This window comes from Centroberyx affinis, unplaced genomic scaffold, assembly GCF_046629955.1.
Source record: "Centroberyx affinis isolate AG114_WGS23_722 - 3 ecotype Tasmania unplaced genomic scaffold, CSIRO-AGI_Caff_v1 ptg002348l_1, whole genome shotgun sequence".
NCBI lineage: Eukaryota > Metazoa > Chordata > Actinopteri > Beryciformes > Berycidae > Centroberyx > Centroberyx affinis.
This window is the reverse complement of record NW_027280611.1, coordinates 24,002-168,180: the sequence shown is the minus strand read 5'-3', so window position 1 is coordinate 168,180 and position 144,179 is coordinate 24,002. Positions and strand designations below refer to the sequence as shown.

At 42.4% G+C, this 144,179-nt stretch overlaps 1 protein-coding gene across 1 annotated transcript; it reads left to right on the top strand.

The window, feature by feature from the left end:
- Positions 1 to 68,317: 68,317 nt before the first annotated feature.
- lrrc7 (leucine rich repeat containing 7) lies at positions 68,318 to 114,037 on the top strand. Its single transcript, XM_071533264.1, is given in 33 exon segments — positions 68,318 to 68,515; positions 71,660 to 71,777; positions 71,947 to 72,025; positions 73,319 to 73,408; positions 74,286 to 74,342; positions 75,800 to 75,863; positions 76,579 to 76,653; positions 76,960 to 77,104; positions 77,521 to 77,593; positions 77,885 to 77,902; positions 81,945 to 82,074; positions 82,810 to 82,925; positions 83,201 to 83,270; positions 84,202 to 84,301; positions 84,643 to 84,767; positions 85,058 to 85,276; positions 85,725 to 85,847; positions 86,611 to 86,722; positions 88,568 to 88,781; positions 90,595 to 91,101; positions 92,392 to 92,616; positions 93,008 to 93,242; positions 93,733 to 94,083; positions 94,505 to 94,753; positions 97,760 to 97,972; positions 100,537 to 100,704; positions 102,227 to 102,266; positions 102,269 to 102,345; positions 102,716 to 102,932; positions 105,396 to 105,691; positions 107,348 to 107,440; positions 112,081 to 112,155; positions 113,927 to 114,037. Coding segments are annotated over 33 exon segments (4,974 nt in total). The 5' UTR covers positions 68,318 to 68,326.
- Positions 114,038 to 144,179: the final 30,142 nt, after the last annotated feature.

Genomic DNA, 144,179 nt, shown 5'->3' with positions numbered 1-144,179 from the left:
CTTAATATCACCAAGGGAGTGTCACATTGAAGAAGTTCAGTCAGTGTATAACTGTCCACTGTGTAACAACAGACCATAACTGTGATTTAACATATTTTTGAATCTCCAAAACCAATTTGTCAGTTATACATTTTAAAGTGGACGTTTAAGAGATGTCCTTCTAGCACAGTGTGTCAGTACATTTGAGAGCATAATAAGAGAGAGAGATAATAGTCTAGTATAGAGGGTGAGTGGATGAGGTGCTGTTTAGAGCCCCAGTCTATTAATGTAATATGACACACCCTGTTGAAACTGTATTGCCCCATTACAGGCTTTGTTCATGTTTTCATTGTTTGGAGTGAAAACATTATTTTATCTCCCATATTGTCAGTAGTTTTGATACAAGGACTGGCAGCGTATGACAGCTTAGCATGTATGTATTTTGAGGATGAAAAGTTTGAAATAATGAATCACAACAGACTTATATTTTTAGTCATAATGACATATGAAGGCAGTAAAAAGCGTGTTTTCCATGTTCAAGTCAAACTCACACAAATAAGCCCCTGATTGTATGTTTAACAAAAGGGTTGTTGCTTTCCCCTCAATCTCCCCTTTAATTCTATAGTCTATTGATGTAGTTTGTAATTTGTGTCATTCCCTCTCATTCCCCATTAACTAACGCCTGGTGGTGCATTTAACAGCCTAGCAGGCCTCTCTGAAGCAACAACACCCTCCATAATACTGAGACAGACTGCTGCTGAGAGCTGAAATATTCAACATCCATCCACACCTCTGACAGAGAGAGAGGGAGGGCGAGAGAGAGAAAGAGAGAGAGTTGAGGACTTGAACTCCTTTCCTTCTCCCACATCTCTTCTCCCTCTCTGCAACACACACACACACACACACTCTCTCTCACACATACACACCAGTCTGTTGCTAAGCAACTGTAAAATAAAGCGGCAGGCTCTGAAGTCAGAGAGAGGGAGAGAGTGAGAGAGAGACAGCAGAGAGATAGAGAGAGAGAGAGAGGGGGAGAGAGATGGAGAGAGAGAGTTCACAAGTACTGCAATCCACTACTGTTTATTTGGCTCTGTACATGATCCCACCAGAGCTCTTGGTATCCATCTGTGGATCTGTGACGACTTGTGACTTCTGCTTCTCCGTCCGCCGACCAATCAGCATTGGCTAGGGGCGGGCTCAGCGGTTTCCTAGGTTACCTGTGTGATTGACGTTCAGACTCCTGCGGCGGAGCGCGCGGCAGTGTATCACTGGTGCTCCTGCTTTCCCCGGAGATTGTAGAGAAATCTGGAAGGAAGGGAAAAAAAAACATGCAAGAGGAATGATTATTATTTAAACGTTTGGCTCCTTTGCTCTCTTCCTGCTGTCTGCGCTGGAAGGATGAAAGCTGGTGTGCGGGAAGAAGCCGGCTGAAGGGAGAGGAAAGGAAGGATTCCCGAAGAAGGGAATTTGACAGCAAGAGCCCCACACCACTTTCTCTGTCTCTCTCGGTTTTACCAGTCACTTGTCCTTGCCAACACTGTGAATCTTGGGATACTGATAGCAGGTAAACGGAGGTTACTTTGGGCTTTGACACATTGTACTATGTATGTGTATGTGTGTGGGTGAGAGGTAGAAAGAAAGAGAGAGATTGTCTGCATGCTGCGTGGCATTACAGGGGGGGTTTGGTATTACTGTATAAAACCTATATTAATGACATCGGTAACATTACATTGCATGTATTCTACAGCATCAGTCATGAAAAGGCTTTAGCTGGGGCTGAGTCTAGGGCTGCTAGGCTATATGGGAAAATAGGAGCCAATTCAGAATGACTGACATATACTAAATACTGGGCAATAGATGAGATGTGTTAGTCATCTCAGAGCTATGGTTACAGCTGAGGCAAGGACTGCTAGGCTTGCCTACTGTATCTGCATAGGAGGAGGAGTATTAATTACATAACGTCCCATCTATTTCCCTGTATCAGGGCTCTTGCCATAGCTGTGCAGCATCATGCTGTCCCACTAGTCCAGAACTGCTATTGCTACTGTTTGTGCATATGGAGGAGCGTGTCTTTCTGTTTTCTACTGTAACCTAGAAAGACATATGGACTGTTGCTTGTGGCCTCTTCTCAATTTCAAGGCAAGCTGTGTGTGGAGGAATCTGTCTGTGTCTTCATATGTCTGTGTAGCTTGTAGCACACTGATCCCAATTTTAATATCAGCTCAATTTAAAGAGCTTTAAAAGGGCATGGCAGTTTGTTCTTATGTGAGTTAACAAGTGGGCTGTAGAACAACCTGAGCACCCACACCAGCACCCAACTAACTGCCCACCCCTAACATCTGATTGTTACCGGTACGATTTTAAATATATTTCTGCTTTGGAAATATGATAGAGACAATCTGTAACAGAGCTGGATTCAAACCCATGATGCTGTGAATGCACAGCATGTGTCCCAGCCTGCTGAGCCACCAGGATCCCCCCCAAACCTCCATTAGTAACCTCAGGTCAGGAAACAGCCTGCTCCTCCATGCCTCTAGGACTCAGCTCTGCACCATGGGGGAATGGGGGGGTTTGGGCTTTCTGCTCGGGTGCCCCCCCCCCCCTCGCCTGGGGAGTCCTCTGCCCAACCACCTGAGGGCAGCTCATACACTTTTCGGCTCTTTTAGAACGGGCATGAAAACTTTCCTCTACAGGAAGTCCTTTCTCCTGAACCGCTAAGTGGTAAACCACAGCTTTTACCCCTTCAGGAGTGCTTTTTCTTCCTGATGGGGTTTGTGAGGTGGGGGTTGGACTGCATGGAGCACAGCTGTGGATGTGAACTCTAGTGGATTTTCAGAGCATCGATACTGAAAAATCTGGCCTGTGAAAGACAATTTTCCCATGGTCAGTTTCAAGGGTCTTTCTAAGGTACCCATAGGATCAAACAGTGTTATTTGGAGCTGAGTACTCTTCTGTCACGCAAATGGAAAGTTATAGAATTGTAAAGCTAGTTGCTTATGCTTAATTGTATAAGCAAAAATGGAAAAAATAGTTTCCTTTTTTGCATCATATTTCACATTTATCCAACATTGAAAACTAAAGGTTTTCATCATCATCATCACCTGATTATGAATATATAGTTTACACTCACAAGACATATACAGAAATTCATCATTTGTCCAGTAGATTGTTGTTTTCGGTCCATAGCATTAGCTATAGGCCTACAGGTAGCAGGTATAGGCTAAAATAGTCTAAAAACATGTACAACTCTGAAACTTAAACAACTCAAACAAGACCTTAAGTAGCATAATAATGACTGAGTTAAGTACCTGGTTTGTATCTTGCTCACATTTTCCAACACTTAGCCAGTGGTTAAGATGTTAGATGGGGAAAAGGAAAAAACTTGCTAACTTTACGTTAGCTCATCACCATTTTGAGGTATAGAGGAACTTATCACTGTAAATCACAGTAAAAATATAATAGCTAAAACAAAAATTAAACCAAGCACAAAAAACACATTTTCTGATTACTGAAAACTGAAATTATTTTCATAATAACTAGCCTACTCAAAATAAAACAAGAAGCTAGCTTCATGAAAAAAATAAAAACTGAAATGTAAGCTTTCAAAATTGAAATAAAATAAAGATTAATTATAATTATTTTTCAGTTTAAGTCCTCTGACAATTGCCATACTCTAAGCGTCATGTAGAGAGAATCCTCTGGCCATGATGGTCCCAGATATGACTTATGTCATTACATTGATATCTACTACGTCTATCCAAAGAGGATTTCTGTCAGTTTGCAGGTGCTAACCACACTCTACAGGCATGATCACTGATATTTGAAAAAAAGAAACATTTAAATTTAATACCAAACTAAAATCAGCAAACACTGACTGAAATCTAACTAAACTGAAATGAAAATCAAATTTGACAACAAATAAGAAAAACTAATAGAGACTGTAAAAGTACAGTAACCCTGTTCTTTAGCATATTATATTATATCAAATAGGCTAGTTATATTATCTTGGATTCCACTGTAGGTTCATAGTGGAAGCAAGAGAAAATTGAACCCTCTCTCATATTTTCTCAGATACCTTTTGCTGAACTTGTAATACATTTAAAATAAATATTTGAGTAGGATTTTTTTTTGCTTTCTTTGCCTACCTGTGGCACACTCCCGGTGAATGGAGACATTTTTATTCCAACCACCACTTTTGTTATTTTTAGTCATTTTTATTCCAACCAGCCTGATGTTACTGACTCACTCATACAACTCTGCTCCATCTGGTCCCAGTCAACCCGAACAAGGCTCACTAACATGGCAGCCCTTACAGGTTTTACCTGCTGCCTGGCTGCACACAGAGCAAAACATCAACTCTGAAGTGATCTCCCTGCTGCAGATATAAATCTATTGAATCTTATAATAACATCAGCTAGCTAACAGCTCAGATGGTGGCTGCAGGCTTACAGTTTGCTATCAGTGAGAGTTAATCAGATATTCCATGGCGTTACAGTACAGTCAGTGGTGTTTGAGTCTCTAGAGCTGCTGCCTGCCTGCGTAGGAGGAAACATCTCATCTTCACAGCTCCGTCTACTGCAGATACAAAGCTCTGGGATTCATTTCTGCTTCATTAGACAGTATGCAGAGCAGTGGCAGGAAAGATGGGAGAGAGAGAGAGGGGATGAGACAGGCCATGAGCCAGATTTGAGCCCGCAACATTGCAAGTACATGATATTCACCTTAGCCCACGGATTCACTGGGAAGCCCCAACGCTATGGGATTCTTCTAGCCACACAGAACATACAGTATGATTAGAGTAATCCTGTTTCCTGAGCCCTGGTAAGCGTCAGTATCTCTCCTGGTCAGAGGGGAGGGAGGGGGAGTCTTGGTTTGGCTGACTGGTAGAGGTTTGGTTAGAATCTACTTTAGTACCAGGGATGGATATTTGGGGTTTTAGGCACTAGCCCATTGACCCTGTTTGGTTGCCATCTCTAAAGCTTCTCCATTAAATGTTCAGTCTTTATTTAATCATATAAATGTTGCTTGTAGTCATATATTGTCTTGAAGAGTTCGGCTTGGATGGAAAATAATATTTTCAGAACTAAGTAAAACTCATAACATCACAAACTTGGATGGTAAGATACCATCTGATTCAAACACACACACACACACACACACACACACAGGCATATACACTCGGCCATGTCTTTTTTTTTTTTCTTTGGATCTGTTCCAACTGGCTGCAGTCAAATCTAATGAAGTTCAGTAACGACCCTGCCTCTGTGAGGTGAGGCACTCTCTTACACAGTCGCAGTTCAGGGTCAGGGTCAGAACACAATGCACACTGATTCAGCCATTGAACAAGTCCCCCATCTGGCAGCTATCCTGCATTAGCACCACATTATTCTCCAAATACATCCACTTTCCTGCTGGGATGTGGCACAGATGCAGAAAGCAAGTAAAGAGACGGACTTCTGTAAAGGCTACAAATGTATTAGACACAGCAGTTACATAAAATGCAGATAGTTGCATAATTTGATCTCCGTTCAGTATGGCACTGATCTGGGGGGAGCTGGGCTTTCCACATTTTGTCCCACAAAAGGAACACCCACTCAGGTGAGGGTAAACCAAAACGACACTATTCGGTTTTTGGGTTTTTCAGCCACTATAGTTGAGGACAGTGAGCTGGGATTTGCAGAGAAAACCCAGGAAAAAAGCATCGTGATCAGGATGGATGTGTTTCATAATAAAATTGCTATGAACATTGACAGCTGGGACAAATGAGTTTAAGGTTTCATACTCCTTTAAGTTGTTGTTTGGCTTCAGGACGGTGCCTGATCCATGCTGTGGTGTAGATACCACAACTGTTTCCTGTAGGATGTGAATAGCTTTTGATTCTATATCCAGTAAGACTGTCAGTGTTCTACAGTGTATTTCTGAAGGCGATCAATAATCCGGCGGAAAGTCCTGCCCATAGCCCTGTGCCCCAAAATGTAACACACTCATGCATCACTGAGGGGTCAGTTTTTACTTCCTGCAACCAAATTTAGTTGCTAAGCAATATCATCCAAAACTCTACATAGAGGATAGATCTGTTTTTGTTGCCTGGCAACATTAGCTTATTGAATGTCCTTCTGGAGCTTTAGCAATTTAATTGGCAATGGCATGCAGTGGTGGCTAGCTGACCTGAGTTAATAGACTCTAAAGCAGTTGCAGATATTTGGGCTGCTTAGCTGAGGTGTGTTTGATTTCATATGCCCGTCACTTGAACAGGGTCCAGCAGTGGAAACATCACCTAAGATAAGATCAAGCTTTATTGAACCTTGTGGGAAAATGAGGTCAGAGGTAATGGGATTCAGCAGGGTAAGAATAGACAAATGGAATATATGCACGCAAATTTTATAAAAAATAATATATACAAAAAGCAATAGAAACACTAAAAACCATAAAAAATAAAGCAATGAAATAGAATATAAACATTTGTGACAATTTAAACGTTTTAACTGTATTGGTGATAAATATGGGGAAGAGTATGGATTATTGACATAAAAGATAAGATAAAGCAAGCAATCCTTTTGTTTGTTTATGTGTTTCCAAATCGTCAGTGATGACTCCAGCAGCAGGTTTTTCCTTCTGTACACTGTGTACAAAGTTTCCACTATTTATATATTATATACAATATATATTCCACTATTTGTATTTTACTGTAATCGACAGCTGATATTATCCTGCATGTGCACAAATCATCACCCTGTTTGTGTCATCACCCTGGGGACCAAGGTAAACCATTAACCATGCATTGGAAAATGACTTTTTGAAGATCCATAGTTTCTTCGGGACATGTGAAGAACATCTTGGAAGGTTTTTCTCTGATTGAAAGGTGAGGTCAGGGACTAGGTCTTTCAGGGAGGGATAGGACTCTGGTGCTGAGGACTGCTTGATTAAACCAATCAGATTAAAGTAGGTCCTGTGGCAACTGGGGCACCCTGGCCTACATACACAGACAGGCAGACAGACAGGTTAAAAAACAGACATACAAGTAGACAGACAAACTGGCAGACAGACAGATAAGGTTTTTTTAATGTATGAATGAACTGAGTCTAAGTGTAGATGAAATATTTCATGAGTAGTCTGGTTTCAGAGAAGCTGTGTGTGTGTGTGTGTGTGTGTGTGTGTGTGTGTGTGTGTGTGTGTGTGTGTGTGTGTGTGTGTGTGTGTGTGTGTGTGTGTAGTCGGTGTTTGACCGTGCCAGTATGCATGTGTCTGTTTGCTTGTCTCTCTGTGTATTGTTACTGTATGGTTGCATCATTCTCAGTAGGATTATGAAACTGTGAGAAATGAGCAGAGAGAGAAAGAAAGGCAGACAGAGGAGGAGAAAGAGTGTGAGAGTGAGAAAGACAGGTGGAGAGAAAGAAAGGTAAAGCCAGAGAGAAAAAAAGAAAGGTAGCGCGAGCAAGGCATCCACTGACATACAAACGGCAACATTAAAAGATTCTGTAAAGATATTGTTAGTTCAACTTTATTGTCAGACTCAGAGTCCATTAAAAACAGAAACTGTTCACCTTCATCTGTGACAAATGAAGAATTTTGCGCTGAATGGCACACTCAAATGACAGATAACCAATATGTGTTGAAGTCCATGTTGTAGTTCAAGGAATCTGTACATTTCTAGAATCAAGAATCTATGCTTTCTAATCTATTCCACAACACATCCTGATGTGAATGGTCCATCCACCCCATGATAGATACTTTTGGCCTGTAGTTCTAAGAGATTCTGTTTTTTTATCTCTTTTGACTTTCTCCGAGTCTGTTTTGAACCAACTTTAGCCCAATTTTCACCATTATCGGTGCACCTGTTCCCACCAGAAAGTGCATTGCCCTTACACTTTATACGCTGACTACGTCTGCCAAAAGTGCCAACATATGTATGCGTGAATCATGTGGAGTGAGTATGACAAATGTTCACATGTGCAGGTAGGCTTATGTTCCTTCTCTGCCATACAATGGTAAGAGCCTGATGCCAGAAGTAGAGGGAGGAATATAAGGATATATATGATTAGTACATTCATTTTGCACATGGTGTACCCAAAGTGTGTGGCACACTGGATTCCAGTTTTGCCTCCAGTAGATGGTCAGCAAAGTGCTCATCTTATTTCATGAGGTTGAATCATATTCTAATGAATTTGCTGCATTGCGCTCTACGACAAACGTAATTCATGTGGGCTATGGAACAAAGGACTGTTATGGATATAGCCTTGTAGATCCTTTGTTTATATCATCAACTGTCACAACAAGAATCGATTAGCCAAAAATAAATCCACCCCCGAACAGTTTTTTTTTGTCTTTCATTTGATATACAGGAAAAAATCTTGCAACAGCTACAGTTTCCACAAGTCATGTTGAAATATTTTTGTGTGTGTTACATTGCTTTTGTGATCAAATCTGAGTGAATGGAAACCTAATAGGTACCGTTTTCCACTCTACCACTGATAGGGGGATAGAATTAAACTCACTTTATATTGGTACAAATGTAAATTCCTTTTCTGGTCAGTAGAGATGTAAAATGTACCTTAGAAATAGATCCACGTGGCTCGTCCAGGTGCTCATGGGGTGCAGCTAATAAGCTAGCAAGGCTACCAGTCTCTTTTCTGCCTGTTATCGTGGTCAAGTCATTGCTTCTTGTCTTCAGTAGACAGTGGAGACAGCCAGATACTGTATGTTAAGAATCAACACGCTTTACATGATGACAGGCCATCAAAACACTTCACTGAGGATCTAAAAATATGGCTGCAGGGGCGGCAATCCACCTGAAGGTATGCACGCCTCTGCAGCTACTATCATTTGCCAACAAAACTTCCAAACCCACTTCTATTGACTACATTTTTGGAGACGAAGTCGAGCAATTACAAATGAATGAAATTATGCGATCATTATTACACTTTAGGTGACTAAACTATGGCACATGTATGCACAGATGCACACAGCTTGGAGGGAACATTGGAACATTGAACATCTGCATTTTTTAGATGTAGATTCAAAATAGATTTCTGCTGATTTTTGCTTGCTCTTTCCTCTCCATTATAATAATAAGTACAATATCAAATTTGGTCTTACTTTGGCGGTAGTATGGCAATTGCAATATCTTGCCATATCCAGCCATACCCACTTAAAATTATATTTTTTTTCACCATGCTTTGTCCATGTTTTGTCCACTCTTAAATACAGAACAGGGCTAGCAGTACAATATGCAAAGCACTTTTTTTTTCATTGTTTCTGCTTCATTAAACACAATTTCACTTCATGTCCTTTAGTAATTAATTTCCTGTTGTCCTTTTTCTTACACTGCCCATTTATATGTCAGAACATTCATTAGCTATGTTAAATCAGAAATAGGCTCTGCTTCTTTATTTTGCTTTTTGGAATTGGTCTTAATTTCAGCTCTAGGTAACATGAAAAAGGTCTTAAAAAGACTTGATTTTGGTTTTCCTGACCTCTCCTCTCCTCTCCTCTCCTCTCCTCTCCTCTCCTCTCCTCTCCTCTCCTCTCCTCTCCTGTCCTCTCCCTCTCTCTCCCAGCATGATTAGCTGCAGCTCTGTAGGTTACCATAGCACCAGAGAGAGAAAAAGTCAACCCACACAGACTCTCTCTCCTCCCTCTCTCTCTCTCTCTCCTGTCTACCGTTGTCTCTTTCCTCCTGCTCTCTCTCTCTACCTCTCTCTCTCTCCTTCCTGCCTACTGCTTAGCACAATGCCATTATCATTTATCATATTCTTATCTCTCATTGTGAGTTTTGTATGTCTATGTACATGTGTGTACGTGTGTTTGCGCGTGTGTGTATAGGAATGTGTTTGTATTTGAGTGTATGTATGTGTAGATCCCAGGTCATGAATATGCAGATATGTTCTCCTAAACATGACAACTCAGCTTCACTGTCCGCCCACACACACACAAATATGCATGCACACACACACACAAACATATACACACACACACACACACGCACACACACACACACATACACACAGGCGAGTGGGCTGTGATAGGGGCCCTCCAGACCCTCACAAGTGTTGACAGCGGCCAGCTAGAATAGGCCACCAGTGTGTGTGTGTGTGTGTGTGTGTGTGTGTGTGTGTGTTTCCCACTCTTCTCTCTCTCACTGACTCTCCCTCTCTCTTTTTCTCTGTCTGTCTCTCTGACTAGCCTGACACTAGTCAAGTGTTAGTAACTGCGTCTGTATAAATGCTAACAGAGCATTCAGTTGGAAAAGTGTGTGCGTCAGTGTGTGTGTGTGTGTACTTGGAGAGAGAGACAGAGAGACAGAGAGAGAGAGAGAGTCTTCCCAACCATTAGCCAATCAAATGGGGCGGTTTGGGGATGCTGGTGGAGGACAGGCTAATGTTATTTACATGTCCAATTCACATGGATGTATGTGTGTGTGTGTGTGTGTACATATAGGAGTCAAAGAAGATACTTCTCACCAAGGAACCCTATAAGAAAGGACATGGAGTAAGGAGAAAAGAGAGGATCACCTGCTGTGATCATCTGAAAACAAATAATTACAGGGCAAGATCACTGAGAAGTCTGATCCTTTGATCAAACTCAGATATGTCAAACTGACAGTAGTGAACTGACATATTTGATTCATCCATATAAAAATGAGACTTGCACAGCCCAACAGCACTATAAATGACCCCTCCCTCGCCTCAATATGACAAAGATCCTTATAGTCTGTGCCACAACCACAACACAAGCCCACCAGCCTGCAGTCTGATAACAGGGACCACAGTGAACATTCTTGTCAAGTAGGGCCCGGTAAAAAAAATAAGATTTTCCCATGAATTGCTATTTTCATTTGGACAATCCGATATCAATTCCTAAAATCCAGAGATGGATCTTTTAATCTATGCCTTTTTTCAGTGGATGTATTTAGACTTTCACAAAACATAATTTGTAACGGGCCTCCCCTCCTCCAATTGTCCATGTTAAATATTAACTTTTTTAGTAATGCATCATATTATAGAGGGCTCCCTGTGCAGTTCACAGCATTAATTCTCAGAGAATTTCTTTCATATCTAACCAGTATTGTAACTGAAGTACCCATAATTGAATCAGTATTGAATCGAATTGGGACCTTGTGAATTGAAATTGAATCGAATAGGGAAATCAGTGATACCCAGTCCTATTGTCAAGTCACTTCTTATATGATGATAGTGGATTTGGTAAAAATGTATCCATTCCATTATTTGAGTATCAACACACTTTCATGAATTCTTTCATTTTCTTCTACCCTCTTTTACCTTTTCAGGGTCAGGGGGTCTGGAGCCTATCCCAGCATACACTGGGTGAAAGACAGGGAAACACCCTGGCCAAAAAGCTCAATAAAAAGATAGCTTTTCATTTTGTTAGCAGATGACCCAAACACCACAAAACAGCTGCCGATGGCCTTTGGCTTTGGCTTATTTTATTCTCAAACTAGTCGGCCTGACAGCGACCATGCAAACTGTTGTGAGGCGACTTGCAGGATATTGGACATTTGTGTAATTCTTCAATGCAACCGACACAGCAGGTATGGGTAGTTTGAATGAAATTATGTCTGATCAGCTGCTGAAATGCTAATTTCTTGACTCCCTGCCTGATTTGTTTAAAGTTATGTGCATGTGTATTAGTAACCTGGCGGGTGAGGAGTACTTTCAGTGTTTCAGTGCAGTTTGTACCAGTCTATTATCGGTATTCAAATGAACAAACTTAAGAATTTGTAAGTTAATGAGTCGTTAGGACCTGTTCCTGGAGAAAAATAAAAGTATTCTGGTTGAAATTTTGATTTGGTCACGTTTCACTCATCACTCACTTTAAAGATTGACAGTTTGTGTGTGCATTCACCACAGGAGTTTACACATCATCCGTCTTCGCTGGCCTTCCGTCAGAAAACCGCCTTCCTGCTTAGTGGGTTCAGAGGAAAAGAGGCTTGACAGCTGTGTGTGTGTGTGTGTGTGTTTCTGTACATGCACCAGGTGGAGCCCTGGTTCCAGTGTTGGATGTCAGATTGACGAGCGATGTGCGTGTGTGTGAGGGGGAGTGTAAAAAACAGAGGCAGAGCGAGAGAGACAGAAAAAGAGCTTTATTTCTGACAGTAATTCATTTTTAGACGTATGCTGACACAGTTAGGGCAATGTCTCAGCAGTATAGAACTCAATCCACAGTATCATGTAATAGTATATTAACTATTATATGAACTGTAAGAGTTGAAAGCCACACACTGTCACTGTTGGATTTTACATATTTTTAAAACACTAACACTGATATGACAGATTCAGGTGCTGCTTTTATTGAATCAGTGTAGAAAAAATATGTAGCTAACTGCTTGGACATTAGAGTGGCTGAGCAAAATGAACACTGAAATTTCTCAAACTTAAAAAAATAAATAAAAAAATATTTATGGCTTCAGTCAACCACTTGTATTCCAGTAAAATAAAAATGTAATAATTCAAAACAATCCAATAGAGGCAAAAAATGTGTTAGAGCATGCAGATGGATAGATAGATAGATAGATAGATAGATGTCATTTGTTCTGACGGAAACAAATGACAAAACTTCCTCTCCTCCCTCCCGCTGTCTCACACTCCTCTCCTCCATGCGCCTCTCATTTGTTTCCATGGTAACAGAGTGTTGCTGGGCTGGTCGTCAGGCAGCCCACTCAGCCAGCACCGCTCTGAAACACACACACATACCCACAAACACACACATGCACACACACACACACACACACACACACATACATTTAGTGATGAACACACTCATTCACCCATAGATACTCACACACAGGCACTTACACATTAACATTGCACTGACTCAGATACTCATGCACAAACACACATTAATGACACACTCAATCTTATACACACACACATACACTTTAATATCACATTAACTCACTCGCATGCACACACACACACACACACACTACACTCATACAAGTGTTATGATGATGAATTTAAACCATGATGCTGAGTATCGTCATCACGACCCATTATCACATCCTGATGTTTGACTTATTCCCATCTCTAATCATGTAAATGTGTGAAGTAGCTTCTCCTCTGAAATATTTGTGTGTGCGTGTGTGTGTGTGCGTGTGTGTGTGGTGCTATCCATGCATTCCCACACCAGACATGGAAGGCTTCTATAGTGGGGTGGGGCGGGGGGGGTAGTTGCCGACATGGGTGCTTCAACTCAGGTTGTCCAGTTGTGACACACACACGCACGCACACACACACACACACACACACACAAACTTGTATTCCTATACATTTTCTCCTCAGCAGGATAGAAATACAAAAAGACAAACACACACACACACACAAAGTCAGTCAGATGTGTGTATGGGTAGCTAGCCCACTCAGAGCGCTGCAGAGACAAAGACAGAAACAGAAATACCAAAGTAGGTTAGAGCAAAGCATTCTGGGATAGCAGGATACCCCCTGGGCTTCTGCAAGAGGCTCTCTCTGTTTCTTGCTCCCTCTCGCTGCTTCTTGCACTTACTCTTTCTTTCTTTCTTTCTTCCTTTCTTTCTTTCTTTCTTTCTTTGGTCGTAGTCTTTCCTATACTCTTTCTTGTTCTCTTTCTCTCTTTTGTTTTCTATTTCTTCACTGATTCTCTGTCTTTTTTCTGATCTCTGTGTGTCTGTCTGACCCTTTTGCCTGCCTTTCTATTTTCTCTCTCTCTGTATTAAGTTAAATATTGTTTGTGTGTGTGTGTGTGTGTGTGTGTGTGAGAGAGAGAGGGAGAGAGATGGAAAGTGAGAGAGAGAATCCCTTGCAGATACCAGATGAAGCCGCTGTATCTGGTTGTTTAAAACCTTAAGTAACTTTTATCCCTGAACCTTTTCTAAATCATTACCTTATCTTGAGCAGAGCTGCAGAAAACCGCCTCCCTGCCATCGTTATCTTGTAGCTAAGTGAGCCGTCATCCCTGCTGTGACATTATCACATTTGTGTTTCTGTATTATAATGATTTCATATCTCCCGTCCCGTCCTCCGACACTATCTGGTGTACAGGTGATCATTAGATCGATGGAGGTCAGTGCTTAAAGGGATCCTTGACATTTTATTAACATTTAATCCAGTATTTTTCTTCACCCATCTGTGTTTCAGATAACAAAAAATCAACTTGTTAGTGTTGTTAGCATTCCACATTGAAGCCAATGGGAATTTAACAGCTTGGAATTATAGGGTTTTATATGACTTTTTATGAATCAAAATTGAGTTATCCACATATTCACGATCTTTTAATGTTACTTTATGCTTGTGTTGTGTTATTTTTATTATTTTTTAAAAGAACCTTTTGGGGTTACATGTTTAAAAAGATGGAAAGTACATAACAGTTTTACCAGATGGGATGTCAAATGTTTGATGCTCAGTATCTCAGAACTGCACTCCACCCAGATAAATCCTTATAACTCCATCCTCACGATTAGTGTTAGCTGCAAGCTATTCCTCTTGTCTGTTACACAAGCTTGATCATTACTTCAGTGAAGAACGCTTGCAAAGCAAACAACAACAAAGCAAACAATATCTGTTGGTAGCTGAGGAAATGAAGGAATTTTATTCTAACGATGGGACTGTGTTCAGATTTATCTACATCTCTCCAGACTGAGCCGAAACTTCACCTCAACCACAGGCAAGCAAATGAGCAAACTAGTCACCTGTCATTGGTTGCAGTGACAGCTGAAGGTGTAAAAGGGGTAAGGGTCAAGCCTATTCCATTTCAATGCTTTTTTTTTTTTTTTTCCAAATATATCAATTTCAAATGAATTGTAATAATTACTGGGGCTATGTTCGATAACTCTTGTCAAATAGTTTATATCATTAGATGTCATTATTCATCTGTCGCTTATTGGGATGAAGATATTTTTTCAAGCTAAATTTCCTCATCTGTAATTTTGAGACATGACCTAAACCTAAACATGAGTTTTACGCATATTTTGAGGATATAAAATGTTAATGTATATTTGTATTCTTCATAAACAATGGAAAAACAAACTCTTATTGTGAGTTATGATGACTTAAGAAAGTTTCAGAAAGCTTATTTTACATCACAAGTCTCTTCAAAAGGCTCTCTTCAAGAATGTGTGAATATACCAAAAAAGTAGGTGGTGAGTTGAACTGGACACTGTATCTTTAATGTGGAAATAACCAGTCTGCTACAACGGATTCCTCAGATTTCTTGGGGAATCAAATCCAAGGATTCCCAAACTGGACCAAGTGAGAGGGATGGATGTGGCTACTGGTTGCAATTGGAACTTTTTTCCCTTCCTTTCCTTTTTCCTTCCAGTATTAGCATGTATCAACACGATTCGTTTCACAGTACGATATTAAAGAAAAAACCCTATAGTGCCTGTCAGTTCCAGGTGACATGCAGTTCAGAAACAGGAGAGAAGTTAATGAACTTTGTACCAGTAGTTTGTACCATTGTAGTTTGTGTTTGTAACCCTGTTGCACACCCAACATCATTCATTTGTTCAATTCATTCATTCGTTCACTTCTTTCTTTCTTTTTCTGTTCTCTGTTTAACTTCCTTCATTTGGATCGTCACATGGCAGGAGACAGGATTTCAGTGGGAGGGAAGGAGGGAAGAGATGATGGACAGAATGAAAAGATGGGTTAGAGGGAGGAAAGGTAGGCTGGTTGGCAGATATGCTAGAGAATCTAGTGAGTAGTTGAAGGGTTGCTGGCTCGATCCCCAGTGCCTGACGGTGCCCACCACACTTTTGTTGTTGTTATTTTTTTTATTTTTTTTGTTTTTTGAGTGGGGCTTAGCTCTGCCAAGCTGCTAATAAACTACACTTCCGAATGTAAAACAGCCTATCTGTTACGGTTCACATTTATTATGTAATTATGTTACAGTTAAGGTAGTGATAATCATGGGTCACAGAGATTTGGTGCAACCCTAACCGACACACCACTACAACTGCATTTAGAACTGTAAAGCCCGGTTCAGACTGTTCGAATTTTGCCATCTTTTTAAGTTGTCCCAGGCAAAATCTTCAAGTGATGAACCGTGAATGTGATAGGCTGCTGTAAGTCTCTCTATTGTTAGAAAAATAAGCCATTCCAGGGTCTATGTCAATGTTGGGGATGAGGAGAGGAGAGGAGAAGAAGAGAGGAGAGGAGAGGAGAGGAGACAGAGGGAGTATGGGACCACTGAGCTTCACTGCCTTGGGCTACACTCTCCATGTATCCCTCCTCACGTGGCTCTTGCCCTCCCTGCCTCCTTCCCTCCTCCTCCTCCTCCTTCTCATTCCCCTCCTCATTCTGCTCCTCATTGCCCCCCACCCCCCCCACCCTCTCTCTCTTCTCGCTCTTCTTCTCTCTATCTCTTCCACTCCCCATCTCTCTCATTACCCAACATGGAAATGCATGAGCGGCTACATGGCTGTGGCTTTTTTTATATGTATGTGCATGTACGTGTGTGTGTCTTTGTCTGGATGTAGAGTGTGTTTCTTTTCGTGTATGTGCCTATAGTGTGTGTGTGTGTGTGTCTCTCTCTCTCTCTCTCTCTCTCTCTCTCTCTCTCTCTCTCTCTCTCTCTCTCTCTCTCTCTCTCTCTCTCTCTCTCTCTCTCTCTCTCTCTCTCTCTCTCTGTGTGAGCGTCCCAGAAAAGGCGGACCTCAGGGAGTTGTGCTCCACTTTCACTCCTTTATTAATTCATCCTTCGCTCCCACTCTGTTTGCCAGGGTGGACGCGTTGGAGGGAGGGAGAGAGAGAAAGAGAGAGAAGAGCGTAAGAGAAAAGGGAAGAGAGAGAGAGAGACCAAGACAGAGAGTAGAGGCAGACAGTAAATACTCTGCTCCGCTCCGCTGTCTTATTCTGTTCGGCTCTGCTCTGCTGTGTCTCTGCCTCTTGTCGTGAAAAATTATATGAGTTAAACTGTCTTCATCGTCCTCGGTGCCCCGTAACACGAGGTAGAGGTAACGATGAAGATTACCGCATACTGCAAGAAGCAAGTACAGTGAACTTCCTTTGTGTCGACTTTCATGAACACGGAACATTCTTTCAGTGATTTGAAAAGCAATCTCGCAGACTTCTACACGGTTCCCTCCTCAGGTCCTTGAAAAAATCGCAGATATCCACCAAACAGGAGGCACTGGCATTGTTTTCCACAGATGAGAACAGGGTGACACGGCCAACAGACTGTGGGCGGGCAGGGGAGTCAGCACTCCGAGTGTTTAGAGAAGAAAGACTTGTGGGTGCTGTTTGACATCAGCAGAGGGAGGACCATGGATCGGTCTCCTTCTGTTGCCGTGGTTGTTAATTCGTTCATTCATCCATCGTGCACAACACCTCAGACGCCGCTGATCCCATTTTGATGAAACTTGGGGGAATGACGTGTCTCACCGCCACGCTCCGGTGTTTTTAAAATTACACTGATGGGCCCAAGGGGGGGCGGTACATCTTCTGTTTGTTCGTCAGTGTGTCCTGTGCTATTTCTAAGACCCCACTGATTAGATTTTGATGAAACTTCAGGGAATGATGCAGCACACCACTGCGTTTCAGCATTTTCAAAATGACACTGATTGGCTCAAGGGGGCGCTACATTTACAGGTCAAAATGAGGTTGAGATGAGTTTAGGGTCGGGGGCCAGATGGGGCCCGCAGGCTGCAAGTGTAGAGACAGTAGGCTAGGGAGGATATGGTTGGTAATTTTAGGTTCCAAAGCTGCTTTGATTTGGAAATAGGGTGGATGACTGACAAGTGTGGAATTGCATTGTGGGTCTTAGAGGCAGAAAGAGGTTGGTTTGTATAGTTTGGGATGAAAGCAGAGAATGTATGTGTGAATCTCTCTCTCTCTTTCTCTCTCTGTATATCTGTGAGTGTGTGTGTGTGTGTGTGTGTGTGTGTGTGTGTGTGTGTGTGTGCACTCATCTTGTGTGCTCACCTTTGTGTGCAGTGTGCTTGTGCATGCATGTACAATCAAATGACAATCATCGAGTTTCCTATTTACACCTATTGCTCACTGAGACCGATGTCTCTTTCATGATGATTGGCTACTTTTCCAGGTGCTCTGCAGATAGCAGCGAGTTAAAGCTGCAATAAGTGACATTTTCTGACCACTAGAGGGTGACAGAAACTGCTACACATTTGTAAATGAGTTCACAGCAAAGCCACTCGCCCACGGCATTACTTAGGCCGACAAACATTGCAAAGTAGGCTACTGTGCATAAAGGCTAATAGCTAAGCCAAACGTACCTACTGAGAAGTGTCACCGGTTACCACTCTCACTTTGCTGGAACTTTCTCTCACTGAAGGTTATGAGTGGCACAAACAATGACAAGTGAAGAGGTAGGTAGCAAGTTTACTAGTTTACTACGTTTACTCCGCCATTACGAGATAATTTTCAGGAATGGGGGGGGTGAGGGCTGCTTTTAAACAGCGAGGGAGGAGAAAAGCTAGGTTAAAAATGAAAAGCTACTGAATGGTCCAGGAGGAGCTTCGTTCAGGAGTAGAACTTGACAACAAGCTTCAGGAAAGAGGTGAAAACAGCAGCACCGCTGGCTGCTGTGTAGATATTGGTTTATATCATTATGCCTCAGTTAAAACTCCACATAGCACACATTAGTTTCAGTATTGGTTATAAGGTCTGATATCGCTTATTGCAAGTTTAAAGCTGCAATATGTCACTTTTTGTACATTAAAATACCAATAAATAAATGGGATATATCAGACATTATCAGTCTGTGTGTGCACTAGAAACTAGGTGTAAGCCTTAATTTAGTAAGCCACACTGAAAATAGAGTTGCCCCTCCAGTAGTGCAAAACCTTTGGCAGTTTCAGGATGGCCGTGTGCAGCAGCAGTCCCACATATCACATAAAAAGTCAACAGGCTTTTGCCCCTTGCGATGTTCTTTGCTGCCTGCTTATTTGTATTTTTAGAGATGGTCTTGTCACAGTTGTCAGAGATGAACATTTTGAAGAGTTCCACCGGACTTTGCTGCTCTGCGGTGGAAAGCGATGCCTGGTGGTCTTTGTGGGCAGGCGTGTACATTCCCTGGCACCGTGTCTGGTTCCTCCTCAGTCCTCCACCTGGGGCCTGAGCATGACGCAACTTGCTGTGGTGTGGTTCCCTCCCACGTCCCATGCCCTCTGCTGCGCCAGAAAAATAATTACTACAAATATTTATGAATTATTTTCACTTGGAAAAACTTCACCCATGTGTCTTATAGACTCCTCTACTGTTACGTTGTCAAATGTTTGGTTTATTATCATGCAAAAGCATTCCTTAGGGAATTATAAAACTGATTTTTTAGTAGTCAGTTCTGGTCTGAAGATGATTCCCATCCAAATTATAGACAATAAAGTCATCACTGTAGGCCTGGTGTTTGCACTACATTAAATTATATGAAAGATATTTATATATTAGTATTCCAAAAGGAACATAATGTGTGGAAGTGTCGGTGTGTTTTGTGTGTGTGTGTGTGTGTGTGTGTGTGTGTGCGTGTGTGTGTGTGTGTGTGTGTGTGTGTGTGTGTGTGCGTGCGCGCGTGCTGGTATCTAGGCTAACCTCTGTCTCTAATCATAAATTCGACACAGGCCTTTGTCTCCGTAACAAACCTCACAATGACTCATGCTGCATCGCCATGGTGATGAGTATAAATACTCAACCACACATTATGGGATGTCATCTGGATTACTTGGACAGACAAACGGACAGACATGTAGGCAGGCAGACAAGCAGACAGGCTGCTTTTAGTATGTCAATGTTGGTTAAACTTACTGTTCAATTCCTCCACCTGTTGTCTAATTAAGCAGCAGCACACTCAGCCTGGAGCATGACATAGCACAACCTCCAATATGTTATTGCTTTTGTATTTGCAGCATTTTTACAGTAGTATCAGACAATAAATATACAAGATTTGGGTTTTAATTTGTTTTGTTTTGGCACTCCTCCAACAAAAAAATAGTTTCCTATTGCTATGCAATAAACATCCTCGCTTGCTTCCATTCATTTAGAACCTCTAGACTTTCCATAATTGTGCAGTGGTGTCCCTTTACATCCAGGTAGCACCTTCTTATAGTTTGTCCTAATTGTGTGCGTGTGCGTGCGTGTGTGTGTGGAGGATTCAGAGGCAAAATCAAGTGAAACCCTACATATTTTAATTGTAATCAAGACAGATAAAATCCAAGTGTAAATGCTGATTTCAGTGTGTATATTGGAGAACATTATGTAATCCAGCTAAATCATATCTAGACACCATCCAGATATGAGACACATGTTAATGCCTGGTGTAAAGGGCGTGGATGAGATTTATTAACCAAGGGAATCATTTATCAAATCTTTCCTAAAGACAACTAATTGTGTGCGAAAAACACGAAACACAAAAACCTCATGAACCTCCCAAATATTATTAGCAGCATATGTTTCTATGTATAAATCACAATCAGCCTGAAAATATCCACACATGATAATTTGCAAGATATACCCCCCTGTTTACTCCCACAAATAACATGAATGGATATTGAAAAGCATCAAAATCACCAGTTTTGCATTTAATTTCTCGGCTAAGTCATTTGTTCCCGATAAGAAAATGGAAAAAACAAACAAACAACAACAAACAAACAAAACACCGAAGCTAAACACACAACTTGGCCAACCATGAAATTGATTGTGAGTGTTGTGAGTGACTAAGTCCAGAAATCAACTAGATTAGACTGTTATTTGTAGGCATTAGTATCCAAATTACACATGAAAGAGAATTGTATCACATTGTAAGACGTGAGCAGGCAGGAGGCTGATAAAGGAAATCACATCATGTACACACCAAGGGGCAGAAAATCATCAGCATTATAATCATTCATTTCACTCTTTGCTGAAGATGGCTATTGTCTTCCAACAGTGCCGAAGCAGTCACTGTGTGTCTGTGTCATTACATACAGACGTGACAAAACATCATCACAGCATAATGACAGTGAGGTTTCTGTATAGTGCTGGAGCTTAATAATTCATTGTGGTAATGAAGCGGAGGCATAAGTGTTGTTTTTCTACCTTTAGTGACAAAGGGATCAAGGAATAGACATGAAGGCTAAACTGAAAAGTGGGAATGGAATGATTCACTCAGCACAAAGCTTATATCATGGCTCTGGGTTTATAAGGCCACAATACATCATATTTTTACTGATAAATTCATAAGCTGCAGGATGTGAAGATTAGGCTGCGCAATACACCCAACCTGTTCCTCGGTGTAAGGAAAAAATATCAAATGGAAAGAGATATTAGGCAAGGTGTAATGATGATGATGGTGAAGTGATGGCATACGTTCCAATACCAATTCCTAAGCCTACAGTGAAAAAAGACCAAATACACCACAGTGTAATTGGCAACATTTTTGCTCAGTATCACTCTGCTTTTCATTCTGCAATGCTATTCAGTTGAAACCTTTTCATCCTTTCAATATCAATCAATATGTTCAAGTTCATGTATGTATATAGCCCTTTATCACATGCATGTCTCAAAGGACTTTACAGAGAATTAACCTATTAATTAACTAGATCTAACTGATCAACAATCATACATAGAACAGACTGATGTAACACAAACACAGGGAAGCAGAGCACAAGACACACAATAGCAAGTTTTAGCAAGACAGAGCAAGCCTACCTATCCTACAGCCCAGCCTACCCAGCACCACCAACCATAGACCCTTAATGCATGCAAGGGAAAAAGAATGCATTATATTATTATATTATATCACATTATAACAATGATAATAATCTTTCTTTATATGCTACACATTTACAAAGTGCTTTGCAAATAAAATCAACAGCAAAAGCAATAAAAGGAAGGCAAGAATCATAAAAGGGAGGCCAAAAACAGTAAAAGGTCATTAAATAAAAGCAAGTCTATAAAAATGATTTCAAACAAGTGATTTAAAAGATGATACAGATTTAGCTCCTCAGGCAGGTCGTCCCAAAATTTGAAATCAGCTGGTTGGTGTATTCAAGTTTTATAAATGAGGCCTGTTGATATTAAAAACACTCCTGTTGAAGTGATTAATAGTGTAGACCAAAACAATCAATAGTTTAGGGACCTGCATACTGAATTAGTGGACCGCAGTCCAGGATCTGTACCGACCAAACAGTGTTCTATTTACAAATGCCCAAGTTATTTATTCTAGAGAAAGTTATTTATTCCAAATGTATTTATTCTCCTAACTTTAGCAGAGCCACCGAGGTCGTATGGTAGCTTCACCTTGTCTAGTCGCTGCTTTTATGCAAATCTTACTGTAACACAGCAGAGCTGGAGAGCTGCAAATGACAGACTAGTCTCACCAATGATCACCAACTCCCCCCTCAATTTTTGCCAAGGCTCAAAATACTGGAAGGACAGAGAGGCTCCTTTTCTCCCATTGAATGAGAGAGGAAAAGACCAGAGTGACTAGAACATTCTTGGGAAAGTGCCACTCTTATTTTACTCTTAATTACTACACTCAGTTGTTGAAAATGTGTACTTTTCTCTTTTTATTGAGGGTTTTACATTATTTGGACAGAAACAGGCGAGCAGAAAAACAACACAATTCATATAGACACTAAATGCACTCACACGTCTGCCTGCCAATTCCCACACCCCCAAGCCTGTTCCCAGTCTCATACACCCACATCCTCGCCCTCAGCCCCCCTACACATGGACTGACAAACAAGCATAAAGGATTGAAGAATAATACAGATAATGGAAATTAATGACATACTAAAAAGTAATACAGAAGAAATTAACAAGACATACATCAGTGTGGACCTGTATACGCCCATGTTAGCACTATATATATATGTCCTAGAGTTGCAAGCACCTCCATGCATACTAGAACTCATGCCTATTTACATAGAACGTTTAAAATGATACATCACATGAAACATTCTCAATGAGCAGGTCAAGGCTATAGCCAGTCAAGTCATAGAGGATAGGAAAGGAGCCCAGATGTTGTCATATCTACTCATAAAGTCTATATTGCTGTTAATGACTCTTTCCAAAAAAGTAAAAAGAGAAATATTTTATTATTACTTTTTGTTGTGCACATTTCTTAAAAACATGAATTCATTCAATACTTTATTGCCATGTCAACACAGTTGATAGGAATTTGCCTCAGTGCAGCTCTTAAGAACAGACAAAAAAACACACACATCAGTGTGTTTTTTTTCATAAGCGTGTTAAAGTGTCTCAGGATGAATTGTTTCCTGGAGGGTTGAGTGTTGTAGAGAAGAGGAAGGACTGAATGTGACTGAAACAGGCTTTTCTCTGTTCTTCTGTTTACGCAGGAAATCTGTATGAAGACCACGTAAGAAGACTCAACCAGAGGACTGGCACTGACAGACAGACAGGCAGGAGAACAGACAGACGCAGACAGGTTAACAGACAGACAGACAGGAACATGTTCAGGAGATCTTAGTACCCAGAAGGCCTTGCAGGGCCCAGTGGGCGGGGTTACAGGGAGGCAGAGATGAACCTGACCAACCACAGGCCGTCACCCGGGGATACAGGCTCCGCCCACCACTGATCTCCAGGGTGACTGACAGCTGGCCTAGCGCCTCACACACCGGCATCTGAACCCTGATTGGCCGACAGTACAGGTTAGGAATGGGACACACACACACACACACACACACACACACACACACACACACACACATACACACATAATACGAAACACGCACATCCACAAACACACATTAAATCTGGCACGATGAAGCTTCAGTTGTTGGAATGAAATGTGATTGTGTATCTCACTGTGTGTGTGTGTGTGTGTGTGTGTGTGTGTGTGTGTGTGTGTGTGTGTGTGTGTGTGTGTGTGTGTGTGAAAGCTGTGCACTCAGGCTTTCTCTTGGAGGACAAAAAAACACTTACAGACTTGAAAATTTAATGGTCTAATCTAGTTTTGGTCTTGTCTTAGTCATGTAAAAATTAAAAGTGCATGAATGTTTTTTTCATCATGTCACCGATGAAGTTAACACTGTCACACACACATACACAGACACTGAGCTTAGTGATTCACAGTGTTATCAGGCAGTGCAGGTAAATCAGGCCTGGCTAATAGCCTGTCTGAAAGACCATGACTGGTGGCTCAACGCCAAATACTCTGATCTGCTGTGTAGGTTGCTTGGTGTGTGTGTGTGTGTGTGTGTGTGTGTGTGTATGTGTTATAGGTTTTATAGCCTCCATGTTAATGTCCATCTGAGTTTGTGTGTGTGTGTGTGTGTAACTTTTACCACCTCCAAGCTAGTGTCTGAGTGTATGATCCTGAAATGTGACTACAGGGCTTTTTGTGTGTGTGTGTGTGTGTGTGTGTCTGTCTGTGTGTATGTGGGGTGGGACTTTTACAGCCTCAAATCTAGTGATGAGTGTGTAATCCTACAATGTAACTTTGTGTGTGTGTGTGTGTTTCTGTGGCTAACAGTTAAGACACACGCACACAGTCTTGCACAGTACAATACCTCCTCATGGTCAAATATAATATTTAATTTGCTTTTACATGACTGGCTTGCCTATTGGGTAGGAGGAGAAGAGAGCAGGAGAGGAAGAAAGAGAGAGGAGAGACAATAGACGAGGGAGAGGAGAAAAGGGAGGTGAGGGGGGAGGAGAGAAGGGAGAGGAGGTAGGAGACGGAAAAGAGGAGCCTGATGCTGTATCTCAGGATCTCAGAAGGGTTTTTGTCTGTCAGTATCAGCAGGTTTTCTAATTAGCACCTTGACTATGGAGCTGGAGGAGGGGAAGTGAAAGGTGGGGGAGGAGGGAGGGGTGAGGGGGGGGTGAGGAGGTTGAAGAGAAAGTTTAAGGTGGTAAAAACAAAAAAGGGAACAGAGACATGGATGAGGCAAGAGTTGAAAGGAAAAAGTCAAGTGAGAGTAAAGTTGGAGGTTGTGAGGAGGTGAGGAGTGGGGAGAAGGTGAGGAGGGGGAGGGGGAGGGGTGGGGGGGGAAGGAGAGAGGCGAAAGTGGAGTGTCATTAGTTTCATTCTTACAACCTGGAAGTCATCCAACTTCCTCTCTCCCTCTGAAACCTGTCCAAGACAGACACTCACACACACATACACAGAGACACACACACACACTTTATTATTATAACTTTATTTCTCAAAAGTGACTGGCGACAAATCAAGCGACTATAGTGAACAATGTTAATGTGTTGACTCCCGTAGCATTTGGCAACAAATCTGTACGGCTGATGCTGATTTTCGCTACTTGCTTGTCTGATGACCACAGCACTTCCCATACACAGCGTAGCCCGCCTCCCTCCACTGAGCAGGGACTGACGCAAATATATTGATATGTAAATTAGCGCATGACGTCATCTGGTGACTTTTTGAGCAGCCAGTAGCTACTTTGCTTGGAAAAGAGTTGGCAATACTGAGCACAACTCAGGGTCTCAGTGTTGTCACATTCTACAACTGGCCACTAATATGTGAAAAATGACTGAATGCACACTGTGTAACCACTGGAAAATATCTGCAGGTAGCCTAGATTCAAACTGTTTATATTACTGACGGTTACACAAGTGTTTATAGTGGAGTGCAGCACATACAGGCAGGTCAACTCCCAGACTAAAACAGCGGTGAGTAGGCTACAGTTGAGCACAGCACATACAATTACTATTTCATTCCACTGAAAACTTTATTGACCTAAGGGACAGGGTTTACAAGAAAAACACAATAAATATGAACTAAAACAACTATTATTGACATCTTGACTGTGGTCCTCCTATTTCTAACATCTGTCATCAGGATTACCAAGAAGGGAGTCTATTTCTGACCTCTGTCTGACAGGCAAAGTCCATACTGCAGAATTTGAAATCAAGTTATGTGTGTTTGACATGCTTTAGTCTTGGTTGATGTCATTTATGTTGGGCCAATATCATTCATCAGTGACAACTGTAGCTACATGAAATTCACCTGAGAAGTTGTTACAATGTTACATAGATTGATAGTGGGAGAGGGAGACTGTGTGCATGTATGACATAGTATAAAAAAATTATAGTTTGTCTCTTTTGTCTCTTCATCTTTGTGTATGTGTGTAGCTGTGTGTCAATAATAGTGCTGCAGGCAGTGCTGGAAATGCACCTCTAGCTATAGTGGGCCACTTACCTTAAAATGTGAACCTATATCCCCCCAGATCCTTGAGATCCAATCTACTAAATTTTTCGGTGGGGAATCTGTGAAATGATAGATGATTGCCGATGTTTGTATGATGTGTATGTTGACACAGAGCGGGTACAGTTTCCCACCCGGTTCAAAATGGCTGCTGTAGGAATAAGTATTGCCTTGCACAACAATTTGTCCCCTCAATGTGTCCTAGATAGCCAACTGGAAGGCAGCAGCATATGTCTTGTCACTTGCACAAGCGTCACAACCAGAGATAAGTCTGTCAAAAGATAGATCTCTCTAACAAAAGAGTATTTCCCATTGCAGTGTTGATAAATCTTTTCCAAGGAAAGTAGCTATTGGCTGCTCAAAAAGTCACTAGAAGTCGGCAAATGACGTTATCCACTAATTTGCATATCCAGGGACTAGGTTGTATATTGTGTCCCATTGTGCTCCTCCCATGTCCTTCAGAGCATTTCTTATTGATTGCTAAATAAAGGCCATGTCTTTCTGTCAGTTGTTTGTACTGGTGAATTATGGATTATTTCTATTTGGCATTAAATTAAATGTTGCTGGATAAGTAGTGGTCTACCGTCATGATTTTTTGGCTCTGAACAAGCCATAAAAAACAGCGTAATCAGAATGTGATCTTTGTCTCACTATACAACTCTGTGTGTGTGTGTGTGTGTGTGGGTGTACATAGGCCTAGTTAACTGTAGCAGCCTCTTTATGTAGCTCTACCTCTGTCCTTTTCCCTCTCTCTCTCTCTTTCTCTCTTCCTCTCTCTCTCCATCTGCTGCTGTTGCTATGGAAACCAGTCCTACTCGTCCCCATTAGCTGAGTCAGGGAAAGAGGGCGGGGTTTGACAGGGGTGGTCCAATCAGAATCACTAAGTGGCATCCCAGACCCGCCTACCAAACTGTGCGATTGGTGCAGGCGTTGGTGATATTTAGTCGCATTCAGACAAGAGAGCAATCCACTGAAACACTCTTAAAGACTCCAGCTTGGCCTTCTCCATGGTTAAGGACTCCACTTTGAGTGCCATTTCAACGATGACTCACCTCAATACTATTTCATTCTTACCATGGGTGTAAATAGCCTCTGGTTCATGATTGCACTCATTGCAGGTATAATCTATCCAAGGTTTTGATGGGGTTTGCTTTCATCTTCTGTGGTATTTACATCCCAGGCCTCCAGTTCCTTTCTACATCTGAGACTTTTTGAGCTAAGAAAGTCTGGGGAGTGTTTTAGGGGAAGGGTTGGATTTAATAATGACAATCATCTGATTAGTTATAAATGAAAAACATATGTGTTGCTGTCTTTGTCTTGTATGTCTTAGTGTGTGTGCGACAAAGGACACGGTATGCAATGACAACCTCTTTGTTTATCCCACAGGAGTCATGTCTTGTGATTGTAAGTTGACAGTGGATGCAAATGAATGTTTACCATGCACTCACACTGTGGTGTGAGAGGCTCTGATTGCATATGTGAACAGGCAAATAATGTGTTTCTATGGCTCTGGTATTGCCTTTCATGACATTTTTTGATGCGTTAAAGTCCCCATGAAATAAACTCCCATTACTTTTACTTCCAGAGTATCTTTCATGTCGACCTCATGCTGCACTAGTAAGCATAAAACTATATTTCTAACCAATAAAACCATCAGCTTTGAACAATCCCAACTCTCCTCACCCCTTCCATCAAATAAAATTGCATTTCTCTCCCTGACTCATATTCCATTGGTTTAGACTTTTGAATGCTCCCTCACTGCATTATGTCCAACATCCTGTTTCAACAGCAAATGCATCAAATCAAGGGAGTAAAGATGCCATTTCATGGGGTCTTTAACATAGCTTGCTGGCAAGTGCTAATTAGGTAGCATTAATCGAAAATAAACAGAAAAAAAACTCAATAAAATCACTTCAAAGCTTACCATTGACCCCACCGATGGATGCAACAGTTCTCCAAGCATCATTTTTGATAAGTTCATTCCTGTGGTCTTTCAGATCTAAGTTGTAAAGACTGGGAAGCTTTGAATGGCTGTAATCAACTTTTCATCCATCAAAATCACATCGGTTGGGAAACAAGAAAGCACTTTTCTCAGCTGACAAGCTTGTTGACGATTCGTACGTCGGCTGGGTTTTCCTGGTTGCTCGGCTCTACGGGAAATGAATGGACTTCCAATGACTTGTTCATCGTGTTGCTCACAGTGTGAACACACAGAGGCTCAAAATGCTGTACCCCACACACCCCTTAGCCTCTTGAAAGCCCTTGACTCAGAATACATTTGCCATCAACAAGTGACTTTTGAGTCTCCCTGAAGATTTTACAAACTGGTTTAGTTCATTAGCTATGAAAGGGCTAATACCTTGCAATTTGTATGTTTAACAATTTGAATGGTTGATGTGGGGTACTGTGTACTCTGGATGGCATCATACAGAGGACCATGTCACATGCATACACCCTCAAAATCTCTTAAATGAAACCATGACTGTTTCCAGTTTTGACATATATGTGAGACTATATTTACAGTATTTCAGCTCAGTTTTTAGGGTGAAGTGTCCCTTTAAATGTCTCCTTTGTGAATGACATTTGCCTAAATGACTCCTTTATGAATGTGATTTCTTCTCCAAATGACACCAGTTGGGCAAGTCTGTGGTAATTGACTCTGTTGCAAATGAATCCCATGGGACTGAATCTTCTGTCTGAACTGAACTGAACAGAGTTAATGGCTTTTGTGAACAACTCCTGTGTGAATGACTCCTGGGGCCACATTACAGGAACATCCTAACGAGAAAATCCTATCTTAATCCCACTTAAGAAAGCAATTTGGGAGTTTTGCCAGACATAGGGACTGTTGCTAAATGCAGTCTGTCTGTTGCCAGTGAAGCTGCAATATGACAAGCTGCAAATCACCCTCAATCTGCTCCACATAGGTGAAATAATTTGATCTGATAGTGTGGAAAATGATTGAGTCAGGGTTTCAAATGGAATTGATGCAATGACAGATGAGAGAAAGAACCTCAGATCAACAGCTCTACATAGCTATGCTGTTTGTTACGCGTGGATGGTCGGAGGGGTGAATGACTGAATGAATGAACAACAAAACAGACAGATAGAAAGACCTGGGCTAGAGATTCTCATATAATTCTCCACTTCCTCCCATACCCTTACCTGCCCCTCCTCATCTCATCCTCTGATTTATTTTAGAGGACAGCATATTTGTTGCTCAACACAGTTTGTTGCTCATCTCCAGTGGCTAGCAACAATTTTCTCTACACCCTGAGAAACCTGAGCTCCATTCACTGCTTTGGCAGAAATTTTAAAGCTATTTCTTGAAAGCTATTTCTTGCTCCATAATTGCCAATATCTCCAAGATGCATCTAAAACATGCTCCAGAAACATTATTTCTGTGATGGGTGATAGATTATTCAACTGTGAACACAGACTATGATGGCAGATATGTCACAGTCGTGTGCAAAAAAAAAACTCAGTTTGTAAAATAATGTCTTAGTTTCAGGAAATTGAACTCAAATTGTTGCAATTATGCAGATATGATGTCCGTTTTGACATTTTGCATGCTACTAGAAGCCAATCCTAAATCAGCATTAACTGCTGATAACACAACACATAGGTGAGCTTGTGACAACACATATCTTGTGTTAGTCTGAGCATGTGATAATAGCATCATTATAGCATTGTCTATTGATATTGACATACTTTTATCACATGCTGTGATAAAAAGCAACACCAGACATGTGTTGACACATTCGCCATGTTTAAATGCTCATCCACAATGTAAGTGTAATGTGATTAAGGCAATAATGCAAATAAGGCAGAGCCTATGTTAACACCATTCTCTGATTATGTGATTATGCTTACAGTTGAAGTAAGCATAATCACATCAACATATGTGGAGCACTTTCCAACATGAATAGACAGTTAGGACACATACAGTATATACCTGTAGTCACATTTCTTGAACTGTGGTGAAGTTGCACATGTGCCCTTCTTGTTATGTGGAGGTAGAAGGGAAGTTTAGTCTGTACTGGGTTAGACCAAGATGGCGGGCTGCTGGAGTCAATACTGTTTAGATGGGTGTTAAGTACAGACATTTTTAGTGTTGATTGTGGAGTGGATTTGAAGTGTGGATTTGTCAGTCATGTTGTCAACAACTGAACAAGTTTGCGTCAATTGGAAAGCACTGCAGACAGCATAGTAGCCTGCAGAGCTAAAAAGCAAAACCCATATACATTCCCTCACTTCAGCCCCCTTAAAGAGTAACTAAACACCAAACCCAAATCTGTGTACAGCCTGACATCTAATGGTAAAAGTATGCTACTGAAAATGCCATCTGCTATGGGCTGATCTTTGGTGCCAGGTGATGTCACCTTGTACATAGACGGTGACATCCCAAGGCAGCAAAGATCAGCCAATAGCAGATGGCAATTTCAGTAGCATACTTTTTACCATTAGATGTCAGGCTTTACACAGATTTGGGTTATTCTTTAAAGAAGTGTACTTTGTTTTTTAGCAATAATAACTCTTATTCACACAGATCTCTCTTGATAATTGAAATAAGTACTTTATTTTATATTTTATATATTATTAGTAAGGAATTGTTATGAGGAGTTTGGGGAAATGATCAAATAACGTAAACAGCTTAATCGGACTGTTGTCTAGCTCGTAGTGAAGGCAATAGTCACATTATTGCCCACATGTAAACGTAAGCAGGGAGTCCATGAGTGTATCCATGCATCTCTCTCTCTATTCATCTTCATCCATCCATCTGCTCCCCTCTCCTCTCTTCCCCTCCTCAGGTATCCTTCCTTCCTCTGCGATGGCAGGAGCAGGTTGCCATAGCAACAGAGAGCCTACGTTGAAGCGAGAGAGAAAGAGAGCGAGAGATAGAAAGAGATAAAGAGAAAGAAAGGAGAGAGAGAAAAGGAGGGAGAGAGAAGTTTAGGGTTGAAAGCTGCCCATCGTTCATCTGTACCTCACAGCATCTGTCTTTCTCTCTACAGCTGTATTTTTTATTTTTATTTTTTTTAAACGCAGATTGATTTCCTCGAGCTTTTTCTAGAGCTTTCACTTTTTCTTTCTGTCCATCCCCCTAGCCTTTTCTTTAATCTTCTATCTATCCCTCTATATCCTGGAGTTAAGGGCCAATTATACCTTCTGGGTCTGGGAAACATGGTTTATCTCACACACACACACACACTTTCCTGTGTGTGTGTGCTGTATAAGGCAAGGCTCCTCCTTCACTGTAAATAGGGAAGACAGATCCTTGCTTGGGGTAACAGCTGCTTGTTAGCTGCGTTGTTTAGTTGTTGTTGTTGTTGTAGATGTTCTGAGTTGACTTAAGACCTTCTCACACAGGGTGTTTCCTGACTGGAAGGACTGTCTCATTCCAAGTTTCTCGCATGCAAAACAAATGCCCTCCAGTTTATTCTATTCTATTCTATTCTATTCTATTCTATTCTATTCTATTCTATTCTAGGCTTTAAGACATTTGAGAAAGTCACTACACATTCAGATAGTTCTTGCACTCTAAAATGGAAGTGGTAAAATGTTTGTGTCCTTGTGTGTGTGCAAGAGAAAGAGAGGGTGTGTGTGTGTGTGTGTGTGTGTGTGGGTCTCTCTGTTTTAATCTCATTCATATATTCATCAGGAGGCAGAAGTGCTGACGCAAGTGAGAGAGAGAGAGATGAGAAGGGAGAGGGGAGTGAGAGGCAGAATGTGTGAGATAAAGTGAGAGGAGAGAGAAATACAGAAATGTATCCATCCATCCATCCATCCAATGGGTTAACGTGATGTTCTATACATTAAACATACTGTACAGTACACAGATGAATAGTGAATGGAATAGAAATAGAAGTAGTGTATGTAAGAGGGATGGAGAGACCTAGAAAGGAGGAGACAGAAAAAGAAATGCGGGGAGGTGGAAAAAAAACAGTTGTAACAATCTAAGCTCTTGGACTAAAAGTGTTTTTTTTTCTGCTGCTTCTCTCCTCACTGGGCTCAATTAGCCTCTTCTCTTCTCTTCTCTTCTCTTCTCTTCTCTTCTCTTCTCTTCTCTTCTCTTCTCTTCTCTTCTCTTCTCTTCTCTTCTCTTCTCTTCTCTTCTCTTCGGAGCGGCCATGTTGGTTTTGGTTTGAAACAGCAAAGCAATGCTAACTGGATTTCATTTCTGTAAGAGTTACTTAAGATCAAACGGCAACTCATCCCACAAATACGAGACCAAAATAACATCGTCCACACACACGCAAACACACACACACACACACACACACACACACACACACACACACACTCACACACACACACCGAATATCCGCTAAATGTATTTCGGCTGACAAGCCTACATCACAGTATATCCAGCGTTCTGTTGTGTCTATCTCTATTTATTCCCGTTCTGACAACATAAAGAGAGTAGAGGGCAGAATGAGAGAAATGAAAGGGAGGAAAGTGGACAGAAATCAGATAGACCAGAAAGACTGGAGAGAGAAAGTAGAGTAGGCAAAGAGAGGAGGGATAGAAGAGAGATGAATAGATGTGAGAGAGAGAAAGAAGGATGACAAGACAAATTCCCGACCTTTGACCGTGTCGGTCATTACCCATAATCCATTAGTTGCGTGGCCGTGGTGTGGCGAGTCGATCAGATCACAGAGCTAACAGGAGGTGACACGCATCAGCCTCCTAGGGCTGTGAAGGGCCATTACACCAATAATTACAAGACGATTACATGCTGGTTAGTTAGTTAGTTAACTAATTGACATGAGCTTCGGCTAGAGATATACACTGGAAAGCTCGATGCCTGTGTGTGTGTGTGTCTGCACAAGTGTATACATCCTGTACTTGTTGAATGTTTATGTTCTACATGTACAGGCCTGTGCATGTTGGTAAGATTTCATGTGTGTGTATGTGTGCCTGTAGGCCGATAAGTGTTCATGCATGTGCATAAATGTTGATTCCCATGTGTTTATGTGTCTCAAGGTCAATCAATCAATCTTTTACAGTAGAGTAGCATCGTTGTCAGGTAAAATCCTCAGAACCCCAATTTTGGTGATTTTTATGTTTGAATCGAAGGATTTGCATGCTCCTCTATGGGTTGAGAAAATTATAGGACCCTTGGGCTTATGAAACCTTTTCAAAACCCATTGGATAAACTGAAAAATGCATGGAGGACAAGCTAAAAACAGTTGTTCTGAGATACAAGGTTTTCAACTGACAACAGTGGTATATTTTGTACAAAGAATATAAGTCACAGTGCTTCACAAAACAGCCTGAATAGAATAGACCACAATAGCAAGGGTATAAAAACAAGTATACAGCACTGAGATAGAAGACAGGACATAAACGCACAATGCCATTTAAAAAGCTATAAGGAATAACAAATATAATTTACAGAGGAGAGTGCTTTATATGCTTTAAATGCATGGGTTCTGCCTTTTCTTGAAAATACCAACAGTGTGCAGACCTGATTTCCTGATTTGGACACCAAGGTCAGGACAGCTTGCCTCCATGCTGATTAGCAAGGAGCAACATGATGATGTTTAGAGGAATTAATATCTGCTCTGACCATCTGGGTACCTGTGTCGTCACACTGGGTTTGTGTGAGGGTGTATAACTGTTTAAGTTCTTCACTTCACAGTGATCAGATTAGAAGCAATATAAAAATAGGAGATTCCTTTTTCAATTCCTTTTTCAAATTGATCTGGGACATCCAGAAACGCTGGATGCCAGAGTTTGACCAGTAATTCAATCTGATTGCTTTCATTTTATTACTCGTGTAAACACTTCAAGATCCATAGAATATATAAATAAATAGTTTAATGAAAGATATATTCCAGTTTACAGAGTGTAATATGGATAGCGTTAGTTTAACCCAAACCTGTAGATGCCAGTTAGAGACCAAAGTTCACCCTTTTCAGCAATAAAGTAACTCAACTTCTGTCATCCCAGTGTATGTTGCAGCACTACAACTGTTCTTATTTTGAAACTTTGATAAAAGTAAGAATTCTGAATACTTTTCTATGGTGGTAGTGTTGTCACTGTGATGTCCCAACGCTACTGAGTGAATCCACAGAAAACTTGCTTTGTCTAGCTCTATAAATGGTGCATAGTTCGTCTCTATGCAAAGTTTCCTTTACATTCAACTAGAGAAATTCATCATCTGGCCTTATTGCTTAAGCCAATAAATAACAGTTACAATTACAGCACAATTGTTGATATATTATGATATTTATATCCAAGTGAGAGCCATATTTAAACTGCAACACCTCCTGGAATTGATCCTGGAAAAAGGCCAGGAGTGAACCTGCCTCTCAGAATAGAAATTATAGCCGACCCCTTTTGTGCTTTATGCTTCCTCCATACCATCGCTGTCTTGTGAAATCCTTATATTTCCAAAATGTCCACTTATCAGGAATTGAGAAAAGGTGGTTGACTTTCCCACAGACGTTCCAGCATTTTTAACATTTTCCACCGGGTTTTCCATGCTTTTACTTGCTCCCAGTGCCATGAAATGCTTTCCTCATGTGGGAGACATTATCAGTGGTCAGTTGCAGTAAAAAAAAAGAAAAGAAACAAAAATGAGATATGAAGCATCCTGCACAGTGCAGCTAATCGGCCACTATATTGCTGTACCTTTAGGGAATAGCTGTAGCCTTAGATCAGTCAGTGCTGTCTTCATATACATAAACATGGACATCTAACATATGTGTCTCTAACATATGTGCATACTCTGCTTCTCTCTTTTTAATTACTGTAATGGTATTTCCACTCTTAGACAGCACACACTTAAAAGTAATGTGGCATTTTCCACACATCCTCCAGTATGAGACACCATGTATTACTTTTCCACACAGCAAATAGCAACACGTTTTGACACTAGATGTTTCGCTATCAAGAAATATTACGTTGAAAAGTATCCAGGTCTGTATTGTGCCAGACTAGAAACAGTGATGCGTTGAAAATGACACAGCTCTTCTATGCACATAGCTAATTTCTCTGGTAAGCTCAGCAGCACTGGTGCTTAAAACTGTTGTCTTAATCATCTTAAATACAAGAACCAAGTGGCCACGCTTTACTGCACTCCAGTTACCTAGCAACACCCATTCACAAAATGCCATATAAGGCATAATGCAGTATGGAGGCTGAATGTACTCTCAGACTCAGAGAGAGAGAGAGGGGGAGAGAGAGAGAGAGAGAGGGAGAGGGAGAGGGAGAGAGAGAGAGAGAGAGAGAGAGAGAGAGAGAGAGAGAGAGAGAGAGAGAGAGAGAGAGAGAGAGGGAGGAAGGAGATCTGGCAGAGACTAAATAACAAACCAGTAAATACATAGTGTTCTCTTCTGTTCTGTTCTGCTCTACTCTGTTCTGTTCTGCTCTCTTCTGCTCTCTTCTGTTCTATTCTGTTCTGCTCTGTTCTGTTCTGCTCTGCTCTGCTCTCTTTTGCTCTGTTCTGTTCTGTTCTGCTCTACTCTGTTCTGTTCTCTTCCGCTCTGCTCTCTTCCGCTCTGTTCTGTTCTGCTCTGCTCTGCTCTGCTCTGTTCTGTTCTGTTCTGCTCTGCTCTGCTCTGCTCTCTTTTGCTCTGTTCTGTTCTATTCTGTTCTGCTCTGTTCTGTTCTGCTCTGTTCTGTTCTGCTCTGCTCTGCTCCCTTTTGCTCTGTTCTGTTCTGTTCTGCTCTACTCTGTTCTGTTCTCTTCCGCTCTGCTCTCTTCTGCTCTGTTCTGTTCTGCTCTGCTCTGTTCTGTTCTGCTCTGTTCTGCTCTGTTCTGTTCTGCTCTGCTCTGTTCTGTTCTGCTCTGCTCTCTTTTGCTCTGTTCTGTTCTGTTCTGCTCTACTCTGTTCTGTTCTGTTCTCTTCCGCTCTGCTCTCTTCTGCTCTGTTCTGTTCTGCTCTGCTCTGCTCTCTTTTGCTCTGTTCTGCTCTGTTCTGTTCTGCTCTGCTCTGCTCTCTTTTGCTCTGTTCTGTTCTATTCTGTTCTGCTCTGTTCTGTTCTGCTCTGCTCTGTTCTGTTCTGCTCTGCTCTCTTTTGCTCTGTTCTATTCTGTTCTGTTCTGTTCTGTTCTGTTCTGTTCTGTTCTGTTCTGTTCTGTTCTGTTCTGTTCTGTTCTGCTCTGCTCTGTTCTGTTCTGTTCTGTTCTGTTCTGTTCTGTTCTGTTCTGTTCTATTCTGTTCTGCTCTGCTCTGTTCTGTTCTGTTCTATTCTGTTCTGTTCTGTTCTGTTCTGTTCTGCTCTGTTCTATTCTGCTCTGCTCTGTTCTAGTTAGATTTATGCTATACTTAGTTTATGCTCGATCACAAAAGAGTCAAGTTGGCTCATCACCTCCTGCACTGTTTGGAGTCGGGAATCGACTTTTGGTGAATAATTCAGAACGCAATAGAATCGACTCTGACCACAGAAGTTTTTACATTTCACTGCAACTCCATGGCCGACCTAACGAAAATGCATCATTCTACATGCTAGATAGCTCAATAACAAGCCTTCTCCAAACACATCAACAGCTGAGTCAGCAGCCGCTCTGTCACTGAAATGGCCAACTTGCATCGTTACAGATGTCGGCAGTCAATAACTCAAATCCATTCAGGTCGAACAGCAGGAGTTGAATTCGCAGCCTACTCCATAAATCTCAGTCATGCACTGTTGTAGCATACCAGATACTACCAGTAACAATAGTTTGAGTCCATCTCCCTTCCCATGTAATCCCATGTTTTTACCATCCTTCCTGTCTCTCTCTCCTGTCAGTCAGTCGGTCAGTCAGTAAGCCAACCGACCAACTTGCCAGCCAATTAGTCATCCCAGTGGGAGCAGTAAGACCGGTCTCTTTCCATAACTAATATCTAACAGATCTTAAGGCTTACAATACAGACACATAGTGGGCACAATACACAAGACAGCTTTAAACTGCAGCTTTTGGCCCCAGAAAAAAAACACACACACAAAAAACCCCACAGTGATTCATGAAACAGCGTTTCCATAGCAACCATGGATATTTCATATTGGCAGGCAGAAGACCCTGGGACAAGGCTGCTTACTGTTCTGCTCTATTCTGATCTGCTCTCTTCTACTCTAATCAATTATTGGTATATTTTCAGATTGTTATGGGGTTGGACCTGGGACAGTAATCTCTTTCAGGTCCCACCTTAGCTCAAAACACAGATCCATTATGCAACCAGTTCAAACGTGAAGAAATGTCCTCAAACCAATGAAATAGACATTTACCAAGCCTGTGGTGGGGTGGTCTCCGTTACGCTACTCTATTGTTTTAAGCAACTTTTCAGACCCCCCTGGTGACTTTATCTCTCAAAAGCGACAAATCTACACAAGTTTAAGTGGTAGCACCATCAGTGGAGTTGGATTTGTGCAGGAGTGTGAGTTACAGAGCCGAATGCACAGAATCCATTCAGAAAACCAAATATAAGGAAAAGTATGGAAAGAGAATTGTGCCAAACAGAGAATGCATTTGAATTGAGAAAATGTGAACTGAAATTATTGCTAAAAGATAGATTCAATAATCATCACATTCAATTTCAAGCCATTGTATTTAGTTTCAAATTGTGCTTTACAATTTGAATTTTTGAATTAATTTATTCAACAAATTTGATGTCTTAAAATTCAGAGGTTCAATAGGAACTTTACAAATTCAAAATTATGCAATTCAAATAGTATTTCTGCTGGCACTAATCTCTTTCTATAGGAAAAGATATTGGCACCCACTGGCACTGTACATTGGTACGTATTCAATTGACCTATGCACAGAAAAGATGACATTTCCCCTTTTTCTGTAGATGGTCAGAAAAAGCAGTCAGAGTTTAGCAGGCAGGGGAAAGCCTGTGTTTACTCAGTGCTGCGGGTGTGAGAGCAGTGGCACTGTGGGTGAATTACAGCCAATCCCTCACTGCTGTGATTGGAGCTGAGTTATAGTGTCTCTGTGAATCACATTATAATCTCATATCGCTTCATAAACCCATGAATTATGCAAGCATCGATGAATCATGCACCTATATGGCACTATCTTGCATGTGTATGTGTGTTTCCATGTGTGTGTGTTTGTATATGAGTATCTGTTTCATATTAAACATTGCCATGTGATTTTACCCATATGCTGCACACTAGCAGATGTTGTGTTCTGCTTTATTTTGTTCCATTCTGGTATGGTATGGTATGGTAATGTATAGTATGGTATAGTATGGTAATGTGTAGTTTGGTATGGTATACTATGAGATGCTACACTATGCTATGCAATGGTATGCTGTGGGATTCTATGGGATTCTATCATATGGTAATGTATGGTATAGTATGATATTTTGTGGTAGAGGAATGTATGGAATGCTATGGTATATTATAGTATGGTATTGTGTAATATGGTATGATATGTTATAGTATTAAATGTCTGTCTTTTCTTGATGTTTGCTTTATTTTCTTCACAGCATGACAAACATGTATGGCCTCAAAGCTCTATGCATTAATTAGTCAGTTCCCATGCATTAATAGTTGCATAGTTGATGTAGTACAGAGCAGATTTGCAGATAGATCTACTGTACATCCCTGTTCATTCTTAAGACACTTCTTGAGCATTATTTTTACATTTGGACACTGTTTATTGCCTATTTTCTGGTCTTGAATAAGACTCAGTTTGCTCTGGTCTCAGTCATGACTTGGTCTGCAGCACCTTTGCACCTTGAGGTGCTCTTGACTACAGCTCTGCTGCTACTTCTCTGAAATCCACTGAGAGGTTCTGAACCATTTTAAACTTCCAGTAGTTCAACTTTTTTACTTCCTGGTGCAAAATCTTGCTGCCAAGTAACCAAAGCTGGAATTGTATTTGTTGCTTGGCAACATTTACTTATTGAACATCTTAACAGGAAGCACTGGAGGCCTATTATCGGGGCTTCAGTGATTTCAATGACACAACTCTTTTAGTTTGCTCTGCACTAAGCTGGCAGTTCACTGCATGACATCCTGCTACCTGCAGGGTACCGACTCATACTCATATTGTCTCTCTGGGACACTGTGGTGTGTGTGGGGGTGTGGGGGTGTGTGGGTGTGTGTGTGTGTGTGTGTATTGAAGGTAGCCCTCTCTCAATCTGTGTGTGACGGCAGCTGAATATAGCTGTGATCACACCTTTCTCTCAACAACCACCCTCCCTTGACACACACACACACACACACACACACACACACACACACATATCCATTACCTGCACAGTCAAAGTAGGCATCTAATCATTACACGTGTGGTTGACTTCTATTGCCTCCAAGACTGTGTGTGTGTGTGTTTATATGTATGTGTGTGTATCTGTGAGTGTGTGTGTATAACACTTGTATGCATGACTACATGGGTGTGGGTCTAGTAAGTATAGCCTCCCAGCTGATGTCCATCGTAGTGTGTGATCCAGTTATCTGTCTTAGCTCAGCATCTCTGACAGTGTTCAGCGCACATACACACACACACACACACACACACACACACACACACACACATATACAAAGTGCCTAAAGCATAACATGTCTAGTCCTGCCTAAACTGACTTGTGTGAACCAGAGCCCTAAATAGACGGAGTTTGGCCACTGCAGTTTCCACTGGCAGCTCTGTGGCTGTTGCTGGTGTTTCTACGCCAGCTGATTTGAGTGTTGTGAATCTGGCCATGGTGACGGTATGAACGTCATTGTTGTATATTTGCAGCCAGCACTTGAAGAATAGGTATTAGGTGTAGAGAAGGAGCGCAACTTGGTGCCCATAATACGCCCCAGCTCTCTAAATTTACAGCGCTGGTGTAGCAGATCCATGTTTGTCCTTCTAAATCAGAGCATCCCAAAATAGGACCTGTGGGCAAAACTTGGCTTCCACAAAACAGTTTTGGCCCACCAAAGTGTTACGAAGAGTGTAAAATATGGTAATTTTGATTTATTTTGGTTCAATTTAATAACTTATTTTGAGAAATGGCTCCTTATGAGGCTTGGTAATCTTACAGCATCTAAATTTTAAGAATAAACTTAAGAAGCTATTTTTTTTAAATTGTTGCAGTTCTAAATAATTGATGTCCAATGGTATTTATTTGGGCTTGAGGCCCACTTCTCATTTTAAAGTTCAGCCCTTGGCCTTCCATGTCAAAAATTGTGGGTACATCTGATCTGAATGCGGTGTTTAATACCCGGCCCCTTATGCCTGGAGTTTGCATGTTCTCGCTGTTTGTGTGGGTTTCCACTTTGGGAGAATCACAGAGGAATGAGATGTTGGCACACAGTGCTTTCTTTCTCCAGTATTTAGAAAGTAGGGCTGTGCAACTAAATTGTAATTTTAGTTTCCACATTTAATAATCATAGAATATTGGTCTATTGGCAATACTGAAACATTTTATTTCATATAGAATATCTGCTGTACTTGAAAATGATGTTGATAAACGATTCAAAAAGTGCAGCAAAGTAATTTTGTTCCTTAAATCATCAACACTAATAATTGCGATTAGTATTGTGATCACAATATCGTGAAAAATAAGCACAAGAAGCAGTGGTTTAGTTTTAGTGAGTAAAACCCTTGTGATTTTCTTAAAAATCCTCTTGTGGCTTATTGCTTTTATAAAACCATGGTAACGTAACACACCATTCTATTAAAAAAAGAGGCCAAGTGTTCAAGGAGTACTTTATTTTTTAATCAATAATATATATTAATAAAATGGTAGTTCCAGCCCTCAGTTATGCTTCTCTCTCTTTCCAGAGAGGAGCCATATGATACACCTGACACATGTTTTCCTCTTGGCTCAGCAACACTGCTGGAAGAATATTTGGGATGTACAAATGATTTTGTTCTAAAACCAAACAAAACTTTTCCAGTACAGGACTGTGGCCCACAGCATTTTGCTTCCATTGTTGCCAGGCAACAAATGCGATCCCAGCTGTTAAGCCGGGCTTTGGCTCGTGTCGCCTCACATTCCAGCGGAAGAAACTCCATTCCCAGAAGTGAGAACTGAATGACGTGAGCTTTTAAAAAGTTGCAGTCCCCCAAGTAGTGAACGCTTTTTTAAGATTGAACATGGCTTTGGGCCTGCCAGGCCAGAAGATGACCCAGAACTGCAGTGGACAGACAGAGGAAGGAGAGCGAGAGAGAGGGAGAGAGAGAGAGAGAGAGAGAGAGAGAGATTACTTCCTGACTGACAGAGTGACTGGCTGCTGGCTGGCTGCTTTCGTAACTCTTTTCTGACAGACTGTTGTTAATCTCAGTCGATCTTGGAGAATCCCAGTGCTGCCGTCTGGGTTTAACTGGAGCTTCAGCCTGGCACTGCCAACTGGCACAGATGGCATAAGGATACTCTGTCAGTTGCTAGAGTCGAGGAGAGTCAAGTCATGTAGAGTGGAGCTCTCCTGTCTGCCCATCACTCCAGATCTGTGGTCTTTACTAATGTTTGGTTATAGGCCTGTGTTGCCAGGGTAAGCCATGGTAGGAACCTCACTTTGCCTAATTGTCCAGACCGGTCCAATAGGAGTTACATTACTATATTTCATATTTCAGCAGCCTACTTGTTTCTGTACCAAATGCAATTGCTCCAGTTTTTAGCCTTATTGTGCTTCTGTTTTTATCATGACCTCCTGTAAGCCCGGTCCACAATTCAATCACTGCAGGCCCACTCCTGCCATATAATTCATAGCCTGGGCTGTTTGGATTTTGGGTAATGTCACTGGCCTTTTGGAATATAAACCACTTTTTGTACTTCGCATCCCGTTGAGGCGGACAAGAGTGAGGTTTTCCCTGAGCGGTCTTAACTTCAGTCAACTGAAAACAAAACTGCACAGAATCAATGTCAACGTTTTAAAAAGCCTAGCCTTGCTGAAAGAATGCAGGCAACAGATTACACATCAGATACAAGCCTCAGAGTTATGGAGAGAAACACGGCAAGAGTCAGTAGAAATTTGAATTGAGTTCAACTACCATGAAAGTACAGCAAAAAGTAGATTAACTGGAAGTTGAGCTGATAACACATTAGCACCCTGATGATGTGCAGTGGCTGATACAAACAGCTCTGCATCTTCTCAGAAGCACGAAACACTGGGGAAACTGCTGCCTGTCTGATGCAAGGGCTTATTTGCTAAAAAGTGGCTTTACCATTTGATATGAGGGGAAGCATTTTACCTGCACTCCTTCCCCTAGTTAAATGAGAACAGGTTGTTCAGTGGGAATAAGCAGAAAGAGCATGGCAACCCTCTGAGAAATAAGTTGCAGTGTAAATGTTGTGAGTACAGACTGATCCAGCATCAAAGAAATAGCAAGGTACAGTAATTAATTACAGCTCATGGCAGGCTTGGTGTGTGTGTGCGTGTGTGTGTGCGTGCGTGCGTGCGTGCGTGTGTGTGTGTGTGTGTGTGTGAGAGACACAGTCATATGTATGGGATAAAATGGTATATCGTCTTTCATTCTATTGGACTACACTCATCTTCATTTGCACAAGAATCCCCTCTCTCCCTTGCTCTCCCTTGTCACACATACATATCTGTGCACACAGAGGCTTACACACACACACTCACACATAGATATGCATGCACCCACACAGTGGCATGCAGAGGCATAGAGACACTATAACACACATGCACACACATGCATGCACTCACACTATACACACGCTCGTCTCTCATACATACACGCGCGCAGGCACGCGCGCACGCACGCGCACACTCTACTCTGGCGTCCTCGTTCCATCTTCATCCATCCATCTCTCTCTCTCTCTCTCTCTCTCTCGCTCTCTCTCTCTCTCTCTCCCCCTCCACCGGGCTAGATGGGAGGAGACGCTCCTGCCTGAATGTGTTTTTCCCTGCAGCGGGGGTAGGCTACGGTAACGGGGAAGGGCATCGCTTCTCTCCGCGCTGAGAGATTCGGTCACGGATCCGCTCGCCCGGTGTGATTTCTTTTTTTAACCGAGCAGTGTGTGTGTGTGTGTGTGTGTGTGTGTGCAGACTCTTCCCGGTGCCACACTGGCGTTACGCGGAGGAGGATCCAGGCATCTCGTAACGTGATCGAGAAGAATCAGCTGGAGATTTGCAAACATTTGAACCGACTTGGATTTAAACCACTGAGTGATCCACTGTAATGCAGCTGGACAGTTGAATATTTTATTTTTTGTCGCTGGTTATGAATGATATTATCCGGGTTGGTCGGCTCATCTCCTCCGTTTTCTGGCCCCGGGGATAAAGATGCGGCTGGCAGCGGGTGATGGTACCGGTCCTGGTTACACACCGGCTCGGTTCTTCCCGGTAGACTGAAGGATCAGCCCGGTGCTGCGGTGTCTATAGGGGCCACCAGAGAATTTTTTATTTTTTTTGACGGGATCCACCAACCTCAGCCTGCCAGATGGATAATTACTCTACACTACAACGTAAGGCACCACGGATAGATAGATGGAGAAACAGATGTATTTAATTGCTACAATTGTCATTCATGTCAACGATGCACAGACAAAGGAGCGTCCTTTAACGAAACATCACTGTAGTATTCCTATAGTACTCCTATAATATTCCTATAGGGAAAAACTCGGTAGTGACCTTATCGTACTTTATGGCATTTTTATCTCCTATGGTATCACTGTAATATTCTCATAGGCTACTCATAGTTTTGCTGTGATGTTAATATAGTGAAAATGACTTATAGGATTACTATAGGGTCTTCATTGAATTCCGACAATATTGCCCATGACCATCATTTTTTCAGTAGCTTCATGCGACAAATTGAACGGCAACAGTTAATCTTTGCGTCAATGTTTTGCCTTCAGAGCAGCGACACTGGCATATGCTTTTCTTGATTTATTTCATTTTTCTGCCAACTGGGTCCCAGCTACAGCCGCTTGATGAGAGAGCTTCGCGCGCAGGCCTATCAAGCTGTGTGATGAGCTAATGAAACAGCCATGACTGCAGAGAGAGAGAGAGAGAGAGAGGGAGAGAGAGAGAGAGAGAGAGAGAGAGGGGGGAATGATATATGATGCGGTGTCATATACCCTCCTATCCTGGCATGTAGCCCCCAGCCTTTCTGCTATGATAGCTTCATACTTCCATGTAATGCATTATCTCACACACACACACACACACACACACACACACACACACACACACACACCTGTTAAATCCACTAGCCTAAGGTATTGTAGCTTATTAGCCTATCATGCCCATTATTTAGTTATATTAGCCGGTCACGCTCATTACAGCCTTTGACACGGGCCAGTAATGACAAAAGCTTGTAAGCTGTCTTATGCTACAGCTGGATGGTTTATTACCATTATTATATAGCCTACCTGTGGAGGGTTAAAGATTTTTATTTTCCAACGATGTGCTGTAATCTGTAGTTAAGTCCCTATGCAGGCCCACTGTCTTTCCCAGAGGCTTTTCCCTTTATAACCAGATGAGGGTTTCTTCTGACCATCTAGTTACCATGCAACATATTTGGTAGCTTTTTTTATTCATATTTCTTCTTGGATGAGTCATTTTCCTTTCAGTAGGGCTTCTCAGTTGTTGCTAGTAGACCTATTTTGTACTAAGGCCATCTAATTTTGCACACAGGCCATTGTGTGTTTTGAGTATCACATCTTTCTCTGGACATGTAGAGTACATCTATCTCATTCTCAGGATATTCTGTATAGTGCCACCTCTTTTCTCTGAGCATCTCGCGTATTCCCATCTCTTTCTACCGACATGTAGAGTACACCCACCGCTTTCTCCAGGCGTACCAGATCTTAAGCCAGTTACTTTCGGGAGACTCTGGAGCGGCGCCTGAGCCTGTGTTTTCCACCAACGTTAAAAAAGTAGGAAATTTACCATGGCAAATTGTGTTGCAGCCTTCCAGTGGTTCTAGATATTGGCAGAATGCATAGTACCAAGGTGAAGATAAGCTGCTCCTACAACTTGTGATGGCTATTAGTTTTATTAGTGGTGTCCCCTAGTTTATTTTTTGTAGTAGGCCTATGTTGGTGTTTCTTTTTTTGTGTATGGTAGCTCCCTGTGTATGGGTGAGAGATAAAGCCAAAGAGATGCATTCATTGCCAATTGTGACAATGAATGCAGTTATTGTCTTGGAAGCTTTTTGGAAGTGTTATATGTTGTTGAGTTCACAGAGTTGCATCAGTGTTATACCAGATACCACCGAGATGCTTACATCATCAACTTTACCCTTATAAATTTGTGGTCTAACTAGAGATGTCCAGACCAGTGTAAGACCAGTATGTCTGTTGAAACTAAACAGGATTCAGACCAAAGGCACCACAAGTGTATCAACAGGGGAATTAGTCAATTTAAATTAAGTATAAAGTAACCTGATAATAACCAGATGCAAAGGACAAACAATACAATGTCAAAAGCTGAGCAAGAATAGATTCTGTACAGTCACACTACACATTTGTGGTTTTGCAAGCTACAGCTACCTAGCTAAAGAGTCATAATCCATGTCAGACAGGGTTGGGAATAGTGACCAAAAAACCCTGCCTTTTGCCAGATAATTTTATAGTATACATCCAATAAAAGTTTCTCAGTTGACATGAGTTGTCAAAGATAGAGCTGATAGTTTTTTCCGAATATAAGAAGAGGATTGCTGAGTGGTGTGGAAATTCACAGCTAGGGTGTCAAGATTCATATTTAAGGTTACATTTTCACAAGAATAGAACTTCAATTAATTTTAGTCATGAGACACTTTGAGTTATAGGTGAGTGAAGTGTCTGACTGACTTGAATTTGTCTCTTAATGGCCATGGCGACGGCAGCGTGGGAAAAAAGCCAGAGGTTTGCGTGCAGGTAGAGGAGGCGGGATGGGGAGACGTGGCTCAGGCAGGGTCTGCTCTTTCTGCTGCTCCGCTACGCTCTGTCAGGACACTGCTGCTGATGCTGCCGGTTGCCTAGTGACTGTATCCATGGAGCCGGCTCCCATCGTCATGGTGGTGGGCCAGGTGAAGGAGACCCAGAGAGGAAGCGGGACAGAGACAGCAGTATTTCTGCTTTGGGTACTCAATACACACACCATGATGATGGTGATGGTGATAATGATGCTGTAATGATGATGATAGTGGTGGTGATGATGAAGATGATGACAATGATTGTAATGATGATGATGTGATATTGGTGATGGTGGTGATGATAATGATGCTGGTGATAATAATGATGATGATGGTGGTGATGATGAGAATGATGACGGTGGTGATGGTGATGATCATGGTGGGGGTGATGAAGAAGATAATGATGATTATGATATTGCCATGATGTAATGATGGTGATATTGGTGAAACTGACAAGCATGATGATGATGATGATGATGATGATGATGGTAATAATGGTGATAACAAGGCTGATGATGATGATGATGATGATGACTATGATAGTGAAAATGATGAAGATGTAACACACAGGTTACTTGATCTTAATGAACCTTTATTTAGCTGGACTACACAGAGAAAATGCTGCTTGTCAGACAGAACCATAACATCATGGTCATCATTTGCATATCATTAGCATACCGTTAGCGCCTGTTTGTTCCCTGTTTGGGATTTAAACCTAAAGCAGTGTTGGAGAGATGGCCCTCCATGCTCTGTCACACACTGCAGCCTACACTACACACTGTCAAACATTTTAGATCCGTTGCATTTCCTTAAAACCTCCAAATCCATATGTTTTAGAACCGCTGAAGGATTTGAGAGGGGAGTGGGGGTGGAACAGATTTAGAAACATTATCCTCTTTGTCACAGCATGTACTGTAGGTTCACACAGACTGCATGACAACAATTCAAACGGGTCTTTGACAGAATAAATTCATCTCTGCAGTTTTGTTCATTTATCTTTAGTATCAAATCAATCTGCTCCATTTCAGATTATGTGTGTGAATTTTTTGACTGTGGGTAAAGAGTCATAGGGAAGCATCTCTTAGTTCCTTCTTGTCTCAATGACAATGTTGATATAGTTGCATCACCATGGCAACAGTGAACACTCTGGCCATGAATATTCTATGGTTTTAGTGTTTTTTTCTTGTTTGAATGTGTACAGTCACTGGAAAGCTGTGAAAACCACTAAACTCTAAAACATTTTCCAATGTAGAACAACCCAAATGTGCAAGTATGTACAAAGCCAAAGTGACTCTATTTTGCGTAGCCACACCTCCAGCTCAAACAACAATTTATACACAGTAGATGGTTAGAAAAGAGCGGCGACGCTGTGATCTGTCGTCATTCACACCAGTCAAACTTTGCTAAGGTGTAGCATGGCACTGTTTATCACTTGTTTATCCTACTGTTGTAGGAACAGCAAGCAGGTTGCTACAGTTTGTGTGCAGCAAAACAACTTTTGGCATGGCGCAAACAACAATGGACGATATTAGAGACAAAACAGAATGAAGTCTTTTTATCATTTTTTTTTGCTTGTTTAATTTACCCAAAGAGTTTGTATATTAACTCAAATTTCCTCAGCAAAGTAGCTAGGATTGTATCTAAGCTAACAATGCAAACTTGTTTCTATCCAGGCAGAAAAACTGACCAGAGGTGCCACTTCCGAGGCCTTGTAAGAGAATCCTATTTCAATCTCGGAGCCAATCAGTGCTGCCTTTGGCTCAGCAAGGTCTCATTATCCCACGTTTTCTGACAATAATTTCTCCAGACCTCTGGTGTTTCAGCTGGAGGTGTGGCTATGTGACTTTATATATGACCAGACTCTTGCACATCAAGAACAAATTCTTGAGACGACTGACTGTCTGCAAACAGCATGGTTAACTAGCATAGTTGTTAAACCACCTGGCCAGACTGTAGCAAGGTATTTCACACTGCTCAATCAGCTCACTGTGTGTGTGTGTGTGTGTGTGTGTGTGTGTGTGTGGATAGCTGAGTCTTTCACACATATTCAGTGTGTCATATTGTGTAACCCAGCACTTCTCCTGAATCTACTCGTCTGTGTGTGTGTGTTTGTGTGTGTGTGTGTGCGTAGATTTATTTGCCTCCATATTGTCTCCATGTATCCAGCTAGCTGATAACCTGGTGGAAATTGGCCTAGCAGCTCACCACCTGACAGAGTTACACTTTGCCACACAAGTTTTTTGGAAAGATTATATTAATGATCTTAATTGGACTGTATGGAGTGTAGACATTCAGCTATGCTTCAGCTAATTCGGGACCAACTTCTGAATTGGCTTCATTGGTAACATACTGTAGCTGTAACATTGCTGGTAGACACTGGACTTGTGGATTTGAGACCAAACCTAACTCTGAGAGGAGGCTAGAGGCTACACCCTGGCATGAATGACTCCTGGCTGGGACATTATCACTGTCTTGTTTGCACTCATACTTCATTACCAGGCTACCTTTGTTGCAGTTGATATACAGCTGTTGACTTTCCAGCTTGCTGTCAGGATGAAAGCCACGAGTCCTGACAGCATAATAGATGGCTGAGTCACTGAAAGAGCTCATTTCAAAGCTCGCTCCTACTGTAAATTTGCCGGAAGATAGTATTTCTAACAAGAGTGAGATCAACCAACTTCTTTAATCCTGTTACACAAAGAGCAGGGAAATTGATGATTTTATGATACTGTATAGTGTAGTTTATACTGTAATGCTTGAAAACACTGTCCACGCTAGTATATGAGATTTGTTTCTGATTGTTGTGACCGGAAATGCTTCATTTGACGATCTTTCTGAACAATTGGAAAGCAATTTGCATTTTGTGTATTCTGTGGCAGTAAATTGTTAGGATTGGTAAAAATCACCAGTCATGAGCGGCTGGTAGACAGGTTATTGTAGTACAATAAATGATTAAATCAATATTTTGGGGGATTTTTTCGGAGAGTTTACAGTGGAAAAAGACAGGAAAGATGGGAGAGACAGAAAGACAGAGGGGGATCCCATGTGACCAGTGGGCTTGTCTTGGGTTCAGACCCAGGACCAGCCCACATACATGGTATGCATCTTAGCCAGCTGAGCTATCAGCCGATGCTTTAAACGGTGTGAAGGTTGCAGTCTCTGCCATGTGCCTGAAACTGCAAGAATAAGTCAAAACTGCCTTAAATATTTCTGTGAAATTGTTGATTTTCCCAAAACACGTGCCAAGTCCAGATTGATCTAGTAATTTCTGGAGGGGGTAATATGTAATGTGTGGCAGCCTCCCAGGAGACTGGAGGTGGAGGAGGAGGTGGGGCCGGGGCTGTCTGCAGGACTGCGTTGGTTGGTCCACGTGTTGCCGCGGGCGACCCGGGCTCCTCTTAACAGGACAAAGGCCTGGGCAGCCTCCGCTCTCCGCTCTTCATTAGACTACTCTGGTTATGTCTGGATGTTTGATTGTGAGCACTGTGAGTATGTGCGTGTGTGTGTGTGGAGGGTGGGGAGTGCAGAGAGGAAGAGAGACAGAGAGAGAGACCCTTAGGCCTCTTTAGAAGCTTTAAAATCCTCTCATCTCTGAGTTCGTTTCAGACTCAGAGGATTTGGCATGGAGGTAACTTGAACCTATTGACTCTGTTAATAATGGCCATAACACTAGCAAAGCCAGAATAAGAGACAAAGGAAAAATAGAGAGGGAGGGAGAGGGCTCTCTCTAAGTTGACAGCATCTGCCTCCTGTCCTACACTGTGCCCGTCTCAGCTCAACTGTCATTGGCTAGACAGACAGGAAGTGAGTGGGAGCTGGTCTGTCTCAGTGTAGCCTTGGGTTTGCTGCTCTTTGGCATTTGGCCATCTCAATGTGACAGCAGTTCCCCTGTAATGTCCAGTGGCAGGCATGGTTAGGCAGGTAGTTTTCTTTCCACGTCTCTCCCTGTTTTTGTTCTAGTGCAGGTAGGACAGTGTCACTTAAACTGTTTTGATGCTTTAGAATTAAAACAGCAGGTCTAATCCGAAACATTCAAATTTTTCGACCCAATTTTTTGTTTTTGGGGAGGTTATGGGGCTAAATTATGTTTGTTATTATTTAAACTTTTCTCCAGTTATGGTCATAGTAGCTTGAGGTTATCCAGTCCTTCAACAGTGTGGCCCACCGCTGCTGAGTATATACTGTACAGTAAACGGGAGCGGGGAAAGCCTGGTCATCTCCTCTGCCAGTATCAGCCAGTGCCAGAGCTGAGCTGCTACTCCCACCAGGATCAGAAGAGGAAATGTAGACTTGGCATGATGCCACTTCCTATTAGACTCAGAGGAAGGAAATAGTTTTCTACCCCAGCCTCAAAATAGCAATCAGTTATGAGTGGGGCTTGACATTATCACCAGCCTCCAGCCAATGTTATAGTGCATTTTGGCTGCGGTTGATAAATCCATTAATTCTGCTGGCCATTTTGGCATGGAAACAATTGTGAGAATGTAGTCTTTGACAGCAAAGAAATTAAAATGCCTGGTAAAATTTAGAATGCACCATCTCTCTCACATAACTAAAAAAGAGGTTGATGCCCTGGTTGTCACTTAACCTGCTTCTTTGTATCCCAGAAAAAACACCTAGAAGAGAATTAGTGCTCTTATACTAGGCCTACTACACACCTTCAGCCAGAGAGCCAAATACATGACACACAATCACAAAGGCAAACAGCAGCAACTATTGTTTGTGTGTTTCAAAGATCATGACAAGGGCTTAAATTTCATATAAAAAAATATACCCATAATGCTTTTAAATGATATACAACCCACCTCTGTACCAGCAATACTTTTAGTGAAGTGAATTTTCTTTGTTGGGCATTATAGAGTGTCCCATATAGTCTAGTCAAGTCTAGTACAGTCATGCAAGCAGGGCTAGCATCTATTAAGGACAGTGTATAATAGGAGAGAATATAGTGGGGATAGCACATACAGTAAAGAGCTGTGGGACTTGCCTATAAGTCTGATTTTCTCCCCCTGTAAGATTAAATTTCATGTGAATGATGCTCCATTGAAAGTTTTTGTCCATTCATGAATTCGTTTTCGTTTTGAGCTGTCTCCTCCTGGCTGAGATGTGGTATGGTAATTTTGTTTGACAGTGTTTTTTCTTTACATTAGAGCAAAGTCCCCAGGCTTGCTGTACGCACTGATGTGTGGAGAATGTTAATAGACCACTCCGCTGCACGTGACTGAGGATAGGCCTGCGACCTGTGTGTGTGTGTGTGTGTGTGTGCCTGTGGAACATGTTACAGTGCTCTCATGTGTGTGCACGTGTGTGTATGTGTGGTGTAGCAGAACCAGGTTTGCACAGCTCAAAATGGACCCTTGAGTAATATTCTTTCCCAGGAACAAAAATGACCCTTCACCTTTAAAGCTACAAAAGTGTCACCCTGACACTGACCAAGACTAAGGGGGGATCCCCTCCACCAATCAGACAACTCTTCTGAAATTTACAAGTTTTATCTACAAGCCACATCAGACTGCAGACCACGATCTCCCTCACACACACAGACTCACACAAATTAAAATAAGAAGATTTCTTTTTATCTGGACCAGAAGACTTTTTCTATTGAATTGATGTTGGACAATTAGTCACATTAGATAATTAAATACATTTTGTATCATGTTACCAAAAGGATCAGGAATTGCTTTCTCCCTTCTCTTTTTAGTTCTGTTCCATAAATTCTTTTCATTCTTGGTTTAGTCCTCTTCTCTACTTTGTATTTTCTAATGTCTCCAATGAGTTTTTAGAATAGTGTGAATTATATACTAAATTGGTTAATCATATATGCTTAAGTGTTTTAATTATCCTCCCAATAGTTGGACCCAGTTATTCCCCTGGGACCACACTGCTACCTAAGGTCTGTTTATATTTACCCATTCTTGGCCCCCACATCAATAATTATGTTCTATTTCATTGTTTTCCTATATCAACCACCAAAGTTACTATGTATTCGTGATTTAAATATTAAGATTATAAACTAGGCTATTCTGCTAAAACAATTCAGTTCACAGCAAAGTTTGAACAGTGAAAGTTGTATTGTCTAATCATGTTTCATGTAATGGTTTTATGCAATCCATAAGTGGTTGGTTACAGGTTTCATAATGTTCACTGATTGACAACAGTAATTGTTTGAGTATGTAAAATCCAAACAAGTTATTCTAAAATTTTATCATTACATAGGCTAGTTACTAAAGTAGTTGAGACAGGTATCCTTATGTGTCTCAGTGTCTTATCACAGGCGTTGCCTGTCTCCAGAACAAAGAAATGTAGGCGGAATCTCCAAAACCGTGCAAAGTGTCTTGCAAAACCCTTCCTTGGAATTCAGAAAAACTCTAAAACTCTGAGTTCTTTGTCACCTTGTGCGCTTCATGCCCCGAGCTTCATACTGGAAGCTACGATGCCGATCCAAACTTAGAGAAGTAAGTGCTTGACGCCCGAGCGTCAAGCACGGGCGGAGATTCACATCTCAGCGGAGCGGAGATTCACATCTCGAGCGGAGATTCACATCTCACTGCCTTGTAGCTACTCTTTGTCACTAATGGCATCCTGCCTTTTTACAAGCCGTTTATACTACAAAGTTGAGCCTCACTTTTTAATAGGTATCATCACCAGAACTGCGAAGACTGTTACAAAGTTATTCTAAGAACGAGTTGTTAATCCGTTAATTAGTAAAAGTTAGAGAAGCCAGAAGCTCCAGTCAACTCTCTCAGCTGACCACCGACCAGCCTGCCGAAGCCTCCTGCTCCATCCTGCCTGGAGTCCGGTCGACAGCGGAAAGCCAGTCACAAGGACATCCACCTGAAAGAGCCACCGCTCCAATTCCATCGTTTATCGTTGCCAGGCGACCCAACTATTGCCGAACTTAAGCTGGGGATACACTAGACAACTATTGCCCCGATTTTAGCCAGGATTCACAATGGGGCTGAGTCTGTCCTGGTCTGCACTAGTCTGCAGATTCTGGGGCAGTCGGCGTGGCCAGTTGGCACAGAAAATCTATAAGTGTATGAGGGGAACAGACTCTAATCTCTTGCCTCCCGACGTGAGTCGGAGCCACTACGATTATATCAAACATGTTTGATTTTTACAAGTGGAATCTGGACGCAGGCGGGTAGTGTGTACTTGTCAACAACTCAAATACGAATGGATCCTGTCAATAGCCAATGAAAAACTATGAAGCTATGCCATAACAAGCCAATACAGTGTTTAGCCCACACCAAGGTGCTATCAACTAGTTAATTCTTCTTACAATAAATTTATAGATAGCCTACCAATCTTTCTGGTACCAAGGCACACAGGAAAAAAATACAGGGAAGACTCAATTATTGATTCCACAAACCTTGGCTGCCAGATGCCGATTTAGACCGGAAAGTCAGGTTTTATAATTATTATTTATTAGCCTACATGTCCGGTTTGTAGTCCCGACCGGTCAATGTAAATGCGCAGTCCGGTTTTGCAGCATAACCATCTGGCACCGTAGCAACATTGTCTACAAACATTCTCAGCTCCCATTTCATAGCTTTGGCTCCATTATGTAGCAACAGGTATTTGATTCACATTTGCTGCTCACCTGCAGCTCCCTCTGCAGTCTGTGCAGTCCATACTGACTTCCACCACTTCATGTAAATGCGTTTTGGGTCTGTGTATTTTTTTGGTAATTCTATTTTCCTCCCTCTCTGCTTCTCTATCTCCTTTCCGCTTTCAGGCCTTGATGGTGCTGAAAGACGCACAGCTCTGTATTCAGGTTGCAATCCCTAAATGGGCTTTTTTAATTTTTGTTATTTTATTTTCTGTTTTACAAAGGAGAAAAGGAAAATCAAGTCCTTTGTAAATGTTGTATCTGCCGTTTCTCACCAGGAAAATGGACAATGCCTATTTCGGTTTTCGATTTTTGGATTTTGAAATGAAAATTAAATCATCATTCGTTTTACATTTTTTATTTTCTGTTTCTGAAAAGAAAATAGAATGACCATGCGGATGGTCTTTATTCCATGCAGATGGTGGCGCAACAACAACAGCAAGCTCTAGTACGCTACCCATAAAAATGTATAACGTGAATTTATATCTATGCTGTATCCCCGTGTTTGCTTTGCTACCAGCATCTCGTAGCGTACCGCGAGAGCTCGTGTTTTCATGTGAGTTTGGTGCGTTCAGTGTTTTCATGTGAGTTTGGTGCGTTCAGTGTTTTCATGTGAGTTTGGTGCGTTCAGTGTTTTCATGTGAGTTTGGTGCGTTCAGTGTTTTCATGTGAGTTTGGTGCGTTCAGTTTGGTTCAGTTGCAGTGACAAGTCGAGTAGTGTGTGGTCCCTCATCTGGCGTAGTCGTTAAGTGTGTGATCCCCAGTTTTTCAGTCGTCATAAAAAAATCTGCAGAAACCTGTCGGTTAGTGTATACGCCCAGTCTTTTCATAATCTGTTAGGATTTTAAAAGTTGTGTGGTGTATCCCCAGCCTTACCAGACTCGCTGATCTTCGGGAAACCATCTTCAACACGGTCGAAACCTCCTAATGGACCCGGCAAGTAGGCTGAAACATTTTCCATGTCCTTCTGCTGAGAGTTGATGCAAAAGCTTTACTAAAATTATCATTTAATCCCATCAGAAAAGTTAGTATAGTCTGGTTTATCCCTGAGAGCGGCCCGCCTCGTTCCTCCGGTTTATTGATCTAAATTGACATAACACTATTTACTGTTGCCAATAATTATCCCTAATTCTCATTTAATTTTCATTCCAATTTTCCTTTCCTTCTCATTTTATTTTCATTTCATTCTCATTTTATTTTATTTCATTCTCATTTAATTATTCAACTTATAGTTTAGTGTTTTATTCTGGTTTATCATCTGTCCATTTGTCACCCATTTCACCCATTTCATGTATTACATGGTTTGTTTGTTTGTTTGTTTGTTTGTTTGTTTGTCTAGTAGGTAGTTAATAAATATATTCATTCACTATAAAGTTGGTTGTTCTGTATTTCCTTCTCTGCAGGGAAAAGTAATCCCTGAACTGAAAAGATCTCATGATCTTCAGATTGATGACTGATTAGTATAGCCAAGTAAAGGTCTGTTTTGCCCCTATGAGTGTAATTTGATATCTTGATCAAAGTTTCATATTTCCATTCCTTTACTAAATTCTAAATTCTGTATTTTCGACTCTACACGCTACAGTGGTTTATGTGTCTATAAAGAACTGCGGTGTGTGTCTCTGTAGTGTGTGTGTGCCCATCCATGCGTGTGTCTGAGCGCTCTTGTGTGTGGAGTTGCATGTGACATTGTGAAAGGTGTGTATGTGTGAGTGTGAGAGAGAGAGAGAGAGAGCGAGAGAGAGAGAGGGGGGTCTTACTAAGGAAAGCTGACTGTGCATTTTCCAGTCGTAACACTGTTGGATTTCCAGCAGTGAAAATATTTTCCTTCCGTCACTTAACTCATTTGGTCCCTCCTTCCATCCTTTCCCCACCATCCCTTCCTCCCTCTCTACCTCCATGCCTTCCGACTTGCCCCCATTGTGTGCGTAGGTGTGTGTGTGTGTGTGTGTGTGTGAGAGTCTATAGTCTGTGTTAATGCATCACTAAGTCTCCGTCTCTGGATGAATATGATGAATATGTACATTTCACTTCTCTCGCCTTTTCCATTTCCCTCTCTCTCTCTCTTGTTAACTCTCGCTCTGTCTCTCTGTAGCGTACAGTATCTAGGCCAGCTCCCAGGAGTCCTATGGGCTCTATAGGTGTCCATAGGACTGCCTGTCGTGCTGAGCTAGCATGGCAGCTAGCATGGCAGCCTGTTCTGCTGCTATAGCATGCAGTCAGCAGGGCTCATTAGCAATTCATTGAGTTGGTTTATATGCACACCTATATGCTGTTTTTTTCCAGAGAGTTCAGTTTTCGAGTTGGTTCATTTAAATGTTATAACTCCTTTACCATAATGCAGATGTGTTTTTATCCTGATTTTGAGAAGCAATCATTGTGGGATACGCTGGTATTAGCTGAGACATGGATAACCTTTATCCAATTTTCTGTTGGTTTTCACAGCCTTTGTAAGCTCAGATACCATGGTAAGATTCTTTTGTACAGTAATATTTGTCATCGGGATGTGAAGATGGATACACAGCTCGTCTTGAATTGGACTTTCACTGGAATAGGAGCTATTATCTGGAACACAGTGTGCACGCTAACATAATCCTTGCATGGATGCAGAGGCTGTGGAGTATCATATGGGACAGATTTCAGATTTTTAACAAGCCTTTAGTATGAAAAGTAGCCTATGTTTTACAGCTTGTGTATGGCTCCTGGCGTTAGTACATAAAGGGAACAACTGTAATGGGAGGTTACAGCAGTCACGGGACAGATAAAACCAAATGAAACAAATGGACAAAATTTAATTGTTAAATTAAGTTGAATGATGGAAGAGAAGAAGAAGAGCTATTCTGCTGAGGCAGAGCGCTCGCTCCAAAATTAGACCGAAAACTGGGTGACAAAAATGAAAAAGATACTTGGACTAAAGCCTCCATGAAGCAAGTCAAGAGGACGGCATTCCAGTTTGTGGGTGTCTTTTATACTCATGTAACATATTATCCTACTCATATCCTAATAACACATACACTACCTGTGGTTAGAATTACACTACAGTGTAAACATCTACAGGCTGCTAGCTGTATACATTGAAACACATATTTGGCCTATTAAACCTGTTCAGTTAATTGTTCAGTTTGGAAATCTGAAGCACAGATAAAGAAGGTGGTGTTTTTTGCATATGAGAATATCTGCAACTAGTGTGAAGATTCATTGCAACGGCTAAATATTTTCATTATAACTCAACTTCCTTTTATTAATTGGATAGCGTTCAGTAAAGAGCATGCCTGACTTGTAAACAGTGTTTGCAAATCGTGAGGAAGTTTGAGAGCGTCCAGGTGTGGAGGAGTGAGGCGTCTCACCGCCTGACTGACTGGCCTGGTATTTGCCTTTGCGATTGCCCACACTGCCGTGGCGATAGCGTCGTGTTAAAGCCTTTCTAGAGAGGCTTTGCGTCGTGACTGCTGCGCTTCACGCCGCTGTACTCCCATGGAGCTACCTCCTCTCTCTGGCTGCTCTCCTCCTATCTCGCTCTGTCCAGACGCGGAAAGCGCCGGGGTCTGTGGCGGGGAGACTTTGTTACGGTGCTCGGCAACAGGCCGCCTCTGCTGTCTCACCACGCGTTTAGTCATAACCCGCTGTCCTGCGTTAACGGCAGTGTTTACTGGGGGTGGAGCAGCAGTGCAGCCACACTTATGATGATGATGATTATGGTGATGGAGATCAAGAGGATGATGATTACAGGGATGATGATGATGATGATGGCTGCCAATGTATCTTACACATGTACTGTTGTAATGTACATACACATTACAGGTGACTTCTACCATTTCCACCGCTGTAGTAATAATGCAGGATAGATGCAGGGTGAAGTGACTTCTGCTATGGCTACCACTGTATGCGTAGAGAGCTATATATACATGTATTCTGGAGGGTGTATGAAAACATAAACAAGTTAACATGTCGTCCCTCACAAATGATGCAGGCACCCCTTGGGCCAATCAGTGCATCCTCCCTACAAGTTTTGCGTTGTAGGAGTTATGGCCTTTCAGAGTTTGAAATTTTGACTTTTTATTGTAGCGCCTCCATCAGGCCAATCAGTGTAATTTTTTACACTTTTTTAAACCAGAACACAATGCCAAGATGCGTCAGTCCTCCAAGTTTCATCAAAATCGGACCAGCAGTGTCTGAGATATCATGTTTGACAGACACAGCCCGAATCTCATAGTGTTTGAAATCAGTCCATGACGCTTTTAGAGGGAAAAATGTGGCATCTCAGAACCACCCGACTCCACACCTGCTGCACAAAGATCACACCCACACTCAGCTACACTGCTCTTACACTGCACTTAAGGGTTACATTTAATCCACAGAATTATACAACATCATACAATGAGTGTTGAAAAGATTTCCATTCCCAGTTAGGTATTTCATTTTCCTCACCTCGGGGATTGGTTCAGGAGTGTTGCATAAAGCTTGTCAAAATGGTGCTCTTAGCCAAGTCTTTTTAATTAGTGTTTTATGGTAATTTTGGGCATATCGTTGCAATTGAGTCCCTGGTTACCATGGCGACTGCTCACTTGCGCGATTTCCATGGACTGTTAAGGAAAGCTTTAGGGATAAAACTTACTTAAGGGTTTTTATGCAAATGGGAAATAGTAATGCAATGCATGTAAAAAAAAAAAAAATCAGCAGGGTGGCTCATCCTGCTGCCCACAAGTTTACAGGCTTTTTATTTTTTTTATTTTTTTTTTGTGGTTAGAGAGACTGTCCTGTAACTGGGAGGTCACAGGTTTGATCCCTGCAACAGACAATGTGCCCCACTGTTGTGTCCTCGAGGCACTGAACCCCACCTGGTCGCTCCATGGAAGCCAAAAATTATGAATGTGAATAGGATTAAGGAGGGAGTTTTCATGCAAAAGCATATTTTAACGATTTCACTGACATTTAGTGAGAGGGAGGGAGGAAGAAAAAGGGGGCAGCAGCGGGTAGGGGAGCGAGGGAGGCAGTGGCAGGTGATAGATGGAGTGAACGGATGAATAGAGATCCAGACAGTCATGCACAGCTATCAGCTGGCACTAAAAAAGAGACATTGACTCCGGGCCAGAGAGAGAAAGAAAGAGAGAGAGAGAGAAAGAGAGAGGGATGACAGAAAGATAGAGAGGTTGTTCCAGATAGCAGCAGGTCTCACAGTGTGTACAGACAGAGATTTCCAGGTGAAGGTGAACTGTTCTGTACAATCAGGACTCTGTGTGTGTGTGTGTGTGTGTGTTTGTGTTTGTTTCTCTACTCTTTAATGAGATAGAGAATAGAGTCTAAACTTCTTACTTATGACAAAAAAAAAACAGAGATCTTGCCCACAGTGGTTCTCTGTGGCTCAATGGGTAGAGCAAGGCACTAACACTGCCGATTCCCACATGCTCCACTCATACTAACATTTTTGCCCGGGTGGTATTGTAAGCTGATTCAGATGAAACTATAGTACCTTGTATACAAAGGGTTAATATTTACAAATTTTAAGAAAAAAACAAATTGAAATTATTGTAATGAGTGTCATCCTCTCATTAGTCTATGAATAGTTAATAACTTCTAGGTCAACAGTGTGAGGCTGTAAGATAGTCACTGTAATCATAGACATCCGCCATTGCCTGGGTGTGTGTTACCTAGTGTGTGTGTGTGTGTGTGTGTGTGTGTGTGTGCGTATCTCCTTTCCTCTCCTCTCCTCTGTTCTCCTCTCCTTCTGCCTCTGAGCGTTTGGACTAGCTGCTGCGACACCAGCATGGCAAGGTGACCTAAAATACAGCACACGCACACACACACACACACACACACACACACACACGCATGCACACACACACGCACACCTACAGGCATACACACACCTAAAAACACACGCACATACACACACACACACACAGTCACTGCCATCCTCAGCCTGAATTTGAAAGCGTCCCATCTCCCTCCTCTGTGTTTCAGATTAGTCTCCACAGTTCGCTGGAACCTCAATTACCTCTCATACGGTCATGTTAGGTTAGAAAACTAGGAGTGAACGAACACGAGCTGAGGAAAAACATTCAAATGCACTATACTTAGGGTTGAGCAGTTATCTTGGATGCTGAAATTGTTATTGTGCAACACTTCTGTAGCTGAGGTGCGTTCAACAATTTTGCTCTCTAACCTAGGCCAACGATTCATAGCATTTCATGGATCAGCAAACAAACTGAGGAGGTAGAGTGTGGTGTCTAATGTGGTGCCAGTATTAGGCTTCAAACTAAACCTGAAACCTCTGCTACACCACACTTACTGAAAATATTCCGGTTCAGTTATAAGTACAGAATTGGATGCAGATACTGGCACGGAAACTTCATTCATTCACAATCGTTTTCCTGTGGTTTACTGTTGCGTCTAAACACAGTCAGCGCCAGTTGATCTGGACGGACCTCAAGAGTGAAAATCTGTAGCGTCTCGGTACCCGCCGACACCTTGACTGATGCTGTCGGGTCTTTTAGTTCGGCCCACAGCGCAGCACTTTTATCTAGAACAGTCTTCCAGGTCACAGCCAGCTGAAGAGGAGGGGTTTTGGCTCGAATGGGCAGGCGGCGCATTTGGCTTAGAGGTCGACCCAGAACTAGGAGGGTGTCGGTTCGATTCCCAGCACCAATCTGGACCCTGTGGTCTCACCTCTCTGACAAAATGAATACGTGTCGGCTATGTGTGCGCAAGGGGTTACGTGAAAAAGAAAAATCCCAGCTCTGCAACTCGGCAAATAAAGTCCTCTTCTGCTTCTTCTCCTCGAGTGGCGATGATTTAGAGCAGAAAACCTGAGTCCGTGGGGATTTCCTGGCTCTCAAAATGCAAGACGCAAAGTTTATCTTTCCAATGAATCACTTCCTGGAGTTTAAAAATGGATTTAGAATGAGCCGCCCCGTGTAGAGAGGAAACAAAAATATTGTGTTAGGTTTAAGATGGCTTCCCGTTCTGTCTCTTGGTAGGAGGTGGGATAGAGAGAGAAAAAGTTAGACAAAAAACAGAGAGACAGACAGACAGACAGAAGAGCGTAGAGGGAGAGAGAGATGCAAAGAGTGAGAGGGAAAGAGGAAAAAAAAAAACAAGGGGGAAGACAGAAAGAGGAGATGTACCGGAGCGTCTGAGGCAGAACTGGGCCACTGAGCACAAACCTGGAAGAACAGAGACGAAAAAAATAAAAGACTGGCCTGGAAACAGGAGGGAGAGAGAGAGAGAGAGAGAGAGAGGGAGGGAGGGAGAGAAAGTGAGAGATGACAGAAGGAGAGGAGAGACTCAAATATAGTCCATTCCCTGAGAGCAGAGCAGAGTCTATTGATGCTGCGGCTTCACAGACACTGAGGAACAGTTGGACGAGTGAAGCCTTCAGATGAAAAACCGCACAAGTCTGTTTGGAAAAATGTCAGTGAACAGCCAACTTACTTTGCTGTTGCACTGTCATCAGTCCAAATTGCCTCTTGATATTACACAACTTCCACGGTCTTTCACTATGAATATATTCACAATCCAACTTCTAATCCTTAGATAATGAAATTGAATGTTCCGAGTACTCGCATATTCTGTTTATTAGCTGGCACATGCAGATATATTTATAATGTTTGTCTGCCTGTTTATTGAATACAATGCGTTCTTAAACTTTTTCAAACTGGGCAAATGGCTTATTTTAACATACTTGTACTCTTGTCAGCAGAAAAAGGCTTGTGACCCATTTTCGGGCCCCGAGCCACAGTCTGATCACCACTACTTTAACCCATAGGTGCGTGTGTTTGTGTGTTTGTGCGTGCGCGCATCTGAGCCTGGCTGATTCCCACGCATTCGTGTGCAGGTGAGTCATCAGCCGTCCCGCGTGTTGCTGTCGTCGTCGAAGTCGACCGTTATTTTTAGTGTCAGCGGTGTGAGGGTCAGTGGTTTGTACAGACGTCCCACCTGGAGCCCCTGCGGAAGGCAGATTGGACTAGCTGTGAGTGTGACAACCCGATGCGTTAGGGGCATAAATTCACTAACACTGATTCACTGATTGCGTAAGATTCTTTACTGCTCAGTCGCTTGAGTAAACACTAAGGGGAGTTTTGGATGTATTTACTGAGAAAGTCCCCCCCCCCCCCTCCCTGCGAAATACATAAATATAAAAAAAATAGAGGCACCACTGCACACATTGTGCCATTGTGCGCCGTGGTGACTAATTCATTCACGGCTGGCAGGGTTGAATGTCCTCCATTAGACTGAACTACTCAGACGAAATCTACAGTATGAATGATTTCAGCTTTTTGCAACTTGGAAGACAGATTTTCTTGGATGGAATACCTCCTCCTTTACTTGCGTGACTTGCTGTCGGTGATGACGTCTGCATCTGGCAGCCATGACCGCAATCATGCTGAATAGTTTGGTTAGTTTCACTAGTGCTGCCTTCAAGTAATCCTCATAAGCTCCTAGTTCTGAGACAGCAAGTTATAAAGATGCCTTATCAGCATTCAAGTGTTTTTTTGTTGGGAAGAATAACAAAATGGACCCTATAGCAATGTTGTGTTATGTTAGAAATCAAGCAGCATACAGCTACTTTGTACTACATTGGTAGAATGAAGAGAAGAAAAAAGCGGCACACTGAATTGATATTTTGATTTATTTATTAACCAAAAGTTCTTGCATATTTGTTAAACTCTAGGCTAAATACTATTTGCAGCTGTTGTCTCTCGCATTTAACATTTATTCATGCGTTCATTCATTCATTGTTTTTACCCTCTTCCTATTCATGATCACAGGGGGGCTGGAGCCTGTCCCAGCATGCATTGGGTGGAAGGCAGGGAAACACCCCAGACAGGTCACCAGCCCATCACAGGACTAACACAGACAGACAGACACTCACTTTCATACCTGAAGGCAATTTAGAGTCTCCAGTCCACCTGACTTGCATGTCTTGGGACTGTGGGAGGAAACCAGAGCACCCATGGGGAAAAATTGCAACATACAACAATACTATTATTTACATAGAATGTCAAACAATAACATAATATCCATCACTTTTAGCAGCAGTTGTTTTCTTCCACGCTCTCTGCCATTTTCCCCTCAAGACACACCGCCTATACCTATTACTATGTAATTAAGATATCTCTGACAGCACTTGAAGGCAGCACAACTCTGCTGTTCTCTGGTCAGTATAACCTACCTGTGCGTGTTTGTACATTCATTCTTTCTGTATGTATGTGTGTGTGTGTGTGAGCTGCTGTAAGTGGATACATAATGAATGTAAAAAAGACAGAACAAGCTGTTCCTGGCTGCTAGTTAGCTAACTGCCTCCCACACACACAGACACAGACGCACGAACACACACACACACACACACACACACACACACTACTCAGAGGTTTGCTTGACAATGTTGAGCACTGGGATGTGAAACAGCATCCTCCATTTTCTCTTGTTCACACTGTATTGGATGTATGTGCACATGTTTCACATATTTAAGGTGTGTGAAGCTGTTTGCATACATGTGTGTCAGTGTCTTTATATGTGTATGCGTTTGTGTGTGTTGTATGTGTTTGTGTGTGAGTGTTCAAGTGTGTGTATGTGTGTATATATATTTGCATGTATGAGCAAGTGCAGAGGCCTGGGGTGAGCTCAGTAAAGTGAAGCATTCACACCTTTGCTAAAAACAGAGAGAGAGAGAGAGAGAGAGAGAGAGAGAGAGAGAGAGAGAAGAAAGAGACATAGAGAAGCCGTTAAGAAGCTCTTGCTCAGGTGTGATGAAGGTGTGATATAAAGAGTTACCAAATGTGGAGCGATCGCCCACTGAGTGCAGCATGTTCTGTTTTATGGCAGAAAGAGAGAGAGGGAGAGAGAATGCTGGAGTAAAAATACACCCAGCTCCTGGGAGACGGTCTCTATGGCAGCGGTTACTATGGTGACGGCGAGGCTGCACGTGAAGTGATGGCTGTCATGGGTCCCTGGGGAATTCACCCTCTGGAGCTGCTGGAGAAGACACACACACACATTCACACGCACACACACACACAACTTGAATGAAGAGGAGAGAAAAGAGGATAGAAGGGAGAGCCATTTCAGGTGAATTTCAGGAAGAGAAATGATATACAATCTAAAAGCTTGCATGTGTGTGTATGGTATGTGTGTGTGTGTGTGTGTGTGGGTGGGTGATTGTGTGGATGAGTGTGTGTGTGGGTGTGCGTTTGCATGTGTTGCCATGATGTAATTGCCAGTTCTTGCAAAATTTCTCACTGCATCTTTATCTTCTGTGTCATAATTATTGTATTGATATGAACATAGGTGACTTATTCAAATGTGCGTGTGTGTGCCTGTGTGTGTGTGTGTGATTGCACCCACTGCAGAGTCAGTCTGCTCTGTCATGCAGTTTCCATAGCAGCAGCTAGAGCCAACACAGCCAACCACGCTCACTTCCTAGTTCCACCCTATTGGTGCCGGCTCTCTCTGACTCTGGTCTCTTCCTGCTTCCCTGCTATTGGCCGTGACTCTCTGGCATTCTGGGCAGGACAGGCTGGAGTTCAGTGTTTCCTCCAGATTTATTCACCAAAATCACCAAGAACCACCACAGTTGTAGAAAATAAAATTGGAAAAATATTCAAATTTAACCCCATTTTCTTCCCCCAGATTTAGAATTAGTGCTTATAGTATATCCTAATATGGCATCCATTCAAGTGAGCTAAAGTTGTTGGCATTATTTCAACAAGGTTTAACATGGAGGTCAGTGACCCAGACTAAAAAGCATTTGCCTCATGTTTATAGTACCTGGTGTGAAATCCATATTGCACTATAGACGTCCCTCTACCTAATATTCCTACCATTGACTGTATCTTCTTGTGCTGTAGGTATAAAGGTCTATCTCTACAGTTGCAGTCATATACATCACTTGAGGTGTTTTGTGTTTTGCTGCATCATATCCCAGCCTGATTTAAGAAAATGTGGCAGTCTAACCAGTTCTGCAGCATGTATTCCTGTGAAATTAAAGACTATCTCAGCGGTCGGCGTCCGTCGCTGCCAACTCAAACATTGTCATCTCTCCCGTTGGCCCCTAATATTTGTCATTGTCCCTGCTGTCGTAGTAATAGCCTAATTCTAATGGGGAACATCGCCTCTCTTCCTCATCTTCCTCTCTGCCTGCTCTCTTGACAAAGAAAGCTGTTATTTTTCGTCTACTCCCTCTTTCCATAATTAAGTCGTAATATCAATACGCTGTGTGCGCATAATCAAGCAGCTGCGATATCACTAGATAATAAATACAGATTGATTAGCAGACTGTGTGCTGATATTTAGGCTATTGATTTAGCCTAGTCATTTATTAGCCGGAGTTCCCTTTCATTGCTTTACCACTTGAGTCCTTCGGGATACCTTAAAAGGTGCTCTTCACTTGATGGAATTGATTCGTGCACATTGCAGTTGGGAAAAAATGTTTTGCCTGGTGCATGATTGATTAGACTTTATGGCTGGTTTACCCACCGAAAAACCAAAAACAATCAAGCAAGGCCAAGTCACCATAAAATGAGATAAAACAGAAGATATAAGACAAATGTGTTCTACTCTCGTCCTGCAGCTGATTGATAGTAGATTGTCACACAAGCACTAAACTGGCAAAAAGTCATATTAGCTGCTGGTCAGTGTCTGGTTTGGGACTTCACACTGGGCCATCTGGCTCCTGGGTGGAAAGTCAACCGGTTGATTAAAGAAGGCAATAAGCATTAAATCGACTTTGGTGGTCATGTAGTTTTTAGACAAGAGAGCAATCAGAAGTCCTACCTGCTCAGCCAATGAGAAGGTGTCCGCTGCTTCTTCTTCTACTTAACAAATGACTGAGTTGTGCCAGTGACGTGTGTCCTCTGCTGGTCGGACGGCCACATTGAAGCCAGATGTTTCTACCTGTTGTTATTTGACTTTGGCGCTAGAGGAGAAGCCTTTTCCTCTCTGCAGGAAATATATATATAGTTGGCCTAAACCACAAAAGGTATCGACATTGCACCAGAGACTTAAAGCATGCTCCGCACAGCAGCATACGCTACTTACAGTACAAGGAATGCAGTTACATAAAGTCACATCTTCCCACACAGCACTCAGTCTCTATTATGTTAGTGAACCATCTTTGGCGTAGCGCACGCAATACAGACCATCCAGGGCAGCAGGGTGTCTTGACCTGGAAAAGTGTTGTATTCTGCTGCAGGCCTGGGAACGGTTAAGGCCACATTAGTCGTTTGTTGATGGCAATGCGGCTGCGATTCAATGGTTTTAAAGTGGCTGGTGTACAGAGCGTGTAATATGTAAATAGTCCGCCCTACCGACATTAAAACGTAGATCAAGGGGAAAGGCAAACACAGGCTTGCAGTGTTTTTCTGTGCATATCTGAACGGGGTGATCCTCTGTCTTAAATCCCTCCCGCTCCCTAAAATAAAGCAAACCCTAAGCCTCCATTCGCTTTAAAACATCTAGGAGGTAGAAAGGTGTGAGCAGCATGAAAGTCTAAACTGAAGTCTGGGTTTACACACAAACAAGAAACGGTAAATCCCGGGTTCGCCTCATTACGCCCGCCTTGAGCGTGACTGTGGATAAGCATGCACAGGTTTGAATGGCCCAACTCTGTTAGATAAACGGCTCTGGAGAATCCACGGCTTCTCTATCTGATCTCAGCTGCGCTCGCAACAAACCAGAGCCGATAACATACATCGCTCAAGATCACTCTATCTCTATCTGTCAGTCATGTTCATCTGTATGGGTCGCACACTGTGTGTGTGTGTGTGTGTGTGTGTCTGCATGTGCTTACAGCCAGATAACGCAGCAGGTCTTATCTCCGGAGCCTCCCGCTCTCCCTCTCTCTGCTCTCCACACCTCCTCATTTTCATGTCGTCCTCTCCCCACCTCCTCCTCCTGTCCTGGTCTTCCTCCTCTCCTCTTCTACTCCGACTTCTCCTCTCCTCCTCCTCCCTCTGCCCTCGTTCCGTCCTCTCCTCTCTTTCCCTCCGCCTTCTCGTCACCCTGGTTGTTTTCTCCTCATCACCTCCTGTCCTTCCCTCACCTCATTTGTCTTCCCTCTCTTCATCTCTCCTCTCCTCTCCTCTCCTCTCCTCTCCTCTCCTCTCCTCTCCTCTCCTCTCAGATCAAACAGGAAATTGAAGCAGCCGTCAGATAACTGAAAACTCATTCTTTGTTTTATTTGAAAGGGCTGGCATTAAAACGCCTTTTATTTGACACTAGATTGACTGTAGTAAGCGTTTTGGTTTGAAATTATAAAGCTGAATGATAAATCCTCACTCAAGGATTTTAATACCCATGGTTAGCCTACTTATGCCATTCAGCCGCTAGCTTTTTAAATGTGAGTCGTGTAATGGAGTGATGGAGTGATGTTGTTGCAGAATTACAAAGGATTCGTTCTAATTATATGGGCCTGGCTTGTTGTTTGAAGAGACTGTGTGTGTGTGTGTGTGTGTGTGTGTGTGTGTGTGTGTGTGTGCATGTGTGTACTATAGAGAGAGAGCTATAGAGTGAGCGATAGAGAGAGAGTTGAGCCCCAGCCTGTTCTGAGCCGGGTAACTGCTGGTTGGCGAGGGATGACTGTATTACCCATCTGCCCCGGGTTTTACACCTGCCTGGCAAGAAGCTAGCAGAGTCAGCTGGAGCCCTAAAGCCTGTGTTGGTCCTACAGTACATCAGTCCTGCCTTGAGTTCAGACCCCAGACTGCTGTCAGCATCTTTACACATTATTGTGTTCAGCAGAATTTTGGACTGGTTCATCACTGCCAACGGTAGAATAGAATAGAATAGAATAGAATAGAATAGAATAGAATATGTGGAATAGTGGGATTGAATGGAATTGAACACAGAAAGACAAGAATAGAATAGAATAGAACACAATACAATACAATACAGTACAATAATACAATACAATGCATTGGAACAGCTCTGCTACATGGACAATACACCAAGTAGACACCAAGCAACACGCAATGCGTTCAACACTGAACAGGCAAACTGTAGTGCAAAACAGCAAATGGTTCAAGATGTGAATACTGTAACATGGAGCACATTAAGCGGAGGTTTTACTGTTCCACTTACTAAGAGGCACACATTGAACGGAATGCATTGCAGTGCAACTTTGACCAGTGGTGGTGTTGGTGATGTTAGGGGCTAAGTGACCTGATAATAGTGGAGAAGGAGCGTTAGATGTATCTGAAAACCTGCATTAACCATTCTAAATACCCACAGAAATCACCACACAACACATTCTCTGGAGTTGATTGTTCAGTGACAATTATTGTTGACAATGAGTTGTGTGTCCACTCATAGCTACTGACATGGCTCTGTTGGCGGCTGTTCAGAACCATCTAGAAGTGTCAAATGAACTCTAATGGGTGTGGACTCGGATAAACACTGGCATCATGTTGATTTTTACACTCATTAAATTAACACTGATGATTTTGCCGTGCTCATGTGATGCAAACTCGAAACTACAGTAGGTGGTTTGTGAAAACTTGCTCCTTCGTGCATTAATGCATTGAGTTACTCATCAGAAGCAGCGAGGGTGGAGAATGAAATCTGTCAACAGGATTATAGAATGCGGCTCTCATGGTTGTTATCTCAATTTATTTCACAATGAAATGTTTAGAGAAAATCTCACACCTACGACTGCTACGGCTGTTCATGCCAATTTCACACTGTATGGATGAAGCAGGAACATTTTGAGGCTGGCTTGATCTCAAGAGCCTGGTGATGTTCAAGAGTTGTAGAACTACTAAAATTGAACTCTTTATTGAATATAATCTAAAATCATCTCTCTCCTCTCCCCCTCCCTGCCTCCAGTGCAGTGTCTGGAAATGACCACTAAGCGGAAGCTGATTGGCCGGCTGGTGCCGTGTCGTTGTTTCCGCGGTGAAGAGGAAGTGATCTCGGTGCTGGACTACTCCCACTGCAGCCTCCAGCAGGTCCCCAAGGAGATCTTCAGCTTCGAGAGGACTCTGGAGGAACTCTACCTAGACGCCAACCAGATAGAGGAACTACCCAAGGTAACTGTCAACCCCATGCGCCAACCTCTCTCACACCAAAGTTTGAAAAAAGACTGATACTGTACATGGACCAAACATGCAAAACCCACTACAGCAGCAATAGGCTTGTGTGCTGCAGCATTGTGACTTGATGAATTTGATGAATAAAATTGGAGTAAAGACTATTTCGCTATCATCTCCTCCACAGCAATGGCTCATGATTACACCACTGTCACAGGAAAGGTTTAGCACTTGCCTAAAGAACAAACTCTCCTTTCTGTTATTAGTTTCACATATAATCACATGAGAACACAGGATGGACATATGATAGGTACATACTGATTTGCCTAAAGCAAAGACATACAATGCAACAGAATTGCATATTTAGTCTACATATCACATCTCTTTTGAAATTTGGTCTGCGTATGCAAAAGCATGCTAGTTTGTATTGCGTTCACACTCAAGATGCAAGCGAATACAAATGAATGACAGTGACTGTTTATGATAAGCCTCAATGCATTTCTCTAAGCAATACTGTGACCCTTTAATGTTAATGCAAACCTCTGTCTCTAACCCATACCCATTAACTACATCCCCTCACTTCTAACTGTTACCACTAACACCTAGTCTCCTCATATTGCATATAACCCCTACCACCCACTGTTTACTAGACTGTTACTTACCTTGTTGCTTACACACACAGTAGTCAAGGTGATCTGATAAGTGAATGTTGTCTGAGCCCATTCATTCACTTCAGCTGGTAGTGGAGGAAGCTGAGGGGCGTGCATTTAAAAGGGAATTTCACAAACAAAACAGATGGTTCCAGTTGAAACGATCCAATCAGAAGCAGAGTTTGAAGAGGCCTGAAAAGTCCCTAAAACATTTTGAGGAGAGACACAGGTGGCGTTTTTAAGAAGGCTACCTCATTTCTCATTTTATTGGATATCCTGCCCTGGTTTAAGTGAATTTCTAAATATAAACTGCATGAATGAAGACAGTCTAATAGGGTCTGTAAGTGGCAGGCCACCATTTATGTGTGCATGCCTGCATCTGACTGAACAAGACACGAGACAAAAAATCTAGTCAGCCCTAGTCGGTGTGTGCGTGTGTGTGTGTGTTTGTGTGTGTGTGTGTGTGTGTGTGTGTATGTGTGTGTGTGTGTGTGCGTGTGTGTGTTTGCCCTGCCAAGATTATATAAGAGCTATTGACAGTGCCAGAGTGATTGGCCTTTATGTAAGTGTGTTGGAGAGCTCCTTAAGTGTCTGTGAGTAAGTAAGCGATTGTGTATTTTTGAGTGTGTGCGTGTGTGTGTGTGTTTGTGTGTAAGGATAGTAACTGAGTGTGTGTAAGGGCAGCGTGGGATGGCTTGTGCCCAAAGGCCAGGCCATGCTCCAACCTCTAACACACACGCACGCACGCACGCACACACACACACACAAACACACACACTGCAGCCCTGTCCATGTCTAGCCCTGAGGCCCTCTCTGCTTTTCCTGTAATGGCTTGTAATATAGAGGGTTAGAGGGACAGAATTAGACCCTATAGTAGTGCTAGAATAGAATAGAATAGAATAGAATAGAATAGAATAGGAGAGCTGGTAGGGGTTCAGTTTCTTGCTCAGCGACACTTCAACAGGGCGGATGCTTGCCAACACGGAGGCTTAAACATGCGTCCTCCCATTGAAGGTTGGTCTCCCTAATTACTACGCCAACCTGCCGCTCCATAAAGTTCCAGCCAGTCAGAAGGTCGGCTAATATTATCCATTAACAGAGTTTAGTTGCAGGAAATTAAAAACAAATCAGTGGATGCCAAAAATAGCTGCCAACCCCTCAATGTCACGACTGATATGGAGTCAAGGTCGATTTACTTGTGGGATGAGCAGACAGGTGGACAACGTAGCTCATGTATCTATTAAAACCATTGGAAATCCATATTTCATTCATTTGTTAGGAGCTTTATCTTATTCACTGAGCAGAGGAGCTTGAAGCTGCATTCTTTCATAACACTGTAAAAATGACAATTTGGATGGGAATCTATGAGCAGGACAATAAATTCGGAATGTACTCTACTCAGCCTAACTGTGTATTTATAAGGAGCAAGTGACCTAAACAAACCTCAGGAGAGAGAGGATCCCAAACCAAACCTATACATACTGTAGAATATAACAGTTTTCTATCAGGGTGTGGTGAGGCAGGCTGGTGTGCTGTAAAGTGACATCTTAAAGGTGCTGTGTGTAGCATTTTTAAACATCAATATATCATTGTCAAATTAATTGTGAGACCTTGGTATAATTACTGTTAACAAATGAGACCATGGTGGAGATGATTGGTAGCCTCTATCTCACACCAGTGGTATTGTTGGTGTTTCTCAAAATTAAGACTACATTTCCCATAAACCATGCTGCTTCCTGTCTGAAAGAGTGCTTCTTTGGTTTTCTCTTTGTCTTTACCAAAGAAGATAAACATGTTGGAAATTATTTTTTCTATTAGAAAGAAACTCTGAAAGTGTTCGCTCCGCCCTGTTCCTGTTTTGTGCCATAAAGCGATCTCACTTTGTGCTGTAAAGACCGAGCAAATTTCCTGTGAACTGGTGTCTCACAATGTGAAATGCGGTGTAGAGGCTGGTAGAGGCTGCTGATCTGCTCAGTGACGGTCTGGTTTGTTTACGCTAAATATACTAATCTCTCATAATTAACATTGGAGTGATTTTTTGACATTTAAATGCTACACATAATACCTTTAACCATGAATTACTTAGTATGCTGTGGAGTATTGTCTCTGGCTGAAATCTAGTGTAGTTGTTAAAAGATTGAGAATAGAACTACCACAATGCGTTACCTTCAGCAAACAGGTACTGATCTCCCACTCAATGCAGAGCAAAATCCTCTGATATTAGCTGCTTTGTTTGTTTGTTTTGTTTTTGTTTGTTTAGGCATCATGGAGGAGATTAATTCTGCATTATTCATAGAACAAGGCAGCTAAAATGGCAATGCTTTTCCACAACATTAAATGGTGCATGCCTCCCAGCTCTCTCTGCCTCGCTTTCCTGCTCCCTCTCTCCCTCTCCCTCTCCCTCTCTCTCTGTCCTTTTGTACTTTTCTACTAAACGTCTGTGTAATTTTGCCAACAGACCACAATATCTCATGTTTCCTCTGTGTTTCCGTAGCAACTGTTCAACTGCCAGGCCTTGAAGAAGCTGAGCATGCCTGATAACGACCTGTCCAACCTGCCCACCACCATCGCCAGCCTGGTCAACCTCAAAGAGCTGGACATCAGTAAAAATGGTATTTATCTATTTATCATAATACTGCATCTATTGTTTTCTGGTTTTATTCAGATTTTCAAAGTGAATGCAATCATACATAAACATGAAAATATAGCAAATAGGCAATAGGATGATCATGATACTTCTCTCTCTCTCTCTCTCTCTCTCTTTCTCTCTCTCTCTAACAGGTATCCAGGAGTTTCCAGACAATATAAAATGCTGTAAAGGTCTGTCTGTGGTGGAGGCCAGTGTCAACCCCATCGCCAAGTAAGACACCATACTAACCCACACAATATAGTAACACAGCATCGTAATGTAATCACTGTGACGGGATGTACAGTCGAACCTTCAAAGATATACGTATGTTGAATTACTGACCCAGAACTTATGAAATGTTGAGGTAAGGCAAAATTTGAGTGAATCAGGGATGCAAAGAAGATTGAAGGTAGTTGCTTTCACAAGTGAATGCATATTACCAGCATATCCAGAGCCATCCAGATCCTGATCCAGAGCCAGACAAGACCTTGTTAGTTCATCACAGCACAAGACACATGTTGCTACCTTCTCCACAATTATTTCACCTAGGGGTGTTAGTGTTGTCACCATACCAGAACTTTGACTTTGATACCAATACTAACTTTAAGATCTAAAAATTGGATACTAACATGATACCACAGCAAAAAGAAAAGCCATCAAGCAATGTGTTACCGCAGACTGTTTTGTAGCAACTTTTGAAATGTTGGTTGGCTATTTATCTATGTCGGCTCTTTAAGCAAAACTGTTTCATGTTTGGTGCTGGGTGCCGGTTTGGTCAACCAATGCAATTTTGTCTTCAGCTGTTTCACTCTGTTTGACTGTTCTGTCTATTCCCCTCCTCCTCCTCTTCCTCCTCCTCCTCCTCCTCCTCCTCCTCCTCCTCCACCTCCACCTTCTTCTCCTCCACCTTCTTCTTCTTTTTCTTCTAAGTATTTCAATCCCTGTGTTTAGCCCTCTGAAGCTGACAATGATTTGGAATTTCAACTTGCAGCACACATTAGTGAAAGTAGTGAACTTTGTTGCCAATGTTCAGTTCCATTTTGCAATGAGACTACTGGGCCTGTTGCTACTATCACCAGTAGAAACACCCAGAATATCAGCCTCCAAAGCTGATTGGAGCATCAGGATTTCTGCCTAATTGCTAGTCTCCTATTGGGCGTGCTGTGTCAACTTGCAGCCTCGTTTCTTGAGTCTAACAGCACGGTGCTGTCCATGGTGCTGAATGTGCCATTAGAGGGTAACGCCTGCTAGACTGGGAGACACATAAACTAGACTGAACCCTATACTGCAGACAGAAGTGTCTGTGTGTGTGGGTGTGTGTGTGTGTGTGTGTGTGTGTGTGTGATGAGTCATCCCTAGGCTAGCTAACTGCTTCTACAGTGGTTGTCATGGGAACGTTGTCCTGACTTTGTCGTGTTTTATTCCGAAGAGGTTCTTCAAGGACACAAACTAACTTAACTTTCTATCTCTCTCTCTCTCTCTCTCTCTCTCTCTCTCACTCTCTCTCTCTCTCTCTCTCTGTAGACTCCCAGATGGTTTTACCCAGCTCCTGAATCTGACCCAGCTCTTCTTAAACGATGCCTTCCTGGAGTATTTGCCGGCTAACTTTGGCAGGTAAAGCCATGTGTGTAATTTTGAGTGTGTGTATGTTTGTGTGTGTGTGTGGGATTGGGTGTTTTACATTTTAGGTATTTAGCTGAGGCTCTTATCCAGAGTGACTTGCAATGAGTGGAAAGATTTTGAATAAACAGCGCTGGCACATTCTGGTTTATCAGCCTGGGTCTTTGACTTTTCAATGGATATTTCCCTGATATTTTCTATTTTGAGTACACATGCCTCTGTATGAGTGCATGAATGATTAACCACCAAAACTGGCCACTCTGGGGACCTGTAGTTAGAACCATTTCCTTACTTTCATTTTCAAAGCCTCTTCCTAAAATTGCAGAGTTGACATATTTACAAATGAGGAAAATTAGACTTTTGTATCCATTTTGTAGCTGCATATCCAGGCCAGGGTTGCACTGCCAAAATTAGACCGTAGTAATTTTATTTTATTCTGTGTTTATATATAGATTTTCAACAAGTAATCTTGCCTGTTTACAAATATTGATTTTGAGAGAGAGGGGATAAATCCTTAATGCCAGAGGTGACAGCTGATAGCCAGGACAGTTTATGCTGCCAACTCCTCCTGAACTCCTATGGAGGTGTGCAAGCTGAAAAGTGACAGTGTTCAAATAAAGAGAAGCATAGCCATGATGTTGATCATCTGGTTTGCTGTGATGTAATTTCTGGTGATCGACCACTTATAATAGTCCTGCTAATAGTTTCAACGCTGGTTCTGAGACTGCAGGGGACATTATGGACAATTTTTTCCTCAGTGTATGTTATCTAGTCTTCAGGATTTTTGACCTTCCCAGAAATATTTGATGCAATTGATAGAGAGATAGATAAATACAAGTTTTGGCTAATGTGTCCTCTGTTTGTCTGTCAGACTCTCCAAACTACGGATCCTGGAACTGAGAGAGAACCACCTGAAAACCATGCCAAAGTAAGACAAGCCACCATGTGTGCATGCATGTGTGTGTGTGTGTGTTTGTGTGCATGCATGAGTGTGTGTGTGTATGTGAGTGCTGCAATTAGTGGGCCGCAATAAATCAAATTCAAACACACACACACACACATACATATGCTCACACATATGCGTGATGTTATGAGAGTGTATGCTTGCTTTCCCAGGTGTCCAGATTAAAACTATATTTATCCCTGGCAGGTGCTGATGAATACTGATGAACCCTATTATAACTGGAACATGTTGGCCTTAACAGAATTCACATGGTTCCTTTTTGTCGCTGTTCACCATATTGTGGCTGAATTTATCCCTGGATTCACACCCCCACTATGTCCAGAGAGAAGGCCACTGTACTGAACAGGAATGACAATTTATAGACTAACAACAATTATAATTGTAATGTGAAGAAATGTGAAGAATGCTTATGCTAATAATGCTACTACTAGTACTACTGCTACTGCTGCTACTACGATTGTGCTTGCTGAAGTGTTTCTTCATGAAGCTGTGTAGTTGGGAGGAGACACCAGCTGCTGCAACCAAACCCAATTTAACTGAAAAAATGCAAAAACTGAAAAAAACATCCCATGTGATCACAACCTTAGGAATCAATTTCTACCCAGTTGCTAGAGTAGGCATTGCATTTCTTACTGTTGTGTCTTCAGAAGCTGTTAGCATTAACTCCAGTCTTACTTCTGCCTATTTGAATTACAGTGCTATACGAGATAGAAGTAACCTGAGGACCCCGTCCTTGTCCCACTACACTGTGGGACTTCAAGCCATTTCCCCACATACAACCCTTACAAAACATGTCACAAAAACATGTGAAGACAAATTTCCCATCTGAAAATGACATTTTCACCTGTAAATTGTTTCTTTGCACATGAAATTAAGTTTTCACATGTGAAACAAATATTGTCATATGTAATGACAGGTGAAAAATAAAAAATGGCACATGTGATGTCAGAATACAATGTGGGAAAAATTTTTCACATATGACAACCAGCATGTGTCCAAAAAGAACATGTGCTTTGAATTCACATGTTGATTTTCACATATGACATTTTTGTAAGGGAATGCACACACTATTATTCTCTCTAACTTCTCTACCTTCATTATGGATCCTAGAACTGTAATGTGCACCTAGTGCAACCTAGTGTGCATTACAAATTACATAATATGTATACCAGCAATTTTCAAAGAGAAAATTATTGTAAAATAAAAGAAAAAAATAATAAAAGTCACATCAGTAGGTCATTAGCCACAATAAAGGGAAAACTTCAGGTCTCATTAAGGTCCACTTAGAGCAGAAATACACTACAGTATGTAACATTATGTAATATTATCACATGTAATTTGAATTGATTTGTAGTAATGAATGTATTGCATTCACACTCCTCTCCTCTCCTCTCCTCTCCTCTCCTCTCCTCTACTCTCAGGTCCATCCACAGACTGTCCCAGTTGGAGAGGCTGGATCTGGGTAGCAATGAATTCTCTGAACTGGTGAGACCAACTAAGTCACAAATGTACTCCAGCATGACACAGTGGGCAATCATGTATCAAGATTATAGAGAATACCTGAATTTATCAAATTTTCAGTTTTTATTATTCGGCTCATCCTTTATGATGGTGAAGCAGGGAGCTCAAATATTGATGTCTCCATGATCATTAATCCATTTACCAGTCGAAATGTCTTTACAGGTTAAGAGATGGAGATAAGATGGGAGGGAGAGACAGAGGAAGGGTATGACAGGATATGACATCAGAGCCAGACAGGAAATCGGTTTAGATGGCAGTGGGTTGGCTGTATGGTCTACTTCCTGCCAGAGTAGGCATGGAGGGAGCAGATGCCAGCAGTCTCACCCACTCTGAATCTTCATATTCTTTCTTTCTCTCTCTCTCTCCCACCCTTCCTGTTACTCTCCATCTCTCTCCTTAAATATGGAAATAGCTTCAGAGCAGATGTGCGCTACTGAAGATGTTTTGAAACCTTTACAAAGTGACAGTCTTAGTCTGTGGATTCACCAAGGGAGTTCTTTTTTTTTTTTTTAATCCATACATTTTGGCAAGCTGAGTGTTGCTATTATACGTTTTCATGTTCATAAGTTATATATAATATCTGTTGCTCAATTGGATAGCTACATAGTTGGGCCTTTTTGGATTTAGTAATGTAGTGTTGATATGCTTTGCTCTTTCTGTGTGCCTGTCTGACTGTTAGCCGGAGGTGTTGGAGCAGATCCACAACCTAAAGGAGCTGTGGCTGGATAACAACTCTCTACAGTCTATACCAGGGGTAGGAACACACACACACACACACGCACAATGTCAGAAAAAGTCAACTTTATCGACTGACTCCCATACATTTGCTGATGTTTACAATATACAGTATTTACAATCCAATGGTTTCACTTTGCCCCAGGCACATGAAACATAGTGTAAATGTTGGAGACAATTTCAGCTTTCAGACACAGTAAAAAAGCAACACTGGAGATATGAGACATATGAGACACTTTCCTCCACATTTGTTTTGCTGTCTTATCTCTCTGTCTCCGTGTCTCTCATTCCACTCGTCCGTCTCTCCGCCCCCTCCCCTCTGCAGTCGATAGGGAAGCTTCGTCAGTTGCGGTACTTGGACTTGGCTAAGAATCGCATCGAGACGTTGGACACGGACGTTTCCGGCTGCGAGGCCTTAGAAGACCTGCTGCTATCCTCCAACATGCTGCAGCACCTCCCCGACTCTATAGGTACACACACACACACACACACACACACACACACGCTTACTTACGTACATCTCCCTGACTCCATAGGTACACATACTCACATACATAGACATACAGACTATGAAGAGCTGCTAATGTAGCTTTCTCCTAATGAATACTACTGTTGCACCCTTTAGCAGGCATTTAACTCCCCCAATTGCTTAACCGCTATTAGAGCTGCAGCAGAAGAAGACTGTCATTGTCCTGGGAAGCTCCCAGGTGTGAAAGTGCATAACTGTATGAATGTGAAGTAGAAGCAGTGAAAAGGGTGTTTAGTTTACCTTTCCTGGATGAATAAGAGTAAAAACAAGGTCTGAGACTGAGTTTCAATGCTCAATGTGAATGTTTTCTAAGAGCTGTGTGTGTGTGTGTGTGTGTGTGTGTGTGTGTGTGTGTAGGAATGTTGAAGAAGCTGACGACACTGAAGGTAGACGACAACCAGCTGACCTCACTGCCTAACACCATCGGGAGGTAAAACACAAACACACACACGACACACACATACACACAAAATAAATAGAAATAAGGGGAAATTGAGGAAAACAACTTTATTTTTATTTCAGTCCCACCCACAACATTATCTTTTCTCAGCTCAGACTTTCTTTTGGGTGGCGATTGGTAGGTTTTTCTTTTCTTTTACTCTCCTGGTTTATCATTGGTGGGTGGTTGTTTTCCTTGTTTATCATTAGTTGCTGTGTTGTTTTGCTGGCTGGTGATTGGTGGGTTCTGTGTGTTGTGTTTGCTGCGTTGCCGTGGCGTTAGTGCGAAGGCCAAGCAAGGGTGAGTAATGTTAGCCTGCTGGATCCAGGGGCGCGTTCAGAGACTGAGAGATGTTCAACAGCGTTACAGATATAAGCCTTGGCTGGGGGAAAGTCATCTTCAATTCATGTAAATTAAATGTAAACAGAAAATTCATTTGCCATGGATAAAGTGATAATTTTCAGTTTTCCTTCATGAGTTTGCATGCCATACAGTTTTCAATATTTGAATTTAATATTGGAATAAAAATGACACCCTGAATTGAAAGTGTGCCCAGCCCTGCTAAAACCTGCCGACAGGGTTGGGAAGGAAGTGATTGCATGTAATTATGATTACAAACATTGTAATTATAATCCATCACAGTTCAGATTCAATTAGATGAGTTACTTTTGGAAAAAAGTAATTATTATTATTTGCCGAGTTGATTTGAAGACACGCATTTTTGAAGGGAAAAAGACATTCTGAATATGAAATCAATGTCTTTTCAAGTCTTTTGTATATGTTAGACAGAAAACACTTCACATTGTAGACTGCAAATAGGAATAACTTTAAGGTTATACTATAAGGATTTGAAAGAAAGGTAATCCAAACATAATGGAAATATATTTTATAGAGATTAGATTATATTAGTTTGAGTGTGACTGATTGAACAGATTCTGTTCCTTTTTGCAATTTGAAGCAGGTAACCAGTAAGTGGAGGTTATGTTGCTATGTTACAGAGTTTGAGTAATAAATTGGGTGATATATGCGAATCAGGTAATCTGTGATGGATTACATTTAAAAAGTAACCTTCCCAACCCTGCTATTCAACCTACACACATTTATCAACAGACACTGGGCAAAAGTCATTCTGTACAACTTGTTTCTGTCTGAACGCTCTGCAACATTTTGTCGTCCTGAACAAGCCCCTGGTTTTATCCTCAATAAGTAGTACTGTAGATCCAATACTTCCCTCCTAGCCTTGATACTACATACCTTAAAAGATCTTATTCTTTCCCCTCTAGCTGTATAAATGTTACTTAAAATATCGATAAATGTGATCCCGTAGTTTCCCCTATTCCTAGACAGTAGACAAGCGGATAACTCACCCTTCTATTCTCTGAGTGCTAATGGATAAGTGCATCTACAGTATATAACTTACCTATTTGTATAAGTTTTAATGGATAAGTGTATAAGTTACCTGTCTGTTCCTATAAGTTTTAATGGATAAGTGTATAAGTTACCTGTCTGTTCCTATAAGTTGTAATGGATAAGTGCATCTATATAGGTTACTTGTCTATCTCTATAAGTTTTAATGGATACGTGTATTTATATAAGTTACCTGTCTATCTCTTTTAAGTTTTAATGGATACGTGTATTTATATAAGTTACCTGTCTATCTCTTTAAGTTTTAATGGATACGTGACGTGTGTCTATATAAGTTACCTGTCTGTCTCTATAAGTATTAATGGTTGTTTGTATCTGTATAAGTATGTTGTGTAAATCCTCTGAGACCTGTAAGTGTTTACTCTTTAACTTAACCATTAGTAGATCTCCTACCCTTCTGGGCTGCATTAGTACTCCTGGATAGGTATACTGTATAGAGTTGAATCTATAGGGAAGTTACCCCTCTATATATACTCTGTGTACAAAACATTAGGACCACCATCCTAATATCGTTGCCCAACCGATGTCTTGGATTGGATTTTGATTTGGAGTGGATTTAATAGAAATCAGTAAAGGATGCTACCTTTCACTTGGAGTCACCCTCTAGTTCACGGAAAGAGCAGGTGGTCCTGTGTTTTACAATTGGTCTTAATTGTTATAATGCCATTATTGTATTAGAATTGTGAAAAGGGCATTTCCTTCAAGCTAGTGTAGAAGGTTTTGCACTTGACATTTTTACTCATTTAGCTGATGCTCTTCTCCAGAGTGATTTAAGTTGGGCTTCAGTGTCTGGTTCAGGAACACTTTGATGGGACATATGGCTGTTGCAGGTATTGAACCTGTGACCAGCTGGTTACAGGATGGTCTCTCTAACTGGCCGACTAAACTGGCCAGTGAATGTGGAATTATGCAGTTGGTATGCAGATGGAAGTAGTGAAATTTAGTTGGATATTTTTCTTCACCTTGATTTGTCAAACTGTGAGAAAAGTTAATTTCGATAAGGAATACTAACGATGCTAACAAGCAGTTTAGGTAAACTCAAGTGTAGGAACACATTCCTTCAATGTGACAGGTGTCAAGTGAGGAAAAATAATCATGTCAAATTCAGAATGTCCTTTCCACAGTCTCCCTCCTGTAAAAGCATCCCAGTAACGTCCATCACTGATGAGCACACAGTGTATTCTCTGCGTTGTCTGGGTGTGTATTTCAGGTGGCTGGAACATTGTTACTGAACCCACAGCTGTCACCTCTAATCTCTCTGAAGCTCTAACCCCACATTCAGACAGGACAGACAGCAAAAATCAAATAGTCAGTGTGAATGCCTGCAAAGTCAGTGGAAGGAGGCGAACGGAGCAAGATGGAACGCAGCTTTGCTCTAGGCGGCGCAAATTGAGGCAAAGAGGTGTCCGCTCGAGTTGAAATTTTACTATTAAAGTGAGAAATTCGCTTGACACTTCAAGCAGGAGGCTGAAAATCCCCCCCCACCCCACGCTCCCCCACGTAGTATTTACAGTGGGAAAAATGTCCATTGGGTATTTGTGACCAATGACATCTGCACAAAAAGTTTATAGAAGCTAGATTCTCCAAGGAAGACAGTAATGGTTGTGGCTGCTAAGCCTGGTGCAAAATTGTTAAAATGCAGCATCATAGAATAAAAAACATAACGCTGAAGCATTTCAAGTAGTTTCAAGTACTAAATTGTCTCATCATCCCTAACTTTTAACAATGACAAGAAAGATGTCAAACAAAACCACTAATAATCATACTGGCTGTGAGTTTAGCCCTGGCTGCTTTCTGTTGTGGTGGCATCAAACCTGCTTGCATGCTGTCCCGCCAATTTCCCTTGCATATTTTACAAGTCGAGGCAAAATTTAACCTTGTTACCTTTCTTAACGATGGGTAAGAAATGCTGCTCCTCACCCCTCTCCTCTCCTCTCTTCTCCTCTCCTCTCCTCTCCTCTTTCCTCTCTCCTCTCCTCTCCTGTCCGACCGTATGGTGGCCCAGATGGTCCAGTCTTTTGGGAGTAATAACAGCAGACTAATGTAATGTTAATGGTGACAGTACATTAATGTAGAACTGTTGTCTCATTAGCATTAGCCTGCTGTTAGCGTGCTGCTAGGCTAATGATGGGAGTCAAGGGGGGGTCAGGGTGTCCTGTAGAGGGCCTGCCTGGGATGTAACTGTGAATCTTGAAAAGGGAGAGTTGAGAAGTTGAGATCAGAGTTGAGAAATGTCAGGTCGTCACAGAGGGTGTGATGCATGGTAAAATATTGTCTTACAGCTTTATAAGGGCTAATCCTCAGTCTGGGCCTTCAGATCCAAGGTGGTATTGCAACAGTAAAAGGGGAGAAAAGGGAGAAAAAACTGACATAAAAACTAATGACAGACGTGGATCATGGTTGATTTGAATGAGAATGTACTGTATGGGTGGGTGATGAGTGTGTACCCTGCTAGAAAGTTTTTCCCCTTGAGCTCCGTTTCCCCCTCAGGTTGAAATAATATACAGTACGCCACGGGGCAGAGGGGGAGGGGTGTTATTTGTTACCGTGACAGAGACTTTGCCCTTGTCCCCTCAAAATACTTAATCTCCAGAGTCCAGAGGTTACCAAGGTTCACCTCCAGTCCAGACGACAAGCTTACTTTCTTTCTGTTTCTGCTTCCTTGGTGTTTCTGTAGAACAGTTCAAGTCCCGTCTCTGAATTTCCTCAGTGTAACGACATAAGTGGCTTTTCCTTCTCTTAACACTCACCCTCCACCCCTAAGTTGTCATCGTGTATACAGACACCTTTCCCCCTCTCATCATAATATGCTATAACTCATAAATTAAGAAGCATAAGGTTGCAGTAGACATTTTGTGGCTTGAAGAATCATCTTTTCTTCTCTCTCTCTCTCTGTCTCTCTCTCTCTCTCCCCCAGTCTGTCTCTATTGGAGGAGTTGGACTGTAGTTGTAATGAGTTGGAGTCGTTGCCTCCCACCATTGGCTACCTGCACAGCCTGAGGACCTTCGCTGCCGACGAGAACTTCCTCACAGAGCTGCCCCGGGAGGTAGGGAGATGAACACACACACACACACGCACACACACACAGACGATTGCATATACACTTGCATGTTCCCACTGGGACAAAGGTATTAAAAGATTCCTCCGGTGTTGGTGAAAGTTAGCCTCATTTTCCAGATTGGCTTCTCTTCCTTACGAACTTGCTGTGGAGGTTTACACCCCGTTATCACACTGTTAGCTAAATTGAAACTGGTGTTCCCTACCATGTACATGGTTTGTTTAGATGGGAAGTCCCGGCTTACACGGCATTTCTCACCAGTCGCTAACGTCCTGCAGGGTTAAGAGTGTTTCTCCGCCTGAAAATAGTCAGTGTGGCATAAGCTAGCTTTAGCATTCCCCATTTTTTGTCCCACAAATTAGTTGGAGTTGCTGATAACAACAAGCTAGTTTGGTCTCCGCTACGATGCTGTTAGGAAGTTAGGATAATTACATAAGAGTACTGAAATATGTATTCTGTCTAAAGGTAAGAAATGTCAAAAAACAACAGCATTTTTCATAAGGGAGGGATCTGGAAAATGAAGCTAACTTTCACCAGCACTGCAAAAAAAGTATCCTGCTGTGATACTGTATGTGACTTGGGTAAAAGCATCCATCATGCAGCAGATCTTGTTCAGTACTGTAGTAGAATTAAATGGAATATGTGTGTGTGTGTGTGTGTGCGTGTGCGTGTGTGTGTGTGTGTGTGTGTGTGTGTGTGTGTGTGTGTGTGTGTGTGTTTCAGATCGGTAACTGTAGGAATGTGACAGTGATGTCACTGCGGTCCAACAAACTGGAGTTCCTTCCTGATGAGATCGGACAGATGACCAAACTACGAGTCCTTAACCTGAGTGACAACAGGTACACACACACACACACACACACACACACACACACAGACAGCACTCGTGTCAATGACCGTTTTGGTTCTGTAACGCTGTTCTCACGGCCTGCTGTTACCATGGGAATGGGTGAGTGTGTTGCCATGGTTACGTGCTCTGCAGGCTGTTCAGTGCGTGGGCGGAAGAAACATCTCTCTCTTTTCTTCCTTACTCTCTATTCTCTCTCTTTCTCTCTCTCTCTCTCTCCCCCCCCCCCTCGCTCTCTCTCTCTCTGTCTCTTTCTCTCTCTCTCAGGTTAAAGAATCTACCGTTTACCTTTACCAAGCTGAAGGACCTGGCAGCTCTGTGGCTTTCTGACAATCAGGTATCTCTCCCCTCCTACACGCTCTGTCCGAGCCTGTACCTGCTAACTATTATGCAGCAGGAGTGCACAAAGCTATCAACACATTCATCTCAATTCATCGTGCAGCAGCAACATTTATGGTGTGTATGCAGACAGGCTTCCTGGCTAAAATACAGTCTGTGGGCTACAGTGGAGTGAAGCACATACAGTACAGTCATTGCTCAATGCTGAACGTACAGCCCTGTATTAAAGGTCCAATTCATTTTTCAGGATTTTATTTTCAAATATACTATGGTTCAGCATAAGAAAAATGTTTGACGAATAAATCCTCATATTCCTGGACTCTTGATTGGCTGACAACAGCAGCTAAACCTGCTGACTGGAGGCTTTCCAGTTCAAAGGCTGCGAACTGGCCTGCTTGGATGGATTTCAGTAATTCTTTAGTGAAGGGAGCCAATCAGGACCAAGTCCAGTTGTGATGTGTGTCCTGGAGTTAGTTCAAAACGGCTTGTAAAAAAGGATGGATGAAAATTTGAAATTTGAAAATGCAATAACTTTAACCACTCAAAGTCAAATTTCAGCAATGTCTTCATTAAACATCTTTGATCATATATGTATATAAATAGAGGAACATTTTAATTCCTATGATATGGGACCTTTAAACAATTTCATATCTTTACATTTGCTTCCCTATGTATTTCTATACTTATGAGGACCAGGTGTCCTCACAAGGACTGAAAGATGAGGAAATTCCTCCAGATTGAGGTCATTATGCTGCTCCTCACTCCTTACAAAGGCTAGTCAAGGGTTAGGACTTGGGTTTAGGGTTGAGATTAGAATTTGGATTAGGTTTAGGTTAGGGTAAGGGTTAGACCTTGAATGTTAGGGGATGAATGTAGTCAGTGAATGTCTGCACAAGCATACTAATACAAGTCTGTGTGTGTGTTTGCAGTCCAAGGCTCTGATCCCTCTGCAGACAGAAGCCCACCCAGAAACCAAACAGAGGGTTTTGACCAACTACATGTTCCCCCAGCAACCCCGACATGACGAGGGTACAACCTGTGTGTGTGTGTGTGTGTGTGTCACAGTATGTGGACATGATTTAAAGATATTTTGAGAGATTTCATAGTATTATGTTATTTTATTACCTTCATGGCATTACGTTTTATTACATTATTATCATATGTTAAATTATAGGCAGTTATTATGTGCTTAAGTGGATGTTTGTAAGCATGTATATAAGTGTGTATGTGTGTTTGTAACTGCACATGTTCATTGTGTGTGCCGGTATATTTATGTGTGTATATGCATGTGTGTGATAATCTCTAGTCCCATATTGATAGTTTGTTTTTTTTCTCTCTGTGTGTATGTATGTGTGTGTGTGTGTCTATAGATTACCAGTCAGACAGTGACAGTTTTAATCCCACTCTGTGGGAGGAGCAAAGACAACAGAGGATGACTGTGGCCTTCGATTTTGAGGACAAGAAAGAAGAGGAAGACAACTCTGGGAAGGTCAAGGTCAGCTCTATCTACCTCTGTCTCGCTCTCTCTCTCTCTCTCTCTCTCTCTCTGTCTCTTTCTCTTTCTCTCTATTTCTCTCTTTCTAGCTTTCAGTGTCTTATTGAAGTGTCTGAAACAACATTCAATAGTCAATACATCACGAGCATATTCCTCATTTTGTGGACAAAATGTGTGATTGCCTATGTGTCTTCTCTCATTTCCTCACATGCATGTGTACACTCAACTTTGTGTGTGTTTGCATTTGTATATTTGTGTACCCACATGCATCTTTACCTCTTTACCTGTAGGTGGAGATTAACCTGAAGCGCTACCCAACACCCTACCCCGAGGACCTTAAGAACATGGTCAAGTCAGTGCAAAGCCTTGTGGGTAAGAGCGTGCACGCCGGCCACGGCCACCAGCACCAGCTGAGCACAGGCACTGCCACCTCGGCGGGAACCAATATGGAACACACACACCTCAGCAAGGAACCATACGAACCGCCGTGGCCCCTGCCTCCTAAAGAGGTAGGAAGCACATATACACACAAGCACAGAAACATAGAAACACACCAACACACACAAATACATTCAGAAGTACACATATACCCACACACTCAACAAACAAACATAAAAGCACACAAAAACATGCTCGCATACCCAAACATATGTTGTGTGGTAGAATTTGAATATATGTTTGGTTCCAATCTGGAGAAAATGTTGGACAAAGCTGGTAAAACACCAATCTCTCACTGAAATACATAATATATGGTTATACTGTAGATGGCACCTATTAGTGTCATTAGCCCAGGTAATTTTCACAGACTCGCAGTTAGACTAGAATAAGCAGGAAAATCAAAACAGAGCTATTTTCTCCGTTGTATCCATGTGGACATCAATAAATGATTCAAATGTGTGTGTGTGTGTGTGTGTGCGTGTGTGTGTGTGTGTGTGTGTGTGTGTGTGTACGTGCCAGGTGACAGACAGAGAGATGCAGGACTTCTCTCAGGCCCAGCTAATGGATCAGGTACCGATCCATAACTCTGGCATCGACATTCCCAAGAGGAAGGACAAGGAGGACTTGACAGAGAGCTCTGAGGTACACACACACACACACACGCACACACGCACACTCAAACAATATAGTTGCCAGATAGATTTGATGTTGTGTTTTTAGCTTGTGGCGAGGCAGCTACACACGCTCAGTCACCTTGTACTATCAGATTCACCTTCATTCAGTGAATAGGGGCCTACGCTACTTGTCTTAGGGATTTTGACAGGTACCAGTGCAATGATTAAGGACCAAATGTAACATGCATTACATTTAAATGCATAAAATGTATTCTTTTACAGTACATTCAAGTGACCCTTAACAGGTCCAGTCCATATTTTCAGTATGTCACTCCTTGCTGAAACACGGTCACCCTACTACTAGCTTCATTTACTAAGTTATTATTGGATATTTTCATTCTGAATCTTCTTTCTTATATCTTAAACTTTAGTATGTCTGCTGTGCTGTGTTAGCATGGCCTCTATGGGCTGTTTTAGGCATCTAGCTGGCAGTTTTATGTTATGAGTGCAACAGTAGAATAGGCTTTATTCTTAGATTGACAGCATTAGAAGCAACCAATAGTAAGGAATACCAGGGTCAGAGTCATAGCTCCCTGTCAAAATATGAAACAAATATTCCTGCACTCCCAGAATGATCAAGTGTGAACACATAAAAGCTTAGGAGTGAAGGGAGTTAAGAGGGTTTTTCCTTCCTTTTTTCTAATTTTCTTGACAAGCTGTATCTCTTGATGTGAATGTACAGTAGGATGAGTGTCAGGTCGATGTGAAAGTGTGTGTTTGTCTCTCCTCAGGACTCGATGGGCGGCTCCCCCAACGACATCCGTATCTCCGACATGAGGCCCACGCTGGTGGAGCCACCCATGTACAAACCTAAAGTGGTGCTGCTGGGCAAGGACAAGAAAGGTAGGCTGCGCACACACACACACACACACATACAGATATACATATACATATACATATATGTATACATGTAAACATACAGAATCATAGAGACACACTTAGGCACACAGAGGCGTGTACACTTACATGTAGGCACATAGGCAAGCCTGCGTGTACACACACACACACACACACACACACACAGTAATTTAATGCGGTCTGATGTAAAGTGCTTGGGGCATGTTGTAATAGTGTCCATTAATTAGTCATGGTGGCGAGCAGATTAATTTCAGCACACCACAGAAGGAGAGAGGGAATACCATAAACCTCAATATCTGGTAGACTCCACTCTGATGTGTTCTGCGAGGCACAAAGACCGCTGATTCCCCAAAGACCCTTTCCTGCTTATTTTGTCCCAAGTTCTCAGTTTCTTTTAATAAGAGATGAACCTAAGATCAGTAGATTCAACAACTGGACCCAAAGCAAATTTTACTGTACAAACAAAACCCTTTTTTTTTTTTTTGTTAGCGTCTTAGTTCCATCTACTCAACAAGAGATGTCATCATCTCTATTCTGCGACCAACTGTACTTTTGCTTGATGCAGAACTCCCTTTGCGACTGAATTAGGCAAAGTGCCTTCATGTAATCTGCTGCTTCTTCAGGGAACTAGTTGTAAAATGATTAAAAGCTCAAAGAGCTGGTGTGTCTTGGTGAGCATAAATTCTTAATGAAGGATCTTGTGGCAGACTTAATAAGGAGCCGCCTTTGCTCCCCTCTTTGTTTAGTCAAGATTTAAATAGGTTTGACTCCTGAGCCTGCTGGTTTTGGTATTACACTAGTGCCCTTTGGAGCAATTATACAGGGAGGTTTGATTTGCAGAGGTGTTTATGTTTGTCTGCAACTTTGGCTTTCTTTCCAGGCCTCCCTTGAAAAAGAGATTCCTGATTTCAATGAGACCGGCCTGGTTAAATAAAGGTTAAATTAAAAATAAAACTGTTTAAACCCAAGTCTCATATCCAGGCTATGTCATGGGTCAATGCAGTGGACTGACTAGTTGCCTGGGTTGCTCTGACTTGTATCTGGCACCGGGCCATCCTTAATGTCGGACCATTATTCTAAACATTTTACATTTAGTAGATGCTCTTATGCAAAGTCACTTACCATGAGTGCAACAGTAGAATAAGCTTCTATAGAGGTTTTGCAGTTGCATTACAAATCTCCTAGCAGCCATCTGGTGCCATCATGGAGGTCCATTGGAGAATTTACTTTGTAGAAAAAATGTCTAAATATGTAACAGCCGGGCAAGAAACAGAGAGGTACCTGAGACTAAGGGCTTCTGGCTGTCCCCCGGTCCAAACCTGTGTGTTTGCCTGGTGGCACCGAGGCTTTAACAGCCTCCCTCTGAGAGTGAGATCACGAGTATTTTCACCAGTGTCTCTAATCTGTTCATGTTCCTCTGATTTTATCACCTGCCTTGACACCAGTACCCTTTTATTTTTGTTTCTGAATTTATTTTGTTGGGTGTCTTATATCAGTTCCCCATCAAACCAGCACAGAAATTAGCCATGTCTATTAATTCTTTTGAGATGAATCAGCTGTTCACAGTGGGCTAGGTGTTAAGGTGTTTCTGCGTTGTCACCTGGAAACCTCTATTCTTAGATCAACAATACAAGCAAGTCTCTGGAGAGATTGTGTATGATAGAGAGGATCTAGGGAAAGGAATGACTTTTTTCAAACACGACAGGAGCATTTGAGTGCAAGTAAAGGAGGGAGGGAGGAAGAGGGAGATTGGAGCGAAAGGGATGTGACATTTTGAACTGAATGAGCTGAACTCTGCGTCTCCGTCTCTGTCTGTGTGTGTCTGTCCAGAGTCTACAGATGAGGAGGTGGATAAGCTGCACTGTCTGAACCACAGCGGCTCCTCAGCCACCTATTCAGACTACTCTCCCTCACAAGGCTCCTCCGGCTCCTCCAACCCGCCCGCCAACACACACTCACACACGCTCTCCCACGCACACCCGCACACACCCGCCCTGCCGGCCCCCAGCAAGGAGCAGGCCCCGCAGACACACTGGACCAACAGGTACACTCACACACACACACACACACACACACACACACAGAGAGAGGCCTCACGGTTTCACGTTCAATTTCATCTCTGTCCCTCACTCTATCCCTCCCTCCAACCATCCATCATCTCTTCCTCTATCTCTCTCTCAATTCCATTCCCCCTGTCCCATCTCCTCTCTCCATCCTCCCTCATCCATCCATCCATCCATCCATCTATCCATCCTCTCCTCCCTCCATCTTTCCGAGTCTTTCTCATCTCTCTGCTCGCCCAGTCAAGGTCAGAGAGATTCATTAGAATGCTGCAGAGTTCTCTGCAGGATTCTCTCTCTCTCTCTCTCTTTCTCTCTCTCTCTCTCTCTCGCTGTCTCTCTCTCTCTCTTTCTCTCTCTCTCTCTCTCTCTCGCTGTCTCTCTCTCTCTCTTTCTCTCTCTCTTGCTTGCTCTCTTTCTCTCTCTTGCTCACTCGCTTGCTTGCTCTCTTTCTCTCTCTCTCTCGCTCTCTCTCTCTCTACTTCAAAGCTGTCCAGCCTTCTCTTCAGTGGTATTACTCTCTAGAGGTTTTTTTTTTTTTAACCAGATACATAAAGAGAGGCAGATGTAATGAGTGTTGGATCCTCTACTGATGTTGTTACCCTCATTGCAATACAGTCAAAATAAAGTAGATCCATCTGGCATTTGACAGATGTCGACATGCAGTACAACAGTACAACATTTTCACAATATGATATTATGCCATGGAAAAAGAATCATATTAAAACAGCTTGGGAAACTGTTTTGAATATAGGTCCCATTTTCACAAAATGATATGGGTATGATATGGATATGATATAGTAGGTATGGAAGACTATGGACGTCATCTCAGTTTTCATTGTGTCGCTATATTTACGCAGGTTTTCAATGTTGGTGCAGGCCGTCGTATCAGAGTCTATTCAATGTGAAAATGTTTCTTGGGTTACATACAGGCAGTTGGTGGGCAGTTATTAATTTTTACCATTTTATAGTCTGGACAGTGGAGATAACCAAATGCGTAAATGTTAGATAGATGTTCAGATTTGCCCCACCAACGATCTAAAAATCCAATCCAATCTAATCTAATCTAATCTATGGAGACACCACAGGTCTTCCCTCACTGTCGCTTCCCAACAGTTTTGTGTATTTTTTTTTTAAAGGAAAAAAAAAAAATCTTTGCTCTAGTATTGGAATTGTGCGATTGTTGTAACATTAAAAACTGTTAAATATGATACAATGTTTCTCCCTTAATTGGCCCAGAGACCAAACCACCATATGTTAATATTTAAATGTATTTTGACATAACATTGAAATATTTAAACACATGTTAAAACGATGTTTACACAAGCTCATGTTAAAACATTTAATTTGACATGTGTTCTCATTTCTCTCTGCTCACTGTTCCCGTGCCTTCTCTCGCTCTCAGAAGCCCCTGCAGGTTGAAAGCTCAGTTTGGCATTTTTTGACATTAAAGTTGTTATTTGAAGTGCCCTGGGGTGATTGAGAGATTCTACACATCACAATCTGTGTACTTGTCGCTTTGTCTGTGTACTTGTGAAGCACGTGCAAACTACAAGCTGCAAAGAGGGAGGTTCAAGGCTTTTCAGTTTTCTGTTGTCGGAGGCAGTGATTTTAAAAAAGTGGTTGTTTGCCAAATTGATCACTCAGGCAGAGAGAAAGAGAGATAGTTGGGCTATTCCGAAAGCCCATTGGCTCTGACTGAATAAGAAATGATAGTGTAGCACGGCATTTCAGTGTAATTTCAGTTCATTTTACTATTTTCGACAATTAATTGTTTCATATTTTGTATCTGCGTAGATTGGCCCAGTCGTTCCCCAAGCCCATCGACTCCAAGCCCCTGCTGTCTCAGAGGGAAACCCCTCCATCAGGAACCCTGCAGCAGCGCGGCGACCGACGCCCGCTCAGCGAGCCTTTCGATTGGTCCGAGGCCCCTCACTACGACAACACGGGTTTCGACGCTGAGGAATCCCCTCTGGACCCCCCGGCCCCCACTGCTGGCCAGGGAAACCCCCCGCTGGGCTCCAAACCCCGCAGCGCGTCGACGCACGGCCGCCGCCCCCTCCTCAGGCAGGAGCGGATCGTGGGAGTCCCTCTGGAGCTGGACACCCAGACGCTCCCCTTCCACAGCAACCAGCGCTCCACCCCGGACAACGACCCGCAGGCCCCGGGGCCTCCCTCCCAGAACCCCTGGCAGAACTGGACCCGGACCCCCAGCCCGTTCGAGGACAGGACCGCCTTTCCCTCCAAGCTGGACCTGACGCCCACCTCTAGCCCCAACCCCGACCGCAAGGAACTGGATCCGAGGTAACTGAATGGAACAAGGGATGATCAGCTATTCTTCAACTGTGTCAGCCCTAAAATCTTTATGCAAAAGTCTTCATCAATCATGTGCCATCGTGGCCCAAGGATTTACAGGTTTTCATTCCCAAACACTACAGCAGTTGATTTTAATGATTGCTACTACCCCCCTCTCTGGTTGAAGGTACGTTAATCAGTCTCTCTCAATCAATCATACTCTTGGATTTTTATGGCGCATAATTGAGAACCAGTTCTCTATAACATCGACCTGCGGTCAGTGAGCCTAACATTTAAATTTTGGCAGCAGCGTCAAATCTCAATCTGTGATATAAATTTTTTTAGTTGGCTGACAAGCAGAGTGGTGTAACTGCTGTATTTTGCCACAATTCACTTGCATAACATGGTTCAATCTTATCTACAGCCACATCGGCACTTAATTTATGGCTTGCTAGCATAAATTCCCTATGTTAATCCAGTGGCGTGTCCAGGCCATTTTGACTAGGGGGGCCAAGGTGGGGCACAGACTCAAGCGATGGTGGCACTGAACATGCACCCCGGCAATCCCGCATTTTAGATGAGGATACAGAGTGAAGATTGGTGGGAATGGGAGTTGTGATGGAGCTGTGTGATCTACTTCACCAGCGCGTCCCCAGGATCTCACCCTCCATGCTTTTGTACACCATCTTGCACTAAGACGTGGTCTGACTAGGCAGAGGCACAGGTGTATTTTTGGACACCAAAATTGCACTGCAGCACCCGATTTGTATTGACGATCCCCTCTAGTGCCTTCCCTGCCCATTTCAGCGGAGGTGATGTCACGGCAAGCCACAAAATTCCTGAATGGGCTCAGGTGGGAAACAGTCCGCTTGTGCCCAACGAAATTACCACTTAAACCAGCACAAGGTCACTGCTCTTGATCTGCGATGGCACGGAAATAGAGCTTCAGGTGCATGCTGATTTTGTCTTTGCCATTTACTCAGTCAGTTTGGTCAGACATACTGTTTATCTAGTCACATTAAAGGATCCCCTGGTTTGGTTTTCACTTTTCTTTGCATGGCTGGAACACATGTTTCTTGGAACACAGGGGCGTAAACAAAACAAAATAAACATGCTGGCTTGATGGTCCCGCCTCTAACATGGCCATCAGCCAAACATAACTTGGGATATTGGGGTGGTACCTGGGTCCCCCTGTGTTAATCTCCTGTATCAGTTGCCCTGCTGGTCCCATATTTGTTCATATTGGAGAAAGTCTGTCATCATGACGCTCCTTGACCCCTCCTTGTTTTCTGCTCCTAGGATGGAGCAAGGGGCGGGGCCTTTGCCTGGCAACTGGAGTTACCATGACAATCAGGGGGAGCAGAACAGGAAGGAGCAGCTGGGTGTCAGCGGGGGCAACAAGGTAACCGTGGTGATGAGTAAGAGTTCGGACCGCCTCTCCCCCATGATGAAGGAGATGAGGTCCAAGTTTAAGAAGTCACAGAGCATCGACGAGATTGACATGGGCTCCTACAAGGTCTACAGGTGCGTTTATTATTATTAGCAGTATTATTATTTCTCCCGCATTATTGTATACAGAGGGTGAATATAGCAGGGTTGTTTCATTCATTCATTGTATTCATCATTACACCACAATCATTACTCTCAATATCCTCGTTGGTTTTCTGATTGTTAGCCACAGTTCACTGTTTGTAATCTGATTATTGTTGTCGACTTTTCTTCAGCAATCCTGTGGTGAGCTACAGTCCATTGTTTTAATCTGATTATTGGTATTGTTTGTTTTTCCTTTATCATTGTCATGTGTCTACAGTGTTGTTTTAATGTGATTATTAATCACAGTTCAATGTTTTAATGTGATTATTGCTGTAGTTCATTGTTTTTATTCTGATTATTCTTGTTGTTGTCTTATCTACAGTATTCCTATGGACAGCTATAGTTCATCCATTGAGCAGCAGGCCAGTTTGGACCGTCCAGAGCTGCCTGGTTCTATGGAGCAGACCAGTATGGCCCGGTCCCAGTCTGCCCCCATGTTAGATGATGATCTGGGCTTCCCAGGGAACGCAGCCATGAACCAGATCCAACAAGGACAGAATCAAAAACCTGTCATCCCACAGAAGGCCTACCACTTTGACCAGAACTACAACCCCCAGGTTAACAGCTCTAATCTTTCTCTGTGTAGGGATGAGAGAGGGATGGATGGAAAGATAGAGGGCAGAGGGAGGAAGGGAGGGAAAGAGAGTGAGGTGGGAAGAGAAGGAGGCAGGGAGGGATGAATGCAAAGAGGCATGGATGGAGAAAGAAAGGTTGGGAAATGGTAAAATATTTATATTGTATTATCGTTTCATACTGTAAGCACGAAATCAATTGGTCATAGCAGGCGGAATTTCCAAGTGCTGAAGTGTTTAATTTGTATGTGCACATGTACGTGACTGATGGTTGAAATAGATACAGTATATCTGCTTTCAGATTAAAAACTCACATAAACTCACATAATAGTAAACTTGTCAAAAATAAACAAGGGCAGTCTAGTTTTGTAGTGAAGTTTTCAACAAATGAAAAAATTGTTGTCATAAGGTCTACATGTGACAGCTGTGATACACAAAATGGCATTGGAATAAATGATAACATATAACCAATCAGGTGACCATGGACCGCCGGGCGCCTCCCCCGTTCCCCAACACGCCGGACTACGTCAACCAATCAGGGAAGGCCTTGGAGTATGTCAACCAGCCCGGGAAGACTTTACCCAAGGACCTGGTGAGCCCTCGTTACCGTGCATACCCGCCACTGGAGATGTTTTCCTTCCCCCAACCGCCTATAAACCAGGAGGGCATGCCCACCCAGCCACAGCAGCCAATCCCATCGCAGCGCTCCAGGCCAGGGTTTTTGAGGAGAGCAGATTCGCTGGTGAGCTCTACAGAGCTGGCGTTGTTCCGCAGAGTCCATGAAGCCCAGCAGGAGGCGTTGCAAGAAGCTCAGTACAGACAGCAGGTAGGGACCACATTGTTGCTCCCATGTATAAGGTGCCTGTTTTGGTTGTATGGCAATTAGTTTGTTCATTAGAATATTGCCAGGTGCATTTCTTTTGTGTTTGTCTTTTCACAGTATTAAGTTGCGTTCTACATTTAGGAAGCCTATTTATTTGCTAACCCTTTGCTAAAAATTTTGCTTAAACATAACTAATGATGTCATCAAGACACAAAACCTGGAGCTCATTCACTGACAGTGAATTGGAGACTGACTTTTCTGGATTCATAGTTTGAGCTTTTACTATACATCCAAATGACCTTTATTTCACGCTAACAGTTCATGTACATACCAGAACATTTGCCCTCATTCCTGTATTTTTTCTTGAACTTGGATCCTATGGACTAATGACCCTCTCCTCTCCTCTCCTCTCCTCTCCTCTCAGGCTGACCCTCCTCTCTATGGCCGGTCTCTTGCCTACTCCACCCTCATGGAGCACTCCTCTGTCCTCGCCAACATGGCCGACAACCAGAGCCAGCTTCTGCACAACAAGAGGAACGGTCGCTACGATGACGACTACCCCACCTACCAGGAGCAGAAGAAGCCTGTGATGGGTTACCCGACCAAGAGCCTGACTCAGCGCCGCCCCCTGTCTGCCAGGAGTTACAGTACAGAGACCTACGGAGCATCTCAGGTAGACATATCTGTGTGTCTGCCTGTCTGCCTGTCTGTCTGGCTGTCTGGCTGTCTGTCTGTGTATCTAAGTTGCTGATATATGCTGTCTAAGCTGTCTATCTACTAATACATGTCCCCCACACACTCATTCATTCATTCATTCACTTATTTGTTTTAACTTGGCGGCCTAAAAATACCCTATAAATACTCACAATAAAAATCTCCTTTTGCAGTTTATTCATCTTTTGATGTGAGAGGTATATTATAATAAAATAATAAACTTCAGTGCTTTTCGACTGCTTTTCATTACTTTACAAAGTGCTTTACAGCCAAACAGAACAATAGTAAGAGCAGCAATGGAAACAATTACAGAGGTAAGAACAATAAAAACAATAGTATATAATAAGAAAAGCCAAGACAAGGCAATATAAGACCAGTACAGAGGTAAAAACAATCAAATAATATGTAATAATAAAAAAATCAATAAAAGGCAAGTTTATAAATATAGCTTTTTAAAAAAGACTTAACAGATGATACAGACTTAGCCAACTTTATATGTAGTGGCAAGTCCCTCCAGAGTTTAGGGGCTTTGACTGCAAAAGGCCGGTCTCCCTTTGACCTCAGTCTCTATTTGGGGACTGAGAGAAGAGCTATATTTGCCAACCAGAGGGTATACAGTTGAGTATATGGACATAAGTGCTGGAAAATGTAGGGTGGGTTTAAACCATGTACTGCTTTGTAGGCGATCAATAAAATCGTAAAATCGATTTTCAATTTTATAAGACGTCAGTGTAGGGAAGCTAAAATCGGGGTAATGCGGTCTCTTCTGTTGGTGCCTGGTAAGAACCTGGCAGCTCCATTTTGCACCAGTTGCAAATGTGAGAGAGCTTTATAGTTGATACCAGAGTATTGTGAGTTACAATAGTCCAATCGAGAGTATGGGCAGAGATTAGTGCCAGCAGAAACTGAATTTGAATTGCATTCATTCGAATTTTTGATGCTAAAATTGAATAATTGTAATGCAACAAGCACAGATCATTGTACAGACCCACGGCGCGTATGTTCAGTTCAATGCGCGGAAGCATTGCGACGCAGTTATCGGTTAAATAATTCCTCTAACGTCACTTAAATACCACAAGGTAGTAACGTTACCTATTGTTAATGTCTGTAGGGCAGCAGAAGACGTGTTATCGGGTCACTGTTCACAAATCCCGTTACCAGAGGCGAGTTTGGAGCAAATTGTGGAATGTTAAAATTCACTTTAGTTTTCACACCGGGAGACTGGAGTACAATGCTGCTGGTCTGTGTATCTCCAAATGACAAAGATGACGTGATGTGACATCAGGCGCATCAGAGATCGAATTAGGTTAATTTCTCTACATTGACCAACTTTTTGTTGTGTGCCAGTATATGGGAAACACTGCATCTCTTAGTCAAAGACGCCATCTCACGAAGCGACATCTCACGAAGCGACATCTCACTAAGCTTTCCTGACTGACTGACTGACTGCCTGACCTGAATTTGCCTCATGACGCCCTTGGCTGTGCCGTGGTAAAAAAAAAAAAAATTTGTGTTGTCAAATTTGAAACTGAATGTGATGGTTTTAATTTGAATTTGGTAATTGTTGCTTTAAACTTTAAGTTTTTATTTAAGATAAGATATCACTTTATTGATCCCCTTGGGGAAAACAGTACCAGGGAAAAACAAGTACAGATAATAAAGATTTCAAATTAGATTTTCAAATTTCAAACTAGTTTGAGGTAAAACTTCAATCCTCTATACGCTTTCAAATTCAGAACTCACAATTCCATTTTAAGTCTCTGAGACACGCATCCGGGGATTTAGGTGGGCGTGGCTAGCTTGAGGTGTGTTTGTTTTACTGGTACTGTTCTCTGCTTCGGTGTATTGTGCTGCAAGCAGGGTTAGTTTACTCGCAGCTAGTGTTGTGTTGGATTGGACAAACATTGTTGGAATGGTACAATAGGTTGCTGGAAATATGATTAGGGCAGTTTTATAACATTTTCTACATGACTTATTTTGTATGTGACTATATAAGATATCCAACTTCTGCAGTTTGATTAGCTATTTATAGCTAGCCTAAAGCTAACTAGTGAACGTTTGCTAGCTAAGGTTGTAAACTCTTGCTGACATTAAAACAGATTTCAGTAAGGCACTGATTGAGAGATACGAGGCTGGTGGAGTCATTTGGTTTCACAAGCAGATAAAATCGTGTGTCATTGGCATAACAATGGAAGGAGATATAATATTTCTGAATATGGCCGAAGGGAAGCACAGACAAACTGAAGAGAAGTGGACCCAAAATCGAACCCTGTGGCACACCACAAGTAACCTTTGCAGAAGAGGAAGAGAAACTACCTAAACTAACGGAGAAGGTTAAATTTGAAAGATAGGATCCAAACCAGTCCAGTGCAGACGCACTGACACCAACCCAGTCTTGTAGATGGCCTAGTAAAATACTGTGTCAAAAGCTGCACTAAGTTCCAGAGAAACTAGACCTGAACAATTCCCTGTGTAACATCTCAAAGATGTTATTGTCAGTCGTTATCATGACTGACAATATAAAAATGACTACTTTTTCTAAAACCTTTAATAAAAATGGCATCTTGGAAATGGGTTTGTAGTTATTCCAGACAGAAGGACCTAGACTAGGTATTTTGAGTAGTGGTTGAATTACAGCATGCTTGAAACAAGAGGGAAAAATATGAGAGGCCAGTGAACTATTGTGTCAAAGACCTCTTTAAGAAACTAAGCTTGCATGTAGTGGACATCATAAGAGTAATGGATATACTCATTAGGACTCAACCATATTCATTAAGCCAAGGTAGGGTTTTGGGCTGTGCCAAGGAGGGGAAGGGGAACAAGTAACAACATCCTCTTTGCAACATAGTTTATGGAAAATGTGTCTTAATTTTGAGACACAAAATCATCAGCGGTATCACAATTAAGTCAAATTTTATTCCCAGTCCTTCCTAGTCCTTACGAAAAATTAAATCTTTGTCCTCAGGCACGTCCAGTGTCAGCTCGTCCCACCATGGCTGCCCTGCTAGAGAAGATGCCCCCCGATTACACCCTAGCAACCTGCCCTGAGAAACCCTCCGACGACACCGTCAAAATAAGACCCGTCGTACCGCAGAAACCCGAAGACATCACCTCCAAGATGCCTGCAGATTGGAGGCAACAGCTACTCAGGCACATAGAGGCCAAACGATTGGACAGGGTACGTCGATATAGCACAGACACACTGAAGAGGGAAATGCTCACACACGTACACACATACACACACACACTCAGAGCATTCTGAAGCCCTCCCTGTTTGTATCTATGTGAGTCTGTGTTGTAAGGTTGACCAGATGTGTGTCTGGCTGCATGTGTGTCCACCTCACACTGTCAGTCTGTCAGCCTGACCTACTGCACACTCACTACTGTGGATATGCGTTGAAGAAATCACGTGTCCTCATGCAAAAACATCCGCATTTTGACAAGTGATTCGATCTTGTGTTGAGAGTCTTGAAATCTTTCTTGAAACAAGTGAAAAATCAGGCAAGAGGGTGAGATAATTTCAGTTTAATTTTAATTCAGCTTGTTACAAGATTGTTTATCTTGACACAAATGGAGTGGTCTGCCCTTATTTTAAGATACTGCACTTGTTCTGAGACAATTCTTGAGACAAGCTGAATTGCACTGATACATTTGAAGTTGGCATTGACATTGACTTTTTGGCGCTAGATTTTTACCTCTGCCATGGAATTGGACAGGGGTCATGTTTTGGCCCCATTCCGTCTGTTTGTCTGTTTGCAGGATATCTCAAAAGGTTATGAACGGATTTACAGGAAAATGTGTGGAATGGTTGGGCATGGGGCAAGGAAGAACCAATTAACTTATCTCATACCAATTGGCCAAAGGGGGGTGTGGCAGTGGCCATGGTTTCTAACTAAAAGCATATAACTTCTGAACAGATTCACATAACACCATCAAACAACTTTGTATGCCTATCAGCAGACATAAGAAGAGGCAAACCCCATTACTGGTTCAATCAAACAACGTCAGGGCAGCTCAGTTCCAATTGCATAGCGTTGGCAGAGGTAAACGCTCTACTGCGTGGCATCTAGTTTTCACTTGTTTTAAAAGAATGTAAGACCTTAAGAGTCAATACAAGAATAAATCACTTGTGAAGATGAGGATATTTTGCAGGATGCTACAATTATAATGTATTTATTAACCCAGACACTGGGAGCAGGGGTGTCTTAAGGTGTTTAATCTATCAACCTTAAAGTGAAAATACACCATGTAACACAATTCAAATTATTCACAATTCAGAATTCAATTATGTTATTCATACGATCTTGGGACAGTTTGGTCTCATTTTGTGAACATGAGCAACTCTCCAAAGTTAGAAACAAGAGAGCCAAGACTCTAGTCTGTGATGTTATTAAACAACACTTTCTGGAGCTGCTCCATTGGCAGTGGATGAGAGATGAACTTTGTGGACACTGTGTAAGGGCCCACGTGCATTTTTGAGCAATATGGGCACATTTTCTTGTTCAAAGCTTGTTATAAATTAATTCTTGATTGGATATGTTTATCCACTTGTCTGTGGAGCAGCACCCAGATTGTAGTCTTTGGTTGTGTTTGCACTATTCTACTTTTTTGGTGGAAAAAGTGCTGCCTCACCTGAATTTTGTGCATGTACATAACATTAAACAGATAGTTATGTAATGCCCATTCTTTGTAAGTAAATGTAGGTTAAATAAATGGGCAATAGATACATGCGGGTGTGCAGCATGTCCCATTGGTTTGGGTTTTTGTGTATTTTCTTTGACCATCGCAAAGAGAAGTCTGCCTACATTGGCTTTGGCGATGTAGTCGGAGGAGCCAATCAGCTCCCTGCATAGAAATCCCACCTCCTCTTCATTGTGATTGGTTGATGGTCCAAGTCATTTGCACTCCTCTTAAAAGCTGAACTTTTCAACTTTAGAAAGCACACTGCTCTGCCTGAAAGAATCAAGGCACTTTCCATCCACCTTGTGGCCACTCCACATTGACTTTAATGTAAAAAGGTGGTGGCAGTTTGAGGAAAGCAGAATCGTGAGAACACACCCATGATTCTTTGGTTTCCAGCCACAGGAGACTGCTGTTCATATTGACAAATGTTGATTAAGTTGGTCATCATCATAGGAATAACATGTAAATTCTATTTTACGGTGGATTTTCCCTGTTAAGATCCATTTAGACATCATATGGTCCTCCTAGTCCTTCCCATGGTGCAACATGAATCCACCCTGTCTAAAGTGGCAAGAGGTGGCATTGACATTTGGACACTTTGCACTATGGGATGGTCTTCAACTGAGGCCTCCATTTTTAAGAACATCATCCATCCATATGTAGAAGTTTAATAATTCAAATAATAATAGTACAATTCTAATAATCAGTTTTCAGCCGGGGTTTGGGCTTATTGTTTAAGTAATCATATAACCTAACTACTATGAAAACCAATATACTGTGTTAACTAATGTAGGAATGAATTTATCCAGAAGTTGTTGCCTGTATGACACAATGTTCTGTGCGTATTGATCGATCACTAGCTAACATTTCTCTGTGCTTTCAGCAACTCTGCACTGTTGTTGTTGTTGATGTTGTTATTGTTATTGGTGTTACTGTTGTTTGTTTGTTTGTTTGTGGAGCTCACAGTGTGTTGTCGCCACGCCGCAGCCCGCTGTGTCGGCTCCGCCCCCTCCCCCCCCACATTCACCCATGTCATGTGATGTTGTCTCCTCCAATCAGAGTGGTGTCCTAAAGCACAACACGCTCACGCTGGGCATGCTCTGTCAGGGCGGGGGTCACGGCCAGGGGCGCAGCAGCACTTTGAACTTTAACCTTTACAATAACACTAAGCATGAGCCCCCTGCTGGCCACTGGCTGCCACTACCTCCACCTCCGTCTGCTAATGCTGTGAGTATCACACTAAGAACACTGAACCCCTGGTACTGCTGTTATTACTTTACAGATATGTGATTACCACTAGGCCGACCTTTAACCTTTCACCTTAAGTACGAGCCTCCTGCTGGCCAATGGCTACCACTGTTTCCTCAGCCAACTACAACTGCTGTGAATATCATTAAAATAAACCAAACGTTACTATTACTACTATTATAGGTTAGGTTATTAACACTACTTCGTCCACCGTTTTCAACTGTGAGTATCAATGAACTTAGAGTAATAAGCCTTATTTTTTTCTGATATAAATCGCAAGGTTCTGTCTCCACAGGACTCAAAGCCACATTTAAACTCAAATGTAAATACAACCTATACATGAATGCTGGTAATGGATTGGTAATTCAAGAGTTTGGTTGGACCCAGCAATAAGACACCTTTCCCACACTTTAATAGAAATATGCCGGAATATACATACAGTGAAATGCAGCCATTTTCTAAGATGACAGTAATTCAGGATTGGATACAGGGAATGTGAGGGAAAGAACCTGTAGTTTACCTGCCCTCCATCCCCTTGTGAAAAATCTCCCTCAATGACCATAACAACAGTGAAGCAGCTCAACAGACAGACAGCTGTCTCTCCCTTGCTAAAGCACAGCTCTGTGTTCTATCTGTCTATATCTATGTTGTCTGACACATGGAGACCTGTGGCTTTGTGTCTACACCACAGTAAACCATGTTTTGTCTTCACCAAACTTAACATATTGAATTTATTATAATCATTAGATTAGGGATGCAGCAATAACCACATTGCCGCCAAATTGCGCTCTTTATGAAGGCCTTCTACAGTGTTAAGTTACCACAATTACTGCCAAAATGACTGGCTTTTCTTTTCTTTTCATTGTTTTATCCCTTTTAGCAGGTAAGCACTACAACAAGCCGACCATAACAGTTTAATTGTACATAATCATAACTAATTATAAATGTTGTTATAAATGTTCTTCTGTGTGTCTCCTATCCGCCATGCAGCACATATAACAAAACAGTAGTCACTCTACAGTCACAGTTTTGGCTGTAATGCTACAGATGGGTTGAATGCACTAGAAACCTTTGCAAATGAGAAGATGCTGTGGGTGTAGTTGGTAGTTATTCAACACTGCACACTGCAACGTAGCATTACTTTGTTACAGTGATAACCCTTATCACTGTAACAAAGTTACAACCCTAATCATCATACTTAAAATGTAAACTGTCCCATACTCACACTGACAGGAAATGTAATCAGGTCAAACGTTGATACATAAAGTATGTTCTATAGTGGATGATAAATGATCATTCTAATGTAATGTTTACATGTTCTCTCTCTCTCTCCCTCTCTCTCTCTCTCTTGCTCTCTCTCTCTCGCTCTCTCTCTCTCCCTTGCTCTCTCTCTCTCTCTTGCTCTCTCTCTCTCTCGCTCTCTCTCTCTCCCTTGCTCTCTCTCTCCTCTCTCTCTCTCTCTCTCTCTCTCACTCTCTCTCTCTCTCTCTCGCTCTCTCAGACCCCCTCTCAGCAGGGCGCCATGCTGGATAATGACCAGGAGGGGGGTCAGTGAGCACCCAGTGGGCTCCCTACTCCCTTGGCAGGAGGGACGTCCCACCTGACAACATCATGAAAAAGGTTGGCAAAAGTTCCTGGTCTTGTTATACTACACTAACTTACAGTGTTTAATTCAGACTATCTTATACTACTAGTATTATTATGAGCCTACAGCGTGTTCAGACTACTGTACTTCAGCCCTTGGGAAGGTTTTGGCAACATGCAGTAACATGACATTAGAGTTTATAGATACTCTTTTTGCAGCTGGAGTCTTCTCTGATAGCAGTCAGAAAGGTCTTGAACAAAAGAATGGAAAAAGTGATAAGAACACTGGCTTTGATCTGACATAAGTCCATATTTAGATTAGTGAGCAATTCAAGGGAGGAAGGAAGGATGCTATTCTTTTGTTAACTGTTGCCATTTCACTAACTCACCCCTCCTCTCGCCACAGGGTGGCCACTCCCACAACCCCTCCCACCAATCACACAACACCATGATCGTCACTTCCTCTTCCTCCTCCTCGGCCACGCCCCCTCACCGTGTGGTTGGGCAGCAGGGCTACGATGGCGGGGTGATGATCAATAAGGGGGGCCAATACCAGCCAGGCATGGCCCTGTCAATCTCTCCCTCTGGCGGGCCGGGGCAGTACCAAGGCACCCTGCCTCAAGGTAAGTGGTGTGTGTGTGTGTGTGTGTGTGAGTGAACGTGCAATTAGATGTATCATATTACACACTATTTTCATGCTGCTTGCTGACCTTTAAAATGTAATAGTTCATCAGTAATGACAGACAGGCAGTGAGGTTATGGTGTAGTATATTTCTGTGTGGTGTTGGTAAATTTTTGTTTGAAAGTAAGGCAAACGTATTAAGGTTAATGGCCACCAATTGTGTAGTTTCACCAACCGATGTAAATAAACATCGAACAAAAAGTTCGGAAATTTGTGTTTGGTAGATTATTTCTCTGTTGTAACAATGCTCCTTGGCAATACATTTTATACCGTTGGAAAGCCTGTTTATTTCCCTTTTAAATGGTGCCTCATTTGTAAGGAACATGCATTTGTGGGATGAGCAGCACAGCTGAGTATGTGGGTTGCGCTCATGTAAAATTTGCCAAATCTTCTCTGCCAATGCCAAACAGCTTATTCTGCTGTTGCTATTGACTCTTGTTTGGTGTTGTTTGGTGGATTGGATGATTGAAGTCTATCAGTAACAAGGAAGAAACAAGACATATTGGCAATTTTACAATTTATTCATTTAACAAACAGTCAGGAGCCTCAGTAGCGTGTGGAAGAACCATACACAGCCACAACAGCCTGGCACCTCCTCCTCATGCTGGTCACCAGCCTGGTCACACACTGCTGTGGGATGGCATTCCACTCCTCAACCAGGATTTGTCGCAAGTCAGCCAACGTGGCTGTGTTGGTCACTCTAGCACGAACAGCACGCCCAAGCTGATCCCATAAGTGTTCAATTGGGTTGAGGTCAGGACTGTTGGCAGGCCATTCCATTCTCTCTACTCCCAAATTCTGGAGGTAGTCTCTGATAAACCCCGCTCTGTGGGGGCGAGCGTTGTCATCTTGGAGGATGGAGTTCGGTCCCAGACTGTGGAGATATGGGATCGCCACCGGTTGCGGAATCTCATCTCGATATCTCTCTGCATTGAGATTGCCTCCAATGATGACAAGCCTCGTTTTTCCAGTGATGGAGATGCCGCCCCACACCATCACACTGCCTCCACCAAAAGGTGTTACTCTATCGGTGCAGCAATCAGCATAGCGTTCTCCCCCGTCTTCTCCACACTTTGACCCTACTATCCAACTTCCGTAGGCAGAATCTGGACTCATCGCTGAACATAACGTTCCTCCACATGTTCAGGTTCCAGTGCAGGTGTTGCCGACACCAGCGCAAACGGGCCTGACGGTGAAGGGCAGTCATGGCAGGCCTCCTGGCAGGCCTCCTGGCAGGCCTCCTGGCAGCCCTATGAGCCCGGAGATTGGCTGCGTGCAGTCTGTTCCGGATTGTCTGGGCCGAGAGCCGTGTGCCATATCGTCCTGCAAACCTTGACTGCAAATCTGTAGAAGACAGCCTACGGTTCCTAAGTGCTGAAAGGGTGAGGAACCGGTCTTCTTGGGGTGTCGTCTTCTTGGGACGCCCACTTTGCGGTCTGTCTCTGACATCCCCCGTTTCATGGAACTTGGCCTTCAGTTTGGAGATGGTACTATGGCTCACTCCAAATAATGCCGCAACTTGCTTTTGTGGAACACCAGCTTGAAGTTGCCCTATCGCACAGGCTTTATCGAGATCAGACAAACGTGGCATGCCGATTCTTGGAGCAGACACCAATTGACCACTGTAGCAGGGCCCATGCTCACAGGTGCTGCCAAAGGTGCCAATCAGGTACCTGATTGTCAGCACCTGGGGGTACCGGAAGCTCAAAACAAGAGTCAATAGCAACAGCAGAATAAGCTGTTTGGCATTGGCAGAGAAGATTTGGCAAATTTTTCATGAGCGCAACCCACATCCTCAGCTGTGCTGCTCATCCCACAAATGCATGTTCCTTACAAATGGGGCACCATTTAAAAGGGAAATAAACAGGCTTTCCAACGGTATAAAATGTATTGCCAAGAAGCATTGTTACAACAGAGAAATAATCTACCAAACACAAATTTCCAAACTTTTTGTTCGATGTTTAGTAGTAGTGTGACGGTTTTATCTTCTTATGTTGTATTATATTACTTGCACTTACAGTTCACAGTTTTCATCATATATGCTTTAGTAAACATAATTAGACTTCATGTCCCAAAATAGTTAATTTCCTGGTGTCCTTATACTGCCTATTTATAGTTTCAGAACCGTCATTAGTTATGCTCAATTGGAAATATTGCAGTTGTTTTTGGCAGATTTTTTTGTTTTGTTTATAAATTGGTCTTAAATTCAGTTCCAAGCAGCATTAAACAGCTCTTAAAACATCTTAGATTTAAAACTTAATTTTAGATCTGAAACCTGCAGACCTGTTTTCAAGAGCAAGTGTGTGCTTCACACCAACCGCCTACAAGTTAATCAATCACATGAAGCCTTATTTCAAAGAGAGTATTAGATTCTAGCAGTATATGTTGTTGTTTTTCCATCCAGGCCTGCCGCTGGCCCTGCCTGCCCCCAGCCAGCCTTACCCCAGCGCCGGCCTGCCCATGTCCCTCTCCCCCTCTGGGAACCAGCCTCAGTACAACCCCCACAACCCCCACAGCTCCCACAGCTCCCATCAGCCCTCCCTCCCCGCCACCAACCCCCAGTACCACGGCAACCAGGGCATGGGCCATAGCAACCAGGTTGGCATGGTGACCCACACCAACCCGCGGCCCCAGAGCGCTCGCTGCCTCCTGCAGACTAAAGGCCAGAAGAGCATGGATGGTTTCCAGGAGCAGGTATCTGTCTGTCTATCTGTCACAGCTGGAGCCTTCTTGGAGGTCCGTTTGAAAACTGTCTCTGCTCAAATGATGGCTAAATATGTAACAACCAGTAGGTCCATTCAGTAATATCATAAGTAAAGGTGAATGGTGTCATAAGGTAATTTTTTCCCAAATTTAGGTTATTTTAACACAGTAAAGTTTAGCCCCCTGGCTCTAAAACGTAGTGATGGGAATTACAGCTCTTTGAAGGGAGCCGGATCTTATGGCCGGATCTTATGGCTCCGTTCCTTTCCGAGAGCCGTTCAAAAGAACGTTATTTTTTCTTTTTTTTAGGGGGCGGGGGTTACTTATCTGTGAAATAATCACTAGGATAATGATAGGGTAAGATTTGGATCAGATTCAAACTAAGACATCCCACCGATATAATTTCATTTCACATGTGTGGACTACGTTTAGCAGCACTAAATTACTCATATTGCTAGACCTAATGTCAATGATCTGAATTGTAAACATTACACAAGGTGACGCCATATCCCTCTGCTTTGTCAGTGAATTTACTACTTTCAATTTTCCCTCTGTATGAAATGTGTTATGTTAATAAAGTTGCCTTGCCTTGAATGCAATTCATGCAACACTTAATATTAGAAACCTTCTATTGGCACAATAAAAAAACAAGTCTAATGAATTTTTGTGCAAAACAGATTTTAGTGCAAATCAGATAGATAATCTGGCACGTCAGGTTAAGTGGATTTAGGGCAGGCAGTGAAATTTGGGCACAACGATAAAAAGAACGGCTCTCATCTACGACTCGGTTCCCTTCATTCGTAGCAAAGAGCTGTTGAAAAGAATCGGATCGTTCGCGAACAGAACATCACTACTAAAACACTAACAGCTGTAGCTTGAGAAGAGCCAACATAGTTAACCTGAACAAACAGTTGTTTTCTGGCTTTGCTAGCTAGCTGCTAGCTAACTAACCAACAAGCTAATTTAGCAAAGCAACTGTTAATGTTAATGTTCACATGCAACAACTAGCCACTACTAGCTACTAACCACGTAACAGTAGCTACTGGGTAAATCAGATGTAACAACAGGAGAGTTGTGGTTAGCTGACCACATGTTTTGGTTAGCTAATTAAGTCTAGAAAGGCCAGTGGATTTTGGGTTTCTTGGAGAAGACCAACAAGCTGGCAACTGAAGAGGGGTACATGTAAATATAAATAATGTTTCCTTGTGTGATTTTGAAAACAACACTGGTTTATACAAAATGTAGGTCTAGGAAAAGTCATGGGGGTACATTTTATAGGCTGAGCTATTTCAAATCTAGAATTCAAACAGCCATCTATTGACTGCTTTCTAGTGTTAACTAGCTGACACAATAGATCTGATGTATAAGTGATGAAATGATCAGTTCTCAGTCAAAAACTACACAGAAATGAACCATGTCTGGTCCATACTGTTGAGAAATGCAGTCAGTTCTTTGTTATCTGAGAGCTGAGGACCTCCAATATGGCTGCCAGAAGGCGTGTTGCAACACATGAAAGCCCTCTATACCCAGTGTGCAAACATCTGTGTACGCTATGTATGCCTGTGTAGAGATTGTTGTCACGCATATAGAGTTCACTTTCTTTCTTTCTTTCTCTCTCTCTCTCTCTCTCTCTCTCTCTCTCTCTCTCTCTAGCTGTGTGTGAGGATAGAGAAGAACCCTGGTCTTGGTTTCAGTATCTCTGGTGGCATCAGCGGCCAGGGGAACCCCTTCAAACCCTCCGACATGGTACGACCCGACCCGGCCCGCCAGCCAATCACGGCCTCCCCGGCTTTACTTCAGAGTTGCCATGGAAACTGCTGCTCGTTACCGCAGTGTTTCGCCTGTCTGTCCGTCTGTCTGTCTGTGTCTATCTGTGGGGCAGCAGTTGACTTGGTTAACTTTGAGTCTCTAGAATGGGATGTTGCGCTACAGACTGGTGGAAAATAGCAGTTCAGTTGAGGAAGTATTCGAAAAACGCCTGAGGTGCAATAGATTTAGTTTCCCTTGTGCATAACTTGTATACCTTGGACTCAAGTCTGCTATATTCAGAAATTTAAAATTAGTTCATTAGAATTCAACTATCTGATAATACATGATAAACTGTACATACATAGATTTAAGCATGTACACATTCTATGCAGTATATTATTTTTTTACTCATTCGGAGTGCTTGATTCATCTTGACAGCGTCCACATCACTGTCAAGTCTCTTGGAAGATAAATTAACTCGGATTGTCTCGAATATTTCAATATTTTCAAATAGATTTATGCCAACGTGCAAACCTGATGACTTATTGCAGGGTTTGCCAAACTCTTTTATCATTTCCAACTCTGGGTTTAACTGATTCTCTCAGCGTGCCTGTGCTGGGAGCCCGTTGGGGTTGCGGTTCCCCCAGGCCTCCTGCACATGGCAATCTGTCCTAGAAACAGCCTGCTATCGTCAGTCCAAAGGAGCTAGGCTGCTACTGGAGCTCTGACAGCTATTTTAGGAAGGCTGGTTAGTTCTGGGACACAGTGGGTGATTTTAGATGTTCAGTACTTTGATCTAGGGATGGGAAATATGACAGATTTTACTGACTATTAAGAAAATGTTGAGTAACAGGCTAACCAACTAGTCTTGAATAGAGAGAAGACTTAATTGCCTTTATAAGTGTATACTGAAAACATGCAACCTCTGTGCGGCCCAATTAACAAATGATGAATTAATTATTCACTTAAGTCAGAGGCCCTCAAGTTAAATTGAGTATAGATATCTATAAAAACAAAAATATGTGAAAAAAATGTAATCAACTAGTATTTCTATTGCTGTCTAGTACATCACCCAGTGATGAATTCATCAGTTGTTTAATCATTCCTCTACTTCTATCTTTAAAGCTTCCACCAGCTGCAGTTTGTCCATAATTGATGCCATGTTACAAAGGCAACAAATGGAGCCAATGCAGATGAGCAATTTTGCCAGCAATTCTGATGAATATTTTGTCAAAATTACCTATCCCTCTCTCTGATGCAAAGCATTACTTACTGCCATCAGAATTACAGCAACGAACTGCCCATGTATCACAACGTTCAGACAAGTGATTATATTACATACAGTGAACAATTTATATATTCATATAGAAGATAAGAGAATTTCAGTATAGTATGGATGAATCTATCCATGTTGTTAAGGATGGATGGATGGTACAGTATATGTGGCAATATTTCACTTTAGTGAAACATTTTTACTTTTTACCATACATACCTGCCCAAAGGACTTGTGAACAGTGACTGCCAGTCAGTTGCCATATAACCAATATTGGCTCTTCCGGGTATCCGTAGTGATGTCAGCCTAGATCAGCTACTGTTCTTTAACTCATGGAGGGATGTATGCTAAAAAATGTAAATGTTCTAAGAGTGAAATATGGGTTTAAAGTTCTTAAGTGTGGTGTGATATAGTTTCACTGTGTCATAGACTGTCTGTTTGTTTGTTGTGTGTTTCCCTCTCACCTCACCACCAGACCACTATAGTGGTCACACAGGGTCACCCTCTTAATGTGTTCATTCAGCATTTATTTAGCCAGGCAGACCACTGAGATTCAAAGTCCCTTTTACAAGTGCAACCTGATCAAGAAAGAAGCAGCACATACCAAATGTAATATTGTATAGTGAACAGTGAGGGACATTCTCCAAGTCTGCTCTCCTATCACAGATTCTAGACGTACATTCCCTAAACAACTGCTATCATCTTCTTTTTCATCTTATCCATTCCTGTGTCCTTGTTTCCTTTTTCTATCCTTGGTCCCTTCCTGGTCCCCTTGCTCCCTTCACTGTGAACTAGTTTTTCAATGTAATTCATCAGCAGTTTTAGTGTATAATGTAAACAACCCTTTTCCAACCCTTTTACTCCATCTACTTTAATGTGTGACAAATTCACTCAGAGTAGACATGCTAGGGGTACAGATATATATTTTTTATGCTTTTAAATCTAATTAAGGGGAGACTTAAGGGTAAATTACACTGACCTGGAAATTAAATAGTTAAAAAGGACTGTATATCAAAACAGCTTGAGTGATAAATAATACATCTATGGTCTTGATCCCTGGGACTGTAGCCAAGACTGTTCCACAGGACTATGGCTTCCTCTAGTGGCTAGCTTCTTATTTACACCCAGATAGTTACTAGAAAGTGTATCATGGTCATCTCCAAAAAGGATTCAGAAACACTGAATTTGAGTACCTGCTCTGTCCATGCTAATTCTAACAAAAGAGCCCTTCATCTTCACATTTCTGTGACCTTGTTCAGTGGAGCCTTCATAAGGAAGGGAGAAGAAACACCATAATTTCAGTTCAGATTTGTTGACATTAGACAGCGAAGGAAAGGAGACAAGGGGACATGTGACCCTAACCCTGAACCCTCTCCCTAGACTTGATAACATGCAGGACAATCTAACCCAACATGTCCCACCTAGGCCTCACACTGAGTCTGACATTGGCTGTTTTACAAAGAATGCCAGCCAGCAAAAAACACAGCAAAGTCCAGAATAAAAGTATGAAAAAATTTAATTTTATGTGTCAGGAAAAGGATAACCCAGCTGTTCCACTGAACCTCTGGGTAAATTCTTCCTCACTTGTGGCCAATCAGGATTCAGGTAGTGGAGATGGTGACTCGCTTCCTGTATTGACACAGTGTCATCCCAGACTTTGATGTATTAACTTGTCAGGCTTCATTTAAGAACAGAAGACAGGATTTTTTTAAGGAGCAGAAAATTGATTTTTTGCCCGATCTGGGTCATGAAAGGTTGAACATCCAATTTTCTGTTCCTGGCGATGCTAGATCACGAGTCTTTGATCCAGAGCACAGGCTCTGTCTAGAACCTCTATCTTCACATATTGATCGAAACACACTTTTCAACTGGCATCACTTCTAGAACATACAGTGTTTATGTTGTCAATGAGCTGCAAAAACCTTGTATCTTCAATATTGCCTATTTTGCTGTAATTTACAGCTGTGATTGCCCCCCATCTGTAGAAAATGGTTCATAAGCCTGGGGCCAAGAAAAACTATTGATAGCAACATCTTTATTATCTTTTTTTGGAGATTGAAGGTTTTGGCAGCTTTGTGTGTATCTGCTTTATAGTATGTAAATGTTGGAATGTGCTGACTAACACATTTTTCAGCTGCTAACAAACACTTTTGTAATGTACAGTGAGCTCCGTATGTATTTTGACAGTGACATGCCATTAGGTGTGTTAACTCTACATGAGGGTAAATTGCAGACTGTCAGGTTTATTTTGAAGGCATTTTCATCCATAGTGGATGACCAGGTGAAAGTGCTACATGTCTCCTCCATTCCAGGGTGCTAAAAGGATTTGGACAGATTAAAAAAAACATTCGATGAAGTAGTATGTTGCCATAAATTCTCATATATGATATTGTTGTGTCATTTCACTTCCAAAGTAAGAGGATTATGGAGCAAAAACACCAAAAAATGTTTCACTGTATACACTTATGAAGCTCACTGTATACATGCGTGCTGCATATAGTAACTGAACTAATACCTCTAACATACACACTTCTCTAACATACGATATATGTGTTTGTACTTACATTCACCCATATACTGCGGTATGTAGCTGCTGCAGCACTATCACTTCTACATCATATTGTACTTGGTTAACCGGTATCACTTTCTATATGCCACATATTTATCTGTTGAGCTGCTATCACTATTCTGTGTTCAACATGTTGAACCATGTTCAGTCGATACAGCCGCATCGTCCCACACTTTCTGTGTTCCAAAAACATCTTTCAGCACTCGGTGAAAAGATGTTGGTGTTTTTACAATCTCTGCCTTGGGTTATTAAGGGAAAATACTGGGGGGGAAATATATTCTGCCCTCCCCGCTACCCACTTCTTTCCCCTAGTCAGTACCCATCCTCATAGAGTCAGGTACTTTCTATATTTCTATGATCTATTTTTCTATTTTTCTAACCCTTACCTCAATTCCCTATCTAATACCTATCTTTGGAATTAGCTGACAAATCATTTTTATATGTGTAACTTATGTCTTTTCTGGGGATTTATCATTTGACTTTAAGTACTAGAAAAGCCAAGGATTCTAGCTGTTGGATACTGGTAAAATAAACTTAAAAAGTACTTTTAAGTAACAATCAGCACAAATTATTAGTAATTATATTGTCAATAGTACATTTGCATGCCACTCCAAATTCAAGACAAAGCAAATGCATTTCTGAACTGTAGCCCTTACACTCTGACTTGGCAGAACTATGCAGAACAGAGTTTTTTTTTTCTGTGGGGGGGATACAGAGACTGAGAATGAGAAAGGCAAAGATTCTAAACCATCGTGTCCCTGTGTTGTCCTAACGGTGTATCATTTTGACTTATAGGGTATCTTTGTTACTAGGGTACAGCATGACGGGCCCGCCGCCTCCGCCCTGCAGCCCGGAGACAAGATACTGCAGGTAACACCCACTCACTCATCCTCAAAGACTATTGGCTAGACACAGCCACACCCCGCCCCCCCCCCTCCTCCCTCCCCTTTTCCATCTTCTTACACTGAGAGGCGGGGCATTCGGCAGGAGAAAAGGGGAAGTCAGGTGCACTCCGGCTGCCAAGTTTTAAACATACAGTCCATACAGCATCACAAACTAACTGATTAGCTGTCATCTTGCTGGGCATCTATGATCAAGCTGCAAGAGTGTATCAGACTTCTGTATTTTCCTGCCTATATCTGCCTCTGTGTGTATCTATTGGTCCAAATCTGGCATGACCCTCCATCTCTTTTGTCATTGGTTAGTGACAGCCAGGAAGACGAGTTTTGAGCCAAAGATCATGTTTCTGTGCTATTCCCAGTCTGTTCCTATACCTTCTCTCTAGCTTCCTCATTGCGTACTAGTCTTTAAATAACTATGGATAAAAGTAGGGCTTTAACAGTGGGGAATTTTCCACATTGCATCCAGAAAGAAAGCGAATACTGGAATATTACCGTTGCTGTATTGAAAGTATCAAGCCAAACAACCCCCTCTCCCTTTGCAGACATATTCATTCACACACACACACACACACACACACACACACATACACACATACACACCCCATTTACTGTTTTCTCCCTCCCAGACAATTTCACTTTTTATTACGGATTTATTTCAAATACTACAGGCTAAATAGTGATTGTAATGGTTTTGGTAAAGGTAAACAAGGACTACATTGGAAATTCAATCAATCAATCAATCAAAAATACAAAATAGTGAAGCCGTCAAATGCAAACCCCTTAATCAGTGTCCTACAGCCTTTTGGTTAATATTTAGGTATTATTTAAAAAAATATTTTTAGCAAAGATTTAGCCCAAAAGGAAGAGTGAGGATTGGACAGTGAGGTCAAACAGATGCCAGCTCTTGTGCAGAGCATCTCGTTCTTCATCCTTTTGACAGATGTAGCTCCCTCCATCTCTCTCTCCCCTCCTCTTCTCTTCTCCTCTCTCCTCCCCCGTTCTTCTTCTCTCCACAGATGTACAGTTTAGCTGGATGATGCTCGTCTAAAGACCCGCTTCTCTCTTCCCTCCTTCTCTTCCCACAGCATGACTGTGTAGCTCCTCTCCTCTCTCTCTCTTTTCCCCAACAGTGATGGCAGAGACCCGCCATCCCTCCACACACACACACGCACGCGCACACACGTGCACACACACACTCACACACGCGCACACACACACGCACACAGGCATACACACAAGTACAAACAAATACTCATATATAGGGAACCATGGAAACACACACACACACATGCGCACACACACACACACACACACATACACAGGTATGCTCAAATACTCATGTATGGAACCATGAAAACACACACTCCTTGAGAAGATGCATACACACACACACACAAACACACACACAGAACCACCGAAACACACTCATACCTACACATGTACACACACTGCTTGAGAAGATGCACACACACATATGCATGGACCCATTAAAACAGACACAAACACACACACGCACAGACACACACACATACACATGGAACCACCGAAACATGCACATACCTGTACACATGCATACATACATACATACACATACACACTGCTTGAGAACATGTACACTCACACATATGCATGGAACCACTGAAGCACACACATACCTGTGTACACACACACACACACGCACTCTCACACACACACACACACACACATGCTGTTGACTGTGCTGCGTGTTTGCCTTGCAGGCTAACGGACATAGTTTTTTACACATGGAGCACGAGACAGCCGTCTCTCTGCTGAAGAGTTTCCAGCGGACGGTGGACTTGGTGGTTCTGAGAGACAGCAGCACGCGCTAACAATAGTTTTATAACAAACAAACAAACAAACAAAACACACCGACGCTTCTCTACTCTGCTCATCGCCATCCCACGCCACCCCCCACCTCCCCTCCGCTGGAGGCTCGCGGAACTGAAAACGAGCCGCCTTTTTACCTTTTAGGGGAGCACACACAGACAGTTTATTTGCCTATTGCTGGACCAAAGGCAAATACTAGTGCCAAATGTACCATAGGAAAACATATCGGCTCGTCTGCCCGCCCGCCCGCCTGCCTGTCTGTCTGCCAGCCAGCGGTTCGGGGAGCTGATCGACGGACGGACGGACGACAGGAGGACTCTGCGCTTCAGTTGGCGAGTCCCCAACAGGGCTGCTGCAGTTTGGATTTTCTGGTTAGTTAGTTAGTTATTCATCCGATCGCTCGGTCTGATGAGGAGTTAGTTTTGTTGGTTAGTTAGGGTTCCGGGGATTTTTTTTTTGTTTTGTTTTTGTTTTTGCTTTTCTCCACTGCCTTTTTGTTTTGCTGTCCACGGTAGATTTTTTTATCAATTTGTTCGGTGTAGCACACGGCTCAGTCTCCTTGTTCTTCACTCTGCTCTGCTTTGATTTGTTCTGTTCTGTTCTGTTCTATTCTGCTTTGTTCTGTTCTGTTCTGTTCTATTCTGCTTTGTTCTGTTCTGTTCTATTCTATTCTGCTTTGTTCTGTTCTGTTCTATTCTGCTTTGTTCTGCTTTGTTCTGTTCTGTTCTGTTCTGTTCTGTTCTGTTCTGTTCTTTTCTGTTCTGTTCTGTTCTGTTCTATTCTGCTTTGTTCTGTTCTGTTCTGTTCTGTTCTGATCTCTTCTGTTCTTTTCTGCTCTGTTCTCCTCTACTCTGTTCTGCTCTGTTCTTCTGTTCTGCTCTCTTCTGTTTTTCTGTATTGTTCTGTTCTGCTCTTTTCTGTTCTGTTCTCTTCTGTGCTTTTCTGTTTTGTTCTACTCTACTCTGTTCTTTTCTGTTTTATTCTGCTCTGTTCTGCTCTGCTCTGCTCTGCTCTGTTCTGTTCTGCAGGCGTTATGGCCTCCTGTGTATAGAAATTGAAATCTTAAGACTTTCTGCCTTGTGTACATATATAGAGCTACAGCATTCTAGAGCTGCACTCCCCTTAGGGCCTGGACAGACGGCTCTCAAGGTTTATGATTATTATTATTGTTGATAAAAACATGTTCTTAATTCTCTCCTTCTATGAGCATACAGGGACAATTTCTCCAAATGGAAGATTTTTTTAAAAGATAAAGTATACCACCGACTTTTTTCTGTATAAAGAAAAAACACATTTTTCATAGTCCATCACTGCTACCTGTGTTCTGTTTGAGAAAACTGTGTTTGCTTGCACAGCTGTGCTGACTTGAAAGAGCTAAAGCAATATTTTTGAGGTTCTGCCCATGGAGTGTTTCAGCAGAACCAAACCTGTCCTGCAGTGCCATCTAGTGAGCAAGTCATGCTATCGTTTACACACACACAGGTGCGCGCATGAACCCACACACACACACACAGGCAAATACGCACACACATAGACTCACAATTGTGCGAGTGCCGACACACACACACACACATATACACAGCCTCTCCAGCAGCCTCTCCACCTTTGCAACATAGAACATAGAAAAGCCCTAGCTATTTTCTAAACTCAGTTTATAATCCGAACATTATTATAGAACTATTCACATTCACACACTGTAAAATGATTCATATTATTCCCATTATTTGTGCCATATTTTGAAGTTGTGACATCCTACTTTCTAGTGTTGTCACAACGATGTCACATCCCTTTCTAGCTGTTTTGAGTTGTGCGATAAGGTCACAGCATGCTCTCATATCATCGGTCGATGTTTGTCCGTCAGTCGCCTCCTAGTGGCTCTAGACCTTCTAGAAGTCTCTGCTTTACTCTCTAGAAGACTCTGTATTATACCACTGAGTTGCAGTGAGACAGATGTTATATAGTTGGTGCCATATTGACCCCCCACCCCTCTCTAGGTGTATTTACACAGACCCAAACGATCAGAGCTTTAAAACTCTTTGTGGCTCAGATCTGATCTTCTCACAGCGAGGGCAGCAGTGCGGCTTAGTGTCCCTCAGCTGGCTGGCCTGGGTTCAAATCTCCGTGTCAGCAAGCATCCGCCCCGCTGAAGTGCCCTTGAGCAAGACATTGAATCCCTACCAGCTCCGGGGTCGTTGATCTATAGCTGGCCCTGACCTCTGACCTCCCTGTAAAGGAGGGAAAGAGAAAAGAGAATTTCCCTACAGGGATCAATAAAATGTCCCACGTCTAAACAGGTAAAACCATATGGAATCAGATTTTTTCCCTTTTTAGACAATCAGGAGAAGATCTGATCTGTGCCACAAAGGCTTTGGCTAAACTTGTCATTTCAGTGCAATGTTTTACAACCCCAGGACATGTTAATTGACACTCAGAAAATGATTTTGCTGCTGAATCTTCAAAATCAGATGTGGATGTAGTCAGGTTTGCATTGTGATTGGAATATGACGTTAAGGAGAACGGGGGAAAGTAATGTGGACTCAGATGTAAATAAGTGAGACCACACAAGAGGCATAACGGGTATTTTCGGGCCAAAGGTGGAGGCACAGCGATGTGGTCTCATCCAATCCAATCTTGACGATCGGACGTCAAAAGTTGCACTGAAGTGACAAAAGTAACCGTAGCCAGAGGGCGAAAATTTCATTTTCTGTCCGTGTGTAAATGCAACACATGTCCCGAAGACGTTCGCACGGCAGTGAGTTGTGTTCTGTTCTGTGTAACATCTGATGTTTCATCCAGAGCAAAACAACATCCTCCACTGTCCTTTTTGCTTTTACTTGACGTGACAGTGTCACCCTGCGGCCATTTTGCGTCAGCCCTCCCTAATAAGCATTAGAGTTTAGTTATTTCAATAGGGGACACACAATGGCGCAGGTTGAATCACCCCATAGCCCTGTGGTTGAGAGAGCCTGGGCTAGCTTACCCACAGATACCCACCCCAACCCTATTTAGAGTTTGAAATATCAAAGATATTGTGACGAGAACAGAGAAAAAGGTTTGATAATATAATTATTTTTTACTAAATGTTTCAGGTAATTCTTTCTAAATATATTGATATACCTTAGCTTTGCTCAAAAATTGTGATATTTTATAAGGACACTTATAACAAAGTTATGGATCAAAGTACGCACAGTACGACTTGGAGACCTACACATGTACTATCCAAAACTGTATAAAATGTATTTCTACTGTAATTGTGAATTTGTGTTATACAAATATATATTATATATATATGTATATGACTATAAAAACAGTCATTTTCTATGTGTTTAAACTACATAAGGAGCTGAACAAATGCTGAGGACGGTGTCATTGTACATAGCTGTGAATGAAATCCAATTTAAAATGACTCATATTGATTGTGAATGTACTCATGCTTTCTGCAGTACCTACACCTACCCAACTTGAATGCTGCTTCTTCTGTTGTGTGACAAAAGTACTTTGACCTCCGAAGAGAGAACCGCTGTTGAGTTATAAGTTGGACAGATTTTAGTGACGATTTAACAAAACTATTTATTTCTTTATTTATTTGCACATGCGAGTTGAAATCCTTCCAGTTTTAAGTTGAGTATTAATGCGGAGAAATGTAATTGCCGAAGTATATATAATATATATCATGTGTTTAGAATGCATTTTGCAGACGCTATCTGTACATACTATTTAAGATACAGTTTTTACAAAAAATAATATATGTATAAAATTGAAAAAATGCTGTGCAGCGATTATACTGGAGCCATTTTGGGCTTTGGGACGTACCATTTTTCAGTATATAAGAGGTGTTTTGAATAATGTACTAAAGTCTCTATTGTACAAATAATAAAAATGTCACTATTGGTAATCTGGGCTCCTTCTGGTGCACTGGGCTCTGTCTTCAGTGAGGGGGTCAGTCTCTCTCTCTGTCCTTTCTATTTCTCTTTCTATCAGTCTCACGGTGTGTTTCTCTATCTCTATGTAGATAGAAAGGAAGGAAGAAAGAAACCGAAAGGAAGGGTGGAAGAAAGTGACTAAGGAAGAGAGAGAGCGAAAAGGATGAAGCAAGGAAGTAAGGAAGAGAAAAAGGCAACGGAGGAAGGACGAGAAAGGGACGACTGAAGTATGGGAGGAAAAGTGTAAGGGATGAAGGAAAGGAGAGATGACGGAAGGAAGAGAAAGGAAGGGAGAGAAAGGGATTAAGGAAAGAAGAGAAAGGGAGGAAAGGAGGAGAGAATTGAGGAAGAAAGGAAGCAAAATTTATACTTCAGATTATGGATAGATCAGATCACTCTCCAGTAAACCTGCTGATCTCTGGATTAAACAGACTAGAGGTCAGTTAATCATCTCAGCAGATGCTCCTTTGTCTCTCTGTCAATTAGTCTTACTGCCTGAATTTCTTTCATCCCTCTATCCATCCATCTCTTCTATCCATCTGTCCTGGACACTCATCTGACCAGAGAGCTGAGGATCACAGAGGGACGGCTGGTTTTGTCCAGGGGCCTCAGAAGTACAGAGATGTGTCAAGGAAGAAAACCACGTCAACAGAGTTTTAGTAAAGTTTTAGTAATCATTACTATTTTGATAAGTATAATGCAAAAAAGCCTATTGGATTTTGCACACAGCACATGGCATTACAAAACTGCATCCATCATTGATTGATGACAAATTGGGACATTTCCAGTATATTGAGCTGGAGCTCATTCATGTGTGCACAAACTCCTGAACCATGGGTCATTTCCATATGGAAAGCTCAGTTGGTGCAATGACAGAGATCCTCAGTGCTTTCTACTAACCCGTCTGCCCTCCCTGACTACTGTGCTAAGGCTCTAAACATGTCTAAACATAGTCTGCCGATACAATCAAAACCTTTTTATCACTGGGATTAAATGGGAATGACATGAGAATTAGACTTAAATTCATGACTCATTAATAAAATGCACCCTAACTCTGCCCTACCCACTGCTATAAATCTGAATAACTATTACAAAACTTTATCTATCTATTTTTAAAAGAAAAAATAAAATATGACCTGAAGTTCATTATTCAATATAATACAGAGAGGAGTCTGTCTGTAAAAGTGCTAGTTATTTGTTAAGCAACAGCATGAGTTATCTAGTATCATTTAGCCATCACAACATGTTGAGTTACTGGGTGACTTGACTAACATTTATGACTAAAAGTATTGTCTCATCATACTTTTGCTCCTTCAGTCCGCTATGTTATGACCAATCATTTTGTCCCTGTTTCCAGTTATCATACAGAAGGAGAAATTATGTCTACATTGCCTAAAAATGCTGTGTGCAGTTATGTAGTGGAGGGTAAACCCAGCTAAACTCCGTTTACCCACCTTTTTATTTGTGGAATAGAGTTAACCCACTCACCTCAAGCTAACATAAATCTGCATGACCTTCTGGCAATTCATGGTATACTTTATAGCAAGGAGTATCAATCTGATGTGAGTTATGCAAGGATAGGGTCTTTTAAGGGAAAAGGAAGCATAAAGCATACAGAAGCACATACACTTATCTGAAAATATACATTTTATTTGATTGTATTTCCTTTTATTTGCAAAACAGTGTTTAACCACCTTTTAGTATCAAGCTGAGGTACTTTATATAAAGATATAATGTATTTTAAGGACAAAAAACATCAATTAAAACTTCTGAAAACCTTATTATATGCCACTGCATCACTGGTTGTGTGGGTATCATTATCTTAAACTGCCCTGTCTGCCTGGTACCATGCCCTGCTGTTCTCTTGGCATCAGGACCCTCAGAGGATCAACCCTGCTGACTGACTGTGGTGCAGGGGGACAATTAACAATGGAGGGTAATACCACACTCACACTCACTCACACACACACACACACACACACACATACACACACTGACAGAAGCAGAGTAATGTCCTTTTGTTCTCTTTCCTCTCTCTCTCTTTTACACACAGGCTTGGTCACAAATGATACTTCTGTGCGCTGACTAACCAACCCACATACACAAGCATGCATAAATTCTGCCCACACACACCGAATTGCACATAATGCTGGCATCTGTGTGTGTGTGTGTCAGTGAGTGTAGGCTATACAGAGATAGTTTTTATATGGCCACCAAATCTGTCAATATGCTATTCTCTTGTGACTAGATCAATAACAATACCAGAGACCAAGTCCATGACCCGCATTCAGCTGCTGGCTGGCTGGCTGTGTGTGTGTGTGTGTGTGTGTGTGTGTGTGTGTGTAGGCGGACATATGTGGTCAGTGAACTGATGAAGTGTCTCTACAGTAGCTCTCCTGTCCACAGACAGACACACACAGACATACATTGTGTCAAACACACAGAACTGACGTGTGTCTTGCAGAAACTTTGCATTTCCACTTGTTGTTTTGGACTAGCGTTTTTTTTTCATAACTGTAACTGACAGCTGACACTGTCTCCTATATGCAGAAAATGTTTCCTGAGTCTGAGACCAAGCTAAATCAACAATGCATTGCAAAATGTCCAAAACTACACTGGCACCAATGGGAAAATAAACCAGTATTTCACAATATCTGAAAAGTTGACTTCTTTGAGATAGGAGGTTTCCAAAAAAGATATTAAAGGAACACACCAAGTTTTAGGGAGGCTAGCCTGTTGGCTCCAGTGCTCCATGCTAACACACTGGCATACAAAATGTTGAGTGATAGTATATTAGCATTATATAGATATATGACTTATAGTTATAATTAAATATCATTTATGTAGCCAGGATTATTTTTGGAACCATTTCAGGTGAGCAACCAGGTATTCCTCCTCTGCTCAGTGATTTTTCACTGAAAACAGTTTTTATATCATATACTTTGTATAAATACAAATCCCTGCTGCAAGTTCTCTTTTTCCTCACTATTGAGATAAAGGTAGTTGCCTACTATCACTCAACATAGTTTATGCTAAAGTGTTAGCATGGAGCACCAGAGTGAATGATCTATCAGGGACAGGCATGAGTGTGTTTGTGTAGTATGGCATATGATGTATGCAATCTAGTAAAATAAAGTAAATGATGGAGTATATGATACTATGTATATGATGTAGTTAATGATGTATATGAAGTATGTAGCCTATATGACTTAGTATAGGATGTATATGATGTGTACATGTAGTATGTATATATGATGTAGTATGTATATGACATATAGGCTACTGTATATGATGCTATGTAAAGCCCTTTGAGACATGCTTGTGATAAAGGGCTATATAAATAAACTAGACTAGACCAGACTAGACTAGACACATGGATTCCTTTGGTTCTCATCACTTAACAGCCAAGTAAACCAACAGGCTAATCCCCCCCAAAAACCTCAGTGTATTCCTTTAGGAAGTTGTTGCTTTGGGTAAAGTAGGCCCTAGTAGCTGTGTAGATGTGGATCCAGGCTGAAACAGGGATTGGCCTGGAACAGAGCGGGCTTTAATCTACTGAACACAATATACTGTTTACCATGACAATACCTGCAGCTCACAACAACACAGGGATGGACTTGTAGGGACCTGACTGTGGTCAGGATTGAATCTGTGACGTTTCAGCTGGATTCCCATACTGTGTTGCTGTTCCTCATTGTGGTTGTTGGTGTGTATGTGTGTGTGTGTGTGTGTGTGTGTGTAGACACCATAGATAGACATACAGCTCCTGTGTGTTACATGGATCAAACCAACCAGACCATTTTTATCCCAGTCCTATGTAGCAGTAACAGCCTGAGACTGCAGTAGTAGTGGGGGAGGAGAGGGGGGGTTGCACACATGAATACAAGTCTCAGGTAATAAATCTCTGTAAGCTCACATCTATACTCTAATATTGAGGTTGAGTGGATTAGATGTAGATCCAGTGGAGACTCAGACAGGCTTGGAATAGACCAGGCTTTCATCCACTGAACACAATATACTGTTTAACATGACAATACCGGCAACACACACAAGCTGCTTTGCAAGAGCCTCTCAACCCTGCTTTAATAGACACTGTTTTGAGGTGTGTGCATGCATGTGTGTGTGTAAGTGTCTCTTAGGGAGTATTCTGACGAGTGTGTGTGTGTGTGTGTGTGTGTGTGTGTGTGTGTGTGTGTGTGTGTGTGTGTGTGTGTGTGTGTGTGTGTGCGCGCGCGCGCGCGCGTCAGGTGCATGTGTGTGTCTCACAGGACTGGCTGCTAAGAACCGGTCTGACAGCGTTTTGAGTCAGTCAGTCAGCAGAATGAAGAAATAGTTCATAGAGAACTAGTTTTACAGGGAGAGGGAGAGTTAGTTATAGTAAACAACAATAGAGACAGAGGTAGAGGGAGAGAAAGAGGAGGAGGGAGAGAGAGGAAACAAGCTAGCACTGGGTACTAAGTCCATGCGCGCGGTGTCACGTTTGACACTGTCTTTCCTCTGCTATAGTTTGAAGTTTGCAGGTTTTCAAACTTTTCGTAAAGTTTCTTTTGCCGACAGAAGACGGGAGGGATACAGCCAGTTTAGTTGTCTGCTTGGTGTCCCACTTTGGAGGCAGGCTGTCCCGGGACAGAAGCACACATCTGTAATAACAGACAGACTGTCACAGCGACACGGACACAAGCCCCGTCTGTCACCATGCCTGTACGACAGAAAGGTAAAAAACTGGTTTAAGTTTCACGGTTTCTTTGTCATTCTCTCTTTATCTGTGTCACTGTAGCATATTTGCCTTCATACTTTGTTTTGTTAAAGAAACAAAATCAGTTTTTACTACATTGAAAGTAGCGCTGTGTTGATGGTGGTGCTGACAATCCCCGGTACAGTACATGCTCCAATTTGGAGAGAGTCATGCAAAACTCCATTAAAATGTCCCGATTTAATGCTCAATTGGCAAACCTACACACCACCTAGAACATGACTTAAGATCTTTTACGAATTGTTTAGATCTTCTGGTAAATTCTGCATACAGGTGACCCACCAAGCAGGACGTAAATCATAAAAATGTCAACTTTTACAACTGGTTCACACTGCTAGCTACCTCCCACTATGGTGTGTTTACAGTAAGTGGAAGAAGAGGAACAACGGGTTAATCAGTTTTAAGCGTTGAGATTATACTGAAATAATAACTGCTTTATGTATTGGATGCACGCCGAATTGAAGGGTGGCTTCGTTTGTTTTGTCTAAGGTCTTAGGCCATTTTCTACCAGGTGTGTTTTTAAGCAAATCACCATAAAATTGGCAGACTTTTGAATGAAGTTAAGGGTGACCTTCTTTCCATACAAGAGAGCGGCATGTATCGGGGCTAGATGCTGACACAGTTCGTCGCAGTTTGTTGTTGGTCTCTGTCAGTGATGCTGGCTGCCAGTTTAATCAGCTGTTCAGAGCGCGCTGGAGCCTAGAAAACTAGTTCGTACCCCGGCTCTACACCGCTATGATAATAACTTTGCAGCTGCCATTTAACACCTAGTTTGACTATCCGGCTTGTGAGGTGCAGATAGTATAACATGTAGGTGCATTAATTAAACTCTCAACACTTACCAAACAGACCTACAGTATTCACAGAGATACTATGAGTCCCTATAGGAATATTATGTGATTTTTCATTAAGGCATTGTCAAATTACTTCAGTGACCAGATACTTCAGCTCCACAGGAGAACAGTTATGGATGTAGTGGAGGATAAACCCACCTAGACTCACTTTCCTCACCTTTATAAAGCAGATAACTCTTTTATTTCATTGGAGTTCTGTTGGAAGCCCTTGTAAAATATCCAATAAACACCTTGCTTCTTTTATTTTTGTAATTGCCTTCACTTGCCTTCAATTAAACACAATTCTAACTCAAACACTGGAAACATTCACCAGCTGTGGGAGAGCAAACAGGTAAAGAAGCAATGAAGTGAAGTCTTTCAGAGATTCATTGATGCCTCCAAGAGATGTAGGCTGTGCTAGATCTTGCCTGTAAGACATAATGCCTAGATTAGTCTGAATTAGCTGTAACAGAAAGTGAAAGTTTCACAGCATTCAAGAATGATTGGTTTGTATATGCACGATTGGGTTTAACCAATATATCGGTTTGCTGATATATCTGGCCAATATCAGCCTTTTAATGAAGGTTGGATATTGGATTTTGGATATTGGTTTGTCAATATTGTCTTGGGCCAATATAACAGAGGTAAGTTTATGATTATAGTGAACAGCTTCAGGGGTGGCAGACTGTAAAACCTGCACTGGAACCTGCCTCACCCTGCCTGAAGTAGCTGCTAATCCAGCTAAAAGAAATTCATTGGTCTGGCTTTCAGTTTTGTGGGCAAGCAGGGTTTTAAACTGTTTTTCCTAAGCCAACTTTCACTTCTTCACTTCACTCATTTATTTAACCTTTATTTAACCAGGCAAGTCAATTAAAAACAAATTCTTATTTACCATGACGGCCTGGCAAGAGGCAAAATTGGGGGAAAGGAAAAAACAACACCAAACACCACCTCGACTTCTTGCTGTTCTGTTATATTCTGTCATTGTTACTGTGTCATATGTAACTGTAGTTGTTGATTGTATTGTGTGTGTTGTGTTCAGATGCACAGCGGGCCCTGGGGCTGCTCCAACAGTACCGGGCCAAACTAGGCCAGAGAGAGCAGAACCAGAACAGGACCAAACAGGGCCAGGGAGAGGAGGACCACCAGCTGCAACAGTCTCTGGACAGAGTCATCACTGTCTTCCAGAGCCAACTGTTCAACGCTCTGCTTGGTAAGAATATCTGTCTCTCACTCTGTCTGTCTCTTCATGTACTGACAGTCAGTCAGTGCCACTAGTGTCTTCTAAACCCCATTTACACCTTGTGTTAAAATGCGATCACGATGTTGATCGTGTTGCTCACAGTGTGATCATGAGGAAGGCTGTGTGAAATGGCGTAAACCTAAAGCTCTGCAGTGAAGTAAGTGACTAAATGTTGAACACAATCAATCATCATGATGGCATAAACTAGGAAAATAAGGCTCAGGTTGAAAATAACTGGAATTATCCTTTAAAAAGAGGTGCTGCTTTGAATCGAGAGAAAGACACGGCACTCTCACAACAATTGAGATCATCACCGACAAGACTGGCAGCTTCTACCGGCCTCTACGCTGCATTTTATATTGTGTGCCACCAAGTCGGATTTGGTGAGAAATCTGCTGGGTTGCTTTATGGCACAAACAGTAGAGGAGCAAACAAACAGGAAGAGGGCGCTGTTACTGTCTTCCAGTAAAAAGTCATGACAGTGTTGGGTTCTGGGATGAATATGGCGTTTAAAACCCCAAAGGTCGGCTCTTTGTAGGAGGAAGTAGTTCTGCTTGTGGTATATTGTCGTTTATGGGATGGCAAACAGCCATCTGTGTGTGTGTGTGAGAGAGACAGTGTGTGTGTGTGTGTGTGTGTGTCTGTGTCTGTGTCTGTGTGTGTGTGAAGGTAAACAAGTTCTTAGTTCCTGGTTCCACCTGCTTATCTGCCACGCCCACACCTTTAGATCTTTGCGCTCCTTACTCGGTTTTGTGTGTGTGTGTGTGTGTGTGTGTGTGTGTGTGTGTGTGTGTGTGTGTGTGTACCGTTGGTGACTGTTTTTTTGCTTCCTCCCTGTCTTTTACATGACTTTGAGTTTTAAGCTGACTAACTCAGGTGTTATACAGTGTTATTCTCTAGTGATGGACTTTTATGATACACACACACAAATATCTTGAAATTGTGTTCGTGATTTTTTTGTGATAAACAGTGCTTTATGAATGAATTGACCTATCCTGTTTGTTTATATGTGTGTGTTCCTGTAGCATGAGCGTGTGCGTGTGTGTGTGTGTGTTACTGTTTCTTTCTCTTCCTCTTTTTCCTCTCTTCCTGTGGTTAAAGCTGACTGAACTTGCGTGAGCTGGCAAATTAGGATTTCTCCAAATTTCCCAAGAATTTAAAAACTGTGAATCATCGGCTGATGACTCCACACCAGAGTTGCCCAAACCTTTTCATGTCAAGGACCTGCAAGTAGATAGGCATTATACCACTGGTTTATGGTTTTCTTATTTATAATTTAACTGTCTCAACTATGAGTGGGAGGGCGTGAAACCCTCTGATCAAAAGTCATCCTGATACATTCTATCACTGTGCTAACGTCTATGTAGGGAAATGACAGTGAAACTAAACTATTCCTCATGTAGCTGGGGAGCCTCAAAGGACCCCAGACCCCAGTTTGGGAACTAATGCCCTACACATTATGTGTACATTGCTTTGGATAAAAGCGTCTGCCAAATGGGAAATTGTAATTGTAAATTGTACACAACTATGGGAGCAATGACCACATGTTACCACTAGAGGGCACCAGCAGACCAGCTGGGATTCTGGACTGTTTTTAGGGCAGAGAGCACAATAGAACAGAATAGCATAGAATAGAATAGATTATAGTAGAACACAATACAATACCAAACATAGCATAGCATAGAACAGAGTAGAATAGATGAAAGTAGAGTAGAATAGAACAGAACAGAGTCAAGTTGAGTAGGGAAGAATAGATTTGAATAGAATAGAATAGAATAGAATCAAATAGAATAGAATAGAATAGAATAGAATAGAATAGAATAGAATAGGATAGAATGGGCAAGTGAAAGAGAGGCAAGTGAAAGAGAGAGACAGGACTCAAGGCAGTGGGGATGACCTTCCACACACACACACACACACACACACACACACACACACCTAGTCCAGGTTTATAGAGGTGATCATTTGTTATTCTGCTCCAGCCTCAGCCCCGTCGCCGTGCTGAGTCAGCTTCAGAGTTTCAGGAGAGAGAGAGAGAGAGAGAGACTGCTGTGTTTCCTTTGGTCTCTCTCCCACACACACACTGCTTATCTCTGAACTAGGAAAGGCGACCTTTTCTGTGGCACGCTTCTTTTTGCTTTCATTTTCTAAAAGTATAGGGATTAGAAATACAGCAGAGGTTTTCTATATGGAGAAGCCCTCTACCCTTGGTATGCTAATAGATTAATACATACTCCATCCATTCATTCATTCATTCATCCATCAACTCTTCATCCATCCATCATGTCTCTAATCTCTTCCTCCTCCTCTCCTCCCAGACATCCAGGAGTACTATGAATTGACGCTCCTGGAGGACAGCCAGCTTTCTGTGGAGGAGCCAGACGGTCCAGGGGAGCTCCCTGCCTCCTGTGGCCCACCAGCAGAGCTCTCAGCCCAGCCACAGCCCGCTGATGGCCCCCTTAGCCCCCAGGCCTCTGGGGGACCGTCCCAGCCCAAGTCCCCAGCCCCCGAACCCAAACCAGTCAAGTCCCCCGCCCCTCCTATCCCGTCCAGATCCCCCAGTGCTAAGTCCACTACCCCCACAACACCGTCCAATGCACCTCAGTTGCAGCCGGCCAAAATGAAGTACCGCGCCCCTCTTCCCCCCGTCCAACCTGGAGCCTCTAAATCGTCCACAGAGGGGACTTCCAAGCCCTCCTCCCCCTCCACCCCCACAGCAAATGGAGTGGAAACCCTCTTCGCCTCCTCTTCCATCAATAGTGTTGCTTCCGCCGCCCCTGATGCTTCTCCTGGAGCCTCTGCTGCCTTTGGGACCGCAGGCAATCCCCAAAGCAGTCCTGCCTCCCTCAACCTCAGGACCGTCTCAGCCCTCGTCTCCAGCACCATCCAAGGCCTCGTGTCTCCAACCAGTCCAGACAAACCCTTCCCCGCCAGCACCCCTCCTAGCACCATCCCAGACAGAATCTCCAATTCTGCCGACATCTCCATGAGTCACACCTCCAGCCAGGACCCAGGCCCAGGCAGAGTGACCCCCAGTCTCAGTCCAACTAGCCCCAACTCAGGAAAATTCACCTTCGGCAGCCGTAGCCCCACAGTAGCCCCAGGGCCGCCACCCAAAGCACCTCACCTGAGGTACGTCCAACAAGGCATTTTGCTCAGCCCATGTTTGGGTGCATTAGCAGCAAACTAGACTTTAAGTGGTAATCAGTGAATCCTGCTGCTGCTGGAAATGTAAAAAAGCATCACTTCCTGTGTGCCAGAGATATTTTCCCAGGAAAGACGTACCAGACACTGGGTGTTTAGAACAGCAAACCTAAAAAATATAATGAAATAGACATTTATTTATATGACAATGTCATGGATTATTACTTTAAACGGAAAAGGTAGTGCAAAGTGATGCACTGTTTTGGCTGTTATGTGTCATGATCTGTATTGTGCAAATGTTTGAATGTCACACATGCTAATGTTTAAAATACAACATTACATTTTGTTTGCTCTTGCGAGGTCAGTTGTAGACATGTAGTATGGAATAATCCATCACAGTTGTTAAGCGGTGGTTTTGTGTGCCAAATAAGCAGCTTTCTGAGTTCACCTACACACAGTCTGTATTCTCTGCCTTTAGTCCAACGAGCCCCGGGCCAGCCAAAGTCACCTCCACTAGCCCTACCCACGGTGCAGCTAGCCCCAGGACAGCCTCAGTCCCCCGGCCCAGCGCACTGACCCCCAACAACAAGGTAAGACATCGTTGGCCGTTGTTCTGTAAAGGGTACCTAAAGAAATCTGCAGAAATCTGTGTACAGTTGAATTAAAAATAGAATAAAATACATATTGCCCCCTATCAGAGATCAAATATCTCACTGCTGTTGGGTGACAACCTTGTAGTTCCAAAATGTCAGCTGTTCAGGAAATGAAAAAAATCTTTTCCCAGTTGAGGTGCATGTATTTTGGAAATTATGTTTCTGGTTTCTAAGATCATGAAATGTATTCAGCACACACAGAGGCACATGAAAAAAAAAAGAAAACAGTTCAACGTTGTCACACGGTAGCAGCAATCTATGTTTTATTTGTCAGTTCAGACTGCTTTTGGCCAGGAAGTTAGTTGACTGGGTTTTTCTTGTTTGAGGATGTGCTGTATTGCTGTAATGTGCTGTAATGCTGTATTCCCTTAATTAACTTGCTGTTAATTATCTCCTTCTGTCTCAGTTTTGTTGCTTGTTGCTAGAAGTGTTGTTCAACTATGTTGCTCAGAAACATTGCCTAGCATATCACCATCCTTACATGGAAGTGGTTTTGATATGGGGAAAACATGTTTATATCAGTGACAATCTGTCTCCTGAAACAGTATATATAATATTGCTGGTGGCTGTAGAGAGCAAAATGATCTAGATGGACAGGCCTGGCTGTTTGAACATTGGCTTACATTGCATTACATAATATGACAAGGGAAATCAATTCAGTTTAGTGAAGTTTTTTTTCCATTAGACTCAGCAGAATGAGCTGGGCGGTGGGCTCGTTCAGCTGGTTTTGTCTATTGATCTTGTTAAAATGGCTGAAATGCTTTCATGTGGTTTGGGCTGTTTGACCACTGGCTTACATTATACTGTTGTTGTTTTGATCTGGTGCTGGTTGTACATACCTCTGGGAATTATGCCCATAATAGCTTACTTTGCTTTATACTGAAGTTTTGATATGGTGCATGCACTACATTTGTCTTACCACCCAAAGTCTGTCAGAAAACTTGAATGTTCTTGCTAGCTCCTGGTACTTTAATGTGATTTTCATGGTTGGTTCCTTGTCAAGTGCGGTAATGACAGAATGAAGTGTCAAGTGTCCAAAGTGTAAATCAAATCAAACTGATTTAAATAGTATTTTAAATCACACATTTTACATGTTGCATTGTCCATTTGTGAAAAAAATGTTAATGCATTGGGTTACTAGTCTTACAGTGGTTGCCGGGGAAATTGAGGTCTGTGAAATAATGGCGGGGATGAGGCTTGTTCAATAGCACGACCCAGTGCAGACTGACAGCGGTTAGTTTTCTGTTGGCAGTAGAGAGAGATGAGTGTCAGGAGACAACCAACGATGACTGCAGGGCCAAGGGAGGGTGGAGCAACATAGAAGTAGAGCAGGACAGGACCAGCAACAAACTGTGTGTGTGTGTTGTGTGTGTGTTTGGGGTGGGGTGTAGGCAGGAGACCTGGGTTAGAGGCATTCCTATTTCGAGTCAACTTAGTTTCCCCCTCCAAGCTTTCCTATCACTCCCCACTGTCTAAAAAGCAGAGATACCACATATAATGTAATGTTTAAACTATATGAATTGGAGTGATGTTGTGTATCCTGAAAAAGCCTGACGTCCTGAGTGAGTGAAATCCCATCTCTGTGTGAGGCTTCAGGGTGCATATGGAGCTCTAACTTAGCCAAGGCCCACAGTCCCAAGTTAAAAGTAGAGCATCCATCGCTATACTGCTGTTACTGTTCACTCACTCTAACCCCCCCATACTCCAGCCAAACGGAGAGACTGACCTGATAAAGCAGCAGAGTGGAGTGTGTGTGTATGTATGTACAGTATGTGTGTGTGTGTGCATATTCTGCGTGTGTTTCGTATGTCTGCATGAGTGTTTGTCTGTGCATGCATGTGTATGCGTTTCTGCTCCTTCGTATTCGCATGTCTATGATTCTGTTTATGTGTGTGTATGTGTGCATATTCTGAGCCATGCACTGTTTGAGGTCAGAAGGCGGCTACCAGCTGCCATAAAGCGAAGACAACAGCTGGAAAACGAGAGGCGAAGGGGGGGCAAACCAGGACAGCTGCCATATTTCAGAATTGGTCTCTATTTTAGCGGAGGAGTCCACTCTGGCTGCTCTGATGCAGGACAGGTGGAGGGGACACGAGAAAGGGAGGAAGAAGGGAGGAGAGAGAGATTGAGGGATGAAGGACGAGGAGGAGGAGACAGACGGACAGACGGTACTAGAAGGATGTCACCGACAGCAACGAGCGGCTGAGCGGTGGAGCGGGAAAGTTCCGGCTGGGAAATGTTGCGGTGAAAGTTTCCGGTCGGACCGGTGAGGATGGACTGCATCTGTATCCTCACTACCAAGGTGAGACAGACCACAGCAGAGCAGAGCGGAAGAGAAGAGAGCAGAACAAAGCAGAGCAGAGCGGAAGAGAAGAGAGCAGAACACAGCAGAGCAGAACAGAACAGATGAGAACAGAACAGAGCAGACGAGAGCAGGAGAGAACAGAACAGAGGAACCAAATAGTGCAGAACCAAACAGAATCTGTTCTGTTTGGTTCTGCACTATTTGGTTCCTCTGTTCTCCTCTGAACAGAACAGAGGAGAGGAGAACAGATGAGAAGAGAGCAGAATGGACAACCAGCCTCAGTTCAAATTTTCTAAGAAGTAAATTCAAAGGTTGTGCAGTCAAAGTGTCCCTCATGAGGGCATTGATTCATTCCAATTGATTCATTCCAATTCATTCACTTCTTTGGTTTAAGTTGTCAGTGTGTGCTAAGCTTTGAATGTGCTATTAATGGCCAGGTGTCCTCACATAGCCCACATTTAGGAGAGTGATGAGTTTGATTAAACCTCTTCAGTGTAGCTTGTGATACAGACAGCATGTTTTTTTTAATGGAAAAGGGAATGAGTCCCGCAATCCTGGGGGCGCCTTTGACACGTCCCCCGTGTAACTGACGGACCATATTAAATTGGGATACAGATGGCTAACATACTGCATGCTTTGCTGTAGTTTATGAATGAACACACTATAAGCCGATAGCTTATAGGAACAGGCAGCCCGGTTAGGCTGTGTGCTGGTGAAGCTGCTCTAGTGGGAATGCTGGGCTGTAGCTCAGCTGTTGGTCGGGCGACATGTGACACCCGGAGAGACAGAAAACTGGGTTGATAGGACACACACTTCAAAGGACTAGCTGGCTGGCTGGCTGACTGGGTGCCTGGGTAGTTAGCTGGCTGATTCACTGGGTGACTGACTGGCTGGCTGACTGGTCTCATGGCGGGAATGAATACTTTAACAGGCTGGCAGAATTATATGTACATACTATATGCGTACACACACAAACTCATTGCCCATTTAAAGAGCAGCGGAACGGAACCAGTACACTGGCAGAGCTGCTATTTAGAAATCAACAAAAATCTTTACAAAGATCAAGACTACTATACCTAATGAAATTAATAATTAATGCTCTGTGTGTGTGTGTGTGTGAGAGAGAGAGAGAGAGAGAGAGAGAAAGAGAGAGAGAGAGAGAGAGAAAGACTTGCCTTTGCATTCACCTATAGCTTACAGACTCTGTTTTGCAGACTCTTTGCCAATCAGCATAATTTGGCTAAAGCTTGGGTAACAGTTAGTAATATATATTTATATATTTTTTACTGATCTCCAGAAGTAAATTCTTTTCTCTTGCCCTCCTCCACAGGGAGGTCAGAGGTCAGGGTCAGATACAGAGCAGTAGGGATTCAGTGTTCACTTCAGCAGGGCAGATCCTTGCTGACATGGGGGCTTATCCCGGGTCCTCTGGTTGAAAGACAGAGGGCCCTATTTAAACGATCCATAGCGCATGGTCTAAAGTGCATGGCGCAAGTGCATTTAGGGTGTGTCCAAATCCACTTTTGCTAGTTAAACGGCGCATAATCTGGGCGCAAAGTAAGGCGCACGGCGCAAAGGGGTTGTACTTAGTCTCTTAATTAATCATAGGTGTGTTTTGGGCGTAACATGAATTAAACCAATCAGAGTGTCATCTCCCATTCCCTTTAAAAGCCAGGTGGGCTTGCACCTTGGCGCATTGCTATTTAAATGGCGGATTCGGCAAGTTAGAGAAACGAACGTCCAAAAAGCATCTATATGTCATTATAGGCTGACATGGTGTGAATTAGTCTCAAGTAGCCTAAGTGCATTACAGTCTTTTAGACCCAGTTCGTCACAATTAAATCCAACAAATTCAAGGTGTTAGGCATTTGGACTGGATGTCTCAAGGTAATAAATACTGATGCGTTACGACGCACAGGCGCATTGGAGATGCCGGTGCCAGGCGCAGCGTCCTCTACAGCCTCCTCTTCAGCCTCCTCTTCAGCCTCCTCTTCACACTGTCTGATCCGCCGAGTCAGAAAACAAGAATACAGAACTTGTCTATGCGTTTTTTATTCACATCGAATTAATGTGAAATGTTGAGTGTGTGGTTATGTTCACTCTTTCCAAAAACAAAAGGCACATTTACGATACCTGGGTCAGGAAGATACTGCGCCAACTGTCGGTAACTGTCTGTCGGTTCTGAAATAACAGCACTATGTTTCTATAGGTACATAAAATATGTATGTAGGCTATTGACCAATCAAGGGCGATGTGTGTGTGCGTCGGGTAGGCCTGTGTTGTGCGTCGGGTGAAGGTAAGATGCCTTTGCAGTTTATTTTCATGACTTTTTGTTGGGCTGTGCTTTTTACATATGTACTGTGTTGTTTTTCGTGGTTGTAGGTTGCGTATTTAGCAATTGGCAATGTGTGATGATGGTTAACGGGACATGCACGTTGCGCATTTGGCACTGCGTAATGGTGAGAGGGACACATAGTTTTTGGCATCTGGCATTGCGTAATAGTGAAGGCATATGGCAATTTGGCAACGAAACGCATTCAGGAACGAAGTAAAGTGCAAATTTTCATAGTAGATGATCCTATTTTTCTAGTTTGCATGGTAACATTGTGTGTGTGTGTTTGAGAGAGTGAGAGAGAACTGATTGATGCTGTGGGTCATTGTGTGGCAATAACAATGGGCATCATATTATTATTAGTTTTTGAGTTTGTATAACACAACAGATGTAGGCACATCTTACTATCTGAATAATGCACCCTTTAAATAGCAGGAAAATACTGCGCCATTGACTTTAGACCAGGGTTTTTTTGGTCAGTGGCGCAATCGCTTTCTGCGGCCTCAAGATAGCAATGCGCCAACAATGCACCTGACCACACCTCATTTTAAGACCAACACGCCCATGGGCGCACAGATGGGCGCAAGTACATTTGCTATTTAAACAACGTGGGTGCTGGGCGTGAAAATGACAACTGCGTCGGTCAGAAACTAGCAATGACACTTGCGCTGCGCTGCGCTTTGCGCCGGGTGTAAGATAGGGCCCAGACTCTCTAACCACTATAGGCCATCCTGCTGCCCCAGTAGATAGAAATACGGCCAACAGCCAATTCAGGAGCTAGCTTTTGAGGAATTAGCTCAATTAGGAGCATGGCCTTCTGTCATGCTGGCAGACACAGGACTTGTGGGTTTAAAACTGGAGTGAGAATTGCCCTGACAGGAAGCATTAGTCCTTGCTAGCATGAATAACTTTTATCATCTAGCTGGAACTTCTGGCCAAAATTTCAGAGCAAGGTCTCTAAGGAAGCCTTAGAAATATGCTAGGTTGTCGTTTATGATGAAGGGATCTGGTGAATGAGAGGAAGTGTGGGAGGGACGACACACACACACACACACACACACACACACACACACAGATTAAAATTAGAATCAGACAGAGAGAAGGGCAGAGAGGCCAACAGACTCTACAGGGATTCGGTCTCGCAGCTAACTGGTTAATCTGGTTCATCTCATTAAGATAATGGATTAATAAACAGAGGGTGTTCCCTGAGCTCATGGCTGCTAGATCACTGCTGGAGTATGGTTTGACACTTCCCCTCTCGCCCCGCTTGACTCTTTTGTTCTTCTCATCTCTCACTCTGACCCGCTTTACATGCATTCTGGGTGCTTGATTAATAGTTCATTATGATTAATTGTCATGCTCATCAAAAAACCGAGCCATAATCTACAAATTGCACATGAATTGAAAGTCACAAAACAGTGTAGATAATCAGATTAAGAACAGGGGTGCAGGTTTTGTTTAACAAACATGTGACAGCTCTTTTGTGTTTTATGGAAAACTGGTGTTCCAATTATTTTGGCGAGTGAGTGTATGTGGATTTCCCTTTCTATCTGTCTGTATTCTTTGTCCTGTCTCTGTCCAATCCTCTTTTTCCTCTCCTCTCTATGACCTACCCTGCCTTAAATCCTACTGTGTGTGATTGTGGTCTCACTGAGTCTCGCTGGCCTCCCGTGCTCCAAGAGAGCAAGAGTCTCCCCTAAGAGGCTTACCTTAGGCTGCTAATAGACTTTACAGAGGTGGAGCTATTTTAGGACGGACAAAGAGAGAGAGAGAGAAAGGAAAAAACAAGAGAAAGCGACAGGGAGACAGAGAAAGAGATTGAGTTCCTGGTATCTTTACTACATCCTTCCATCAATCCATCCATCTGTCCAACTGATGTAACCATGAGGAGGGGACACGACTGGACAAATTAATCAGAGGAGAGAGGAGAGGAGAGGAGAGGAGAGGAGAGGAGAGGAGAGGAGAGGAGAGGAGAGGAGAGGAGAGGAGAGGAGAGGAGAGGAGAGGAGGACAGGTAGCCTACATAGAGTCACAGAAAACATTCATAGGACTATCGAGCCAAGGGTTACGCCTCTGCAGCATTACCAACACAGTGATGTAGGACCGCCGTCACAGCTTAGCGCTGCCTTCAAAAGAGCCTCGGTGAAGCTGCCACATTCTCTCTCAGTTCTGTAGGATCTACATTGGTCTAAGTTAGATCTGTAGGCGTAAGGATAGCCCCGCCTGTGGTAGGGGCTAACACCTACTGGCCCAGCACTAGGGCTGCAGGTGAAGATGGAGCATCGCGACTCTGCAGCCTCACACAATGTAACGTATCTCCACTTGTTGTCCTTCCAGTGCATCTTCTGTCTGTCTGTCTGCCTGTCTCTCTCTTTCTTCTTCCCCACCTGTGTGTTGTTGTGTGCGTGCGTGTGTGTTTCATTCAGTCAGTGGTCTAGGTGTTGTATTGAGGTTAGAGAGTTGCAAGGGCGGTCAAAGTTAAATCAACTTCATTAACAACTGACTAGCAAACTCTTTACCTGTGTATGTATGCATGAGTGTAAAACACCATGCAATTTGGTTAATTTTTTTGCTGTCTGTGTGTTTTGTTTTGCATGTACAATTTCTGCATGTGCATTTCTTGTACTTGCACATGATTCAAATGTGTGTTAGTGTGTGCAAGTATGTTCAGTAAATCTTTTGTAGATACATTTTTTAAGCTACAGCACTGGTCTTTTTGATCTTTTCTGTCTATTCTTTTTTATATCAGACAGATATGTGTCTATTTACATACTGTATATTGTGCCTACTGTACATATACATATACATATACATACACATATACATGTCATAAGTCACATGTCATGTATATGTATGTGTATGTGTATGTATGTGTGTATGTATGTAGACTTCATTTTTTAGGAAACGTAAAACCATAACAATACATAACAATATACATAATAATACAGGATTAGCTAATATCAGACAATTTTCAATATCTGTCTTTGGAGGTTGGCACCCATATACATTAGTGTTGGGTGCCCTTGCTCATGGGCACTTCAGCAGGTCTGGGTGATGTTGGAACTGGGGGTCAAACCTATAACCCTTTGACTGCTAGGTGGCCTCCCTAATCAACATATTATTTGATTTTTTTCCTATTATTTTTATTGTTCTAATCCCCGGACCAGGTCGGAAAAACTGGGTGAGGAAGGTGAATGAGTTGAACTCTTCCTCACTCATTTTGCTTTTCAACAACTGTTGTTACATACTCTTTCATTGTGCTTACTTGAAAACGAAGTAAAGTTACACTGTTAAACTCAATGACTCCTGGGGGTCTCGCACCCAGGTTTGGGAACCAGTGAGCTTGCTAGCTGTGTGCTCTCCACTTGTCCAGCCAGCTGTGTGTTGCCCTGGTAGCTTTGCAGCATTCACTTTCATTAAGCAGTCTACTGTCCTGGTCGGCTAGCTTGCAGGCTACCTAGCCTGTTAGCGCTGAATTGTTCAGCCCATTCCATGCCTGTGTACCGAAGGAGCAGCAGCTAATCCCATTAGGCAGATGACTAATCTCTGTGGAGCTACACACACACACACACACACACACACACACACACACACACACACGCACACACAAATTTATACACACATGCACAGACAAAGAGGCAGTCAATTGAGTTCATTTCAGTTCAGTTCAGTCTTATAATGCCAGAGGTCAGTTGATTTTCCAGGCAGGGGAAATTAAACAGCTTAGACAGTCATGGCTGTATGACCCCATGACCCTTGGTTGGCAGAATGGTCTGGAGAGTAGACCAGAGCCATCCTGCATTTGTATCTGGAAAAGATTAAAGATCAGTTTGTCTGGTCTTGTGTACATGCATCCCTTTTTTTCTGCTGTAGTGGTAGTGTAGGGTTGGCAGTAGCATAAAGTAGTTCATGCTGCAGTCCTGGTAAAGATAAAGATAAAGATTTATTGAGATTGGAATTGGGTAAGAAGTTTCCTAATGATAATATTTGGCCTCAAGTGATTGGCTCACTGTTTTCAGACTCAGTGTGTTCACGTCCCAGCAGGACAGCAACTGTACATACGACAATTAATGGTTATTTTTCATCAATTAATCATGTAATCTAAACAAATCATTTACAATAAACAAAAAACTTTTGCAATTACATAGTTTATTAATGGACATTTTCAAGTGGAATACAGCATCAAAACCAAACTATAGTCCAGACCCAAATAATATACTGTATTATTGCTTTGTTACATTTGTACGTATTTATGTTACATTCCAGCATATAGACCTACCCAGCTAGCACAAAGAGCAGATATAGGGCGAACTGGTAAACACAAGGCAACCACTTAAGAATTTGCGCGCCTGTAAAACCTGAATGACTTTTTCACTCAACAGCGATTTGGTTATTAATAAAGTAGTACTTGCCAAGATTTCATTGCAGTATGAAAGCAGACGAGCACATTCTAGTTTGAATAACCCTTGCCATGCTACTGCACTGACATGGACATCTAATAGTGCAACTGGGATTTTTTCTGTTCAGCTGTCAGTGCTCGACAGTCACTGCTGTGGTGTGTTGTTGCAACTTTGCAAAAACTAAGCACCATATTATTGGGTTTCTGTTTGTAGTATTCACAGACTTTTGGCGATCTGGGTTTTTCTGAGTTTTTGGGATTCTCAGATGTACGCTCTTTGTTTGCTGCAGCCATGTTCACAACAAAATGGCACGCTGACATACAAAGCAATGAATTTACACAGTCAACATAATCAATGACATCAACAAAACACTGCATCCCATGAACAGTAACCTGAATAATCCCTTATGCACGTTGAGATTATGTTGGCTAGGTGCTGCTGTGTCTGTGTCCTGCCACAGAGTGGTGCTGTATGTCTGACAATCACACCAGCACTGTTAGGCCCTCAAGTCATTGCTGTTCTGCAGAAACTTCACACCTCCACTTTTTCTATTTTATTATACAGATAGCCGACATTGTCCCTTGGGATCAACCATCAGCGATGCATTGTAAAATTCCCCAAAATCCATCAATGGGAAAAATCACTAGCATTCTCCTGAAAAGTAGATATTTCTATATGTGAGGTGTCTGCAGGTCTAGTGTGTCCCCATAGAGAGAGAGATGGAGATATATACAGAGAAAGAAAGAGAGAGAGTAGAATCACTCGTGTGTAAGCTGAACACACAGCTGGTGAAAGCCGATCATGTGAGCATATACAATGTTGATGTATGGAGTCTTTTATGATTGGTTACTGTCTACAGTGGAGAATCCATTGGCTGGTCGGGTGTGTATGAGGTCACCACATACACACACAGAGCACAGTTATTTCTGTGCCGACTGACCTACTAATGTTAACATGTAGTCCATGCCTGCTAGGCTCATGAGCCAGCATCCTCCTCTCTCTCTCTCTCTCTCTCTCTCTCTCTCTCTCTCTCTCTCTCTCTCTCTCTCTCTCCCACTCACTTCCCCTTCTTTCTTTCCTTCTTTCTTTCTTTCTTTCTTTCTTTCTTTCCTCCAGTAATTTAGTGTGTGATGTTGGTAATGTGACATTGGATGCTATCTTTACACACGTTATATTTTCGGAGCCATATGAGCCAGGTTGCCTCTGGCTATCCCAGATGTATGAATGTGTGTATGTGTGTGTGCGTGTGCGTGTGTGGGGGATAATTAATGCGTGGGCAGTATATGTTTCTATCTGTGTGTTTGCGAACGCATTCATGTGCATGTATTTGTGTGTGTATGTGTCTGTGCGTGTGCGTGTGTGTGTGTGCTATCAGCAGGGTCTCCATCTGTTCCTTGCCAAACATAGAAAGACTCATAGAGCTGGTCTCAGGACAGTTAGCTTGTCACCCAAGCTACCAGCTTGACTATACACTCTTCACTTTTCAAAAGACTGGCTCCGGACCCAATGCTGACTCCACAAACATGAAAATGACTTCCTAATTAATCTGGAGGAATTGAATCCAAAGCTGTATGTTGCTAAAGTCCCTGAAAGAACTACAAGAAACAAAAACGATCTCAGAGAGGTCATAGTAGTAGTAATCATAGTAGTAGTAGTAGTAGGAGTAATCGTAACGTTTTCATATAAATAAATGTTTATTTTGCTGCTCTCCATCACTGATTAATATAACACAGGAGTGATTCAACCTATATCCAGTTCATGAAAGCTTTTGCATTTGCTGATCTAAACATCCAGTGTCTGGTTGGTCTTCCCTGGGAAAAATCCTCTGCTACACAGGAAGTGATACGTTTCAAATTACCAGTTTGTTTGTAATAAATAGAATAACTAGACAGTTCAATGTGATCTAGGCTGATTAAACCACCATCAGCTAGTAGTTGGTAGCCTCCTCTAACAAGGTAGGTGTTGCCTGCACAATAGCCTGTTAAATCAATTCCTGATCATGAGAAAATAATATTTTGAAAAGATGAATAGATGAATATGAATTTGAAAACCACTCAACTAATATCTGGAATGAAAACAGTTGTTTTCTAAACCAGGGGCTTCCTAAACCTTTATTTCAGGCTACAACTCAAATGACAAATTAAGTGTCTCATCATGGGAGCCAGGTTTATTAAAACAGACTAGTACTGTTTTAATGAGAGCAGAATCAGTCCCTTCGCTATCAAGAAACCAGGCTGTATAGCATTAGTATTGAATATGTGCACTCTGTGAGTTTGTGCGTAAGCAAAGGTTTTTTAGGAATAAGTCTTGACCCTGCTCAGAATAGCCTTCTTTTTTTTATTGCATTATTTATATGACTTGTCTACCTGCATCAACCCCTGGAGTTGATTGGCTCCTCCAGGCTGGTATCTGCATCTTCCATCTTTTTTTTATTTTATTTTTTTATTTGAGCAGAGTTGGAAAAGTTTCTAAATAGAATCCATTATACTGATTATTGATTACTTGCTTCAAGTTGTAATCAGACTCTGAGACTTAATTCATTGGATTACTCCACCTCAGTAATGTTATGGGATTACTTCGGAGACCTCTGTAGCATGTCAGCCTCTCTTTCTCTCTCTCTCTCTCTCTCTCTCTCTCTCTCTCTCTCTCTCTCTCTCCGCATCTTTCCGGTCTCTCCCTGTATTCCGTATTTCCCTGTCAGCAACCTCAAATTCACCCTCTGTTTACTCATTTCCTTCCCTCCGACCCTCTTTCCTCTATCACATTCTCTCTTTTTCTCCCTCTTTCTCTCTCTCTCTTTCTTTCTTTCTCTCTGTCTCTCCCTCTCTCTCATGCTGTGTTGTTTGTTTTCAAGTCTCCTTTGAGGTGAGAAGAGGGCGACAACCACAGAGAGACTACTGTGTGCGTGTGTGTGTGGGTGGCTCTGTGTGTGTGTGCGCCTGCTGGTCCAGATGGTCCAGCCGTCAGCATCAAGAGCCTCGGTCAAAGAGTGTTCTTTGACTTCTCTTCCTCTTTCCTCTCCTCTGTACTCCTTATGTCCTCTCCTCTCCTCTCCTCTCTTCTCCTCTCCTCTCCTCAAACTCATTCCCTACTCGTAGATTCCCATCCAAACTATGTATTTTTGCTGGTCCATGGTGATTATAGTTATGTTGATGTAAATATTTGGTTGTCTTCACTGTCAAGACTGTATGGAGGGGTATGAAGTGATGCTTTGGCATTGCTAGTAAGTTAGCTGTGCCCCACAAGCCCCCAGAGAATAACTATAGACACATAATGGCTTAACCAGGAACTTGTGTTGTACAGCTAGTTTACCAGCAATGGAACCAGTCTCTTTTACTGCCTTTTACCATGAGGCCATTTCACACATTGGCTGCCCGAAATGACAGCAAGAGGCAACTGTTTGATTTTTCAGGACTGCAACACTCAGAAATCATTTAATGCTATATCAGTAAACTACATGTCTTCTTCTCAGCGTGTGGTGGGATGGAGGAGGTGAAGAGGTTCAGCTGTCATTAGTGAGTCCAGCTTCTCTGGACGGAGCGCTCACTCACCGCTGTTTAGGAGACAGTTTGGATTTCACTCTTAAGTTTTGATTCGTCTCTTCCTGTGAGCAGAGAAGAATTCCTGTCAGTGTCCATACCCAGCAGCAGAATTTGATTTGGGCAAATAAGGCAAATCTACAGCATCTTAGTTGGTGTAGATGGGACGCTCTTCTCTGTTGCAGCCCCACTTTGTGATTTAAGCTGATAAGATGTGTGTATTTTTACATACAAATCTTGCCTTGAATATTGCTGACAGTGGTAGAGAGTATTGACACTCAGGTCACCTGTGGTTTAAAAGGGCTCATTGCCAATGTTGGCCTCATGCCGCCAGCAAAACAACAACAGTGTGTTCAAATGTCGATTGACCAAGTCACCCCAGAAATGGTTGTCTGTGTGTGTGTGTGTGTGTGTGTGTGTGTGTGTGTGTGTGTGTGTGTGTGTGTTTGGGAGATCATGGCTTGTGACTCTGGGTGATGTAAGGACATTCTCTCTGCCTCACTCACTCACTCACTCGTCTCTCTCTCTCTCTCTCTCTCTCTCTCTCTCTCTCTCTCTCTCTCTCTCTCTCTCTCTCTCTCTCTCTCTCTCTCTCTGTCTGTCTCTATCCCCCCATTTTATGTTTGGTCAATTCAATCTTCACTAGGCCGTATAATACCCTTGCCCCCTCCTCGCTCTTTGTGTGTTTGTGTTTGTGTGTATGTGTGTACTGGTGTATGAGTGTACAAGGCAGAGCATCACCGCAGCAGGTAAAAAGACAGAGAGAGAGAGCGAGAGAGAGAGAGAGAGAGAGAGATAGGGGGATGCTTGTAAATGAAAAAGAGAGTCTACACATCCTTTAATCCTCCCCCCACCTCTGTGTACAGGTCTCTCTTTCTCTCTCTCTCTTTCTTTCTGTCTCTCATTGATCTTGCTGTTGAGAGGCGGGCCAAGAGAGGCAGTGGAGCGAACCGAGGGAGAGCGAGCGAGCCAGGGAGAGAGAGAGAGAGACACAGAGAGAGAGAGAGGGAGCGATAGAACGAGAGGCACACACTCAAACAGATAGAGAGAGGGGAGAGAGAGGACTGGGACTGCTGCTGCAGAGGAGGACAAGAGAGACCACATCCATACTGACACACACACACTCACACGCACACACACACACACACACACCACACACACTCACACTAACTCTCTCACACACTCTCACACACACTCACACACACACACACACACACACACAGACAGACCACATTGGCACACACGCTGACACATTCTGACACACACACGCACACGCTGATGCACAGGAAGACAGTGAACATGTTGCTGCCTGCGTCCTGACCGGCTATGAGGATTACACTGATGAAGACGATGATGAAGATGAGAGCGATGAAGAGCGTGGGGGAGAGGACGCTGGCCTGCCACAGCTGAGGACCGTAGCCAGGCGGTGGGGGGGTGGGGGGTGGGGGGTGGCAGGCAGAGAGGGGGATTGTGGGATGGGATGGAGCGTGGCTGGTGGAACACGTGTGTGTGTTTATATGTGTGTGTGTGTGTGTGTGTGTGTGTGAAATGTGTGTGTGAAGACTAGGATGCCCCCCCAGCGCGGGACCAGCTAGCTAACGTTAGCCACATGTTGTGCCACTGCAAAGTAGCATGCACCAACAACACCATATCTCTGATGTTTGGATGCAAGGTAGGTAGAGAGCTGTGTGTGTGTGTGTATGTGTGTGTGTGTAAGGTATAGTAGCATGCACTGACATCTCTCTAAATGCAAGGTATGGCAGGGAGAGAGGTGTGTGTTTACATGTGTGTCAGAGAGAGAGAGGTGTGTGTGTATGTGTGTGTATAGCATGTAGTGGGTAGAGATAGAGGTATAGAACTGGACAGAGAGAGAGACACTGACTAAGGTAAAATTTGCTGAGAGAGAGAAGGAGAGAGGTAATGACTAAGCTTGTCAAGGGACTCTGGGTTGAGGTAAACTAAGGTGAGAGTTAGTAGCCAGCAGGAGAGAGAGAGAGGATCTTGCTGTGTGTGTGTATGTGTGTGTGTGTGTGTGTGTGTGTGTGTGTGTGTGAGAGAGAGAGAGAGAGGGAGGTAGAGGTAGAGGTGGAGGTAAGGAGAGAGAGAAACTGGTTTGTGTCTTGCTGTCCTCCAGGTTGATTCCACATTGCAAGCCCTCTACAGCCAATTTAACACCAACAAGCTCTGTTGCTACTGTTACCTGAGGCTGTTTACTGAGCTGGCCAAGTTATTTAAATCTTGTGTAAATGTGCATAAAAGTGTGTAATTTGTTAGTTTATCAATAATTCATTTTCAAATTAATTGTGATATTTTGGTATAATTATCATAAACACATGAGACCATGGTTGAGATGATTGGTAGCCTCTATATCACACCAGTGACATTGTTAGTGCTAGTGTTCCTCAAAATTAAGACCCTGCTGCTTCATGTCAACCCGACATTTGTTTCTTCTTTTACTTTACTGAAGAGGATAAACCTGTTGGAAGCGATTTTTCCATCCTTTTACCATCTGCCATTGTGAGAAACTCTGAAAGCTTTAGCTCTGTGTTGGAAGAACAGCACCCTCTTCCTGCTTTGTGCTGTAAAGAAAGATTACCCACCAAACCAAGTGGCAAAGGTAAAATGCAGCATAGAGGCTGCCAATCTTCTCGCCGATGGTCTTGTTTGTTTACAGTAATTATACCAATGACTCAAAACTTTAAAAATTCCACTAATTACCCCATGAATTTGTTTTACAAAAAACAGATGCTCTTTTAGTGCAAATCCACATTCCAGTACTTTTAGCCACCTCAAATTCACAACGCATTCTGAATGAGAAAAGTTTGGCCTTTTGATGGGTGTTTTTGGCAGATCTTACGGTAGTGTCACACATACCCAACTCATTATTAAATCAATCATATCATATATCATATATCATATCATATATCATATCATATCATATCATATCATATCATATCATATCATATCATATCATATCATATCATATCATGTATGAGTATGTTGGCTTGCTAACTGCATA